This window comes from Ranitomeya imitator, chromosome 3 (assembly GCF_032444005.1).
Source record: "Ranitomeya imitator isolate aRanImi1 chromosome 3, aRanImi1.pri, whole genome shotgun sequence".
Lineage (NCBI taxonomy): Eukaryota > Metazoa > Chordata > Amphibia > Anura > Dendrobatidae > Ranitomeya > Ranitomeya imitator.
Window position 1 is genome coordinate 572,219,986 of NC_091284.1, and position 131,899 is coordinate 572,351,884.

A 131,899-nucleotide genomic window follows, 5' to 3' on the forward strand; every position below is an offset into this window, starting at 1 on the left:
AAAATCCGCATCGTGTGCACAGCCTTAGAAGGTGCAAAAAAATGAAAGCGCAAAAATGAAAACAAAATAATGTTTGTGGTCCTTAATAAATGGTAATTTTTATTTTGATGTAGTGTACTGTCAACAAAAGGAAAAGTCACTTCTTCAGAAAACATGACAGACAAACAAGGTAATTGTGATTTGTGTGTAGATGATCTGTGACTGACCAAGTCCACATTGCTATTTACTCTGGGGTTTTATGAACTCTTATAATACAGAAGAAATGTCTCTAATAATTGTTACTAATAATTGTCCAAAAAAGTATGTTACTTATGGTATGTAAATAAATAAATACCGTAAAATTGTTACTGAAGGGATAAAGTATGTGATCCCCGAGGCTGCACTCAGAGGTAGTATTGGGTCCCACATATGAGTGCCACCTGCAGGCAAAACTTTGCAATGACACTTCGTATACATAATACAGTGCTCGTGTCCAGGTGTTACATTAGTGATCCTTATTGCATCTAGTGCCCTATGTATTTAAAAATAAAAGATATTCCCCTAAACACAATTCAGCTCCTTATTCAAAATTAAAGACTTATAAAAGGGGGTCTAATAAAGATCAGTTACTGAAAATAAGGATCGGATTGCTCTGATATTTACAAATGGAAAAATGCGGACTCCAATAGTATGTGCAAAGTATTGTCTGTGATATTCTGCTTTATCTTTAAATAACACATTACCAATGGGGTTGTACAGCTGAATATTGAAGCAGTTTGAGATCTGGCATGACCCTGGTGCCTAGAAAACGTATTGTGAGCCCCTAGAATGTATGCTTGAGTAAAGGATCTTTTTCTTTGCCGAACCATTGTCTTCTTGGAACTATACTCCTGGTTTGATATCTGATATACCACCAGTGTAGAATTATTAAAAAAACAACATTATTTAAGAAAATTAGAATGAAGAAAATAAATGCTCATGCTCAGTGATAGTTATCAGAAAAAGCAGCCATATAAGATGTCCACTATGTTCTACTGACTGAACCAAGAAATTAATGTAAATGTATGATGGGCCCATGGGCTTTAAAGGGAACCTGTCACCCCCCCAGGCGTTTGTAAATAAAAGAGCCACCTTGTGCAGCACTAATGCTGCATTCTGGTAAGGTGGCTCTTTTAGTTATGCTTCCTGCACACGCTGAAATAAACGCTTATAAAATGTGCCCCCTCTTACCCTGAAATCGCCAGGGAGGCGGGACTTTCACCCCTAATTAGACGCCCCACAGCCGTCACTCAGGGCCTGTGCGCGCCGGGCGCCGCCTCCTCTTGCTTCTTTAGTGTCCCTGGCGCCTGCGCTGTAAGTTCGAAGGGCAACGCAACTGCTCATGCCCAGAAAAAAATACTTACAGCGCAGGCGCCGGGAACGCTAATGAAGCAAGATAAATATAAATAAGAATTTATATTTGAAAGACTAAAACAATAAATGCAATGTATGATTTATAAGTTATGAAATCAGCACATTAACATATTCCTTTGTTTTTCTCCTTGTTTGTTGAAGATTGTCATGAGAATGATGATATTATAGTGCCAGAAATTTTGGACCGGCGATATGTTCCAGCTTATCTTAAAAGCGTGGCCTGGGAAGGTTTCAACTTTGCTGGGCATGAAATAAAAATAGTGGAATCGACAGACCTTTATGGAGCTACTGTTTGGCCTTCAGTAAGTCAATCCTCATGCTTTAAAATGGTACGGAAAATAGCATCCATCCTATAGCATTGATAGATCAGGAGGAACAGTTCATGAGGAACTGTGGAGGCTCAGCGAGGAAACAGTGGTTGACTTCACCAAGGGTACAAATATAAATAAGTCATAAATATCACAAATCGATTATACAAAAATTAATATGTCTCATAGACCATGTATAAAGATGTGTGATAAAAATTATTCAATTGATAACTTAATATCCAAATGCATAAATAGATACTGGAAGATGCATAAAATGGTAATATACATTGATGTATTCATGAGTACTCATATCATACACTCATTATTAAACCCAAGATTAAATATATCTACATAAGTAGCTCCTTATTGATAAGAAGGAAATAAGGGTTATTATCCCATAAGGTTGATCTAATGACAGAGAACTTCAAGTGTGTCACATATAGGACAGACTCCATATACCACATTAGTTAAAGTGTAAAGGTACCGTCACACTAAGTGACGCTGCAGCGATACCGACAACGATGTCGATCGCTGCAGCGTCGCTGTTTGGTCGCTGGAGAGCTGTCACACAGACAGCTCTCCAGCGACCAATGATCTTGAAGTCCCCGGGTAACCAGGGTAAACATCGGGTTACTAAGCGCAGGGCCGCGCTTAGTAACCCGATGTTTACCCTGGTTACCGTTGTAAATGTAAAAAAACAAACACTACATACTCACATTCCCGGTGTCTGGTCAGGTCCCTCGCCTTCAGCTTCCAGCACTGACTGAGCGCTGGCTGTAAAGTACAGCGGTGACGTCACCGCTGTGCTGTACTTTACGGCCGGCCGACGCTCACCAGTCAGTGCGGGAAGCTGAAGGCGAGGGACCTGACCAGTCACACACGCCGTTTCAGCGATGTCAGCGGGAGATCCAGTGACGAAATAAAGTTCTGGACTTTCCCCAGCGACCAACGATCTCCCAGCAGGGGCCTGATCGTTGGTCGCTGTCACACAGAACGATTTAGTTAACGATATCGTTCAGTGTGACGGTACCTTAATACATATATGTACAGGGTAAATCTCTCCAATCGTAACAAATACTATCTGAAAATAAATAGTGGAACAAGTCCTACAATCAAAGTGACCACACTAGAGTAATCGTATATTGCATGTCATGATCCAGGTTGGGGTTTGCTTTCTGCTTTCCATATCAGAAAACTCGGCACTCAACCTTCGTCAGTAACTACAAAATAATCAAAAACATAAAATAATAAACAAGAAATAATAAACAAACTATATACAACAAATATGGTCAATATGATAAAAGGATAAATCATGCATTGCAGATTAAATAGCAGACCAGTCCAGTTTCACAAAGTAATCAAGGATGAAATGGTGGAAGAGATAATGTCTCCCGATAGATGAATATATTATAGATATACAACTGGAGGGCAAAGTGGAGTGGTGTCGAGTTTTCTGATACAATTATCAATGATGTGGGAACCTACTTTGGCACCTTCTGTAGTAGTGCTCATGCTATAATTAGTCAGTATGCTTTCTGCTTTCCGACCTGGTCAGACGGGGGTTAAACTTCTCTGTCACTCTCCGGTGTGTGGGTGGCTATTTCACTGCACTGTGACTGGCAACTGATGTCAGTGATAGTTCATGTCTTCTGCGAGAGCAGTTGACCTAGCGTACCGGAGTGTGTCTTTTGCTTCCTGTCTGCCCGTATCTGTATTTCCACCATTCCCTACCTCTGACTTATTGTTTCTGTGTGACTGTTCCCCGCAGTGTATGACCTGGCTTGATTTCTGACCTGTGCATCCATCTCCCATTTCTGTTTTGGATTGTTCTGTCGAGCTCTGACCTTTGGTGTGTTCCTGGCTGTGCTTTCGTCTCATCCTCTTGTTACCGCGCTCCCGACCGGCTTTCTGACCTCTGGCTTGCTTCAGGCCTTGCTTCTGCCTTCCCCTCTAACACTGCGTTCCTGGCTGTTGCTGACTTTGGCTTGTACGACCTCTCTACTGACCTCTAGCGGTGTTTGCTCAGCTCTACTGGTCTTCGGTTGAGGTGAGCTCCTGTTACCTCTCTTCCTCACCCTCTGGTGGTTGTTCCTGTATTGCACGACATTGCACATAAACATCCCTATAGATCCCATGAATGGTAAGGCAAACCCAAAGTGCAAGTCATACCAAAGAAGAACCCCCCTGCCACGTGTTTCGCATATAGCTTCTTCCGAGAGATTTTAATTCAAGAGCAGCAAAATGTAGGGACTGAGACACTGAATCCATTGATGTCTCACTTACTGGGCTACTCAGTGTAGTTTTAATAAATCACTGTTATGTTAGCAGGAGATTATTACTAAAGGAATTGTAAACCTGCTGCCAGGTAGTCCTCCATATTCATAAGTACTGTATAGCAGTCAAATAACTGGTAGATGATCAGCAAACAATGATTTTATTAAAAAAAATATAGTGGGCAGCCCAGTAAGTGATACATTGCTGTAATCAGGATCTCTGCCTCTACATTACAAAAAACTGGGGATAGATTCCATTTAGAAGAACATGTATATAAGTAGTTGTATAGGACAGCCATTCACAATACTGTAAGATATAAAAACACTTCATATCTGATAGTGCTAAAATAGTTGTCCTCATTTATTATTATTATTATTTATTGTTATAGCGCCATTTATTCCATGGCGCTTTACATGTGAGGAGGGGTATACATAATAAAAACAAGTACAATAATCTTAAATAATACAAGTCATAACTGGTACAGGAGGAGTGAGGATCCTACCCGCGAAGGCTCACAATCTACAAGGGATGGGTGAGGATACAGTAGGCAGTTTGATAAACTGCAGCTACTAATGATGCAATAATGCTATACAAGGGATATACGAGTCAAATAATTGCTAAGAGTACTACTAGCAAAATATATTTATTAGATTTTCACTGAAAATCATACAATTCATATATGGTAGAAAAATAGATAAAAGAATGTGACTGCATCCACAGGTGCAAAAAGTCCAGGTATAGCCGACAAAAACACAATAAGTTACAATGCATACATAATATTAAGGTATACAAAAATGCAAATAGCCCATGTGTGTGGCAGACAAAACATCAAGGTGGGTGTTATCAATACATAGTAATCCTAATAATGCCCATGTAACTGCCACACATTAAGTATACATAGACCGCATTATATAAACAGCTAGTTAACAAAGTAAAGAGTTAATTACCCATAGTTTGTGTCCTGTCTGGCTCCTGGATGAACCCCAACGCGCGTTTCGCGTGTATGTGTTGCCGCTTCCTCAGGGGGCGTGGCTAACTAGGGATCCTGGTCGCATATAAATAGTGCTCAAGTCCGGTCACATGACGTGACGATAACACCGTAGTGCGCATGCGTGAATCATATGAGAGCGTCATCACCGCATAACCAGCCCCCATCCTGACGAGCAGATCCCAGTCACGTGAGTGGGTTGGCGCCACGCCCACACCGTACGACAAATGGATCGCCGCCAGGAACAGAGACAGGCAGCGGTATACAGCACTCCCCCAGTATATAATATACTTTAAGTTTGAAGGTGCATACATAGAAAATGTCACGATACTACGTGACATAAAGTGCAATATTGTTTATCTAAATATCTAAAAGGCAATCACCGATTGCTTTGTGATGTGTGTATATAAAGTGATAAGTGCATAAAGTGAACTGAGTGTCTACCATATAAGATATGATCAGATAATGCACATAATTTTAATTATAGTTACATACACAAAAATAGATAATAAACAAAGAAAAAACGGGGGAAAGGAAGAAAAATAACATGACTAAAACTACTAAAGTCACGCGCAGACTATATCAATGCTAAGTATGACGTCAGACGGAGGCACTGAAATAGAGGGGAAACATTACTAATCTCTTTATATGTTAATCTGCATGTCCAGTCCAGCAATTGTGTATCCAAATAAACAAGAAAAGATAAACTGTATACAATATATTACACCATGCCGCCATAATGATCCATCTTAAATAATTGTCCATCTTCAGTTTCAAAGTAGTTGGAAATGCCAGATATTCCTCTTCGGCCAGATACTCTCCTCCTTCAATATCGCAAGATCGTATACGCGTGACAGAAGCATAAACACACTACAATATAAACAAAGGAACCTAATTAAAACACTGATGGTACATAACAGGGACAGGCAAGAAAATCCAACACACAAAGGATAATAAATTAAAGAAAGGATGAGAACCCATGTGTCTCATTGAGGCCCATAGGTGTCATAGTGCCCACCATAGAGATCCAGCGGCACTCACGTTGTGCCAAAATGCGCTTAACATCGCCACCTCTAATGCCACATTGAACATGGTCAATGCCCCGTGCCATAAAAGATTTAGGGTCGCAATTGTGGAATAATCTAAAATGGCGTGGTACGGTTTTCAATTTAGCCATATCTTTGCAAGTTATGTGGTGATTGATGGTGAAAGTTTTTCCCTCAATGACTGCCAGGAGGAGCAAAAATTTAAAAGATCAATTGGTATTTAGCCACTATGCTCCCAGATCAAATGGACCTAGTTTTGGCTCACGTGGACCAGTGAGGGGATGTTTCCCGTGTGGAAATTGTATTTCATGCCCCAACATTAGTCGCATTGAGACCTTTGATTCGGCTGATGGTGGAAAAACTTTCACCATCAATCACCACATAACTTGCAACACCATACAAGTTGTTTACTATGCAGTATGTGGTTGTCCGAAAATATACATCGGTCTCACTTCTCGCCGCCTGGGTACGCGCATACGAGAACATGTGCGTGACATAATGGCGGCTAAGAATGAAACAGATATGGCTAAATTGAAAACCGTACCACGCCATTTTAGATTATTCCACAATTGCGACCCTAAATCTTTTATGGCACGGGGCATTGACCATGTTCAATGTGGCATTAGAGGTGGCGATGTTAAGCGCATTTTGGCACAACGTGAGTGCCGCTGGATCTCTATGGTGGGCACTATGACACCTATGGGCCTCAATGAGACACATGGGTTCTCATCCTTTCTTTAATTTATTATCCTTTGTGTGTTGGATTTTCTTGCCTGTCCCTGTTATGTACCATCAGTGTTTTAATTAGGTTCCTTTGTTTATATTGTAGTGTGTTTATGCTTCTGTCACGCGTATACGATCTTGCGATATTGAAGGAGGAGAGTATCTGGCCGAAGAGGAATATCTGGCATTTCCAACTACTTTGAAACTGAAGATGGACAATTATTTAAGATGGATCATTATGGCGGCATGGTGTAATATATTGTATACAGTTTATCTTTTCTTGTTTATTTGGATACACAATTGCTGGACTGGACATGCAGATTAACATATAAAGAGATTAGTAATGTTTCCCCTCTATTTCAGTGCCTCCGTCTGACGTCATACTTAGCATTGATATAGTCTGCGCGTGACTTTAGTAGTTTTAGTCATGTTATTTTTCTTCCTTTCCCCCGTTTTTTCTTTGTTTATTATCTATTTTTGTGTATGTAACTATAATTAAAATTATGTGCATTATCTGATCATATCTTATATGGTAGACACTCAGTTCACTTTATGCACTTATCACTTTATATACACACATCACAAAGCAATCGGTGATTGCCTTTTAGATATTTAGATAAACAATATTGCACTTTATGTCACGTAGTATCGTGACATTTTCTATGTATGCACCTTCAAACTTGAAGTATATTATATACTGGGGGAGTGCTGTATACCGCTGCCTGTCTCTGTTCCTGGCGGCGATCCATTTGTCGTACGGTGTGGGCGTGGCGCCAACCCACTCACGTGACTGGGATCTGCTCGTCAGGATGGGGGCTGGTTATGCGGTGATGACGCTCTCATATGATTCACGCATGCGCACTACGGTGTTATCGTCACGTCATGTGACCGGACTTGAGCACTATTTATATGCGACCAGGATCCCTAGTTAGCCACGCCCCCTGAGGAAGCGGCAACACATACACGCGAAACGCGCGTTGGGGTTCATCCAGGAGCCAGACAGAACACAAACTATGGGTAATTAACTCTTTACTTTGTTAACTAGCTGTTTATATAATGCGGTCTATGTATACTTAATGTGTGGCAGTTACATGGGCATTATTAGGATTACTATGTATTGATAACACCCACCTTGATGTTTTGTCTGCCACACACATGGGCTATTTGCATTTTTGTATACCTTAATAATATGTATGCATTGTAACTTATTGTGTTTTTGTCGGCTATACCTGGACTTTTTGCACCTGTGGATGCAGTCACATTCTTTTATCTATTTTTCTACCATATATGAATTGTATGATTTTCAGTGAAAATCTAATAAATATATTTTGCTAGTAGTACTCTTGGCAATTATTTGACTCGTATATCCCTTGTATAGCATTAATATTGAGTCGCTTTGTATATATCACTTACTGACGCCTATGTATATATAATGATGCAATAAGTTGCCTGAAGACTTATGGAAACAATAGATAATAAATAGATAATGTGATAGTACAACAAGTTGAATTATTATGTTGGAAATATATGAAATTAATGTAAACCATAAGTTGATAGATTTGATACAACTTGTGTCATTTTTGCAGACTCTTAAATGCATGTATCTTCCTCTTATGCTACTTACATTCTTCAGAATATCTGCAGCGGGTCTCTGTGCTGCAACACACTTCATTTGAATGCGCATAAGAGCAAAAAACACAACTTAACGATGCACACACCTAAGTGTTAATAAAATATACAAAAGTTTATTGAGAACCATAGACAATTTTTAAAACCATTTAAAACCAAGCAATGATCAAGCAGCCTCCGAGCAATGATATGCCCATTATGTGCACAGCAGTAACACACCAATAGATAATAATAAATATATCAAATTAAGAACACAATTCAGATGCCTGAGGATGCCTTGATGTCTGGATAGTGGTGCACCCTCTCTCTCCCTAAGGCTACGTTCACATTAGCGTCATGCGACGCAGCGTCGTTGACGCAACGCACGACGCAACTAAAACGCACGCAAAAACGCACCATTTTTGATGCATGCGTTGAACTGATGCGTCGTAAAACGCAGCATTTTTTGTGCGTTTTTGTTGCGTTTCCCCAAAAAACGCAGCGTTTTACAACGCATGCGTTGTCAAACAATGATGTAATCTTTCAACACAATTTAGTGTCTAGACACTAGATAATACCACCAATGAATAGAAGAGGGTGGGTCTAGTGTCTAGACACTAGATAAGGCCACCAACGGGTAGATGAGGGTGGGTATAATGGAATTGTGGTATATATACCCCGGCATAGATTAATTCCAACCATACAGCATCAAGATGGATCGTCCCATGGAGAGTATCTACCTCAATATGGAGCTGGATTTTGCCCTTGCTATTGCTTATGCTATTGCCTGTCATGAACAGAGGAAAAGAGACAAACTACGGAGAAGGAGTCGTCGGCGTTTTTGGCTACACCCTATAGTGGAAGTCCGAGAGAATCGTGGAGCCTACCATTGTCTGTTTGGCGAGTTAAACGACAACCAGGAGAAATACTTTGAGTACACCAGGATGTCTCAAAACAGCTTCCGATATCTGCTGCGTCTGGTGGAAGGAGCCATTTCCAGGCAGGACACGCAGCTCCGTAAAGCAATTTCCCCCGAGGAACGTCTGCTGGTGACTCTACGGTACGTAATGGAATGTGAAGGATTTATATGTTCTTGCCATTTTTTAAAGTAACGTGTTTTGGTTTTGTGGGGTGGGGGATTGTAATTAAAAATGAAAAATTCTTTAATTACAATTTAATTAATTATATTTATTTATTTTTCTTCTTGTCAGTTTCCTGGCTACCAGAGAGACCTTGAGATCACTGCATTTCCAGTTTAGGATTGGAGTCTCCACACTATCTGGTATTATTGCCGACACATGCCGCGCATTGTGGGACAACCTCCGGGAGGAATTTTTACCCATCCCGACAACAGAATTATGGCAGGCCAACGCCCAAAAATTTGAACAAGTGTGTTCTTTCCCTAACTGTATTGGAGCCGTGGATGGGAAGCACATTAGGATTACCAAGCCTTCAAGAAGTGGATCTCTGTTTTTTAATTATAAAAAATACTTTTCCACCGTGCTCATGGCTATTGCAGGTGCGGACTGCAGGTTTCTCGCTGTGGACATTGGAGCGTTTGGCCGTGCAAATGATTCACGGACATTTAAGGAGTCTGATATGGGCCGAAGATTATACGATAACAATTTTAATTTCCCCCAGCCACTTCTTCCCAACACCGAAGGCCCGGCCATGCCATTTGTTGTGGTTGGGGATGAGGCTTTTCAAATGAGTGGCAACCTACTGAAACCCTACTCCAGTCGGGGCTTGGACCACACAAAAAGTATTTTCAATTACAGACTGTCCAGAGCCAGAAGAACTGTGGAGTGCGCCTTTGGCATCCTTGTCTCCAAATGGCGTATCTTAACCCCTTTACCCCCAAGGGTGGTTTGCACGTTAATGACCAGGCCAATTTTTACAATTCTGACCACTGTCCCTTTATGAGGTTATAACTCCGAAACGCTTCAACGGATCCTGGTGATTCTGACATTGTTTTCTCGTGACATATTGTACTTCATGATAGTGGTAAAATTTCTTTGATAGTACCTGCGTTTATTTGTGAAAAAAACGGAAATTTGGCGAAAATTTTGAAAATTTCGCAATTTTCAAACTTTGAATTTTTATGCAATTAAATCACAGAGATATGTCACACAAAATACTTAATAAGTAACATTTCCCACATGTCTCCTTTACATCAGCATAATTTTGGAACCAATTTTTTTTTTTGTTAGGGAGTTATAAGGGTTAAAAGTTGACCAGCAATTTCTCATTTTTACAACACCATTTTTTTTTAGGGACCACGTCTCATTTGAAGTCATTTTGAGGGGTCTATATGATAGAAAATGCCCAAGTGTGACACCATTCTAAAAACTGCACCCCTCAAGGTGCTCAAAACCACATTCAAGAAGTTTATTAACCCTTCAGGTGTTTAATAGGAATTTTTGGAATGTTTAAATAAAAATGAACATTTAACTTTTTTACACAAAAAATTTAATTCAGCTCCAATTTGTTTTATTTTACCAAGGGTAACAGGAGAAATTGGACCCAAAAAGTTGTTGTCCAATTTGTCCTGAGTACGCTGATACCCCATATGTGGCAGTAAACCACTGTTTGGGCGCATGGGAGAGCTCGGAAGGGAAGGAGCGCAGTTTGACTTTTCAATGCAAAATTGACAGGAATTGAGATGGGACGCCATGTTGCGTTTGGAGAGCCACTGATGTGCCTAAACATTGAAACCCCCCACAAGTGACACCATTTTGGAAAGTAGACCCCCTAAGGAACTTATCTGGATGTGTGGTGAGCACTTTGACCCACCAAGTGCTTCACAGAAGTTTATAATGCAGAACCGTAAAAATAAAAAATCATATTTTTTCACAAAAATTATATTTTTGCCCCCAATTTTTTATTTTTCCAAGGGTAAGAGAAGAAATTGGACCTCAAAAGTTGTTGTCCAATTTGTCCTGAGTACGCTGATACCCCATATGTGGCAGTAAACCACTGTTTGGGCACATGGGAGAGCTCGGAAGGGAAGGAGCGCAGTTTGACTTTTCAATGCAAAATTGACAGAAATTGAGATGGGACGCCATGTTGCGTTTGGAGAGCCACTGATGTGCCTAAACATTGAAACCCCCCACAAGTGACACCATTTTGGAAAGTAGACCCCCTAAGGAACTTACCTAGAGGTGTGGTGAGCACTTTGACCCACCAAGTGCTTCACAGAAGTTTATAATGCAGAACCGTAAAAGTAAAAAATCATATTTTTTCACAAAAATTATATTTTTGCCCCCAATTTTTTATTTTTCCAAGGGTAAGAGAAGAAATTGGACCTCAAAAGTTGTTGTCCAATTTGTCCCGAGTACGCTGATACCCCATATGTGGCAGTAAACCACTGTTTGGGCGCATGGGAGAGCTCGGAAGGGAAGGAGCGCCGTTTGACTTTTCAATGCAAAATTGACAGGAATTGAGATGGGACGCCATGTTGCGTTTGGAGAGCCACTGATGTGCCTAAACATTGAAACCCCCCACAAGTGACACCATTTTGGAAAGTAGACCCCCTAAGGAACTTATCTGGATGTGTGGTGAGCACTTTGACCCACCAAGGGCTTCACAGAAGTTTATAATGCAGAGCCATAAAAATAAAACAAAATTTTTTTCCCACAAAAATTATTTTTTAGCCCCCAGTTTTGTATTTTCCCTAGGGTAACAGGAGAAATTGGACCCCAAAAGTTGTTGTCCAATTTGTCCTGAGTACGCTGATACCCCATATGTGGGGGGGAACCACCGTTTGGGCGCATGGGAGGGTTCGGAAGGGAAGGAGCGCCATTTGGAATGCAGACTTAGATGGAATGGTCTGCAGGCGTCACATTGCGTTTGCAGAGCCCCTAATGTACCTAAACAGTAGAAACCCCCCACAAGTGACACCATTTTGGAAAGTAGACCCCCTAAGGAACTCATCTTGATGTGTTGTGAGAGCTTTGAACCCCCAAGTATTTCACTACAGTTTATAACGCAGAGCCATGCAAATAAAAAATATTTTTTTTTCCACAAAAATTATATTTTAGCCCCCAGTTTTGTATTTTTCCAAGGTTAGCAGGAGAAATTGGACCCTAAATGTTGTTGTCCAATTTGTCCTGAGTACGCTGATACCCGATATGTGGGGGGGAACCACCGTTTGGGCGCATGGGAGGGCTCGGAAGGGAAGGAGCATCATTTGGAATGCAGACTTAGATGGATTGGTCTGCAGGCGTCACATTGCGTTTGCAGAGCCCCTAATGTACCTAAACAGTAGAAACCCCCCACAAGTGACCCCATATTGGAAACTAGACCCCTCAATGAACTTATCTAGATGTGTTGTGAGAACTTTGAACCCCCAAGTGTTTCACTACAGTTTATAACGCAGAGCCGTGAAAGTAAAAAATCTTTTTGTTTTCCCACAAAAATTATTTTTTAGCCCCCAGTTTTGTATTTTCCCAAGGGTAACAGGAGAAATTGGTCCACAAAAGTTGTTGTCCAATTTGTCCTGAGTACGCTGATACCCCATATGTTGGGGTAAACCCCTGTTTGGGCACACAGGAGAGCTCGGAAGGGAAGGAGCACTGTTTTACTTTTTCAACGCAGAATTGGCTGGAATTGAGATCGGACGCCATGTCGTGTTTGGAGAGCCCCTGATGTGCCGAAACAGTGGAAACCCCCCAATTATAACTGAAACCCTAATCTAAACACACCCCTAACCCTAATTCCAACGGTAACCCTAACCACACCTCTAACCCTGACACACCCCTAACCCTAATCCCAACCCTATTCCCAACTGTAAATGTAATCTAAACCCCAACCCTAACTTTAGCCCCAACCCTAACTGTAGCCCCAACCCTAACCCTAACCCTAACCCTAGCCCTAACCCTAGCCCTAACCCTAACCCTAACCCTAGCCCTAACCCTAACCCTAGCCCTAACCCTAACCCTAGCCCTAACCCTAGCCCTAGCCCTAACCCTAGCCCTAGCCCTAGCCCTAACCCTAGCCCTAACCCTAGCCCTAACCCTAACCCTAGCCCTAACCCTAGCCCTAACCCTAGCCCTAGCCCTAACCCTAGCCCTAACCCTAGCCCTAACCCTAGCCCTAGCCCTAACCCTAGCCCTAACCCTAGCCCTAATGGGAAAATGGAAATAAATACATTTTTTTTTATTTTTCCCTAACTAAGGGGGTGATGAAGGGGGGTTTGATTTACTTTTATAGCGAGTTTTTTAGCGGATTTTTATGATTGGCAGCCGTCACACACTGAAAGACCCTTTTTATTGCAAAAAATATTTTTTGCAATACCACATTTTGAGAGCTATAATTTTTCCATATTTTGGTCCACAGAGTCATGTGAGGTCTTGTTTTTTGCGGGACGAGTTGACGTTTTTATTGAAAACATTTTTGGGCACGTGACATTTTTTTATCGCTTTTTATTCCGATTTTTGTGAGGAAGAATGACCAAAAGCCAGCTATTCATGAATTTCTATTGGGGGAGGCGTTTATACCGTTCCGCGTTTGGTAAAATTGATAAAGCAGTTTTATTCTTCGGGTCAGTACGATTACAGCGATACCTCATTTATATCATTTTTTTATGGTTTGGTGCTTTTATACGATAAAAACTATTTTACAGAAAAAATAATTATTTTTGCATCGCTTTATTCTCAGGACTATAACTATTTTATTTTTTTGCTGATGATGCTGTATGGCGGCTCTTTTTTTGCGGGACAATATGACGTTTTCAGCGGTACCATGGTTATTTATATCTGTCCTTTTGATCGCGTGTTATTCCACTTTTTGTTCGGCGGTATGATAATAAAGCGTTGTTTTTTGCCTCGTTTTTTTTTTTTTTTTCTTACGGTGTTTACTGAAGGGGTTAACTAGTGGGACAGTTTTATAGGTCGGGTCGTTACGGACGCGGCGATACTAAATATGTGTACTTTTATTGGTTTTTTTTTTTTATTTAGATGAAGAAATGTATTTATGGGAATAATATTTTTTTTTTTTTTCATTATTTTGGAATATTTTTTTTTATTTTTTTTACACATTTGGAAATTTTTTTTTTTACTTTTTTACTTTGTCCCAGGGGGGGACATCACAGATCAGTGATCTGACAGTTTGCACAGCACTCTGTCAGATCACTGATCTGACATGCAGCGCTGCAGCCTTCACAGTGCCTGCTCTGAGCAGGCTCTGTGAAGCCACCTCCCTCCCTGCAGGACCCGGATCCGCGGCCATCTTGGATCCGGGGCTCGAGCAGGGAGGGAGGTGAGGAGACCCTCGCAGCAACGCGATCACATCGCGTTGCTGCGGGGGGCTCAGGGAAGCCCGCAGGGAGCCCCCTCCCTGCGCGGTGCTTCCCTGCACCGCCGGCACATCGCGATCATCTTTGATCGCGGTGTGCCAGGGGTTAATGTGCCGGGGGCGGTCTGTGACCGCTCCTGGCACATAGTGCCGGATGTCAGCTGCGATAAGCAGCTGACACCCGGCCGCGATCGGCCGCGCTCCCCCCGTGAGCGCGGCCGATCGGCTATGACGTACTATCCCGTCCAGGGTCAGATAAGCCCAGGGCACCTCGACGGGATAGTACGTCTAAGGTCACAGAGGGGTTAAGGTACCGTCACACTTAGCGACGCTGCAGCGATACCGACAACGATCCGGATCGCTGCAGCGTCGCTGTTTGGTCGCTGGAGAGCTGTCACACAGACAGCTCTCCAGCGACCAACGATCCCGAGGTCCCCGGTAACCAGGGTAAACATCGGGTAACTAAGCGCAGGGCCGCGCTTAGTAACCCGATGTTTACCCTGGTTACCAGCGTAAAAAAACAAACAGTACATACTTACATTCAGCTGTCTGTCCCTTGCCGTCTGGTTCCTGCACTGACTGCTGGCCGTAAAGTGAAAGTGAAAGCACAGCACAGCGGTGAGTCACACAGCGGTGACTCACCGCTGTGGCTGTGCTCTGCTTTCACTTTACGGCCAGCAGTCAGTGCAGGAACCAGACGGCAAGGGACAGACAGCTGAATGTAAGTATGTACTGTTTGTTTTTTTACGCTGGTAACCAGGGTAAACATCGGGTTACTAAGCGCGGCCCTGCGCTTAGTTACCCGATGTTTACCCTGGTTACCAGTGAAGAGATCGCTGAATCGGTGTCACACACGCCGATTCAGCGATGTCTACGGGGAGTCCAGCGACGAAATAAAGTTCTGGACTTTCTTCCCCGACCAGCGATCTCCCAGCAGAGGCCTGATCGCTGCTGCCTGTCACACTGGACGATATCGCTAGCGAGGACGCTGCAACGTCACGGATCGCTAGCGATATCGTCTAGTGTGACAGTACCTTTAGGATCTGCTATAAATTTGAAAATTGAGACAGTGGATGAGGTGGTGAAGGCGTGTGTGGTTCTCCACAATTATATTATTGATAAAGAGAGAGTCAACGTGGAACTCGATGAACCCATACCAAATCCATTGCCTGATTATCAAGCTCATCCTCTGCGGACAACTGTGGAGATTGCTCATATGAGGGACCAATTTGCTGCATACTTTGTTTCCGATGTTGGGCGTGTTTCATGGCAAGATCAAATGGTTTAATTCATCTTGGTATAATGATACAATAAAAACACTGTCATGTAAACACTGTTGAGTCCATGTCATTTTACCAGCCTATGTAATGTTATTTAAATGTTGTTATAATGTCCCCTGATTGTCTAATGCGTTGTGTTTTGAAATAAAGTTATTGTGCCTTTCCGTTTTCACAAAACAAATCTCCCATATGTTTTTCCATAGTAAACAAATTTTACAATCCAATGTTATATAAACTAATGTGTGTCCCACAAAATTTATGTGAGCACCAGTACCCAAATGGACTGTGACAAAACAAAAAAATATTTCAGCCGTGTGTTCCATAGTTTTGACATATAACATGATCGGCTCCCACCTTGTCAACCATTTTTAATCTTGCAGACTATTTGCATATGGAACCTGGCTTGACAAGGAGGGAGACGATCATGTTTGCACAACTCTACAGGGTTAACACTATTGCACTCAGGATGCTAGTATACGTCCAGAGTGAAATAGTGGCGACACTGTGAACATTGCTACCACCTCACCTGACCAATATTCTTATGGTACCGTAATAAAACGATTAGCCAACGATACCGACCAGTGATACGACCGGACCGTGATCGTTGTTAGTCGTCACGTGGTTGCTGGAGAGCTGTCACACAGACAGCTCTCCAGCGACAAAAAAAGAGCAAGTCCCCGTGTAATCTGGGTAACCATTGTGTTATGAAGCGCATGGCCGCACTCACGATGTTTACCATTGTAAATGTAATTTAAAAAAAAAAAATACCCTTACATTCCGGTGTGTGACACGTCCATCGCCGTTAGCTTTCCGTACTGTGCCAGCCCTAAAGCACAGCACAGCGTTTATTATTAAGTCAACGGTGTGCTCTGCTTTACGGGCGGGAATGACAGTGTCAGTCACTGTGGAAAGATGACGGCGAGGGACGTGGTTGACACCTTTTTTTTGGGGGGTATTGTTCACTTTTTTGAGTGTTTAAAACACTGCGCTAGTAACCCAATATTCCCTTGTTTACAGCAAAGACATCGCTGGATCGGTGTCAAACACGCCGATCCAACAATGACAGCGTGTGATCAGTTACCCCAAAAAATTCCTAATCATTCGCTGACACCTATAATCTCCCAGCAGGGGCCTAATCGTTGGACGATTTCAGAAAAGATAACGTTGGTTACTGACAAAAACCAACTATATCGTTACTGAAATCGTTGTGTGATGGTACATTTTAAAATTGATATATTGAGCAATGCTGTTTGTGTTTGTAACATCTCATAGTACAATGAGCGACAGCCCTATAAAAAAATGAAAAAAATTTTGATAAAATATTGTCAGACATTGCACATCAGGTGTTACAAACACAAGATTTGTTTATACGGCGCACGGTGTGATTTGGTGCAAACTTTATTATAGACAATAAAAACTCAGTATTTTTGAACAAAATAACAATTTTATTTGGGACACAAAAAAAAAGAAATGGGAAATGTTAGGGGGTATCGATATCTGCGATTAAGGGGGATTGATATCCCCCACTTTTGGGGGGTGTTGAGGAGACCGAGGAGGAGGACGAGGGGGAGGAAGCAGCATACTCTATGACACTAGACGGGATGCCGACATCAATCCAGCCAGTTGACTGTGGCGAGACTGCCAAAGCAGGAGGTGAGGGAGGAGGAGGGACGACCAGTGTCCTTGGCTGGCTACTCCTGCTCCGGGTAGACCCAGGCTGTGTACTTGGTGTGCTCCTTGTAGACCCAGGCTGGGTACTGGGTGTACTCCGTGTAGACCCAGGCTGGGTACTGGGTGTGCTCCGGGTCGACCCAGGCTGTGTACTTTGGGTGGTTGTTTTGGGAGCAGCCATAGCCAAGGTTGTAGTGCTTGTCGTCTTCTTCTTTTTTTTCCTCCTCTCTCCCTCTGGGTGTGGGTCGGCTTCCCGTCTGTGTGCCCTTGAAGGCCTGGCAGGAGCAGAACTTTGGGGCTCTGTTCTGTGGTGGCGGTGGCGGTGGCCCTCGGCACGCGGAGCTCTGTGGTGGTGCTCTGCAGCAGGAGTCGGAGTCATGGCAGCCAGCGATGGTACTGCATGCACTGTAGTCGCTGACTGCATGACCCGAGCCTGCTGCAGAGCAGTGACATATGCGTTGTTGCATGCCTGCATGACCGAAATCTGGCGTTCCGGCGTAAGATGTTCAACTATGCCCTTCTGAATGGCACTAAAAAATGTTTGGCCGGCCTCGAGAGCTCCGATTCTATGGTTTCAAGACGCCGGTCGATATTGGACATTTTATCGCACAGCGCCTTGAAACCATTCTGGAATACGGTGCTCAAATGTAAAAATTCGGGCAGGATCTCCCTGTCCGAGGCCCGCTGACGCTGTCGGGAAGACCCGAAGGAAGGAGCGACAGAGGCCTCGGCCAGGGGAACATCTGATGGACCGGCTGCCGGTTCGCCAGATTGTGGTGGTGCAGACCTGCTCTCGCTGTGGGATGGCTGCGACGGTTCAGATGGCGCTTCACGAAGGACCGCTCCAGAGGGTCGGACAGTCTCGCGGGTGCTGCTGTGTGTTCTGTGAAAACATAAGGAAACCATTAGTATACTAAATATAACATTTCACATGCGTCATTAATTAACTTTACCTATTTTTAATATTGACACTGCATATGCCGCATCAATATTAAAAAAAGAATGCATTTATTTATTTCAAAATAGTCACCCATGGTTGCGGTTTGCAACGCCCGACAATTACGCTTATCGTTGGAACTGCCATGACGTCACGGTCATGTGACCGAGACGTCATCACAGGTCCTGCGAGCTGAGCAACCATGGGAACATAACCTGCCTTGCAGTAGAAGGTATGCCGTGTCTATTATATTTTAAGTTTTTTTGTGTAAAAAAACTGGGATACACCTGGATGGGCAATATACTACTCCACTCTGAAATATTGCCCGGGCATGGCCAATCTACTATCTTTCTGTGTTCTGTATACTTCGGATTTCAGGGAAAAAAATAGGAAGTCAAGCTCACCATTGTAGTAATCCCAGAAGGCTCGGAGCACGGAGACGCTGTGTCAAGCGTGAGAAGACCAGAAATGAAGAAAAAATTCGAGGTCACCGAGGCGTGAAAAGTAAAAATTAAATACTTTATTCACTTCAATCAGAAGCAGAGGATGAAACATCAGCACAATACAATAAAAACACTATCTACGCGTTTCAGGTCTGATGTTCCCTGTCACCTGAAACGCGTAGATAGTGTCTATTGTATTGTGCTGATGTTTCATCCTCTGCTTATGATTGAAGTGAATAAAAGTATTTATTTTTTATTTTTCACGCCTCGGTGAGCTGGCATTTTTTTCTTCATTTCTATACTTCGTACTTGCCAAAATAAATGGCTGGGCAATAAGCTACGTGGCTGGAATATAGTACGTGAATATGCATGTTGTAAAAACTAGGTGTGTGCATAGGTACTATACTTACTCTCTGCTGTCAAGGACCGGTCGCAAGAACTGCAAAATACGGTTATATTTGTAGACAGAGGTCCTTGACGCTGCAGCACCACTACGGATCTGTCCCTAATTTTTCAGGCCCCTCTTGAAACGGTCCTTCATGGAGCGCCATCTGGTCTTCAATTGTTTAACTGTGTATAAATTAAAAAAAAAAAAGTTTTAGAGAAAATATTGAAAACGATTACGCAACCGTGTGCAATCCCAATAGAAGACATCACAGACGGTTGTGTAATCCTGGCATGATGGGTCACAGCAGCATTTTGGAAATACTTACGAAATTTAGCTTTGCCCGTGGGGGAAGCGCTGTCGAAGCCATCCCACAGCGATTGTGCCACCTCTATCCACAAACGGCGCAAGATGCCCTGGTCCGCGTGCCGGGGGTCACGGCTGTCCCACAACGGGCCCCGTTCCTCTATGGATGCCACCATCATGTCAATGTCCAGTGGGTCATCATGGGCCCGTTGTGAAACCTAGAATAAATGGAAAATATTAATGTTTGCAAGATAAACATCACCTACCACCTCCACCACCCCCCCTACCACAACCCCCCGTACCCGCAAAAACAAAAAACTTAAAGAAAAAAAAGGAATAGGTTTGACATAAAAACTTACTCGCCGTCCTGCAACCACAGCTTGGTCCCGTGGTCTCTGCTCCTGCTGCCTCTGTTCCTCCTGGCTCTCCTCCTCACTTGAAGAAGCCTGTAAAATAGTTTACAAAAAGTTGAGTGACCCATCTACAAATGACAGCGAATAGTAAGCAACAGTAGATCATGTACTCACCGGACTCCTCAGCGGTGGGGTGTGGCTTGAGTCGCTGGCCATGACTAATGCAATTCTGAAATACAGAACAAAATAAAATTTATCCTATGCACAATACAGCGGAACATAGTAAAATATAAAAAAAAAAAAAACATTTACATTTCAACCACAAAGAACATTGCACTCCAACTGAACTAACGCTGAGCAAACAACACTGCCACATTGATTAAAAAAAACAATGGCAGAGACAACACAATGCCAGAGTAAACAAAAGCCTAAAGATAACAAAACAAATACACAACAGACCCTATGTCGTAATCCAAAAAGAGAGTTTTTTTAAAAAAAAATGTACAGTATGCACGGAGCAACCCAAAAAACACAATAGATTTTTAAAAGGGAAAAATTAACAACCCCCAAAAATTAAGGGCAGAAACGGCAATACAACACCATACTTTACAATAAAACCGACAGGGCCGGAGACAATAAAAGGCCATACAACGCCATACATCACAACCAGAAACATACAACAATGTCTTTACACAACCACAGTGCAGAACATAATACACAACTTGCAAAAAAAATTATTACATTTAATAAAAGGGAGCAGAATCATTCTATACTACCATACTTTACAATAAAACCGACAGGGCCGGAGACAATAAAAGGCCATACAACGCCATACATCACAACCAGAAACATACAACAATATCTTTACACAACCACATTGCAGAATATAATACACAACTTGCAATATAAATTATTACATTTAATAAAAGGGCGCAGAATCATTCTATACAACCATACTTTACAATAAAACCGACATGGCCGGAGACAATAAAATTCATATAACGCAAGAATAAAACATCACAACTGAATACAAAAAAACACCACCAAACCAAAAAATGGAAAAGAAAAATCTATCCTGGAAAGAACAATAATCAAGGCCGCATACAATGAAACGCCATCCTATACAACGCCATACATCACACCCAGACTAAAAATACAACAATATCTTTAAACAACCACAGTGCAGAATATAATACACAACTTGCAAAAACAATTACAAAATAAAACATGTAGAAAATGCACAGAATCATTCTATACTTACATCTCTGGACAGCAGATGAAGAAAAAAAGACAGTCTGGTCTGATGTGTAGCCTGTAGATGCTGCAGCAGAAGTGACAAACAATCCAAACATTTTCTTTATATATGGGGGATGTTTTTATCACTGTTTTCACTGTCTAGACACTGTCTAGACACTTTTTTGTTTAATTTTATCTAACGACGCATGCGTCGCACAACGCACGCACGATGCACACACGCGACGCAAGTGCGTTGTCAATTGGTTTCAATGGGAGATTGTAACGCAATGACGACGCACGAGCGACGCAAGTGCGACGCATGCGTTTTTTAGACGCTACAAAAATGCAACATGTAGCGTCTCCGACGCCACCCAGGTGCGGAGAAACGACGCATGCGTCGTGCGTTTTTACAAAAACGCACGACAACGCAACGCATGCGTCCCCAATGATAAAGATAGGGGCGCATGACGCATGCGTTGTCGTGCGTCGACGACGCAGCGTCGCATGACGCTAATTTGAACGTAGCCTAAGCGACAAATGTGCGAACAAGGACTCACATCCAGCTGAAATAGGCCCTGACGTTGGCGGGCACACCTGCCACATGGGCTTGATCACAATCGCACTCTATGTGACCACGATCAGTACGCCCCCGATTTTTACTCCGGTTACTGTTCATATAGTGGACAAAATACAGTGTGTCCATAAAGTCATGGTGCACTTTTGCCCAGTCAATGGAAAGCAACAAAAAATTATAGAAATGTGAAATCTGCTCCAAATAAAATATAAACTCTCCCAGTTTCATACCTATTCAGTGCAGTTCGATTTGGGCTCCATTTGTTGCCCTACACAGATCCAAACGATAGTGAAGTTCTTACACCACACGGGTAAGGACGCCTGGTGTAACAGAGTGAATAACGTCTGTGATTCTCTGTTTTAAGTGATTAATGTCATTGATACGTTCAATGTACACATGTTGCTTCACATAACCCCAAAAGTAAAAGTCTAAGAGCGTCAGATCCGGGGATCGTGGTGGCAATGGCTTGACAGAAACCCTGCCTATCCACCACCAGGGGAATATTCTATCCAGAAACTCACAAACAATGGTGGTGTAGTGTGGAGGAGCGCCGTCCTGATGAAAAATGACACCTTCTGGAAATTGTGGCCCTGCATACAATTCCAACATGTCAAGATACGTGTTTGCCGTCACAGACTGCTCTGTGAAAAAAATGGGCCTATCACCTTATCATGCATCAGGCCACACCACACGTTCACTTTAGGGGTGTTTCATTCGTACTCAACGTAGGCATGAGGATGTTCAGCAGCCCATATTCGGACATTATGGCGATGAACATGTCCACAGATATGGAAGGTCGCCTCATCGCTAAACACAATCTTCTGCAAATATCTTGTATCACTGTCGATCTCATGAAGCATATCTGTAGCAAACACGCATTGTTTGGGTCTATCCGCCGGATTGATAGCGTGCAACAGCTGCAATTTGTACCCCGTAAAACAGAGACGTTTATTTAACACCTTATGAACTGTAGTCTTGCTTAGGTGTAATTGACGAGCACACGCATTCACAGATTTTTTTAGGGCTTCTTAGGTAGCTATCCCGTATAACATCTACAGACTCGTCACTGAGTGATGGCCTACCAGAGCGGGGTTTCTCCACCAAACTACCGGTTTCCTTCAACTGCTTATCCCACCGAGTAATGTTATTCCTATGTGGTGGCGCTTCGTTATAAACGCACCGATATTCACGAAGCACTTTGGTCACGGATTCTAATTTAGCGAGCCAAAGAACACACTGACCTTTCCGCTGTACCATCCACATCTTGACTGGCATGGAAAACTACACAGCTGGCATAAGCTTGAGGTTGCATGATGTCACAGATCTGGCAGAGTATTACTCAGAGATCAGTTTATCAAGGGTTAATCTGACTGGGGGCGGAGCAACAGCTTAAATGAGTTCGTGTTGTTTGATTGATTCTTGTTATCTCTCCTCATTAACAGGTCTGATATGATTGGGCCAGAGAAAGGGCGCCAAAATGTAAACTATAAATAGATCCTGTGACTGGACAAAAGTGCACCATGACTTTACGGACACACTGTATATCTAATCATAAGACAATTAGGTCTACTTTACTTTTATATATCTGTTTATATGGGTGCATGTATTTATGAATGGGAAAAATGGCTTCAACTTACTCAGAATGTGTATATGGGCCCATAAAGGGTGCTTGTTTATTATGACCTAATTTATGACTGAGATAAGCCATGCCACTTTTTCTAAACCCAAAATTGATAGAGGTAGATGGTAAAAGTGTCTAAATACAGTGCAGATCAAAAGTTTGGACACACCTTCTCATTAAAGATTTTTCTGTATTTTCATGACTATGAAAATTGTAAATTCACACTGAAGGCGTCAAAACTATGAATTAACACATGTGGAATTATATAATTAACAAAAAAGTGTGAAACAACTGAAAATATGTCTTATATTTTATGTTCTTCAAAGTAGCCATCTTTTGCTTTGATGACTGCTTTGCACTCTCTTGGTATTCTCTTAATTAGCTTCAAGAGGTAGTCACCGGAAATGGTTTTCACTTCACAGGTGTGCCCTGTCAGGTTTAATAAGTGGGATTTCTTGCCTTATAAATGGGGTTGGGACCATCAGTTGTGTTGTGCAGTGTGGTGGATACACAGCTGATAGTCCTACTGAATAGACTTAGATGGACCATCATTTATTTTTCAACAGGACAATGACCCCAAACACACCTCCAGGCTGCGTAAGGGCTATTTGACCAAGAAGGAGAGTGATGGGGTGCTACACCAGATGACCTGGCCTCTACAATCACCAGACCTGGACCCATTTGAGATGGTTTGGGGTGAGCTGGACCGCAGAGTGAAGGCAAGAGGGCCAACAAGTGCTAAGCATCTCTGGGAACTCCTTCAAGATTGTTGGAAGACCATTTCCGGTGACTACCTCTTGAAGCTCATCAAGAGAATGCCAAGAGTGTGCAAAGCAATCATCAAAGCAAAAGGTGGCTACTTTGAAGAACATAGAATATAAGACATATTTTCAGTTGTTTCACACTTTTAGGTTAAGTATATAATTCCACATGTGTTAATTCATAGTTTTGACGCCTTCAGTGTGAATTTACAATTTTCATAGTCATGAAAATACAGAAAAATCTTTAAATGAGAAGGTGTGTCCAAACTTTTGATCTGTACTGTACACAACAAATTTGTGATTTACCATGTACTTTTTTCACATTTTATAATGTTTTTACTTTGTGACATTTACACGGTTTGCCGGAATGGAGCAAATGACAACAAAAAAAGGTAAGCTAAAGCAACAAGCCAGTTTTCAGTTTTCATATTTTAAGGAATGGGCTAATTGTTTAAGAAGTGGTCTGATTGATGTGTGCAATATTCACATTTTTTGTAAAGGGAAGGAGATTTATTGTCACCGTAGGCATAGCAGAAGATTAATACATTTAGCAGGAGATCGGACCACCCCTGATGCTCTCACTGACTTATTTACATAAAGATTCATCGTTGATATTCTCAAAGATGGAATAATTATTTCCAGCAAGTATGGCGTCTAAACTTGGCTTTTACTCTATCCAGCAATGTAATTAGAAGACCCGAAAGCTCCTGACAGTTCCCATTATACTAAGGAATAAGACCCAATGTGCTGATATTGCTTCTGAATTCTGATGCAGATTTTATTATTTTTTGCACAGGCCCTTGTGTTGTGTTATTATTTGGAGAAACATGAAAAAGAATTATGTATGGAAGATAAAAGCATAATTGAAATAGGATCTGGGACCGGACTAGTTGCAATTGTGGCTACATTACTTGGTAAGTATTTCTAAAATGTATGTAACACCCCAAGTTCCTGATTGTTACAGTGGCATTGCTTTCCTCATGGGGAGAGTGATGTCATGCTTGGAAGCAAGGAAGGATTCCTTTTATCAGGTATTCACAAACATGCAACATGTTCTTACTCCAGGCCAGAAGGGGGAGCAGTTTGTGGGTGGCTCCCCTATATATATTCTGGCTGGAAGGTAAGTTAGTGAGTAGTCTGTCAGTAGTCTGCCAGAGGAGAGAGCAGTCAGACAGTGAGAGTCAGGAAGACTGAAGGGGCCGTGTAGCCACGTGAGGTGCTGCAGCTCCTGAAAGGACAAGAAAGGAAAGGAACAAGCTGTAGAGAGCGTGAAGGAGGAAAGAGGCACAGGAGAGTGAAGAGCTGGAGAGAGAAGCTGCAACTGGGCTTCCTTCACACTGAGTGCAGATACCGATAGCCGGAAGACCGAGGTTGTGGGGGTAACTCTATCCGGCGGACAGCAGATTGCAAGTTACCTGTCCACCATTGACACCCGAGGACACAGTAGCAGAGTAGAGCCTGGGTCATGATAGAGATCCTACAAAAAGTCTCAAGCTACCTGTCGTATGGGTAATGTCCTACCTAAAGGAGGACAGAGAGAAAAGGTGAGGACCCTGTGTGAGGCCTAAGGCAGCAAGGGACTACACCACAGAGCTAGAGGGAAGGCTTCCAACTGCACCTGGTAAAGGGGATTCCAGATTTGCTTCCAAGCTGGCCGGACCTTACCTGTACCTGTGATCCGGTACCCTGGACTGCAGCTGCCTGAATTCATCAGTAAACCAGGTAAAGAGACTGCAATCCTGTGTTCTCCGTTTATTCCCGTCACCACACCATCCTTGCCAAACACCTCGGGAGCCTTGGGGACCCAGCTTCACCTGTGGGAAGCCATACCATCCCTGCTGCCACAACATCACCCCTGAGGACCCCTTTAAGCAGCGTCGGTCACCCCTGACCGAGTACCACAGTTGGCGTCACAAACTTTATTATTTCACAAACCCCTTTAAAGACCGTCCCTTTTACTTGGGCGCCCAGGGTCACGGACCGGGTCACCGTGATCCTGTGATCCGGTACCCTGGACTGCAGCTGCCTGAATTCATCAGTAAACCAGGTAAAGAGACTGCAATCCTGTGTTCTCCGTTTATTCTCGTCACCACACCATCCTTGCCAAACACCTCGGGAGCCTTGGGGACCCAGCTTCACCTGTGGTAAGCCATACCATCCCTGCTGCCACAACATCACCCCTGAGGACCCCTTTAAGCAGCGTCGGTCACCCCTGACCGAGTACCACAGGTGGCGTCACAAACTTTATTATTTCACAAACCCCTTTAAAGACCGTCCCTTTTACTTGGGCGCCCAGGGTCACGGACCGGGTCACCGTGACACATCCCTTTATGTACTGGACCCAGTACCGAGTACCCCACGACCCTGGCAGGCATTCCATATATATAAAAAATATAAAAATAAGGATAAATATTTCCATAAATGAAAAATCCTATGTAGCTGAAGTCTACTCTTTCAGAATGGTACTGTGCTCGGGTTCAGAAATAAGGGTCCTAAATATGTACAGTATGTCAATTTTATTCATAAAATAGAAATATATTTCTTTATTATTTATTTACAGTTCATGTGTTTATCACGTTTAGTTAGGGACGGTTGCAAAGCGGTGAGCTAGACAAAAAAAATAAAAGTAGGACCACAAATTCTGCACTCAATAATGATATTACCAGTTCGTCCACTAACCCATAGCCTATTTACCATATAAGATGACCTTTTAACCCCTGGAAATCTTCTTAAAAGTCGGGGGTCGTCTTATATGCCGGGTGTCATCTTGTAGGGCGGGTGCGGACCAATGTGTATATGGTGGGTGGGGGGGAGTGGCCCCGATGACGAAGAGAGGGGCGTCTCACAGGGAAGGTGTAAGTGGAGTATCCCCCTACTGTATTACCTCATTGTGGCAGCGATGCTCTCTGTGCTGGGGGGTGGTGGCGGCGGCTCCTATTTATGCAGCGTGGGGTTTCTGTGCTCGGTGGCGGTGGCTCCTCTTTGTTCAGCGTGGGAACTCCGCCGGCATTTCCTCAAAGCCCGGAGGCCCTGGCAGCTCCATTGCTGCGATGCGGTGGCCTCCGGGAAAATGGCCGCTGGGGGCGGCGCATTCTCAGATTCAGATCTCGTCCTGAGATCTCGGGAGACGAGATCTGAATCTGAGCATGTGCTGACCCCAGCGGCCATTTTCCCAGAGGCCACCGCATCGCAGCAATGGAGCTGCCAGGGCCTCCGGGCTTTGAGGAAATGCCGGCGGAGTCCCCACGCTGCACAAAGATACGCAACCGCCGCCTCCCAGCACAGAGCCCCCACGCTGCACAAAGAGGAGCCACCGCCGCCACCCCCCAGCACAGAGAGCATCGCTACCACAATTAGGTAATAGGGGGATACTCCAATTACACCTTCCCTGTGAGATGTCCCCTCTCTTCGTCATCGGGACCACTCCCTCCCTCACCATATGCACATTGGTCCACACCCGCCCTATAAGACGGCACACGGCGTATAAGAAGACCCTCGACTTTTAAGATGTTATATTTTAACTGGAAAAGTTGGGGGGTCGTCTTAAAAGCCCAGTCATCTTATACGCCGGAAAATACACATGAATAATACTTGGCAATCATGCATCTTATCAGGTATGTGTAGATGGGACATTATCAGCTCATGTCACCTCCAGATGCAACAATGAACGGTGCTGGACAAAGCAGTATATGTTTAAGTCAAAAGATTCACTTAAAGTAGTTGTCCAGTGAAAACAAATTATCATCTATCCACAGAATAGGTGGTAAGTAGGTAGGAGCAAACCCGAACTGTAAAGTTTAGGGTCCATATCAGACGCCCAGTGTGCAGTACTGAACCATGAACTTTTCACAGGATACTATTACTGTTCAGGTTTGGATGCTTAAAGGGAACCTGTCAGTAGGGTTGTGCACAGTAACATACAGACAGTGTCAGGTCGGCACCGTTATACTGAATAAAATGATACCTTGGTTGATGAAATCCGTCTTTTGGCTGTTTCTTAATCTTTATTTTTAATTTTGTGTTAATGATATGTTTGTGTCCTAGGGTGGGGTTCATGTATGTGGGGTGCTCTGATTAGGTATTCATAATGCAGACTGCTGACAAGTTATTGATCCCTCACTGACCTACCCTCTAGTTTGCATAATAAATACCATTGCATACTGAATAAAATAAAAAAAACGCTTCTGCAGACAGATGCTGGCCGTGGCACCTGCGCTGCAGTATAATCGCATATGTACTTTGCACTTATTCCCTTTTGCAGATTTACTTGACCGAAGTAAAAAAAAAAGACAATTTGAAAATGGCGCCCGCCGCGCATGCACGGTAGCAGCTATCGGCAGGCGCCGGCAGCCACATCTTGCAGGAAAAGAAAAAAAAAACTCCTTCACCAAGATGGCACCGCCCGCTCCTGCGCAGTAGGAGCTCTAGGAGATTGCCGACAGCTGCTGTTGCGCATGCGTGGACAGCACCATCTCGGTGGAGGACTTTTTTTTTCTCCAGCAAGATGGCGCTGCCGGCACCTGCGCAACAGCAGCTATTGGATCTCTATACAAACCGATAGCTGCTACTGCGCAGGCGCGGCGGGCGCCATTTTCAAACTGACTTGTTTTTTTACCTCGCTCAAGTAAATCTGCAAAAGGGAATAAGTGCAAAGTAGCCATGCGATTATGCTGCAGTGCAGGTGTCACTGCCGGCACCCGCCTGCAGAAGTGTTTTTTTTTTTTTTAATTCAGTATGTGATGGTATTCATTATGCAAACTAGGGGGCAGGTCAGAGAGGGATCAGTGACCTGTCAGCAGTCTGCATTATGAATCAGAGCACCACATACATGAACCCCCGCCTCAGGACACGAGCATATCACCAACACATAGTAACATACATAGTTAGTAAGGCCGAAAAAAGACATTTGTCCATCCAGTTCAGCCTATACAACAACAATAACACAAAACTAAAAATAAAGATGACGAAACAGCCACCAGACTGATTTCATCAACCAAGGTATCATTTTATTCAGTATAATGGCACCGACCTGACACTGTGTGTAGGTTACTGTGCACAACCCAGCTGACAGGTTCCCTTTAATAAAGTTTGTTGAAGGGTTGCAGAGCAGCCAATCAACAAGCTTATAGGCTGTGGGCACTTTTGGATCCAGCAGTCATGCCAAGTATTGACATGGCCGTGCTCATTCGGCGCAGCACATGACCCAGCCTGTATAAATTCTGGACCATGTGTTTCGCAGCCATTGTGCTCTGATTAGTATAGGGACAGGACACAGCTGGAGTGAGGGGCAATGTTAGCGCACTCTGCTAAAAAGCCGCTTTGTACTCTTCACTCATATCTGTATGAGCACTGTACCAAAAGCTGCTGTGTGTACTCTGCACTCATATCTGTGAGAGTACTGTGCTTTTAAGCCCCTGGGTGTACTCGGCAACCCTGCCTATGGGAGTACTGTGCCAAAAGCTGCTGTATGTACTCTCCAACACCACCCCAGTTGGAGTTCCACCTTGTGGGTACGTTGCATGAGATGGTGAGGGAAAGGCAGAAGTGAAGCTGCAGAGCAGACGGACGAGCGGCATCAGGGTGAGAACTGTAAACGCGCGCACAGACGGCCCGCACTTTTAGCAGTAGCTCTTGACATATCTGTGTAATTTTTAAGGAAGTTCTGCACGTCTAAATTCAGCACATGCGCCAGGCAAGGGATGTGCATGAAACTGGCTAGGCACAGGTGCTATGAGATTTCGCCTGTTATCGCATACTATCAGGCCAGGCTTGATGTTTATAGTCCCCAACCACACATCCGTCTGTTATTTGATCCTCATTCACAGGTCCTGCGTGGTGTTGGATTTTTCCCACAAACATATGATTTTCAAAACAGCCTGTTGTTAGCTCCTGGCTGTGCTGAAGTTGGTCATGCAAGTGTTACAATGACCTTATGAGGAGGTGGATCCATAGCTCCTGTGCAGATTTTTCCCCCAAACAGATGGGTATCAGAACAGTCTGCTGTCATTTCCCCTTGGCTGTGCTGAAGTTGGTCATACACATGTTACATTGACTGGATAAGGAGGCAGAAGAGGAGGCAGTGGCAACATGGTACGGTGGTGGTACGACTTGCTTCAAAACACTTTCTGCCTCAGACCCAGCCACCACTACATTTATCCAGTGAGCAGTTAGGGAGATATAACCTCCCTTGTCAAATAGTTTGATGACTTATCTGATTTATCCCCTGCAAGACTAAAGGTACTGTCACACTCAGCAACTTTCCAACGATCACGACCAGCGATACGACCTGGCCGTGATCGTTGGAAAGTCCTTGTGTGGTCGCTGGAGAGCTGTCACACAGACAGCTCTCCAGCGACCAACGATGCCGAAGTCCCCGGATAACCAGGGTAAACATCGGGTTACTAAGCGCAGGGCCGTGCTTAGTAACCCAATGTTTACCCTGGTTACCATTGTAAATGTAAAAAAAAAACACTACATACTTACATTCCGGTGTCTGTCACGTCCCCGGCGTCCGCTTCCCTGCACTCCTCCTGCATCCTGTGTAAGCGCCGGCCGTAAAGCAGAGCGGTGACGTCACCGCTGTGCTCTGCTTTATGGCCGGCTGGCGCTGACACAGGATGCAGGAGGAGTGCAGTGAAGCGGACGCCGGGGACGTGACAGACACCGGAATGTGAGTATGTGGTTTTTTTTTACATTTAATGGTAACAAGGGTAAACATCGGGTTACTAAGCGCGGCCCTGCGCTTAGTAACCCGATATTTACCCTGGTTACCAGTGAACACATCGCCGATTCAGCGATGTCAGCGGGTGATCCAGCGACGAAATAAGGTGCTGGCCTTCTAGCTCCGACCAGCGATGTCACAGCAGGATCCTGATCGCTGCTGCGTGTCAAACACAACGATATCGCTATCCAGGACGTTGCAACGTCACGGATCGCTATCGTTATCGTTGTAATGTTGTTCAGTGTGAAGGTACCTTAAGTTATAGGACAAGTCTTGCAGAGGTTGCACAGTGCCCATTTAAATTCCTCCAATTTATGTGTAATAGGAATAACAATCACCATATGGCAATCATGAAACATATGAATAATTTCTACTTGTTTTAACTAAAATGGATTGATATGTAAAAATCTTTCTCTGAACCAGGTGATAATATTCAACAAATGTGTAGGTGCTGTTTTGCTTCCACACAGCGATACCAGATAACTATTTATAAAAAGCTCCACTGTCACCGGCTGAGGCTCGCACAGTATCTCCAGCATATGCAAGATGGAGTTCCCCTTTGTGGGTACGTTGCATATGAGGCAGGGAGCAGGATGGCAGAAGTGACCCTGTACCGCAGTCAGGCAAGCAGCAGGGTGAGAATGCCATAAGTGCACTCACACTGCTCTCAATCTCAGACCGGATGAGGAAACGGTGGAAGGAATGGAGGAGGAGGAGGCAACATGGACAGAGAAAAGGCAAGGGTCCGGCCTTGGGGTGCAGTAGCAGCCAACTTAATAACTGACTCCATGTGGGGTCTAGGACCCCATCACCCCATTGCATCATCACACCTCTGCAGTCTGCCTGCAAATCCTTTCATTCTCTCCCAATTCCACAACGTATCCACTTCAAGCTAGTAACACTGACCTACAATGCCATCCATATGTCTCCCCGATATATCTTCAAACTAATCTCCCACCACATAATTTTTGGTCTTACCAAGAACTCCATCTCTCCTCCACAGCTGTACGTTCCTCATCCAATCACCTGCAAGACATCTCCAAAGTATTCCCCATCCTGTAGATTTGTGTCCCAATACATCCGATTATCTCCTACATTTGGAACTTTGAAGCGTAACTTGAAAACTCATGTCTTCAGAACCGCTTATAGCCTGCAATGACCCCGCTGCCACCTCACCAACACCAGAGCTGCTGCAATCCCTGAACCTACTGTCTCCTTCCCCATTATCCTGTAGGATGTAAGGCTGCAAGGGCAGGGTCCTCCCCCCTCTGTACCTGTCTGTCAACATTAGTTTGTTCATTGTAATTTCTATTTGTGTTTTGTATGGAACCCCTCCTCATGTGCAGCATCATGGAATCAATGGTGCTCTAATAATAAATAATAATAATCCCCCGCATGACGTTCCACACAGTCTTCATCCCTCCTTGCTGGTGTACACAAAGCAGACAGCTGCAGCCATTGGCATCTGTGTTTCGTCATCAGCCTCATCAGAGATGTGCTGTGGTGGTCCGCTGACCGTTTGCACTATCCCTTCCACGTAGTCATCATTCAAGAGAACAAGTGATTGGGCATCAGTGCATTCAATGTCTTTGAATTGTGGGGCATGGCCAGGTGGATTGCCCACGGAATCACAGTCAGCAGAGTCATCAAAAAGCAGAAGTGACTGCTACTTGACTTGGAACTCAGACTGTTTGTCTGATTTGCAAGGGGTGAGGTGAAAAACAGATGCCCATGAGCTGCTGGTGCAAAATCTGCGCTTTCAGCAGGGGACAGGGTGGAAGACAAAGCAAAGGAGCTCAAGGCACTCTCAGCCAACCAATCTAAAACCACTTCTACTTGTTCTGGCCTCACAATTCATCCAACGGTGCTCGGTCCTACAAAATTACACAGATCGTCCTGTTGCCTGCTTGCAGCAGAGGAAGGTATTTCATTAGGGCGTGCAGCAGACACAGATAGTCAATGCCCTCTCTCCCTGCAGCAGCTACACCACCACCCCAAGCACCACGTCCACATCTCCTATTTGATGATCTCATTGTTTTCAACCCAAAAAATTGCAGAGTATTATTATAATGAGAGAGAGTGGCCAGATGATTGCACTCCCTGTTTTCTGAGTAACTCCAAAAAAGTCAATAAAAAACAAAACATAGAAACAGTGTTGGCTACCTCTTCTTCATACACCTCTTCCACCTCTACCTCCTCGTCAACCTCCTGCTCCACTTCCTGCTCAATCTTGGACCTCTGCCTCCTGGTTCAAGATTATAATTTTTCCTTTTTTTTATTCTATGTCATTTTAGGTTATTTCCCTATCCATGTTTGTTTACAGGGCAATTGTCCTGCTCTTATCTCCATTTAGCTTCCTTTTGAAGCCCCCCTAGCCCTTACTGTGGTCATTTTACTGCCATTTTAAAGCACCAAAGTTTGGGTCCCCTCCCCATTTACTTCTATTGGGTTTGGGGTCAAGATCCGAACTGAACTTTTAACTCTAGTTCGGCCAAACTCAAACATCCACGGGTCCGCTCATCCCTAGTAATAAGATGATCTGTGAGGGTCTGACCACTGGGACGCCCATTGATTGGCAGAGCAGGGAACTTTTCTCCTCATTAGAATGAAGTGGCAGTGCTCATATGCGACCTGCCCTCCATTAATTTCCTATGGGACTGCAGACCTCTGCCCTAGCATTTTCCTAGTAGCCTCATAGAGAATTAATGGATTGGCGGTCAGGCGATAATCGGGGTGTGGGTTCCAGAAGTCATACAGCCACTGATCATTAACTTATCTCCTATCCCGTGTATAGGCTATAACTTGTTTTCACTGGACTACTCATTTAACCTTCTAATATTACATGTGTGTTAGACCTTAGCTCCTCAATGGCACTGGTATTTTGGGCGTTAAGAACACAGTAATTCTTTTTATGTTTTTATTACTGTGTTTCAACCAGTCGACATAGCCATATGAGGGATGTTTTTCCCAGGATGAGTTGTAATTTAATGGTAGCATTATTACATTAAAGGTTAGGGTTGTTGCCTAGTGTTTTTTTTACCGTGTGTGACTGGTGTTAATGCGCTGAATAAATCTTACCAGTGACCAGTCCTGTGTTGCTAACTAAGGCCTCATTCAGACGTCTGATCTTCACGTATGAGTGCTATGTGCGGTTTTCACAGATAGCACTCATACCTGTGATAGTCTATGGGAGCATTCACATGTCCCTCAGTCAGCGGAAAATCACAGAGACATGTCTGATTTTGATCAGAGGGTCCAATCAAAATGGCTAATGCAAGTCAATGGGTCTATGAGAAAATCAGATGTCGAATGTCATAAAAAATATATCAGTAGTTTCTTAGCACAGAATAGTATGATATTTATGTAGTATTTTTTAGTTGTAAACTATGCAAAGATTTAAATAGCAATTTGTAAGGCTAGGTTCACATTGCGTTTACAGCAGCCCATTCAACACATGCGTTAACGGGCTGCTGTTAACGCAAGTGCCGGTATGTCAGCGCGCTAGCAGTGACGGACCCGGAAACGCTGCAGCCCGTGTCCCAGGGTCCGTCACTCAATGACGGCACATCGCTAGCAATGAGTCCGACATTGGAATTAATGGCGGCGTTAACGGACTGCGTTACACAGTGTTATGCCGCGTTGTAACGTAGTACGACTAACGGACGCCTGCAACGCAGTGTGAACCTGGCCTAAAAACTATAGATACAGTTATATGAAAAAGTTTGGGCACCCCTATTAATCTTAAGCTTAATGTTTTATAAAAATTGTTTTTTTTGCAACAGCTATTTCAGTTTCATATATCTAATAACTGTTGGACACCGTAATGTTTCTGCCTGGAAATGAGGTTTATTGTACTAACAGAAAATGTGCAATCTGCATTCAAACAAAATTTGACAGCTGCATAAGTATGGGCACCCTTATCATTTTCTTGTTTTAAATACTCCTACCTACTTTTTACTGACTTACTAAAGCACTTTTTTGGTTTTCTAACCTCATTGAGCTTTGAACTTCATAGCAGGTGTATGCAATCATGAGAAAAGCTACTTAAAGTGGCCACTTGCAAGTTGTTCTCCTGTTTGAATCTCCTCTGAAGAGTGGCATCATGGGCTCCTCAAAACAACTGTCTAATCATCTAAAAACAAAGATTATTCAACATAGTTGTTCAGGAGAAGGATACAAAAAGCTGTCTCAGAGATTTAACCTTTCAATTTCCACTGTGAGGAACATAGTAAGGAAATGGAAGAACACAGGTACAGTTCTTGTTAAGGCCAGAAGTGGCAGGCCAAGAAAGACATCAGAAAGGCAGAGAAGAAGAATGGTGAGATCAGTCAAGGACAATCCTCAGACCACCTCCAGAGAGCTGCAGCATCAACTTGCTGCAGATGGTGTCACTGTGCATCGGTCAACTATACAACGCACTTTGCACAAGGAGATGCTGTATGGGAGAGTGATGCGAAAGAAGCCGTTTCTGCAAGCACGCCACAAACAGAGTCGGCTGAGGTATGCAAAGGCACATTTGGAGAAGCCAATTTCTTTTTGGAAGAAGGTCCTGTGGACTGATGAAACCAAGATTGAGTTGTTTGGTCATACAAAAAGGCGTTATGCATGGCGGCCAAAAAACACAGCATTCCAAGAAAACCACTTGCTACCCACAGTAAAATTTGGTGGAGGTTCCATCATGCTTTGGGGCTGTGTGGCCAATGCTGGCACCGGGAATCTTGTTAAAGTTGAGGGACGCATGGATTCCTCTCAATATCAGCAGATTCTTGACAATAATGTTCATGAATCAGTGACAAAGTTGAAGTTACGCAGGGGATGGATCTTTCAGTAAGACAATGATCCAAAACACCGCTCCAAATCTACTCAGGCATTCATACAGAGGAACAATTACACTGTTCTGGAATGGCCATCCCAGTCCCCAGATGTGAATATCATTGAACATCTGTGGGATCATTTGAAGAGGGCTGTCCATGCTCGGCGACCATCAAACTTAACTGAACTGGAATTGTTTTGTGAAGAGGAATGGTCAAAAATACATTCATCCAGGATCCAGGAACTCATTAAAAGCTACAGGAAGCGACTAGAGGCTGTTATTTTTGCAAAAGGAGGATCTACTAAATATTAATGTCACTTTTCTGGTGGGGTGCCCATACTTATGCACCTGTCAAATTTTGTTTGAATGCAGATTGCACATTTTCTGTTAGTACAATAAAACTCATTTCAAGGCAGAAACATTACTGGGCCCAACAGTCATTAGATATATGAAACTGAAATAGCTGTTGCAAAAAACTATTTTTATAAAACATTAAGCTTAAGATTAATAGGGGTGCCCAAACTTTTTCATATAACTGTACATGCAGCGCCCCAGAGACCTGGTCGTTGCAGTATGACACTCTGCCGCTAAGGGGAGTGATGGTACGTCTGATGGCACTGAAGGAATTCTACTGACCACGTATCACCAGCACACATTACACTTCACACTCCGGCCACTAGGGGGAGAAAAAGGCTTTATTTATTGGGCCACTCCTCACACTGGTAAAACTAGGGGTTGGATAGGAAGTTAGCCAGAAGCTGACTGGGTTGGATTCAGGCAACATCCCGTGGCAGGTGGTGATGCAGGGAGAAGATTCAGGGGGGTGCCTGTCAGGCATGGGAACTTGGCAGGTACCTAGCGAACAGAACAGAACGTTACGGAACCGTGCCTGCACTACCTTGCGGCGGTATCCTAAGAAAGAGACACGAAGCGAAGGATATTGTGGAACAGTGAGAAACGAGATCAAGCACAAAGGAGAGCCAGTAGGAGTCGTGCCCCGAGAACGGCAACATCCTACTGAGGCGCGTAGCCGGTGGCCGGAACACCGAGGAAGTAACTGACTCTATGCCTTACTTCAAACTCCGCAGGACAGTTAATTATAGGTTGGCTGTCTACCTTAAATTTCCTACGCAGACATAGGGGGCAACGCGTGGAGAGGGGCGTCTCCAGGGTCCCGGAAGAGCTCCGAGCCTTCCCGTCATACGGGTGCGTCCTAGCCATAACATACCTGGGGAATGAGAAACTAGTAACATCTGGAACGAAATAGAAAGAGAAAGAACTAGAAAGAACGAACGAACTAGAACAGAAGTTGTGAGGACTATACCGAATGCTCAGCAGGGTAGCACTACAACACACAGGCGCTATTGGTAGGCAACGATTTCCACCTGCAAAGGGAACTCTAGATGTGCCATCGGACCGGCCGGTCTCAGACAGCCCTGTTAACTGTGCTCTGGATTGAGGATCCTGAAGTCTTCAGTAATGAGATAAAGAGACTGCAACCCTGTGTCCTCGTTATTGTCTGTACCTCACACCATCTCCATCCACCCTACTGGGAAGCCCTGGGGACATACTTCACCTGTGGGAAGGTATACCATCTAGCTGCCATTCCATCACCCCAGCGGACCCCACAGCAGCGTCGGTCACCCTGACCGAACACCACAGGTGGCGTCACGAAACCTTGACAGACCCCTATCACCTTTTATTGGATGCCCCTTGGCAGGGTCACGGACCGGGTCCAGCCACCGTGACAACCCCAGAACTGAGACAGAAAGGACCGGTACCGAGTAACCTGTGGCCCTGTGCCCGGGGGTGATCCAACTTGGCGTCACGAACAGGATTGTACTTAAGCCTGAGGAATCGGGTCATGTGTGCCTTGGAACTGTGATTGAATTGTGCATGAACTCTGATTTATTGCAAGGACTGTGTATTGCTGATTGTCGCATGATTCCCGCCAAAATCGCCGCCATTGCCGCGCCACGAGGAGCGCAGGAGAAGAAGGAGGGCATGTCATGGGAGGAGATCGAGAAAACGGCACGAACAGCAGCATCCGCCCCCTCCGACTACGGCTGCAGGATGACGAGTTCAGGAATGGAGGAGCTCAAACCCCAGAAAATGGAGGAGCCTCGTGTGTGTGCTGCCGCAGGTCCAGGAGAGGAGACGGCGACCAGCGAGTGCCTGAGCGACGACGAAGTGACCCAGGATCACTGCAACCCGGCGGAGCCGAACCAGGGCTTACCGCCACAGGGAGATCCGGATCCCCTGGAATTGCCGGAGGAGGCATCGAACCACCCGACTCCAGGCGAGGGGTCGGCGACGGTGAAGAAATGGAAGTTGGAGCTGTGCAAGAAGATCGCACAGGGAGCGCCGTGGTCAGAGCCGCCGCAGACTCCAGCGTCCTCTTCAGCGGAGCCGATCGACATAGGTGGAACCACATCAGACGCAGGTACCAAAAGCGACCCTGCCCCACCGATCGATCCAGCTCCGGTGACCGCTTCCCATCCCAGCTGTGACCAGCCTCCCGTTACCGAGATCGGGGTGACAACCCTGTACGCCATGAAGGGGATACTGCCCCCGCTACCGATATCTATGGGCGAACCGTTAGACGTGAGTCCCGAGGGGGTGATCTTTGAATGGGATGCGCCCAGGATTCAGCCAGACGGATCCAGACAGGAGGGCTCTTACGTTGTTCGGCTCACCTGGGAGCAGTACAGACAATGCTTAGTTGCACAATGGGAAGACCGAGAACAAACGAAACAGACTGCCACGTTTAGTCTTAGATTTCAGTACTCTTTGGGTAAAGGGGATCCGGTGAGACGAGGGACAGTGTTAGCCTTTCACCCGAAGAGGGGTTGGGGCTTCATCCTGGAGCCGGGGCTGCCAACCGAAATCTTTGTTGCCAACTATAATGTGGAAACTCAGCCCCGCGGTGGGACCCCTAATCGAAGCTTGTGCAGGGGGGACTATGTGACCTACACCCGTCACCGGAGTGAGCAGGGGTGGTATGCCAAGAATGTCCAACGATATGAGCCTACTGTGGCGCCCCCTACTGCCGCGACTGAGATTAACGACAGATGTTCCCTGGTATTTGGCCTATTGGATGCTAGCATTACTACCACCGTGTGTATCGGTACTCCTGCAGGATCTGCTATAAAAATTGACATCCATATCAAACCTGTTAATGACTTGACCACACTGGAGAGACAAACCCACCGCGGTGATACGGCATCGGATGAGAGTGAGGATACAGACCTTCCCCGGTCAGAAACTGTGCGTTTCCGACTGGTGCCATGCAACCCACCGTCGCGAGGATAAACCTCGGAAACCTGAAACTGTAAATAGTTAACTAACTGTCTCTTGCTCTTTTTCTACTTAAAACCCATCTAGGGTTATTTCTTAAAGGGATCCCTTTGTTGACCCGGGATCCCTATTGTTTTACATCTTTTATATTTTCTACAAGTTTATCATTGCTTAAAGACTGCCAAATCATGAACAGTGAATGATTCCAAAACTGTGTTGTACATAGTTCGCGTCTTATTAAAGGCGCCCCCTACTGGTTTTACATCGAAAGAAGACTTTGCGAAGATACTGCTTTTGGACATGACGCAGAAGGTCTTGCTTTCATTAGACTTGCAGACAGAGAGAATCTGCACTATTTCAAAGAGACTTGGTTCCCTCTTAAAAGGAATGTTCACATGTTGCACTGAAGTTATAATGTTGCCTTAAGAAAAGTTGAAATGTTAATAATGTTGTGATTCAGAAAAGTTTGATAATGTTACTAGAGATTGAGGACAGGAAAGATTGAAAGTGAACCCGTAGGGGTTAGAGAGAGAGTCCTCCTGAGAACTGTAGAACGATAGTTGGTTGCTGAAAGAAAGACAATGACAGTAGGCCCAGCCAAGGAGCTAGGCGGTCCTGCATTGGTGAAGCTAGAAAGAAAAGAAAAAGTTGAGTTTGTCTTATAGTACTTTATAGTAGGCCTTTAGTGGGTTCAGCTTATACGCCCTTAAAGGAAAAGTTAAATTATTGTTCAGAATTTGCACTTAGTAGAATACCCGGAAGGGTACCAGAAGTTATTTATAGTCAAAATGTTATTTAAAAATATCTAACTTTGTTTTTGTTTGTAACGTTCAAGTGTCCTCACCTCCCATAAAGGGAAGCCTTGTTATATTTACTTGTTTCAAGCATTCCAAAATTTTGTATGTCTTTTGCTGACATGTATTGTTGTTCTTCTTCCCAGTCCAGGAGTACTGGATTTAACCGGGGGGGAGTGCAGCGCCCCAGAGACCTGGTCGTTGCAGTATGACACTCTGCCGCTAAGGGGAGTGATGGTACGTCTGATGGCACTGAAGGAATTTTACTGACCAGGTATCACCAGCACACATTACACTTCACACTCCGGCCACTAGGGGGAGAAAAAGGCTTTATTTATTGGGCCACTCCTCACACTGGTAAAACTAGGGGTTGGATAGGAAGTTAGCCAGAAGCTGACTGGGTTGGATTCAGGCAACATCCCGTGGCAGGGGGTGTTGCAGGGAGAAGATTCAGGGGGGTGCCTGTCAGGCGTGGGAACCTGGCAGGTACCTAGCGAACAGAACAGAACGTTACGGAACCGCGCCTGCACTACCTTGCGGCGGTATCCTAAGAAAGAGACCCGAAGCGAAGGATATTGTGGAACAGTGAGAAACGAGATCAAGCACAAAGTAGAGCCAGTAGGAGTCGTGCCCTGAGAATGGCAACATCCTACTGAGGCGCGTAGCCGGTGGCCGGAACACCGAGGAAGTAACTGACTATAGAGTTACTTCAAACTCCGCAGGACAGTTAATTATAGGTTGGCTGTCTACCTTAAATTTCCTACGCAGACATAGGGGGCAACGTGTGGAGAGGGGCGTCTCTAGTGTCCTGGAAGAGCTCCGAGCCTTCCCGTCATACGGGTGCGTCCTAGCCATAACATACCTGGGGGACGAGAAACTAGTAACATCTGGAACGAAATAGAAAGAGAAAGAACTAGAAAGAACGAACGAACGAACTAGAACAGAAGTTGTGAGGACTATACCGAATGCTCAGCAGGGTAGCACTACAACACACAGGCGCTATTGGTAGGCAACGATTTCCACCTGCAAAGGGAACTCTGGATGTGCCATCGGACCGGCCGGTCTCAGACAGCCCTGTTAACTGTGCTCTGGATTGAGGATCCTGAAGTCTTCAGTAAAGAGGTAAAGAGACTGCAACCCTGTGTCCTCGTTATTGTCTGTACCTCACACCATCTCCATCCACCCTACTGGGAAGCCCTGGGGACATACTTCACCTGTGGGAAGTTATACCATCTAGCTGCCATTCCATCACCCCAGCGGACCCCACAGCAGCGTTGGTCACCCTGACCGAACACCACAGGTGGCGTCACGAAACCTTGACAGACTCCTATCACCTTTTATTGGACGCCCCTTAGCAGAGTCACGGACCGGGTCCAGCCACCGTGACAACCCCAGAACTGAGACAGAAAGGACCGGTACCGAGTAACCTGTGGCCCTGTGTCTGGGGTCGATCCATATATACTGTGCATGTTATGTCCTGACACTGAAGCGCAGTAGCGGTGAGGACATAGTATAAGTCAATTTAGGTTGTTGGCTTCCAGACAGCAGAAGCCGTAGAGCAGAGGTGAGCTCTTGACCTCTGCCACCACAATAGAGCTACAAATGTGATGTGATTGCTTATCTCTCTGTCTCTTGTCCTGCTGAATGCCATGCTGTCCAGTGTTATCTATAGCTCCACCACAGCAGCAGAACTCAGGAGAGCACTGCTCATCTCTACAGTCTTGGGATCTGCTGAGGAGAACATTGCACTTACGACCTCTGCTGCTGAAAATAAGCAAACTACTATATTACTGCCAAACAATATTGCAATAGAAATATGTCATTAAATTCAGCACTAATATATAACAAAAAAAGTAAAAGAGAGTAATGGGTTGTGTCATCAGTAATAGTGCATGTACATAACTATAAAGATATACAAGACCAAAATCACAATCTAAAATGTGAAACTGTAAAATCTATATGAAAATCATATTACCAAGTGACTTGTTATGTAGCAAAGTCACAGTATCCTAACCACAGACACCTTGGCATGGGTTTCACGCATTTGCTTTATCAGGAGTAGATTACAGATTAAAATTAGGGATATAAATAGTGTGACTCTAAGGCTATGTGCACACGTTCAGGAATTCATGCAGAAAATTCCTGAGAATTCCGGACATTTTCTGCATGAAATCCGCAAGAAACCAGCATGCGTTTTTGCCGCGGTTTTGACGCGTTTTTGCCGCGGTTTTTTCCGGACACTTCCCAATGCATTTTGGAGTGGGAAATCCGCAAAAAAAACGCAAAAAGATAGAACATGTCCGGATTTTGTGCGGTATGCGTTTTTTTTGCGGAAAAAAACGCATCATGTGCACAAAACATGCGGAATTCATTCTAAATGATGGGATGCTTATTGTATGCGTTTTTTTGCGGTTTTATAGCGTTTTTATCGGGAAAAACCGCAAAAAAACCGCAACGTGTGAACACAGCCTAAATGATAAAGAAACTTATCTGAGGGTAGATAAATGTACACCCCACATCATCACTATAATAATCCAAGATGAATGTGCCCTGCCTCTTTGTCCACCAGACTTGATCATATGATACGACATAATCACATAACATACATGATAATATTCATTATCAGTACAATGGGGAGTCAGTGATGTGCATTATCACAGTGGAAATCCTCGCAGGCATGTCAACAGCAATGTAAGACTGCCAATTAACTACCATAAGTAAGAAAAAATATATTAGCACTATTGATGAGCGAGTGTACTCGGTACTCAGGTTTTCCGAGCATGCTCGGGTGTTCTCCGAGTATCTTGGGCGTTGGGCGTGCTCGTAGATTATATTTGTGTCTCTGCAGCTGCAAGATTTGCGGCTGCTAGACAGCCTGAACACATGCATGGATTGCATGTGGAATCCCCACAAGTATTCAGGCTGTCTAGCAGCCGCAAATCATGGAGCTGCGGCGACGCAAACATAATCTCCAAGCATGCCCAAAATACTCGGAGAACACCCGAGCATGCTTGGAAAACCCGAGTACGGAGTACATTCGCTTATCAATAATTAGCACCTGGTACACAATATAAAAGAGTGGTGTATAGGGCGACATGGGTGGGGTTTAGAGCCTTATGACCCTCTTAAATTACTTTTCACCTCTTTTTTTACTTTATCATGTTACTTTTTTGTATTTTATTTTTGATTTTGATTTTTTTCGCATTAATGCAGGAACTCCTTTTCCCTATGAAAAATTTACTTTATTGGTGCAGATAGAATATCTAAGGATTGAGAAAGTTTTTGAATAATAGTATAGTATAAAATTAAAATGCAAATAGAATAATGTGACTCCTGTGTGAGTTCATCCTACATTAGCGACCAAAAGTTTTGTATTTTGTTTAAAAGTGTGATTACTTCTGTCTGGTCATTGTGATGCCAGTTTCCTGGGGATGATTTGAAAGTGCATGAAGTAGTCATCATGTAAGACCTTATTGTTAACCAAAATGCTGTAGAGTATAAGCATGTAGGGGTCATTTAATTAAAGAAAACTGACTGCCAAAAGTTTTGCATATACTATTTATTGATCACAACATAGCCAGTAAGTCATTGTTTACAATGCCATAACTTAGCATTTAGAAGCATAACGTTTGCTTTAATAACTGTATGTCTTTTATTACCATATTTTCTGGTGTATAAGATGACTTTTTAACCCCTAAAAATTGTCCCAAAAGTCGGGGGTCTTCTTATACGCCGGGTACGGGTGCACGGAGCGATCCTGGATGGTTCCCAGGGTCTGAAGGAGAGGAGACTCTCCTTCAGGCCCTGGGATCCATATTCATGTAAAAAATAAGGAATAAAAATAAAAAATATGGATATACTCACCTCTCCGATGGACCCTGGCTCTCAGCGGTGCAAGCGTCTGCCTCCGTTCCTAAGAATGAAGTGAGTGAAGGACCTTCGATGACGTCGCGGTCACGTGAGCGGTCACCTGACCGCGACGTCATCGAAGGTCCTACACTCAATGCATTCTTAGGAACGGAGGCAGACGCTTGCACCGCTGAGAGCCAGGGTCCGTCGGAGGGGTGAGCATATCCATATTTTTTATTTTTATTCTTTATTTTTTACATGAATATGGATCCCAGGGCCTGAAGGAGAGTCTCCTCTCCTCCAGATCCTGGGAACCACACGCCGTATAAGATGACTGGGCGTATAAGATGACCCCCGTCTTATACGGCGGGTATATCCCAAATTCCATATTTTATATGGAAAAGTTGGGGGTATAAGATGACCCCCGTCTTATACAGCGGGTATATCCCAAATTCCATATTTTATATGGAAAAGTTGGGGGTCGCCTTATACACCCAGTCGTCTTACATTGGTTTTACCATGTGGCAGTATTACATTCTCCAGTATGTCCTTGAACATGGTAGCATTCACATTTCCATCAATTCTATGCAGAGGGCCAATGGCAGATGCAGAAAAGCAGCCCCAAACCATGACACGGACACCACCATGTTTCACTGTAGGTGTTTGGTACCTTACATCACTACGTTTTCCAATTGAGCAGTATATATAGTGCTTGTCTTCACTACCAAACAGATTGACCACAACACCTTAGACCAATGTCTCTTTCCATTGGTAAACTCAAGTCAGACCTTCCAGTTCTTTGCAGAGATGAAAGGCTTCTTGATTGGAACTCGTGCATTCAATCCTACTGCTCTTAGCCATCGCACCACATCAGATACTGATTTTTCTTAACATTAACAGTGTGATCAACTTTGGAGGAATAAAAAGCTTCTTGACATCTGGTAATAAATTTAGCTTTGTCTTTGCCATGTTTTAACCTAAAAACACACCAACAAAAAAAAAAAAACATTTTAGGCAAAATTTAACAAAATATGCAAAACATTTGGCACAGCAAATGTTGAAAACTAACACATAATGGAATAAAACGATTTCAAGCACAATTTTTATCCTTATAGCTGACAACCATTGGCTTCTGGATTACTAAAATAACAATGAAAAATCCATCACAACAACCAGACAGAAGTAATCACATTTTAAAAAAAATGCTAAACTTTTGGTCTCTACTGTATATTGCAGCAGACTTTGACATTAGATTGCAGACATTGTAGACATTTATCAATTCTTTTTTTAATTCATCTCCTCACATGGAGGAGTGAGGAGATTGGAACAAAACAAAATCCTCTAAACTGCATGCTCGCAAACGCCAGAAGCCTGACAAACAAGATGGAAGAACTAGAAGCAGAAATATCTACAGGTAACTTTGACATAGTGGGAATAACCGAGACATGGTTAGATGAAAGCTATGACTGGGCAGTCAACTTACAGGGTTACAGTCTGTTTAGAAAGGATCGTAAAAATCGGAGAGGAGGAGGGGTTTGTCTCTATGTAAAGTCTTGTCTAAAGTCCACTTTAAGGGAGGATATTAGCGAAGGGAATGAGGATGTCGAGTCCATATGGGTTGAAATTCATGGAGGGAAAAATGGTAACAAAATTCTCATTGGGGTCTGTTACAAACCCCCAAATATAACAGAAAGCATGGAAAGTCTACTTCTAAAGCAGATAGATGAAGCTGCAACCCATAATGAGGTCCTGGTTATGGGGGACTTTAACTACCCGGATATTAACTGGGAAACAGAAACCTGTGAAACCCATAAAGGCAACAGGTTTCTGCTAATAACCAAGAAAAATTATCTTTCACAATTGGTGCAGAATCCAACCAGAGGAGCAGCACTTTTAGACCTAATACTATCTAATAGACCTGACAGAATAACAAATCTGCAGGTGGTCGGGCATTTAGGAAATAGCGACCACAATATTGTGCAGTTTCACCTGTCTTTCACTAGGGGGACTTGTCAGGGAGTCACAAAAACATTGAACTTTAGGAAGGCAAAGTTTGAACAGCTTAGAGATGCCCTTAATCTGGTAGACTGGGACAATATCCTCAGAAATAAGAATACAGATAATAAATGGGAAATGTTTAAGAACATCCTAAATAGGCAGTGTAAGCGGTTTATACCTTGTGGGAATAAAAGGACTAGAAATAGGAAAAACCCAATGTGGCTAAACAAAGAAGTAAGACAGGCAATTAACAGTAAAAAGAAAGCATTTGCACTACTAAAGCAGGATGGCACCATTGAAGCTCTAAAAAACTATAGGGAGAAAAATACTTTATCTAAAAAACTAATTAAAGCTGCCAAAAAGGAAACAGAGAAGCACATTGCTAAGGAGAGTAAAACTAATCCCAAACTGTTCTTCAACTATATCAATAGTAAAAGAATAAAAACTGAAAATGTAGGCCCCTTAAAAAATAGTGAGGAAAGAATGGTTGTAGATGACGAGGAAAAAGCTAACATATTAAACACCTTCTTCTCCACGGTATTCACGGTGGAAAATGAAATGCTAGGTGAAATCCCAAGAAACAATGAAAACCCTATATTAAGGGTCACCAATCTAACCCAAGAAGAGGTGCGAAACCGGCTAAATAAGATTAAAATAGATAAATCTCCGGGTCCGGATGGCATACACCCACGAGTACTAAGAGAACTAAGTAATGTAATAGATAAACCATTATTTCTTATTTTTAGTGACTCTATAGCGACAGGGTCTGTTCCGCAGGACTGGCGCATAGCAAATGTGGTGCCAATATTCAAAAAGGGCTCTAAAAGTGAACCTGGAAATTATAGGCCAGTAAGTCTAACCTCTATTGTTGGTAAAATATTTGAAGGGTTTCTGAGGGATGTTATTCTGGATTATCTCAATGAGAATAACTGTTTAACTCCATATCAGCATGGGTTTATGAGAAATCGCTCCTGTCAAACCAATCTAATCAGTTTTTATGAAGAGGTAAGCTATAGGCTGGACCACGGTGAGTCATTGGACGTGGTATATCTCGATTTTTCCAAAGCGTTTGATACCGTGCCGCACAAGAGGTTGGTACACAAAATGAGAATGCTTGGTCTGGGGGAACATGTGTGTAAATGGGTTAGTAACTGGCTTAGTGATAGAAAGCAGAGGGTGGTTATAAATGGTATAGTCTCTAACTGGGTCGCTGTGACCAGTGGGGTACCGCAGGGGTCAGTATTGGGACCTGTTCTCTTCAACATATTCATTAATGATCTGGTAAAAGGTTTACACAGTAAAATATCGATATTTGCAGATGATACAAAACTATGTAAAGCAGTTAATACAAGAGAAGATAGTATTCTGCTACAGATGGATCTGGATAAGTTGGAAACTTGGGCTGAAAGGTGGCAGATGAGGTTTAACAATGATAAATGTAAGGTTATACACATGGGAAGAGGGAATCAATATCACCATTACACACTGAACGGGAAACCACTGGGTAAATATGACAGGGAGAAGGACTTGGGGATCCTAGTTAATGATAAACTTACCTGGAGCAGCCAGTGCCAGGCAGCAGCTGCCAAGGCAAACAGGATCATGGGGTGCATTAAAAGAGGTCTGGATACACATGATGAGAGCATTATACTGCCTCTGTACAAATCCCTAGTTAGACCGCACATGGAGTACTGTGTCCAGTTTTGGGCACCGGTGCTCAGGAAGGATATAATGGAACTAGAGAGAGTACAAAGGAGGGCAACAAAATTAATAAAGGGGATGGGAGAACTACAATACCCAGATAGATTAGCGAAATTAGGATTATTTAGTCTAGAAAAAAGACGACTGAGGGGCGATCTAATAACCATGTATAAGTATATAAGGGGACAATACAAATATCTCGCTGAGGATCTGTTTATACCAAGGAAGGTGACGGGCACAAGGGGGCATTCTTTGCGTCTGGAGGAGAGAAGGTTTTTCCACCAACATAGAAGAGGATTCTTTACTGTTAGGGCAGTGAGAATCTGGAATTGCTTGCCTGAGGAGGTGGTGATGGCGAACTCAGTCGAGGGGTTCAAGAGAGGCCTGGATGTCTTCCTGGAGCAGAACAATATTGTATCATACAATTATTAGGTTCTGTAGAAGGACGTAGATCTGGGTATTTATTATGATGGAATATAGGCTGAACTGGATGGACAAATGTCTTTTTTCGGCCTTACTAACTATGTTACTATGTTACTATGTTACTATGTTACATTATTCTCCTTTCTATTCCTGTTCTAGGGGCACAAGTTGTAGCAACTGATATGGAGGAGCTGATTGGAAACCTGCAATACAATATGCTTCGAAATACCAAAATGAAAAGTAAACATGTCCCACAAGTTAAAGAACTAATGTGGGGAACTAATTTGGAAAAGAAGTTCTCAAAGTCCTCTCTACAGTTTGACTATATTCTTGCAGCCGATGTTGTTTATAACCATCCATATCTAGAAGAACTTCTGGAGACATTTGATCATTTGTGTAATGAAAACACCACAATACTTTGGGTAATGAGATTTAGGAAAGAGAATACACTTCTAGAAAATACATTTATTCAGAAATTTCAAAAACAATTTTACTTGAAGGTTATCTATGATCTGCCAAGTCTGAGCATTAAACTCTACAAAGCTAGAAGATGCAATTGCCCAAAATAATGGATGTGCAAATACAAATTAGAAATGAATGATTAAATTGTAAAATGAATCATCATGAAGCAATACATGCAGGGCTGCCACTAGGAATTTCGGGGCTCCATACTGGCAACATTTTTTGGTCCCCCTTGAGACTCCACCCCAGCCCCTCCTCCACCCCTTGAACCTTCCACAGTCCCACAACCCACTCATAGAAAAACTCCACATCTGCACCACGTCCTCACCAATCACACATTAACAGTTCCCATCACCAGATCACACATATAGCCAGCAGCTTTTGTTTTGGCCAAAAGATTTTTTAATCCGCCACCACAACAAGGTAGACTCCTTTGGCCAGGCACTACTCTTCTCAAACCTACTAAACATTTGTTAAAATATGCAATACAATTTGGGTATATTTTTATTTATTTTTTAATTTTTAAAATGACCAATAATATCACCACAGTGACCGGATAATATAATATACAAGGGACAAATACCACGTCACCATGTCCAGACCACATACTACCATCACATGGTGACCAATAGCACCACGTAAAGGAACAAATACCACCACACCATGACTGGACAACATATTACCACCACATAGTGACCAAATAATAGCACATACAAGGAACAAAAACCTCCACACCATGACCCGACAGCATATTACCACCACATAGTGACTGAATACTACAATAATGATCATTAATAAAAAAAAAAAACAATACTAATATCACCATAAGTGCACACAGGAGACATGTACTTAGTATGCAGTGTCCTGGTATAGATAATATAGTGATTACTTGTGACTTTATACACAGGAGCTGCATATATAGTGTATAGTGTACAGGTAATACAGTGATTACCAGTGCCATTATACACAAGAGTTCTGTTGTATTTGTACAGGTTATACAGTGATCAATGACATTATACACAGGAGCCCTGTATATAGTGTCAGTGTAAAGGTAATACAGTGATCACTGATGACATTGTACACAGGACCTCTGTAAATAGTATACAGTGTATAGTGTTAGTGTACAGGTAACACACTGACTCACCAGTGACGTCCTAGGTGAAGTCCTTCATCTTCACTTTTCATCTTCATCCAGCACAGACCACCATCACTTCTTCCAGCAAGGGCTCGTCTCTGCAGGAAATAACACAGTTATCTAGAGAAACGCTTGCAGAACACATTACTTAATTTTTTCCCAACACCAGATGAAGAAAAAAAAGCGACATAGTGTCACTTTGCACAGTAACAGGACTGCTCCCCCCCTCATTTAAAACAGAATCCTCAAAACATAAAATAAATACATCACTGCAGTAATAATATCCCTTAGTTAGCCCCTATGATAATAATATCCCCCATTCTGGCCCCCATGTGTCTCATTCCTGTCTCCAGCCATATGTTCTACCATCCTGCCCTCATGAGTAACCATTCTGTCCCATGTGATGTCCCATCCTACCCCATCTGTCCCATGATCCTGCCCTATCTGCCCCATTATCTTGCCCCATCTGCCTCATGATCCTGCCCCATCTGTCTCCATTGTATCCATCCTGTCCCATGATTCTGCACCATGTATCTCCATCATGCCTCATATTCATGCCCCCGTGTCTCCATCCTGCCCTCGTGTCTCCATCCTGCCCCCTTTGTCTCCATCCTGCCCCATGACTCCATCCTGCCCCCTGTGTCTCCATACTGCACCCATGTGTCTCCATACTGCACCCCTGTGTCTCAATCCTGCCCCCTGTGCTTCCATTTCTGCCCCCTGTGCTTCCATTCCTGCCCCCTGTGCTTCCATTCCTTACCCCTGTGTTTCCATTCCTCGCCACTGTGTTTCCATTCCTGCCTCCGTGTCTCCATTCTTCCCCCATGTCTCCATTCTGCCCCGTGTCTCCATTCTGCCCCTTATATATCTCCATCATGCCCCCTTGTGTCTCCATCCTGCCCTCTGTGTCTCTATTCTGCCCCATGTCTCCATTCTGCCCGTGTTTCCATTCCTGCCCCCTGTGTTTCCATTCCTGCCCCCATGTCTCCATTCTGCCCCGGGACACTTTCAATTAAAAAAAAAAACTTTCTCCTCATCTGGCCGCACTCCTGCAATGATGCTCCCTCCATGCAGTCCAAGTGTGCACTCGCCTGCGAATGACAATGATGTCATATGCCGGCGACGTGCATGCTGACATCAGCTGGCAGCTTTTAACTATTGCTATGCAGGCCCCCACAGCAATAGAGTTTAACTGAACCTGCGTCTCAGGGGCAGGTTCAGTTACTGCATCGGCAGAAGCCTGCCACTGGGGGGCGATAAGCAGAAGAGACGGGGCCAGATTCAGACCCCCTCTGTTCATTGGGCCCCATATGCCAGTCAGGGCAGTAATGCCATGATGGCGGCCCTGAATACATGCATGTCAGTTCAATCCCACTTAACAGTGTGATCCACAGACTTTCCTTAAAGAGAACCTGTTAATAAAGTGACTTTTCATATACTAGTGGTGAGTGCCACTCTATTTCATGTTTTCTATCTCCTGTATTACGTCACCTCAAACAGTATGATGCCACCACACTGCCCCCAAACTGTATGATGTCTTCACATACTGTAGCCTCACACACAGCATAATGTCCCCGCTCAGCACTTCAAACAGTGTATGGTCCTACAGTATGTTGTAACCCTGTAACGTGGCTCGGGGCGGTAGCCGTGGGCAAGGCAATTGTCTGTGGTGCTCTAGCATGTTATATGAAAGTGGAGGTCCTGGCTGAGTGTGTGGAATTGTGCTATGAGGACATTGTGCCCTTGGAGGCTGCATGTAACCGTTGTTGCTGATTTGCTAGGACCAGATGTTTCACAGTTCAATGAGGGAGACCATTTCCGGGGTAATGACTTGTATATAAAATAAATAACCAAAAACAAAAATGCTCCTCCACACCTTGGGCTATGTTCACACGTAGTGTTTTTTATGTGTTTTTGAACTTTAGCATTGCTTTCAACCAAGACAAATGCATTCACTGCTAAATGTCATTTTATCATTTTACAACCTTATGTGGCCATGTGGTGTGTGACACATCATCAGAGATATCCTGTTTCATTTATGAAAGAGGGACTCTGAAAGTCACAAAGCCTATTTTTATAGGGCCATCAGGTGGCCCTCACTATTTTTAGAGATCCATCAGCCTGCTATGTTTTGTTGTTCCCATTATTAAACAGTGTGTCTCCTATACTGTTATTGCGTATGCAGTGAGTGGCAGGGCTGCCAAAAAATTTGGACGCACCCCACTACTCCTTTGAAGAGACGTACAGGATGGCCCCTTGAAAACAATGTTCCCATTATTAGGCAGTTGATACTCCCATACTGTTTGCCTATGCAGTGAATGCAACACCTGCCCCAAATGTGGACGCACCCCAATAACCTATTAAGCAGACATACAGGATGGCCCCTTGAAAGCAATGTTTCCATTATTAGGAAGTTGGTACTACCATACTGTTTGCCTACGCACTGAATTGCAGTGTTGAGGCTGAAGACCCGGCATTGGCGAATTGCAATTTTGAGGCTGAAGAACCTGCATTTGAGAATTGCAGTGTTAAGCCTAATGAACCTGTAGTGGGGAATTGCAGTGTTGAGGCTGAAGAATCTACAATGGAGAATTGCAGTGTTGAGGCTGAAGAACCTGCACTGGAGAACTTCAATATTGAAGCTGAAGAACCTGCAGTGAATTGCAGTGTTGAAGCTGAAAAACCTGCACTGGAGAATAGCAATATTGAAGCTGAAGCAGTGGAGAATTGCATTGTTGAAGCTGAAGAACATGCAGTGGAGAACTGCATTGTTGAGGCTGAAGATTCTACAATGGAGAAATGCAATATTGAGGCTTTCCAGACGGTGTTTGAAAGGGTCGCTGAGAGGGAGAAACCCTCGTCAGAACAGTGGGCAGAGATACTGGTGCCATACTTGATGAGAGAACCCCAGAAAGCATACTATTATTTAGCTTTGGATTATGCTAAAGAGTATGGCAGGCTAAAAACAGAGATTCTTGCACGCTTGGGGGTAACAATCACTATCAGGGCACAGTGGATTCACCATTGCTCGTATCACCGGGACAAACCACCGTGCTCCCAAATGCTTGACTTGTTGCACTTGGTCCAGAAGTGGATGCAGCCAGAGTCCTCTACGCCTGCGCAGATGGTAGAATGGATGGTGATGGACCGGTTTGTGCACTCCCTGCAGAGGCCTGCACACACTTGGGTTGCCCAGGGTGATCCCTGGAATGCCAATGAACTGGTCAGACTGCTCGAGAGATATCAGATGTAGAGGGGGGCCTCCGGAAAAAAGATTCCCATTATGAAGAAGTGTGTTATGATGAGGTAATTCAGTACCACAATGGACATAGAAGTCAGAGCACATACAGTGATCTGACAATAACCCAAAAACATAGAACGAGCTCTGAGACGTGGAACTCTGCTGACCGCAATCCCTAATCCTCTCTAACCACACTAGAGGCAGCCGTGGATTGCGCCTAACGCTCCCTATGCAACTCGGCACAGCCTGAGAAACTAGCTAGCCTGAAGATAGAAAATAAGCCTACCTTGCCTCAGAGAAATACCCCAAAGGAAAAGGCAGCCCCCACATATAATGACTGTGAGTAAGATGAAAAGACAAACGTAGAGATTAAATAGATTTAGCAAAGTGAGGCCCGACTTACTAAACAGAGCGAGGATAGGAAAGATAACTTTGCGGTCAACACAAAACCCTACAAACAACCACGCAAAGGGGGCAAAAAGACCCTCCGTACCGAACTAACGGCACGGAGGTACACCCTCTGCGTCCCAGAGCTTCCAGCAAGAAAGAAAAAAACAAATAGACAAGCTGGACAGAAAAAAACAGCAAACAAAATAGCAAAGCGGAACTTAGCTATGCAGAGCAGCAGGCCACAGGAACGATCCAGGAGGAAACAGGTCCAATACTAGAACATTGACTGGAGGCCAGGATCAAAGCACTAGGTGGAGTTAAATAGAGCAGCACCTAACGACTTCACCACATCACCTGAGGAAGGAAACTCAGAAGCCGCAGTACCACTTTCCTCCACCAACGGAAGCTCACAGAGAGAATCAGCCGAAGTACCACTTGTGACCACAGGAGGGAGCTCTGCCACAGAATTCACAATAGAAGTGGGTCTCCCATAGTGTTTGCCTATGCAGTGAATGCAAGGGCTGCCAAAAAATTGGAGTCACTCCAATGCCCCTTTGAAGAGACAAAGAGGAAGGCCTTGTGAAAAAAGGTTCCCATTATAAAGGAGCGGGTCTCCTATACTTGTAATGCCCATGCAGTAAGCGTATGGGCTGACAAACATTTCACCCTTCATACACTTAGGTAGGAAAAAAGGATCATCCCCGCACTACCGCAAGAAGAATTCCAAAAATTGTAGAGGTTTCAACGTGGTTTATTCTACGCGTTTCAGGGTTCAGGTGACCCCTTCATCAGGACATACCACAAATATAACAATGAAGGGTCACCTGAACCCTGAAAAGCGTAGAATAAACCACGCTGAAACCTCTACAATTTTTGGAATTCTTCTTGCGGCAGTGCGGGGATGATCCTTTTTTCCTACCTAAGTGTATGAAGGGTGAAATGTTTGGGGTAAATCTTCCAGGCCTTGCACAATCTGCTGCCAGATGAACTTGTATTGATTGTAGCGAACAGGGGGTACACCAGCCGTTGAACGTTCTGAGCATCTCAAATCAGCAGGGGAGGTGGTGTTAACTGCTGTAGGAGGAGTCGAGGTTTCCTCCGATACGTTGGTAGTTTCAGGTACAAGCCCTGTTTCTGGGTTCCCTAGGAGAGATTGGGAGTCTTCCTCGTCTTCCACATCTACATTGATCACTGGCGCAGCCGGTGGGGGCGCTGGAGCCAATTGGACTGATTCAGGATCTCGAGACAAACAGGGATGCAACATATTCCTGTGCAGTGTCCGAGTGGGAGTCCCCTCTTCCATTTCAGGCCTCTTCCGTTTGGACCTCATAAACAGGACCCCTGTTGCCGACCCGCCGCTTTACTCAGTACGGCCTTTTCTCCCACCGGTACTCTAGTTTGTTGTGTGGGTGCTTTTCCCTCACTAAGACTCGGTCTCCAGGCCGCAGGGCTGTCCCCTTCTGAGAAGCTACTTGGGGATGCTCCAATTCTTGCAGCCGGTTCTGCACTAGACATTGAATTGTCCGCAGCCGACGACGATGTTCTTGAACCCAGGAGTACACCCCCATCCGTGGGTAGTCCTCCTCAGGTTCCAGCTCCAGCTCTGCCAGCCCCTTCCTGGGTCGGCCAAAGAACAAAGAGTAGGGGGTTACAGTGTATAATGGTTTGAGTAATAAGATCTCAGATGTCATACGTAGACATTGGTCATTATTGAGTAAGGGTCATGCTGATATTAATGAGTTCCAATTACCTCCTTTATTTTCTTATAGGAGGAATAGGAACCTTAAGGACGAGTTGGTTATGTCAGATGTTGGTAGTTTTAGGAGAGACGTACAAACCACTCTTAGCCGTCCTAGCTTGGGAAATTTCTTGGATGTGCATGTTGTAACAACTTAGTAAAAGGTGCATCCTTCTATGATCCATACACTGGAAAGAGGTACGAAATACGGAAACGCTATACATGTAAGAGCAGCTTTGTTGTTTACGTCCTTAGCTGCCCATGTGGTCTCTTCTATGTGGGGGAGACCACGAGGGAGGTTAAAGCAAGGATCAGCAAACACAAAAGCACTATTAGAACGAAATTAATTGAGCTTCCGGTACTGAGACATTTTCATGAAATGGGCCATTCGGTTAATCAATTGAGGTATAGGTTTATAGACGATGTACCCATGCCAAGACGAGGTGGACATCGCGTTACTCTCCTGAAGAGAAAAGAACTAAAATGGATATTTGAATTGGACACTCTTTTCCCCAAAGGATTGAATATAGAATACCAACAGAATTGTTTCCTCTGAGGTTCTGTTGCGGTATATCATCGGTAAAGGGGTTAACCGTGTGGCCGTTTATTTGAGGCCGATTTGTCTCCCAGGGATTATTGATACCATCATTTATATGAACACCGATTTATGAAGGGGAATATAGGGTTTTACTATATGGCTAATATGCTTTGATGTCTGGTACATTATATCCCTTACCTATTCGATGAGGGTTATTCCATAATTGTGTTATGGTTACATGTCCCCATTTAGCCTTAAAAGTGATACACTGTGTTTGGATATATACCTTTCGGAGACTGGCTGTCTATGCTATTGTGCCCATTGTGTCAATGGCCACTCTAGGCTGAATGTGCCTGCCCTCGTCAGATCGCAAATGCTAAGCAGCTTGAGGCTGGGCAAGTACCAGCATGGGAGACTGGCTGGGAATCCTTGAAACAACATGGGGGACATGGCGGCGTGGACGGCTAAGTTGAGATGTTATGGCTCTATTTGTTTATGATGTTGTGTTTTTCTTTTTTTGCTTATATTTAGAGTCAAATGATTAATATTCTAGGGTACTATAAAGTAATATATAACTGCGATTTTTCATTTGCATACTGTGATGTATATATTATTAAACGATTTGGAGGGATGTGCTTTCCCTTTTAGGTATATTCCATTCTATTACAGGTTTCAGCACAGCATTAAGGACATATTTAAAGGTGCGATTATTTAAGTCATGTGTGCCATTACCATATATATGGAGGATTGAAGAAGGCTTTCTGGACATGCATAACATTGTTCTATCTGTTATTTGGGGATACGATCTGTGATTTCAGACATGCGCATCATGGTTTTGCTATATATCGGCGCTGAATGCAGGAGTACTGAGGAGGAGCTCTGGACATGCACACTATCGACCTGCTTCCCCACTGCGGACATTGACTGAAAAGATATGTGTGCGCAAGGATATCTCCGGATCTATGAGTCCTATGGACATGCGCACTAATATGTGGGACTTTGCCTCTTATGAGCGGAATCTTGCCGGCGACATGCGCAGCTGTGATTACTATTCGGACTGGGGAGATGTCTGCTGGACCTGCACAGTGTGATACATATCACATGGGGACGATGCGGTCACATGACCTGTAACCCGGCAATATGATTGGATTATACCCTTCATGAACACGCCTGTGGGAGTATCTGGGTACTATGGTAACTGCCAAAGCATTGCTCCGATAGGTGGGACACGGTTTGTTTACATTCTATGTACTGTGATTTTATCTCTGTGTTTTGGTGATAAGATGTATGCAAAAGAGGGATCAAGGTTAGTTGATCTATGTTAGAGGGGGTGGTGCAGTGATTACTACTCATGTACAATTGTTTTTTATATGTGTATATGTGAACTGTGTTATGTATGTTTTTTCTATTTTTCTATTGTATCCTTATTGGTAGATGGTTAATTAAAGGGGAGGGCTTATGGGTATATAATGGTGGTTGAAATGCTGTGTACTGGGTGCGGCTTACTGCTTTCTTTGAAACTTGAAGTATCCTTTGAGTCCCAGGAACGCACGCACATATGTCACAGTTTTTGGAGTTGGCCACTCAAGTACCGCAGCGATCTTCTCCTGGGAAGGCCTCACCCCCTCAGCAGAGACAACGTGTCCCAAGTATTCAATCTCGGTACGGAAGAGGTGACATTTCTGGGGTTTCACTTTCAAGCCATACTTCTGTAGCTGACTCAGAACTTGATCTAGTCTCTGCAGATGCTCCTCAAAGGTGGGGGCAAAGATGATGATATCATCCAAGTAAATCAAGGTAGCTTCAAAGTTCAGGTCTCCCAGACATCTCTCCATGAGTCGCTGAAATGTTCCTGGGGCATTTGTTGGCCGAAGGGTATCCGGTCGAACTCATACAGTCCCATCGGAAGGATGAAAGCCGTCTTGGCTCGGTCTTGCTCAGACATGAGCACCTGCCAGTAGCTGCTGGCCAAGTCTAACGTGGAGAAATATCTGGCATTCCCTTGTGCTGTCAGGGACTCCTCTATCCTGGGCAGTGGGTACGAGTCCCACACTGTGCAAGCCTTGAGCCGGCGATAGACCACACAGAACCGCAAGGACCCGTCTTTCTTTCTCACCAAGACTATAGGGGCAGCCCACGGGCTCTGACTCTCGCGTATAACCCCCTTCTTCAGCATGTGTGACAGCATTCCTTTCACATCCTGGTACATCTGTGGTGGTGTTTGGCGGTTCCATTCCCGGATTGGTGCCGCATCCCTGGTGGGTATCTCATGGGGGATGGCCATGGTACGTCCAAAGTCATCTTCATCTTTGGTGAACGCCTCTTGAAATTTCCCCAATACGGCTTCCACCTGAAGTACCTGCTGCTGAGTAAGTTCTGAGAGCTCCGCCCTCATGCGTTCCAGTATCTGGCGCCCTCTTGCAGTAATCTGGGGTCCGGAGCTGCCTCCGCTTTGACAGTCACCAGCCACGGATATTCTGGCCTTGCGGTCAGCTGTATCACCTCAGTTGGGACCAACTCGTCTGGGAGGCCCATGACATGGGCGACTTCGCTTCTAGAGTGCAAAGTTGTATCTGTCCCCCCCAAATTTATGCAGTGCACAAGGACAGTTCCATCCCGCATGGTAGCCAGGGACTGCGCGACCAATATTCTTGACGGCAGCTGGTCGGCTTTGCTGGGCTCTATTTGGACTTCGACCCCTTCCAGCGGGATGCCGGCTTGTATAGGTAGGGGAAGCACCGTCTGCCAAGGGGGCAACACTCGATTGACTGAGGCGGGGCGACGACTTTGCCGATTTCCTTTCCACCGCTGTATGCTTCCCGGACCTGGGCAGTCCATATCAGTTGTTGATAGACCCTTCTCTGGGGGGTTTGGTCGCTCCATTGTTGCAGGAACTGTTCCAGGGACTCGTTGAAAACCAGGCTTTCAAGGTCTTTTAACACATTCAGGCCCAGGATCACGGTATGGTCTTTAGCTACCTCTCCATCCACCAGTACCACTCCTCTTCTCATGAGGTCTTTTCCGCAGACCTCTATGTTCATCCATACCACCCCTGCGACCGGGATGGGCAAGTGATTGGCCGCCATAAGTTTGATCACAGGGCCCCATTCAGGCCGTAGCGACTCTGTAAAGTGACGGCGGAAATATCTCTCAGGCATGGTGGTCACTTGTGAGCTGGTGTCTATCAAGCACCGCACTGCTCTTCCATTGATTTCTGCACAGACCAGAGGGCACATGGAAACAAGGCTGTGGGAACTTTTACTACTCCTCCTCTGTTCTTCACGTTCTGAGCAGTGCCTCTCGAGCTCAGAGCCACCTAGTTTAAAGGAGGGTGTGGGGATGGTCGGCTCCGGCGGGGACACCATTGAGCAATGTGGCCAGATTCTCCACAAGTGTAGCATGTAGGAGGGCTTCTCCTTCTAGTAGTTTCACCCTCCCTTCGGGGGGCAGCTTCTCTTTCTCGCACCAGAGGGCCGGGCCCTTCTGCCAGAGTTCTTCTGGAGGCCGCCATTTCTTCATGGACCTGTCTAATCTCGATTCTCAGGTCCTCCACCCACTGGGGGATATTGTCTGTGGTGGTGGTTATCTCCCCGCTCTGCACCCTTCCCACCAGCCTTATCACTCCCTGTTCTTGATCTCGCACACGCGCCTCACTGCCAGCCTCAGAGAAAGTCATGTCTGGCTTTACTCGCATGTCCTCTCGCAGTGCCTATTTCATCATTGCATCACACAGTCCCGTCACCAGCTGATCTCTGAGCACCACATTGACTGACTCAACCCTTACACCGTCCTTTCGTCCGATAGCAGTGTGAAGCTCTTGTAGGGCGTTCATGAATTGGGTCACGGTCTCCCCCTCCCATTGTACCCGGTGAAACAGTCGCATGCGAAGTTCCCCTACATCAGTGGGGTCCCCATGCCTCTCCTCAAGTATGCGCAGCACTTTGTCCAGGGTATCTCTCTCCCAGGGGGACCTATGCATGACAGAATCCTGCGCCTCCCCCTCCAGGGCCATCAATGCAATTTCTGCCTCCAGGGCTGGTGTCATGGGATGCATCCGCATCATTCCCCGGATACGCTCCGTCCAACTCCACAGCATTACATTGTTCCCAGTGAATACAATACCAAAGAAAAAATACGATCAAAAACACCCAACAACAAAATTAAGAAAAAGTTTATAACAAAATCTTTATTAGATAAATATATATATAAAAACAGGACATTTGGCAAAGCCAGGAGGAGAGGAAAAAATGTACTCAAGCCACAATGTGCACAAAGAAACGGCAGGGGTACAGGCATGAGGACTATCACAGTAGTAACAGAATATCAAAGTCCCCATAGGAGACTTAAATAGAGTCAATTTTGTTATACCAAAAAGGGGGGACATACAATGGTATAATTAGCCATGCCAGGAAAAATCTAGCCCATAAAAATAATATATCTAGTGATTGCCACACAATGGCTAACCTAAATTGCTACATAATTACCTGAGCAGGCACTGGAAAGCGATAGTGCACAGCGTGTACCCACCCCAACGCACGTTTCGGCGTGATGAGCCTTTCTCAAGGGGTAACAAGTGAGGGAAATAGCAAGCATAAAATAGCCACCAGCCACCAATTACTGCACAGCATACCAGCTGTATATCATCAATGACGGTGAGTATCTGGAGCCAAACAAACAGATGGTGACCTGGGAACTTCCCCAGCTGCTTGGTCTTCCCTGTCCGCGCTACCGTGTGACATCCTGCCGACTATGCCAAATGTAATAGTATGCAGGTACTGAGTATGTCACCACGGAACAGACAGACCAACAGTTGAGGGGTTTAATAACAGGAAACAGGTTCTCCTCGCAGGGAGGAAGCAATGGAATATAACTAGCAATAAAACAGTGCAAAAATATGGGAGTCAAACAGTGTAACAGAAGTAAGCAGGATTTCTTGAGAAAAGAACACTTATCAGTCTGATGAGGACTTGCTTGAAGGGTCGTCTTTTCCAACGTAGGCGCCGAGAAACAGCAGCACTTGTCGTCCCTCTGTTGTCTGTGGGCTGAGTAGGAACCCGCTGCCTGGGGTTTCGGGAGTTAATGTGATATACACAGGCTCTGAGTCTTTAGCTTTTACAGCACAGCCTATCCCGGGAAAACGATGATCAGTCTATTATTAAGTCTCTCACCAGGAATCAGCGGTCACAGTCTCTGTACTGGTACCGCGGTACCAGGGGGTCGCAGTCTCTACACGGGCCAATGTCTCTACACGGGTCTCAAAGTGCCCCTCTCCAGTCACAGCAAAGTCCGCTTTCATGTACTCACAAGATGCAGTCTTTCTGGGCAATCTCCCTGTATTTGTCCTCTGACCAGGAGCTCTCTCTCTCTCTACCGGAGCGCAGCTGCACCCTGCTCTGACCGCTGCTCATGCTGCTCTGTTCCTTGCATTCGTGCCTTTCCCGCTCTCTGCCCGGCTTCCTTCCTGTCCCAGTCTCTAAGTCTGCCCCCTGGGGAACCTGTAGCACAGCTCAATGGTTCCAGGCACAGAGCCGAGAAGGTAACCGCCCCCGGACTCTTGTGCTTCATCTCCTTACAGCTGTACCTCAGTTGTAATGTGGGCAAGTCCCTTTCAGTTTCCTGCCCTCCGGTTCTGCCATGGGACTTGTAGTTCCTCACAGCCTCAGGCTCCCGGTGCCCGGTTTCTGTGCTCTAGCTTAGAGGGAGCCCACTCGCAACTCTCCTCTAGCTCCTGACTTCTCCTGTGCTCGTTCTCTGTTCCTTGTCTGCACCAGACTAATTAACTCCTCCTCCAGACCAGGGACCTCGGGAAGCTCCCCTAAAACCGGGTTCAGAGCTGCCTTTTCTGGCCTGGAGTCAGAATGTGTTGAATGTAAGATTACCTGTCAAAGGGATCCCCCTAGTTTCCAGGCATGGCATCACCCTCCCCGAGAGGAAGGCAATACCAATGTGGTACCTGAACTCCTGGGGTGCCACAAATGCCCTGTAGGTAACTTTCTTTCAGCAAACTGGTGTCAATAATTTGTATAAGATACTCCAACAAAATTTTACAGTATCCCAGAAATTGCAGAATTTTCTGCGCACTCAGACGTGATCGCTGTGATGGCCAAATCCCTGTTTAAAATTAATGCCCTGTGGGTAACTATTTTTTTAAGCAAACTGGTGTCATTAACTTGTATAACAAACTCCAACAAAATTTTGCAGTAGCCTAGAAATGGCAGAATTTTCTGCACACCAAGATGTGATCACTGTGACTGCAAAAGCCCTGTTTAAAATAAATGCCCTGTAGGTAACTATTTTTTTTTTTACAGCAAACTGGTGTGTCAATAACATGTATAAGACATGCCAACAAAATTTTACAGTAGCTCAGAAATGGCAGAATTTTCTGCACACTCAGATGTGATCCCTGTAACGGCCAAACCCCTGTTTAAAATAGCTTGATTTTCACGCTGTAATATGGAAAGGATCTAGGCTGGCTGTATTCTGCATTGCCAACAGGCAAATGGAGCAAAAAAACGGTGTGCTCTGGATTGCTTTTGAAGAAAATAATCAGGATTAAGATGCAAAAAAAATATTCCTGGCCCCTGATACCTGGTGCTATGAACAGCTTTGGCAAAAATTAAGAGACCACCACATCAAAACCCTGTCATGGGCAGCCCTATCTCCAGACCTGAACCCCATTGAAAACCTCTGAAATGTAATCAGGAGTATGAAGGATAGTCACAAACCAACAAACAAAGAAGAACTACTTACATTTTTGTGCCAGAAGCAGTGTGAAAGACTGGTGGAAAGCATGCCAAGACGCACGAAAGCTGTGAATAAAAATCATGGTTATTCCACAAAATATTGATTGCTGACCTTTTCCTAAGTTAAAACATTAGTATTGTTGTTGTAAATGATTATCAACTTGTTTTCTTTGCATTATTTGAGGTGTGAAAGCACTGTTTTTTTTATATTTTGACCATTTCACCTTTTCAGAAAAAAAAATACAAAATGTATTGCTTGGAAATTCGGAGACATTTTGTCTGACGTTTATAGAAGAAATGAACAATTTACATTTTACTCAAAAATAGACCTATAAAGTGAAAAATCAGACAAACTGAACATTTTGCAGTGGTCTCTTAATTTTTGCCAGAGCTGTATATACTGTAAATATCTGTAATAGGCAGCAGCAGCAGACAGCACTGGAATGAACCCTCTTGCTATATGCAATGAAGTCTGATACATACACTGCCTGCCTACCTAGTAGTGATATCTATGGCTCTATGCATTTTGATTAGTCCTCAGAAGAACTGTTGGTTTAGATGGATTTGTGTAGTAAAGATTGTATACCCACACTAGCTAAAAAAACCACCAAATCTGTCCCTATCTCTGCAGCAACTCTCTCTACACTGCCTAAGTCCGAAGCTGACTGTGGCGAGCAGGGCGGTGCCAGGTCTGATAGAGACCTGATGACGCTGTGCGGCCAGCCAATCACTGTAATGCCACAACCAACATGGCTGCAGCATTATAGTGTGTGGCAGACAATCCGTGCATGTTGATTGGCTCTGTAAAGAACGCCAAACAAGCAGGGCGGGGACCCGAACTCCCACCGAGCAACCTTGGAAATGCTCGGCGCTCGCCGAGCATCTCAAGCAGTGAGATGCTCAGCCGAGCACTACCATGGATGCTTGCTCATCACTATTGGTGAGGGTTACATACAAGGGATAGTGGGTGTAAAATCTTATAAACATTTCCTTTACCACACAGTTTCCACACAGTTTCCTTCCTTAGTATTATACTCCAGGGATCTCTATGTCCGCTGTTTCTCTCTACTTCATAACAACCCAGCTTAAACACTACAGTCCTAATCAACAAGCATCCTTCATTTGTTCTGCGATTCCACATCCTCTTTCCACTATTGGCACCCTTGAACTCCCACTTGAGACCCTTTACTAGTCCCACATACTCAATTCTGTTTAGGCCCATTACCTTCCACTTTTGCAAGCTCAGGGTCTCGTTGCTAGGCATCCTCTCCTAGGACCCGTCTCTGGAAGGTCACTCTGTCTCTGTCACTTATGCTCAGGATCTAGCTATCCCTTCTCTTCAGTCTCCTCTCATTTGGGGTCACCCCAGAATGCTGCACTGTTCACCCTGGACCTTCAGGTCCGCTCACTAACCACTCCAGTCCCCATCGGTCTTCCTAGCAGGAAACAATCACTTTCCCTAACACTATGCCCTCCCACTGTCGGCTAGTCCAAACATTAATTCTAACCATTGCTAGAGTCAAACTACACATATCTAATGCACATCACAATTCACATTGCATATCATTAACACTTATTACATTATACACATTTCAAATTACATCATATAACACATTTCACAGCACTAAAGCTTGTCTCTTCAAGGGGGAAACATGAGCAGCATGTCCATATCCTTACACCCCTGCAAAGTATCATGTCCAACTAAGCCCCTTACACAGTTCGATATCCCTACACAGCCCTTCACACACATTTCACAACACTGTTACTGTTGGAGAGGTTTACTGTGGGAGAGCTCTAGTAGGAGGGAGATGTAGTATAGGGTGATCTAGTGTGAGGGGGATATTTAGTGTACTGGGGAAGATTTTAGGACACAAGTTTGGGGAACAAGGAAGGGACAGGTGCAGCTACAATATGGGGAGTGGGAGAAATTTAAAGACATTATAAATAGCAAGAGTGAGATGGGGGCATGTATGAGGAAACAGTATGGGGGATAGATGTGACACAGTATGGTGAGTGGGGGGATGGGCACGGCCACAGTATGAGAAGGGAGGGGGGAATGCATGGGGGATGGGTGCAGACAAAGTATGGTGCATGGTCGGATAGGTGCGGACACAGAATGGGGAGGATGCAGTATGGGGAGCGAAGAGGGAATGTGTATGGACACAGTATAGGGAGTAAGTGAAGGTATGGGTGTAGAGAGGACAAAAATGTATGCGGACTCAGTACAGGGAGCGAGAGTGATGGGATGGGTGCAGACACAGTATGGGTAGTCGGGGGGATGTGTGAGGAGGCAGTATGGAGAGTGAGGGGATAAATATATGAGGAGACAACATGGGGAGGGAAGGGAATTGTGCGCGGAGGGTGACTATTAAGGGGGAACAGTTTGAGGGGGAAAGTATGGGGGGAGAAAAGTGTAGGTACAGAATAGAGACTGAGTAGTGTGGGGAGGGTAGCATGGGGGAACAGTGTAGGGGGACAATAAGCCAAGGAGGGGGATAGTGATGAGAGATCCCCAGTATGGAAAAGAGAGCGCAATGTGGAGGGCGTGTACCATAAAAGGGACAGCGTGTGGGTCATATTTTGTGCATAGAATACAGTGAGAGTAATTTATTTATTCTGGGGCCAGCATAGAGCAGATTTTTTTTATTCAGGATTACTATAATGACATTACTATTTTAAGGGCATCATGTGGGGATGTGCTGTAGAAGACTGGAGAAGATGGAAGTCTGTAGAGATAAGCTGTGGATGAGAAAACTCATCATGAAATCTAGACAAAATGAAGAAGAAAAGACTCCAAAGACGTGATCTATCAGGTACCTGGATGTAAATATTTGTTGTGATACTGAGTAATTCTCGTATTTGTATTTATATTTCAAGCATTAAAGGGATTGTTGTATGTAAGTCTGCAAGGACAGGGTCCTCTCCCCTCTGCACCAGTCTGTCATTGTAAATTTGTTTACTGTAAACGTTATCTATAACCTTGTATGTAACCCCTTTTCTCATGCACAGCACCATGGAATTAATGGTGCTATATAAATAAATAATAATAATAATAATTGTCCAAGTTTGTGATGAGTCTGCAGTCATTCTATGTGAATTCTCACAGTGCCCACTGCATGCTGTTAGGATTCTCTCGTTCCAGCGATTTGCATACATCCGGTCACGGCCTGACAAGACATGCGTGGCATCATTCTATGACAATGAATTGAGCAAGGCCGGACACGTCAATCAAGACCTCTTCTGGCTAGACATATCCGAACAGTAGATGGGTCCTACTGGTTGCTGACAGTTCTGAGCTGATGGCACTGATGGACATCTTCCAATTTCAAAGGGAAGAAAGCATGATGTGTCTTTCATATGCTGCACTAAGTTTCCTTGGCTAACCATTGCATCTACATCCTCAATGTTTCTTGGTGCTGCTTCAAATTAGCCTCAACAGCACAACTTGAAGCCACAGTCTGCTTTGAAATCTTTACCTTGAAGAGACTTTGCTGATCCCGTTTACTACCTTTGTGCTTTGCTGCTGTTCTCATTTTTGACATGGTGTATATGTGACATAAAACTGCCGTCCATTACTTAACTTTTTTTTTATCAGAGTCTGTCATTTTATCACCCACTTTAAGTTTCCTACGCAGCTGTTTTTGTCAGTGTTTCAACCTACATATGATTATGATGTGTTATGAACTGACCTGGGTTGGAGTAGTGGTATTGCACCCTCTAGGGGCAGTACCAGCAAGTAGCATAGTCAGGAATCAGGTCAGTACACAGTAGCAGCAATGTAGTTAAAGGATCGGCAAGTTGCATAGTCAGGAATAGCCAGGGGTCAGTACACAGAAGCAGCAGTATAGTTAAAGGATCAGCAGGTTGCGTAGTCTGGAATAGCCAGGGGTTGGTGCACAGTAGCAAGAGTATAATCTTGGATGAAGCAGCAGGTGAAAGGAAAGCTTGACTAAAAGCTGGGAGCTCAATAATCTCACAATGAAGAAAGTGCAATGCCAGGTTTAAGTAGGGTTCTCAATCAGGAGATTATAGGGTGGAGCTAATCAGGAACTCGGTGGAGACAATCGGAAACAGCACAGATACTAGAATCTTGGTTAGTAATGAAATGTCCAGCGAGCTGAATAGCTCAGAGAGAAAAGCTCCTGCCTGGTGCCCAAGAGCTGCTGGGCTCGAGACCTGACAGTACTCTCCTCCTTCCAGGATGGCCTCTGGACATCTCAAGTGCTGGTTTCTCTCGATGTCTCTGATGAAAGGCTATTGTAAGCCTGGGAGAATGTAGGTTGCCTGCCGGCTCCCATGAATTATTTTCTGGTCTGTAACCACTCTATTTCAGCAAGTTCAGAATTTTATCCACAATGTACTCTTCTTCACCATGGACTTTTTCTGGTGGAGGAGGTGGCTGAGTTCTTCCTGGAAACGGGATCTCACTGAATGGTTTGAGCAATGATACATTGAACACAGGGTGAATTTTCAGGCTGTTAGGATGTTTTAAACTGAAAGCAACTGGGTTAACTTGTGCAGAAATTTGAAAAGGTCCTATGAATTTTTGACCCAATTTAGAAGACGGTACATTCGTTTTCAGATTATTTTGTTTGTTTATAAAGCCAAACATTGTCTCCAACCTAAAGGGTAGAAGGGGTTTTGTGATGTTTATCTGCTGTTTCTTTGCATTCTTCTAGGGCCTTTTGTAACATCTTAATTAGTTTGTTCTGAGCTTTTTGCAACTCTGTAAATATATCAGTAACAGAAGGAACTGAAGTATTAAATGGGAGATTAGGAATAAATACTGGATGCAAGCCATAGTTAGCAAAAAATGGACTTTGGGATGTAGATCTGTGTTTGGAGTTATTATTGGAAAATTCTACTGTAGGCAAGAAATAAAATCGTGCAGGTATTGTTTGACAGTTTGATTAGTTATTTCAGTCTGGTCATTAAATTGTGGGTTGAAGTCAGTAGACAAATTGTCAGTAACTCCTAAAGCTGTACAGAAGCTTTTCCAAAATCTTGATGTAAACTGAACACTTCTAGCAGAAATTACATTGTCAGGAATTCCATGCAGCCTAAATATCTCTTTGACTATTAATTCTGCTGTTTGTTCAGCGGTAGGAATCCCTTTAGTTGGCATAAAATGGCCCATCTTTGTGAGCTGATCCACAACAACAAGGATAACAGTCATCTCTTTAGAGGGAGGTAGGTCTACGATAAAATCCATTGAGTTTGATCCCCAAGGCCTGGATGGAACTTGAAGAGGTTGAAGGAGTCCTAGAGGAGAAGGTCATGGTGTCTTGTTCCGTGCCCATGTTAAACAGGAGGAAACATATTTTCTCACATCCTACCTGCAATTAGACCACCAAAAAGAACAAAGCAGTAGCTCTTGCGTTTTCATGACTTCATGTTGTCCTACTAGTTTAGAATCATGGACATGTTCGAGGACTTCAAGTCAAGCAGATTTGGGGACATATATTTGGTGGTTCTGCCTCCAAAACCCCTCCTTAAAAGAAAGATCAATGTCTTTAGAAGGATGGTTAAGAAAAAAGTCAGTTTGGTATCCGTATTTAATCTTTATTAAAAATTATTTGGTGTCCAGTATTCCTTAAAAAAATTTGGATATAGAATGGTACAGTCAGTGTTCGATCTCTCCCAAGGTCCAGGTTCAGTAAATATCCTTGACAGATCATCAGACTTGCCGGTTTTTGAACCAGGCCAATAAAAAAATTATAAAATTAAACCTGGAGAAAAATAAGGCCCAATGTGCTTGTCTTGCAGACAACCTCTTAGCTGTATGGATGAATTCTACATTTTTGTGAAAATGACTCCATTCAGAGAAGGCAACCTTAATAGCTAAAAGTTCTTTATTTCCAATGTCATAGTTCTTTTCTGCAGATGACATGATATGAGAAAAGAATGAACATGGATGAAGCTGCATTTGTCTCTAACTCGCTGTGACAAAATGGCTCTGAAAATATAAGAATGTCATAGAGATAAACAACAACAAATCAATCCAAGAAATCTCAAAAAAACAACTTTAATGAAGTGCTGAAACATGACAGGGACGTTGCTAAGGCTGCAAGGCATAACCGGATACTCAAACTGTCCATATCTAGTTCTAAGGGCGGTTTTCCACTCATCTCCATGGTGAATTCATATGAGATTATAAGCCCCTCTTAGATCAAGTTTGGTAAAATATCTTGGCAGAACGCAGTCTCTCCAGCAACTCAGGAATTAAGGGGAGTGAGTAGCAACTTTTAATGGTAATCTTATTTATTTCTCTATAATCAATACATGGCTGCAGGGTTGAGTCCTTCTTTTCTACAAAAACATGGGTCCTCCAGCTGGTGAAGATGGTTGAATGAAGCCTTTCTCTAAATTTTCAACTAGATATTCTTTTAGTACTTTCAATTCTGTCTCAGAAAGATTGAAAATTCATCCAAACGGAATGGACGCTCCAGGAAGCAATTCAATGGGTGGCAATGAGGGGGCAGTTGATCGTGGGCCATGGGCAAAAGAGTCTCAGTGGGCCCCTTTAACACATACCACAATTCCTGATGCACAGATACAGCAGAGAAATAAAGGTATAGTACAATGCCAATGATTTCACTTAGTTCTTACAGTACATGAATGATATATATTGTAAATTCTACATTAGCTCAGAAACTGGACAGTATAGTCCTCCATACAGTATTATAGGCACCAACATTGAGCTCCATACAGAATAATGAGCCCCATATATTGCTCCATACATAATGAGCCCCATATTATTTTCTATACAGTATATGATGGGCCCCATATATTGTTCCATATATAATGGGCACCACATAGTATGCCATATATAAGGGGCCCCATATAATGCTCAATACAGAATGGGCCCCATATATAGTAATTCTCCATACAGTATATGATGGCCCCCATATAATATACAAGTGTAAGTGTTCACATTTGGACAGGGAGGTCAGGTACCCATCAGTTTTAATGAGACCACCTTGACGATGGTTGATGGGCTCACACTATTTGGCCAAATTCTGTGCTAAGCGTGTCAAAACATTTTTTTCCTAATGTTCAAAAAGCAATTTTGCTATTCATATTTCATGTATTTCATATTTGACGTGTTTTGGCACGATAGAGTGCAACCTTTTTTTGTATATTGTATATGGAGGTAGCTGCTCCTGGTATGCACCTATTCACACTAGTTTGGATGTGTCAGTCTTTTTTCTGTCATTTCTATGTTAGCTTATTGACTGAGCACTCCTCCCTTCACCATCTGGTTTTTAATTACATCTATTCACACTTGGTTCCAGCCAACCCATATGTAGGCTTTGCTGAGAGAGGTGTCCATATTCACCCAAGCATGCAGACATTAGTCTTCGGTAAGTGTTCACATTAGGACAGGGAGGTCAGGTACCCATCAGTTTTAATGAGACCACCTTGACGATGGTTGATGGGCTCACACTATTTGGCCAAATTCTGTGCTAAGCGTCTCAAAACATTTTTTTCCTAATGTTCAAAAAGCAATTTTGCTATTCACATTTGATGTATTTCATATTTGACGTGTTTTGGCACGATAGAGTGCAACCTCTTTTTGTATATTATATATGGAGGTAGCTGCTCCTGGTATGCACCTATTCACACTAGTTTGGATGTGCCAGTCTTTTTTCTGTCATTTCTATGTTAGCTTATTGACTGAGCACTCCTCCCTTCACCATCTGGTTTTTAATTACATCTATTCACACTTGGTTCCAGCCAACCCATATGTAGGCTTTGCTGAGAGAGGTGTCCATATTCACCCAAGCATGCAGACATTAGCCTTCGGTAAGTGTTCACATTTGGACAGGGAGGTCAGGTACCCATCAGTTTTAATGAGACCACCTTGACGATGGTTGATGGGCTCACACTATATGGCCAAATTCTGTGCTAAGCGTGTCAAAACATTTTTTTCCTAATGTTCAAAAAGCAATTTTGCTATTCATATTTCATGTATTTCATATTTGACGTGTTTTGGCACGATAGAGTGCAACCTTTTTTTGTATATTATATATGGAGGTAGCTGCTCCTGGTATGCACCTATTCACACTAGTTTGGATGTGCCAGTCTTTTTTCTGTCATTTCTATGTTAGCTTATTGACTGAGCACTCCTCCCTTCACCATCTGGTTTTTAATTACATCTATTCACACTTGGTTCCAGCCAACCCATATGTAGGCTTTGCTGAGAGAGGTGTCCATATTCACCCAAGCATGTAGACATGAGCCTTCGGTAAGTGTTCACATTTGGACAGGGAGGTCAGGTACCCATCAGTTTTAATGAGACCAACTTGACAATGGTTGATGGGCTCACACTATTTGGCCAAATTCTGTGCTAAGCGTCTCAAAAAAATTTTTTCCTAATGTTCAAAAAGCAATTTTGCTATTCATATTTCATGTATTTCATATTTGACGTGTTTTGGCACGATAGAGTGCAACCTTTTTTTGTATATTATATATGGAGGTAGCTGCTCCTGGTATGCACCTATTCACACTAGTTTGGATGTGCCAGTCTTTTTTCTGTCATTTCTATGTTAGCTTATTGACTGAGCACTTCTCCCTTCACCATCTGGTTTTTAATTACATCTATTCACACTTGGTTCCAGCCAACCCATATGTAGGCTTTGCTGAGAGAGGTGTCCATATTCACCCAGGCATGCAGGCATTAGCCTTCGGTAAGTGTTCACATTTGGACAGGGAGGTCAGGTACCCATCAGTTTTAATGAGACCACCTTGACGATGGTTGATGGGCTCACACTATTTGGCCAAATTCTGTGCTAAGCGTCTCCAAAAAATTTTTTCCTAATGTTCAAAAAGCAATTTTGCTATTCATATTTCATGTATTTCATATTTGACGTGTTTTGGCACGATAGAGTGCAACCTTTTTTTGTATATTATATATGGAGGTAGCTGCTCCTGGTATGCACCTATTCACACTAGTTTGGATGTGCCAGTCTTTTTTCTGTCATTTCTATGTTAGCTTATTGACTGAGCACTCCTCCCTTCACCATCTGGTTTTTAATTACATCTATTCACACTTGGTTCCAACCAACCCATATGTAGGCTTTGCTGAGAGAGGTGTCCATATTCACCCAAGCATGCAGAGATTAGCCTTCGGTAAGTGTTCACATTTGGACAGGGAGGTCAGGTACCCATCAGTTTTAATGAGACCACCTTGACGAAGGTTGATGGGCTCACACTATTTGGCCAAATTCTGGGCTAAGTCTCTCAAAACATTTTTTTCCTAATGTTCAAAAAGCAATTTTGCTATTCATATTTCATGTATTTCATATTTGACGTGTTTTGGCACGATAGAGTGCAACCTTTTTTTGTATATTTTATATGGAGTTAGCTGCTCCTTTTATGCACCTATTCACACTAGTTTGGATGTGCCAGTCTTTTTTCTGTCATTTCGATGTTAGCTTATTGACTGAGCACTCCTCCCTTCACCATCTGGTTTTTAATTACATCTATTCACACTTGGTTCCAGCCAACCCATATGTAGGCTTTGCTGAGAGAGGTGTCCATATTCACCCAAGCATGCAGACATTAGCCTTCGGTAAGTGTTCACATTTGGACAGGGAGGTCAGGTACCCATCAGTTTTAATGAGACCACCTTGACGATGGTTGATGGGCTCACACTATTTGGCCAAATTCTGTGCTAAGCGTGTCAAAACATTTTTTTCCTATTGTTCAAAAAGCAATTTTGCTATTCATATTTCATGTATTTCATATTTGACGTGTTTTGGCACGATAGAGTGCAACCTTTTTTTGTATATTGTATATGGAGGTAGCTGCTCCTGGTATGCACCTATTCACACTAGTTTGGATGTGTCAGTCTTTTTTCTGTCATTTCTATGTTAGCTTATTGACTGAGCACTCCTCCCTTCACCATCTGGTTTTTAATTACATCTATTCACACTTGGTTCCAGCCAACCCATATGTAGGCTTTGCTGAGAGAGGTGTCCATATTCACCCAAGCATGTAGACATGAGCCTTCGGTAAGTGTTCACATTTGGACAGGGAGGTCAGGTACCCATCAGTTTTAATGAGACCACCTTGACGATGGTTGATGGGCTCACACTATTTGGCCAAATTCTGTGCTAAGCGTCTCAAAATTTTTTTTTCCTAATGTTCAAAAAGCAATTTTGCTTTTCACATTTCATGTATTTCATATTTGACGTGTTTTGGCACGATAGAGTGCAACCTCTTTTTGTATATTATATATGGAGGTAGCTGCTCCTGGTATGCACCTATTCACACTAGTTTGGATGTGCCAGTCTTTTTTCTGTCATTTCTATGTTAGCTTATTGACTGAGCACTCCTCCCTTCACCATCTGGTTTTTAATTACATCTATTCACACTTGGTTCCAGCCAACCCATATGTAGGCTTTGCTGAGAGAGGTGTCCATATTCACCCAAGCATGCAGACATGAGCCTTCGGTAAGTGTTCACATTTGGACAGGGAGGTCAAGTACCCATCAGTTTTAATGAGACCACCTTGTCAATGGTTGATGGGCTCACACTATTTGGCCAAATTCTGTGCTAAGCGTCTCAAAAATTTTTTTTCCTAATGTTCAAAAAGCAATTTTGCTATTCATATTTCATGTATTTCATATTTGACGTGTTTTGGCATGATAGAGTGCAACCTTTTTTTGTATATTATATATGGAGGTAGCTGCTCCTGGTATGCACCTATTCACACTAGTTTGGATGTGCCAGTCTTTTTTCTGTCATTTCTATGTTAGCTTATTGACTGAGCACTTCTCCCTTCACCATCTGGTTTTTAATTACATCTATTCACACTTGGTTCCAGCCAACCCATATGTAGGCTTTGCTGAGAGAGGTGTCCATATTCACCCAGGCATGCAGGCATTAGCCTTCGGTAAGTGTTCACATTTGGACAGGGAGGTCAGGTACCCATCAGTTTTAATGAGACCACCTTGACGATGGTTGATGGGCTCACACTATTTGGCCAAATTCTGTGCTAAGCGTCTCAAAAATTTTTTTTCCTAATGTTCAAAAAGCAATTTTGCTATTCATATTTCATGTATTTCATATTTGACGTGTTTTGGCACGATAGAGTGCAACCTTTTTTTGTATATTATATGTGGAGGTAGCTGCTTTTGGTATGCACCTATTCACACTAGTTTGGATGTGCCAGTCTTTTTTCTGTCATTTCTATGTTAGCTTATTGACTGAGCACTCCTCCCTTCACCATCTGGTTTTTAATTACATCTATTCACACTTGGTTCCAGCCAACTCATATGTAGGCTTTGCTGAGAGAGGTGTCCATAGTCACCCAAGCATGCAGACATTAGCCTTCGGTAAGTGTTCACATTTGGAAAGGGAGGTCAGGTACCCATCAGTTTTAATGAGACCACCTTGACGATGGTTGATGGGCTCACACTATTTGGCCAAATTCTGTGCTGAGCGTCTCAAAAAATTTTTTTCCTAATGTTCAAAAAGCAATTTTGCTATTCATATTTCATGTATTTCATATTTGACGTGTTTTGGCACGATAGAGTGCAACCTTTTTTTGTATATTATATATGGAGGTAGCTGCTCCTGGTATGCACCTATTCACACTAGTTTGGATGTGCCAGTCTTTTCTCTTACCCCATGACGGCACTAACGAGAGAGAGGGATCCGCCCTCAGGGACAGGAAACCCACAGGTTAAAAAGGCGGGACCTCTCCTCCACCTCAGTTCGGTTTCCTGTCCCTGACGGGGAACCCACAGCTCACCGTTCGTCGCGGGATTCCAGGGACCATCGGACCGAATTCAGGCAGCGGGGGGCCCTGCCGCGGTTCCGGGTGGATATTCTCCCTGAGGACACATTCCGGGGTCGGCGGGCCCTGTCGGTATGTGTGGAGAAGAAGCAGTGAAGAGGAACAAGTCTGCTTCTTCTCCTTTCCTACAAATCAGCCGGTAATAGGTAGCGGCGGTTACCTGGGAAACCGCCGGTCTGACGGAGCTCAGAGAAGGGGGTGACGCCGGTCACCAACAGGAGGCTCTGGTATGGGCAGCGGCGGCTGCGGGGATCCCTCCGTCCCTTCTGTGGAGCCGGCGGCTAATGGAGCGCGCGCGAGGCTGGCGCGTCTTACTGCGCAGGCGCGGGGGTCACTTCCAGGGCGGCGCAGGGGATCTCTGGGTAAACCGGAAGTCGCCTTGCGCCGCACTATTGGTATATAGCAGGAAGAGAAGGGGCATACCACTGCTCAGAAAACACCACCATGAGTGGAATAGAGCAGTCGGTGGAAGAAATTTCACAGGCCCCTGTGACTAAGGACCCGAAGGAGCGCCATTCGTCACGGAAACCTACGCAGCGCAGCAGCTCAGGATCCCAGCGCAGCAGAGGCTCTGGTGGATCCAGGAGGGAGACGGTGGTTCAAGTGGAGGAGGCATCCTCAAAGCCACAACCGGTATCTTCCTCACATTAGGAGGGTAAGTGACCTCCGTGAAAGTGTATATCCTAATAGGGGTTTATTGTTTCCTAGGGAAAGAAATGCCAAGGGAAAAGTAAACATAAAGTGTGCCCGCTTTGTTCAGCAGATTTGCCAGATTCATGGGTTAAAAAACTCTGTGCGTCATGTATTAGGAACACCATTAATGAGGAGACGCCGAATTTCACATCTGAATTAAAAGACTTAATTAAAACCCAAGTGGCAGACGCACTAAAAAGTGTAAAAAACCGTAAAAGAAAACGTACAGAAAAAACTCCAGATTACAGCTCCAGCGAGGGAGATAGCTCGAGTGAGGATTCAGATAGCTCTACAGCTTCAGCATCCTCCTCCGCATCGTCAGAAAGCGGTCGCAACTGTTTCCCAATAGATGAAACGGATGCGCTGGTAAAAATGGTTAGGGCGACAATGGGTCTGGCAGACACTCGTTCCAAAAAATCTGTACAAGATCTTATGTTTAGTGGCCTGGAACAAAAGAAGTACAGAGTGTTCCCATTAAACGAAAAAATTCAAGCCCTTATAAAAAAGGAGTGAAAAAGACCAGACAAAAAAGTACTATTGACACCCAAAAGGAAATACCCATTTGATGACCCAGCCTGCGCATCATGGGGAAAGGCGCCAAAATTAGACGTCGCCATTGCGAAAGCCTCCAAAAAATTCGCTCTGCCTTTTGAGGACATGGGGACCCTCAAGGATCCTATGGATAAAAAGGCCGATGTCTTCTTAAAAGGGTCCTGGGAGGCCGCCAGCGGGGGGCTAAAACCCGGTATAGCTGCCACTTGTACAGCGAGAGCTCTGATGGTCTGGCTAGATCATTTAGAAACTCAATTAAAAAATAAAACCCCGAGAGAGTCTATACTGGACTCAGTGTCAGCAATGAGAGGTGCCGCTGCGTATCTAACAGATGCCTCAATAGACTCAGTTAGGCTGACGGCAAGATCAGCTTCTTTCTCAAATGCGGCTAGGAATGGCTGAAATGCTGGCCGGGGGATCTGCAAACTAAAGCCAAGTTGTGTTCCATACCGTGTGAAGGTGAATATTTGTTCGGTCCCACCCTAGACGATGTCCTCGAAAAAGCGGTGGATAAAAAGAAAGCCTTTCCAGGATTCCCAAATCAGTCTTACAGGCGGCCCTTTCGAGGGAGAAGGTTCACACAAAGACGCCCCCCAGAAAACCAAAAGGAGGGGTGGGAAGACCGAAAATTCAAAAAAGGAGGGTTTATGTTTAACAAACCGGATAATAAAAAACAGCCACAATGAGGGTGCGCCCCAGGTAGGAGGGAGACTGACTCACTTTCTTCAAACCTGGGAAAAAATTTCTGGAAGTGCCTGGACTCTAAACATCATAAAGACGGGCCTAAAACCAACTTTTCACACAATGCCACACAGTCAGTTTGTGGTTACACCACAAAGAAAATCGGAGATCGAGCAACTGAGTATCCAGAGGGAAGTTCTCAGTCTTCTGGAAAAGAAAGTCTTACAGGAAGTTCCACGACAGGAAGAGACGAGGGGATTTTATTCTCCACTTTTTCTTCGAACGAAGCCGGACGGAACTTTCAGGATGATAATAAATTTGAAACAACTAAACAAATACCTGGTGATAGAGAAATTCAAAATGGAAACAATAAAATCATGTGTCAGATCCCTTATCCCGTCTTGTTTCATGACTGTAATAGACTTAAAAGACGCGTATTATCATGTGCCAATACATCCGGAGTTCCGAAAGTACCTCAGAGTGGCAGTGATGATACAAGGGAGATTAAAACATTACCAATACAGAGCTCTTCCGTTTGGTCTAGCCATTGCCCCAAGGGTATTTACAAAATTAATGGCGGAAGTAATGGCCCATATAAGGGAACAAAACATATTGATTGTGCCTTATCTGGACGACCTACTAGTGATGGGCAGTTCCTCTCTTCATTGCAGCCAGCAACTAGACAGAGTGATGATAGCCCTATCGAATCTAGGATGGTTTCTGAACCTGGAAAAGTCCAGGCTTATCCCGTCTCAAGTGTAGCTGTACTTAGGGATAGTAATAGATTCAACGAAGCAAGAGTGTCGTCTACCAGAAGAGAAAGTATCCAATATGATACATCTAGTGAATCAGTTGAGTGTTTCTCCTCTGATCACTCTAAGGAAAGCCATGTCCATACTGGGGTCAATGACATCTTGTATCCCAGCGGTCCAGTGGGCTCAGAGCCACTCGAGAGATCTCCAGTGGGAAATACTAGAAGCAGTATCCCACGCAGGAGGAAATTTAGAGACGCAATTAAAAATATCCTCTCGAACAAAAACTTCCTTAAGCTGGTGGACAAATCCATCCAATCTCAGGAGGGGGGTTCCATGGGTGTGGCCGGTCTCAATAATCCTGACCACAGACGCAAGTCCTTGGGGGTGGGGGGCCCACCTAAACAGGCAAATTGCCCAAGGTCCTTGGTCAGGGGAAGAAAAAGACCTTACTTCGAACATGAAAGAGCTTTTAGCAGTCCAGTACGCCATCAATCATTTTTTAACATCCCTCCGTTCCCACCACGTGAGAGTACTGACGGACAACAGGGTGGTAGTAGTGTATTTAAATCATCAGGGAGGGATGAGGTCTCAATCCCTAATGAAAGTGACAAATTTCATCATGTCGCAAGCAGAAGCCAACTTGTCCTCCCTGACAGCCCTGCACATAAAAGGGTCAGAAAATCAAACTGCAGATTTTCTAAGCAGAACCCAATTAAAACAGGGGGAATGGGAGTTAAATACAAAAATATTCAAACGCATAGTGGATCTTTGGGGGGCCCCGGATATAGATCTATTTGCAAACAATCAAAATCGAAAAACGGAGGCCTTCTGCTCGATAGATCCTCGGGGGAGTCCAGTGGCTATAGACGCATTGTTAATTCCATGGAAATTCCATCTAGCTTATGTGTTTCCTCCGATAGCTCTAATTCCCTTAGTCTTGAAGAAAATCAGGGAGGACAGAGCCAAAGTGATACTGATAGCTCCGTTCTGGCCGAAAAGAGTATGGTTCCCATGGCTACGCCTAATGTCCATAGCGGATCCATGGGTACTCCCAGATATCCCAGACCTTCTGCATCAAGGGCCAGTGAATCACCCACAAATAAAAAGTTTGCACATGACGGCCTGGCTTTTGAAAGGGAACTATTAACAAAAAGGGGGTTTTCTTCAAATCTAATTTCTACCCTGCTGGCCAGTAGAAAACCTATAACTACCAGAGCCTACGGCAAAGTCTGGAAAAAGTTCCTCTCCACGTCAGGGGTTATCCTATCAAATCAGATGCCAATTCAGGAAATTTTAGAATTTCTTCAAAAAGGTTTAGAGAAAGGCCTAGCAACAAACACTCTGAAGGTTCAGATTGCAGCATTGGGTGCCCTTTACAACCAGGATTTGGCGGGGAATCACTGGGTAAAAAGATTTATTAGAGCATCTACTAGGTCCAGACCAGTTATACATCTCACCGCTCCTCCCTGGGATCTGAACTTAGTCCTTTCAGCACTAACTAAGGCACCGTTCGAACCTTTATCTCAGGCTTCACTGAAAATAATATCTTGGAAAACCTGTTTATTGGTGGCCCTAACCTCAGCTCGCAGGATTAGTGATCTGCAGGCCTTATCAACTTACCCACCTCTAACCCAAATATTAGATGACAGAGTAATCCTTAAAACTGACCCTTCTTACCTTCCCAAAGTGGCGTCAAAATTCCACAGATCTCAAGAGATAGCGTTACCATCTTTTTGCCCCAATCCAAAAAACAAAAAAGAGGAGGCTCTACACGCACTAGACGTAAAGAGATGTCTAACACACTATCTATCAGCCACAAGGGCGTGTAGGAAAGGGAGGGCTCTGTTTGTCTGCTTTCAGGGACCAAATAAGGGTCACAAGGCATCGAAAGCCACGTTGGCAAGGTGGGTAAGAGATGCCATCAAGATGTCATATACCTCTTTCGGAGAACAAGCTCCGGACACAATTAAGGCTCATTCAACCAGGTCGGTGGCAACCTCTTGGGCTGAACGTGGTGGAGCATCAATAGATCAAATATGTAGAGCAGCCACTTGGTCTTCCCCCTCTACATTTTTCAAGCACTATCAGCTTAATCTATCTTCTCCCTCAGACTTAACTTTTGGTAGGAGAGTTCTTGAGGCAGTAGTCCCACCCTAAACTTTCAATCTTTGAAATTCTCTCATTAGTGCCGTCATGGGGTAAGAGAATATCGTAGTTAGTTACCGATAACGGTATTTCTCTGATCCCATGACGGCACCTGTATATTCCCTCCCTTCACGTATGGGTGCCCACACTACTAATAATTTAAGTCACGAGGTGTGCATAAAAAAAAAAAATAATAAATAATAATAATAATAGAAAATATGTATAGTTATATTTTGTTGTGTAAAATAACCAATTAAGTTACAGCAGAAATTCCCTGCAAGGCTCTGTAAACCAACTGAGGTGGAGGAGAGGTCCCGCCTTTTTAACCTGTGGGTTTCCTGTCCCTGAGGGCGGATCCCTCTCTCTCGTTAGTGCCGTCATGGGATCAGAGAAATACCGTTATCGGTAAGTAACTACGATATTTTCTGTCATTTCTATGTTAGCTTATTGACTGAGCACTCCTCCCTTCACCATCTGGTTTTTAATTACATCTATTCACACTTGGTTCCAGCCAACCCATATGTAGGCTTTGCTGAGAGAGGTGTCCATATTCACCCAAGCATGTAGACATTAGCCTTCGGTAAGTGTTCACATTTGGACAGGGAGGTCAGGTACCCATCAGTTTTAATGAGACCACCTTGACGATGGTTGATGGACTCACACTATTTGGCCAAATTCTGTGCTGAGCGTCTCAAAAAAATTTTTTCCTAATGTTCAAAAAGCAATTTTGCTATTCATATTTCATGCATTTCATATTTGACGTGTTTTGGCACGATAGAGTGCAACCTCTTTTTGTATATTATATATGGAGGTAGCTGCTCCTGGTATGCACCTATTCACACTAGTTTGGATGTGCCAGTCTTTTTTCTGTCATTCGGCCCCCATATAATGTTCCGTATATAATGAGCCCATATAATGCTCCATACATAATGGGCTCCATATAATGCTCCAGTATATATGAGCCCCATATAATGTTCCATATAGTATATGATGGGTCCCATATAATGCTCCAGTATATGACCGACCCCATATAATGCTCCAGTATATGATAGGTCTCATATAATGCTCCATACAGTATATGATGGGCATCCCCTTATATTGCTCCATATATAATGGGCCCCAAATAATGCTCCAGAATATGATGGGCCCCATATATTGCTTCATACATAATGGGCCCCATATAATGCACCAGTATATGATATGCCCCATATATTGCTCTCTATATAATGGGCCCCATATAATGCTCCAGTATAGGATGGGCACCATATAGTGCACCATACATAATGGGCCCCATATAATGCTCCATGCAGAATGGGCCCCATATAATGTGCCATATATAATGGGCCCAATATAATGCTCCAGTATATGATGTGCCCCATATAATTCTCCATGCAGAATGGGTGCCATATAATGCTCCAGTATATGATATGCCCCATATATTGCTCTCTATATAATGGGCCCCATATAATGCTCCAGTATAGGATGTGCACCATATAGTGCACCATACATAATGGGCCCCATATAATGCTCCATGCAGAATGGGCCCCATATATTGCTCCATATATAATAGACCCATATATTGCTTCAAACATTAAAAAAAGTCAAAATGAAATATCTCTCCTCGCTCGCCACTGCTCTACTCCAGACTACTCAGTGTCACCATCTTCCAGTTCTCTGCACAGTGACTGTTCAGAGCATAGGACGCACACTAGTCACGTCATCGCTCCCTCAGACCTGAAACATCACAATCAGAAAATGTTCAGGCACACTTTCCATTTCCTGTTGTTTTTTAATGCTTTTTAAAGGAGTAGTTAGGGCCCGTGTTTCCAAATACTCGTAGTCTTTCCTTGCTTCATTCAGTGAGTCTCTGATCAATTAGGATGCACAATTTAATAAAGTCCTCTAAATTATCAGAGGTCTCGACCCTGGCAAGTTCATCCTTTATTAACTCTGATAATCCTTGTTGAAATTGACTCCTTTGGGCAGCTAAATTCCATGTGGTGTCTGCAACCCAGCAGCGAAATTCGAAGGTATATTCAGCTACAGAGCGCCGTCATTGATGTAGGTTATGCAACTTGATTTGAGCTGTAGCACAACGATTTGGGTCATCAAGCACTTGACCAATAGCTGTGATGAAGTCATTAAGGAGGTCAGAATTTTTTTCCACATAAGGCGAGGCCCATGCAAGAGCCTCATCAGTCAGGAGATTACTGATGAACAGAACCTTTTCCTGTTACTGATAAATGGAGGTTGTATCTGAAAATAGATATGGCATTGATTAAAGGGAACCTGTCACCCCCCCCCCCCCAGGCGTTTGTAACTTAAAGAGCCACCTTGTGCAGCACTGATGCTGCATTCTGACAAGGTGGCTCTTTTAGTTCGGGTCCCTGGCACTGCTGAATCGTTTTTGAAATTTGTCCCTCATACATTGACATTGCAATCATCAGTGAGGCAGGTCTTCCCCCCCAATCCAATGCAGCGTACGCTGCAGGTGCCAGGCTATTCAGCTGCCCTGGGTTCTGGCTCTGTTGGCCTGTGCATCCATGCACTCAGCCAGCACGCTGCAGGCCTCTGCTCTGCACACCAGCACACACCAGACTGACACTGACGTGCACCTCGCACACCTGACACACCCATACCTCTTGCTGCAGGGCTTTTAACACACACAAACCTCTGGCCTCTGGAAATCTGTGACTCCCATGCACACCTATGGACTTCATCCGTCTGCATGCACATTCTGGGGAGCACAAACAGCGCCCCCCTAGCTGTAACAGAGGCCACAGCCTCACAATACACTATGGCAGTGTTCCCCAACTCTGGTCCTCAAGAGCCACCAACAGGTCATGTTTTCAGGATTTCTTTAGAATTGCCCAGGTGATAATTGCCTCACCTGCACAGGCATTAATTCCATCACATGTGCAATACTAAGGAAATCCTGAAAACATGACCTGTTGGTGGCTCTTGAGGACCAGAGTTGGGGAACACTACACTATGGTCTACTCCCAAATCCGTTCCTTTGTTGTAAAGTGTACCTAGAGGTAATACAGATGTTTCACAGTCACAACAATCTGCACCAGCCAGTGCGCTCCATGTATCCAGGTTCCCTCTGCAGCACTATAGCTTGCCGAATAAGGAGGGGCCCAAACATATTAGCTCATCTCTAGTCTCTGAGTCTCTGTAGCAATCCTTGACAGCCTCTAGCTCTGTATATATTTCAAATTATTCTGTGCATGTTTTAATTGTTCAAATAACATGTAATATTTTAAATACATATATATCCTCTCAGGGTTTTTACCCCCTTTTGTGGTACAATTGTAATCGTTTTGAGTCTTGCCCAGAGCATATTTTCTCTTGAGTAATTTGTGGACATTTTGTAAACTAAACATTTAATTTTTGTAAAGGAGCATGGCAGGAAGTTGTCAACTCACCTGGAATGCTACCACAGTGTAAACTATAGTATCCCAAGTACACTAGAGTCAAAGAGTAGTCCATGTCGACCACAGACATGACAGGTCTTCACTTGTACACTTGTATTCATCTTATATTGCAGAACAGATAGATTATAAGGGAATCCTCTTGTTTTCTTGCTTGGAATCCCATATTCGGAATACTATGCATACTGAATGTACTTTAATAGTTTTACACATACAGTTAGGGCCAGAAATATTTGGACAGTGACACAATTTTCGCGAGTTGGGCTCTGCATGCCACCACATTAGATTTGAAATGAAACCTCTACAACAGAATTCAAGTGCAGATTGTAACGTTTAATTTGAAGGGTTGAACAAAAATATCTGATAGAAAATGTAGGAATTGTACACATTTCTTTACAAACACTCCACATTTTAGGAGGTCAAAAGTAATTGGACAAATAAACATAACCCAAACAAAATATTTTTATTTTCAATATTTTGTTGCAAATCCTTTGGAGGCAATCACTGCCTTAAGTCTGGAACCCATGGACATCACCAAACGCTGGGTTTCCTCCTTCTTAATGCTTTGCCAGGCCTTTACAGCCGCAGCCTTCAGGTCTTGCTTGTTTGTGGGTCTTTCCGTCTTAAGTCTGGATTTGAGCAAGTGAAATGCATGTTCAATTGGGTTTAGATCTGGAGATTGACTTGGCCATTGCAGAATGTTCCACTGTTTGGCACTCATGAACTCCTGGGTAGCTTTGGCTGTATGCTTGGGGTCATTGTGCATCTGTACTATGAAGCGCCGTCCAATCAACTTTGCAGCATTTGGCTGAATCTGGGCTGAAAGTATATCCCGGTACACTTCAGAATTCATCCGGCTACTCTTGTCTGCTCTTATGTCATCAATAAACACAAGTGACCCAGTGCCATTGAAAGCCATGCATGCCCATGCCATCACGTTGCCTCCACCATATTTTACAGAGGATGTGGTGTGCCTTGGATCATGTGCCGTTCCCTTTCTTCTCCAAACTTTTTTCTTCCCATCATTCTGGTACAGGTTGATCTTTGTCTCATCTGTCCATAGAATACTTTTCCAGAACTGAGCTGGCTTCTTGAGGTGTTTTTCTGCAAATTTAACTCTGGCCTGTCTATTTTTGGTATTGATGAATGGTTTGCATCTAGATGTGAACCCTTTGTATTTACTGTCATGGAGTCTTCTCTTTACTGTTGACTTAGAGACAGATACACCTACTTCACTGAGAGTGTTCTGGACTTCAGTTGATGTTGTGAAAGGGTTCTTCTTCACCAAATTAAGTATGCGGCGATCATCCACCACTGTTGTCATCCGTGGACGCCCAGGCCTTTTTGAGTTCCCAAGCTCACCAGTCAATTCCTTTTTTCTCAGAATGTACCCAACTGTTGATTTTGCTACTCCAAGCATGTCTGCTATCTCTCTGATGGATTTTTTCTTTTTTTTCAGCCTCAGGATGTTCTGCTTCACCTCAATTGAGAGTTCCTTTGACCGCATGTTGTCTGCTCACAGCAACAGCTTCCAAATGCAAAACCACACACCTGGAATCCACCCCTGACCTTTTAACTACTTCATTGATTACAGGTTAACGAGGGAGACGCCTTCAGAGTTAATTGCAGCCCTTAGAGTCCATTGTCCAATTACTTTTGGTCCCTTGAAAAAGAGGACGCTATGCATTACAGAGCTATGATTCCTAAACCCTTTCTCCGATTTGGATGTGGAAACTATCATATTGCAGCTGGGAGTGTGCACTTTCAGCCCATATTATATATATAATTGTATTTCTGAACATGTTTTTGTAAACAGCTAAAATAACAAAACTTGTGTCACTGTCCAAATATTTCTGGCCCTAACTGTATATGTGCTGAAATTTTCTCAGTAACAAGGGGTATTTTGAAATATATCCATCTTGTTGATCTTTCAAACTAGCGAATGAGCTTGCCAAAGTGAAGTCATTGCTGGCCAGTTAGCACTGTATGATACTATATCCTGCTTTGCCAGTCATATTTTTAGGGATATGACACAATAAATATTCTGTGAAACACTGATACCAAGTGTCAGTAAGAAGGATAGACTTGCCAGCAATAAATTCTACAAATTAATAAAATACTGTAGCTAACAAGCTAACACACGTGAGAGTTTTTACTATATGCCAGGGTAATTCTGATAAACATTGCCCACTCCTTTGCCCCAATACTCAAACTATTTTTTTTTTAAATTCGTATTACTTCTATGTTCCAAAAACTTACAGCTGAAAGAGATAGGCTGGTTCAGTTTTAATATTCTTATTATGTCTGCGTAAAGTACCCAATCAAGGTAGTCATGGGCGAGTTGCTGATCCCACTTGCCTTGGCACTGTATAGACAATATGTGTCCCTGTCCCAGTGTGTTGCTATGTGTGGGGTGTATCACACTTACTTCTGGCCTGTAGCTGTGGCACCCCAGGAGTTCGGGTACCACAGCAGTGCTGTCTTCCTCACGGGGAGGATAGTGCTATGTCTGGAGACAAGTGAGATTTCCTTTGGTAGGTTTACACACACACAACACCTTCCATTTCCAGGCCAGGAGGGGGAGCTCCAAGCCCTGTTTTATGGCAGCTTCCCTCAATAAAGATCTTGGTTTGGAGGCGGAGAGAGTTCAGTTTGTAGTAGAAGTCTGCGTGCGATGACAGACAGGAGTGCAGCACAGAGGGAAGTGAAAGCTCCAAGAGGCCACGAGCAGGCCCCTGAAGAGTATCAGCGCAAGAATCCGGGTACTGGGAGCCCGAGACTTTTGTGGATTATAAAACACAGAGCAGAACTGGAGGGTATTGTTCTACAAGGACTTTGCCCATAATTACCTGTGGCACAGCAGCACCTAGGAGCCTGGAGTCACCAAGAACAGACCCCAGTTAACACGGCCCGAGCTGCCTGCCATATAGGTATCTGTCCTAGGACAGCAGAACGATTAAAAACCTTGTTGAGACACTTAGTGGCAGCAGGGACTTAGAGACAGAAAGCGCAGAGTGGTAGACTCCCACCTGACTTACCCAGGGGAACTTGCTTGTCTCTGGACTGCCCGGACTTCTCTTCCTGCCCTGTGGTCTGGTGCCCTGGACTGTGGATGCTGAGGTCTTCAGAAAAGGGAAAGAGACTGCAACCTTGTGTCCTTGTTCTTCTCTGCACCTCTCACCATGTCACTATCTACACACCGGGAGCCCTGGGGATATACTTCACCTGTGGAAAGATATACCATCTAGCTGCCATAACATCACCCCAGCGGACCCCCTAAAACAGCGTTGGTCATCCTGACCGAATACCACAGGTGGCGTCACGAACATAAACTCTATCCCTTTAAAGACCTTTCCCTTTTACATGGGCGCCCTGGGCCATGGACTGGGTCGCAGCCACTGTGACATCCCCCTGTGTACCGCAGGACCTGGTACCGAGTAACCCATGTGTTATGACCTGGTGGTTAGGAGCACCCGACCTGATAGTTAAACTCATACAGGACGAGCTCTGGGATGTGGGAGCTCTGCTGACCGCAAGCCCTAATCCTATCGCACACACTAGAAATATCCGTGGAGCGCTCCTGACGCTCCCTATGCGCCTCGTCACAGCCTAAGAGCTAGCTAGCCCTAGAGAAGAAAATAAAGCCTACCTTGCCTCAGAGAAATTCCCCAAAGGTAAAGGCAGCCCCCCCATATATTGACTGTGAGTAAAGATGAAAGTCACAAACGCAGAAATGAGATAGGTTTCAGCAAAGGGAGGCACGACTTACTAAATAGACAGAGGATAGGAAAGGAATCTTTGCGGTCAGCACAAAAACCTACTAAAGACCACGCAGAGTGTGCAAAAGGGTCCTCCGCACCGACTCACGGTGCGGGGGTGTCACCCTGCATCCCAGAGCTTCCAGCTAGCAATACAAAATCAAGATAACCAGCTGGACAAAGAAACAAGAACAATAATAACAATCAGGAACTTAGCTTCTGCAGGAGAAGACAGGACACCAGACAGATCCAGGAGCGAACTGAACCAGTGCTAAAACATTGACAGCTGGCATGGAGAAACGATCTGAGTGGAGTTAAATAGAGAAGCCAACCAAAGGATAAACCACGTCACCTGTGTAAGGAACCTCAGAAGCAGCAGCTCCACTCACAGCCACCAGAGGGAGCCCACGGACCGAACTTACCGAAGTACCATTCATGACCACAGGAGGGAGCTCGACAACAGAATTCACAACACCCATGGCCCGTGGGGCGACTCACGGGCTTTAATTGGTTCCAGGTTTTCCTCTTCTGGAACATTGGCAGCAATCAATCCAGAGGACACATGTTTTGTAAAAATAATCAAACTTTTACTGGACAGGTGCCGGTCTATACAAACATGCATATAGGAGAAGGCCCAATGGGTTATCATCTTTCACACAGGCACCGGACACAACTTCAGCCCTGATTCTTGGTGTAGGTAGAGTGTCCCTCTTGCTATCTTCACTAGCACTAGGAAGTTATATTCACTACTAGCAGGGCACCCGGATTGCAACACTTCCTTTCCCATAGAGTCTGAGTCCATATTTCCCTGTGTCTTTACAGGCTGGTGCCATCCAAGGGCCCGGACGTCCATCTCGAGGCTCCCCAGGCTGGCAGACGGAATCATATGCAAGGGGATTTCTGGCAATCCACTTCCCCCAGTATTAGGCCCATTTTGTTCCTAGCAGCCTATTGCTTGACACTGCTGATGACACTTCACACCACTGTCCTGCACTGAACTGTCACTTCCTGAACTTGACGCTAACGCTCAGTTCACCCTCCTCAAACTGGACAAGCCATTACAGTTAACCCGGCCTAGGGTAGGCTGCAGCTACAGTGGTTGTTACCCTTGACAACATGCATGAATATAAAATTAATTTAACCCCTTAGAGTGTCAGGGAGCAAACCATCAGCTCCACCACTCCTACATTTGCAAGACTCAGACTCTTCCCCACTTCTCCACTAATCTTAGATTTCCACAGGACTTCACCATGATCTAAGTTTAGTTTAGTAGAACCATGGAGGAGGGCGATGGGTTTAGCAGCCCAAATATAGATATTAAAATCTAACCATATTACACCTGATTGAGACTTATTTTGTGTTCCTTGAAATTAACAAAATCCTGATAAACACCCCCCTCCTATTCATCATTAAACTACCAAAAACCTGTATGCAGACAGACTAGCATTACATTTTGTAAGCCTAAACCCAAGCCAGAGAGAGATGTCTCCTGCTAGACAAGCATAATGTTTAGCATAATGAGGTCACTTTGTTGTGTCAAGTGGGATCACACAATTTGCTCAGTATGTGCCTATTTTCATATTGACCATCATATTTGGGATATTCACTAGCCTGCATGCATTTTTTTTTTACAAAATGAGGATTAATAGCAGCATAAGGGCGAAGAGAACCATACTGTCCAAATAACTGTGGAGAAAACCCTGTTGCACCTCTCTAGGTTTGTACAAGATCAATCTTCTTAATTTAATTCTAAGACGATTATAAAGTTGCTTTAGTTGCATAGATGCATTGGAAAGATTAAAAATATAGTTGTAAAAATGTATATACTTTCTAATCTAATGTTCTAATTTTTCCCATACACATCAACATTTTTTATTTATTTATTTTATTTACATTTTTTTTCCCCTGATTTTTTTTATTGAACTCCAAGGGTATATTCATAGGAGGCGAATACGCAGATTTCTTTTGGAGCTGCAGATGGAAATCCTGCGGTATATCACAATGGAAGCAACGTTTGTGGTAGTTCTTCATGCGCAGGTTTAGCAGCAGAATTGGAGAATCTGAATCAAAATTTTATATTGAAAATTTATAACCAAAAATGACTGAATTGTTCGTAATTATTACTGGTTACTAGTTGGTTAGACGGTTGCTGTATATAATGCACAATATAAATTACAGCAAAAAATATTCCCCTTTTGTGTGACGATCCCAAAATAGTATAAATAGAATGGAATTGATAAGCTCCCTTGTAAAGTACAACTATACAAACTGTTTGCCAATTGTTTAAAGTACAACTATACAAACTGTTTGCCAATTGTTCAGACTGTAATGTGGGGTAAATACCAGTGTGAAATTCTACCATGAGGATTGAAGGCTCTAACCCCCTGGAAGTGTGTCACTTGAACAGTTTACGTACAGCAGCTCCAGTTACAGATGCTCAGCAGACTCATCAGACACATAAACAGGATGATTTTATGTCTACGGACTCTGAGGTCAATGACCTTTACAGCACATTCATATTGTGTCAAAATTCCCTCTAATACCAGATCAGCCTGGGATTTTACAGAGCGCTGAAAGGGATAATTGTCCGGTGTGGATTGCGTCTAATTCTGGATTTCTCAGCGTTCCTTATTATTCATCACCTTTAGATAACTATTTCACCACTTATATTTATAGGATACAACAAATTACTCAAAGAATTACTGATTTTTTCACAGTTTATGCTTTATTTTTACGTGACCCTGAAGTCCTAGATGAAAATCATCCAGAGCAAGTTATTGTACTTCAGACTGCATTATTAGATGTTACTAACTAATATCAGACTGTATTCTTTGTCATTGTTGGGTAAATTATCGTCTTGTGCCACATAAAGTTTACATCCGCTTTGATTTAAAGCACCACTCTGGGGTTGTTTCTTTATTTCACCACCGGACAGGTATCAGTAAGATATGCTCCCTGTGTGTAGTAAAATACTTACCGGTCGACATCTTCTGCGGTTCATGTCGCCGCGCCAGTCCTGTTTGGCATCACGTTACCGGAGTTGTGCCTAGCTGAATCGCTCCTGTGTTTGCTGACCAGAATGTACTGCACGTCTATAAGACTCAGAATGAGGCTCTCATATATTTACTTTAAGAGAAATAGTGACCATTAAAGGGGTGGTCAGAAACTAACATTAAATCAGAAATGTTTGTCTAGTAAATGTAATAAGATATTATACTTTAATTAACCCCTTCATGACCTTAGACGTATCCATATGTAAAGGTTGGGAAGGATTTCCCAACCTTGGATGTATGAATATGTCCTGGCAATTTTGCGTGCACAGACTCTGCTCATGCGTGATCCCCGCCGGGTGCTCTCACCGCCCAGAGCGATGTCAGCACTCTTTCATCGCGAGGGGTCGATTGTTGCCATGGTGACCTCTCTGATTCACCAATTTATTATTTTAAAAAATCCTCGTAGTTCTGAAGTAATCCATGGCTTTCCCATGTCATCCATCGATTCCCGTACTCCAACCTAGGTCACTCCTGGTCATGACACATGAGCGATGACATCAGTAACTCAGTAACATCATTGCTCATGAGACATGGCCGGGAGTGACCTACAGATGCTGTACAGAATCAGAGCAGCCGGATCCTGCGAGTCCCAGTGGATCTGAACAGCGGTGACATCTTTAACTACACCACTTATCAGAGTTGTCAAATCTCAGAGTCCAGCATGGTGTTTTTTTAAAATAATATTTTATAGTGTTTTTTTCTTTTAACCCCTTAATAATCCCATATGACGTATTATCCCGTCGAGGTGACCTGGGACTTAATTCTCAGTGACGGGATAGTACGTCATAGTGGATTGGGGGCTGGCAGGGTGTCAGCTGACTATCGCAGCTGACATCCGGCACTATGTGCCAGGAGCGGTCACGGACCGCCCCTGGCACATTAACCCCCGGCACACTGTGATCAAAGATGATCGCAGTGTTCTGGCGGTACAGGGAAGCATCACGTAGGGAGGGGGCTCCCTGCGTGCTTCCCTGAGACCCTCGGAGCAACACGATGTGATCGCGTTGCTCCGACGGTCTCCTACCTCCTTCTCCCTGCAGGCCCCGGATCCAATATGGCCGCCAGGGGCCTGCTTCCGGGTCCTGCAGGGAGGTGGCTTGCAAGCGCCTGCTCAGAGCAGGTGCCTGCAAGCCTCCAGCAGTGCACGTCAGATCCCCGGGGCAATGTTTTAAAATAAAAAAAAATATTCTCATATGTAAAAAAAAAAATCCTAAATAAACAAAAAAAATATATATATATTGTTCCCATAAATACACTACTTTATCTAAAAAAAAAAAAAAAGTACACATATTAAGTGAACACCGTAGATAAATAAACGAGACAAACCAACGCTTTATTATCATACCGTCGAGCAAAAAGTGGAATAACACGCGATCAAAAACACGGATATAAATAACCATGGTACATCTGAAAACATCATCTTGTCCCGCAAAAAACGAGCTGCCATATATCATCATCAGCCGAAAAAAAAAAGTTATAGTCCTCAGAATAAAGCGATGCAAAAATAATAATTTTTTCTATAAAATAGTTTTTATCGTATAAAAGCGCCAAAACATAAAAAAAATAAATGAGATATCGCTGTAATCGTTCTGACCCGAAGAATAAAACTACTTTATCAATTTTACCAAATGTGGAAAGGTATAAACGCCCCTTCCCCCCCCCCAAAAAAAAAAGAAATTCATGAATAGCTGGTTTTTGGTCATTCTGCCTCACAAAAATCGGAATAAAGAGCGATCAAAAAATGTCACGTGCCCGAAAATGGTACCAATAAAAACATCAACTCGTCCCGCTAAAAACAAGACCTTACATGACTCTGTGGACCAAAATATGGAAAAATTATGGCTCTCAAAATGTGGAGACGCAAAAACTATTTTTTGCAATAAAATGCGTCTTTTAGTGGTTGACAGCTGCCAATCATAAAAATTAGCTAAAAAACCCGCTATAAAAGTAAATCAAACCCCCTTCATCACCCCCTTAGTTAGGGAAAAATAAAAAAATTAAAAAAATGTATTTATTTCAATTTTCCCATTAGGGTTAGGGTTGGGGCTAGGGTTAAGGTTAGGGCTAGGGTTAAGCTTAGGGTTAGGGCTAGGGTTAGGGTTGGGGCTAAGGTTAAGCTTGGGGTTAGGTTTGGGGCTAGCATTAGGGTTAGGGTTGGGGCTAGGGTTAGGGTTGGGGTTAAGGCTACAGTTAGGGTTGGGGCTAAAGTTACAGTTAGGGTTGGGACTAAAGTTAGGGTTAGGGTGGGGGTTAAAGTTAGGGTTGGGATTGTTGGGATTAGGGTTGTTTTGGGGTTACGGGTGTTTGGCTTATGGGTGTGGTTGGGATTAGATTTGTGGTTGGGATTAGGGTTAGGGGCATGTTCGGGTTAGGGGTGTGGTTAGGGTTATGGTTAGAGTTGGGATTAGGGTTAGGGGTGTGTTTGGGTTAGGGTTTCAGTTAGAATTGGGGGTTTCCACTGTTAAGGCACATCAAGGGCTCTCTAAACGTGACATGGCATCCGATCTCAATTCCAGCCAATTCTGCGTTGAAAAAGTAAAACAGTGCTCCTTCCCTTCCGAGCTCCCCCTTGCGCCCACACAGGGGTTTACCCCAATATATGGGGTATCAGCGTACTCAGGACAAATTGGACAACAACTTTTGGGGTCCAGTTTCTCTTGTTATCCTTGGGAAAATAAAAAATTGGGGGGCTAAACACATTTTTATGGGAAAAAAATGATTTTTTTTTTCACGGCTCTGCGTTATAAACTGTAGTGAAACACTTAGGGGTTCAAAGTTCTCACCACACATCTAGATAAGTTCCTTGGGGGGTCTAGTTTCCAATATGGGGTCACTGTGGGGGGTTTCTACTGTTAAGGTACATTAGGGGCTCTGCAGACGCAATGTGACGCCTGCAGACCATTCCATCTAAGTCTGCATTCTAAACGGCGCTCCTTCCCTTCCGAGTTCTGCCACGCGCCCAAATGGTGGTTCCCCCCACATATGGGGTATCAGCGTACTCAGGACAAATTGGACAACAACTTTTGGTCCAATTTCTCCTATTACCCTTGGGAAAATACAAAACTGGGGGCTAGAAAATAATTTTTGTGGAAAAAAAATGATTTTTTATTTTCACGGCTATGCGTTATAAACTGTAGTGAAACACTTAGGGGTTCAAAGTTCTTACCACACATCTAGATAAGTTCCTTGGGGGTCTAGTTTCTAATATGGGGTCACATGTGGGGAGTTTCTACTGTTTAGGTACATTAGGGGCTCTGCAGACACAATGTGACGCCTGCAGACCAATCCATCTAAGTCTGCATTCCAAACAGTGCTACTTCCCTTCCGAGCTCTGCCATGCGCCCAAACGGTGGTTTCCCCCACATATGGGGTATCAGCATACTTGGGACAAATTGGACAGCAACTATTGGGGTTCAATTTCTCCTGTTACCCTTGGGAAAATGCAAAACTGGGGGCTAAAAAATAATTTACCGTATATACTCGAGAATAAGCCGAGTTTTTCAGCCAAAATTTTTGGGCTGAAAGTGCCCCTCTCGGCTTATACTCGAGTCAAGGTGGGTGGCAGGGTCGGCGATTGAGGGGGTGAGGGCGCTGAGGCATACTTACCTGCTTCCAGCGATCCTGGCGCTCCCCCTGCCGTCCCACGGGTCTTCTGTGCTGCAGCTCTTCCCCTCTTCAGCGGTCATGTGGGACCGCTCATTAGAGAAATGAATAGGCGGCTCCACCTCCCATAGGGGTGGAGCCGCCTATTCATTTCTCTAATCAGCGGTAACGGTGACCGCTGATAGAGAAAGAAGCTGCAGGACCCGGAGACCGTGGGACAGGCAGAGGGAGCCGGACGTCGGGACCAGGTAAGTATGTCATATTTACCTGTCCCTGTTCCAGCCGCCGGGCGCCGCTCCATCTTCCCGGAGTCGCTCCGCTCCGCTCTGACTGTTCAGGTCAGAGGGCACGATGACGCATATAGTGTGCGCGGCGCCCTCTGCCTGATCAGTCAGTGCAGAGACTGTTATGACCTGGTGGTTAGGAGCACCCGGAATGACCTGATAGTTAAACCACATACAGGACGAACTCTGGGATGTGGGAACTCTGCTGACCACAAGCCCTAATCCTATCACACACACTAGAAATAGCCGTGGAGCGCTCCTGACCAGACCTAGGCGCCTCGTCACAGCCTAAGGGCTATCTAGCCCTAGAGAAGGAAAATAAAGCCTACCTTGCCTCAGAGAAATTCCCCAAAGGTAAAGGAAGCCCCCCACATATATTGACTGTGAGTAAAGATGAAAGTCACAAACGCAGAAATGAAAACAGGTTTTCAGCAAAGGGAGGCCAGACTAACTAAATAGACAGAGGATAGGAAAGGTAACTTTGCGATCAGCACAAAAACCTACAAAGATCACGCAGAGTGTGCAAAAAAGACCTCCGCACCGACTCACGGTGCGGAGGGGCCACCCTGCATCCCAGAGCTTCCAGCTAGCAAGACAAAATCATGAAAACCAGCTGGACAAGAAAACAGAGAACAAAATAAGACTATAAGGAACTTAGCTTCTGCAGGAGAAGGCAGGTCACCAGAGAGATCCAGGAGCAAACTGAACGAATGCAAAAACATTGACAGCTGGCCTAGAGTAACGATCTGAGAGGAGTTAAATAGAACAGCCAACCAAAGGATAAACCACGTCACCTGTGTAAGGAACCTCAGAAGCCGCAGCTTCACTCATTGCCACCAGAGGGAGCCCATAGACGGAACTCGCCGAAGTACCATTCACGACCACAGGAGGGAGCTTGACAACAGAATTCACAACAGCACCCCCCCCTTGAGGAGGGGTCACCGAACCCTCACCAGAGCCCCCAGGCCGACCAGGATGAACCAAATGAAAGGCACGAACAAGATCGGCAGCATGAACATCAGAGGCAAAAACCCAGGAATTATCTTCCTGACCATAACCCTTCCACTTGACCAGGTACTGGAGTTTCCGTCTCGAAACACGAGAATCCAAAATCTTCTCCACCACATACTCCAACTCCCCCTCGACCAACACCGGGGCAGGAGGATCAACGGAGGGAAACATAGGCGCCACGTATCTCCGCAACAATGACCTATGGAACACATTATGGATGGCAAAAGAAGTTGGAAGGTCCAAACGAAATGACACAGGATTAAGAACTTCAGAAATCTTATATGGCCCAATGAACCGAGGCTTAAACTTAGGAGAGGAAACCTTCATAGGAACGTGACGAGATGACAACCAAACCAAATCCCCAACACGAAGTCGGGGACCAACACAACGCCGGCGGTTAGCGAAACGTTGAGCCTTCTCCTGGGACAATGTCAAATTGTCCACCACATGAGTCCAAATCTGCTGCAACCTGTCCACCACCGCATCCACACCAGGACAGTCCGAAGGCTCAACCTGCCCTGAAGAGAAACGAGGATGGAAACCAGAATTACAGAAAAACGGAGAAACTAAAGTAGCCGAGCTGGCCCGATTATTAAGGGCGAACTCAGCCAAAGGCAAGAAGGACACCCAATCATCCTGATCAGCAGAGACAAAACACTCAGATATGTCTCCAAAGTCTGATTATTTCGTTCGGTTTGGCCATTAGTCCGAGGATGGAAAGCCGAAGAAAAAGACAAATCAATGCCCATCTTAGCGCCAAAGGACCGCCAAAACCTCGAAACAAACTGGGAACCCCTGTCCGAGACGATGTTCTCTGGAATGCCATGCAAACGAACCACATGCTGGAAAAACAATGGCACCAAATCAGAGGAGGAAGGCAATTTAGGCAAGGGTACCAAATGGACCATCTTAGAGAAGCGATCACAAACCACCCAAATGACCGACATCCTTTGAGAAACAGGGAGATCAGAAATAAAATCCATGGAAATATGCGTCCAGGGCCTCTTCGGAATCGGCAAGGGCAAAAGCAACCCACTGGCATGAGAACAGCAGGGCTTAGCCCGAGCACAAGTCCCACAGGACTGCACAAAAGAACGCACATCCCGTGACAAAGAAGGCCACCAAAAGGATCTAGCCACCAAATCTCTGGTACCAAAGATTCCAGGATGACCAGCCAACACTGAACAATGAATCTCAGAGATAACTCTACTAGTCCATCTATCAGGGACAAACAGTTTCTCCGTAGGACAACGGTCCGGTCTATCAGCCTGAAACTTTTGCAGCACACGCCGCAAATCAGGGGAAATGGCAGACAAAATTACCCCTTCTTTAAGAATACCTGTCGGCTCCGGAACACCCAGAGAGTCAGGCACAAAACTCCTTGACAGGGCGTCAGCCTTCACATTCTTAGATCCCGGAAGGTATGAAACCACAAAATCAAAACGGGAGAAAAAGAGTGACCATCGAGCCTGTCTAGGATTCAACCGTTTGGCAGACTCGAGATAAGTTAAATTCTTGTGATCAGTCAAGACCACCACGCGATGTTTAGCTCCTTCAAGCCAATGTCGCCACTCCTCGAATGCCCACTTCATGGCCAACAACTCCCGATTGCCCACATCATAATTGCGCTCAGCAGGCGAGAATTTTCTAGAAAAGAAGGCACAGGGTTTCATCACCGAGCCATCAGAACTTCTTTGCGACAACACAGCCCCTGCTCCAATTTCTTAAGCATCAACCTCAACCTGAAAAGGGAGCGAAACATCTGGCTGGCACAACACAGGGGCAGAAGCAAAACATCGCTTCAACTCCTGAAAAGCCTCTACAGCCGCAGAGGACCAATTGACAACATCAGCACCTTTCTTGGTCAAATCAGTCAACGGTTTAGCAATACTGGAAAAATTAGCGATGAAGCGACGATAAAAATTAGCAAAGCCCAGAAACTTCTGCAAGCTCTTCACAGATGTCGGCTGAGTCCAATCGTAAATGGCCTGAACTTTAACAGGGTCCATCTCGATAGTAGAAGGGGAAAAAATGAAACCCAAAAATGAAACCTTCTGAACTCCAAAGAGACACTTTGACCCCTTCACAAACAAGGAATTCGCACGAAGGACCTGGAACACCATTCTGACCTGCTTCAAATGAGACTCCCAATCATCCGAAAAGACCAAAATGTCATCCAAATATACAATCATGAATCTATCCAGGTACTCTCGGAAGATGTCATGCATAAAGGACTGAAACACAGATGGAGCATTAGAAAGCCCGAATGGCATAACCAGGTACTCAAAATGGCCCTCGGGCGTATTAAATGCCGTTTTCCATTCATCACCCTGTTTAATTCGCACAAGATTATACGCACCACGCAGATCTATCTTGGTGAACAAACTAGCCCCCTTAATCCGAGCAAATAAATCAGACAGCAGCGGCAAAGGATACTGAAATTTGACTGTGATCTTATTAAGAAGGCAGTAATCAATACAAGGTCTCAACGAACCATCCTTCTTGGCCACAAAAAAGAACCCTGCTCACAACGGTGATGACGACGGACGAATATGACCCTTCTCCAAGGATTCCTTTACATAACTCCGCATAGCGGCGTGCTCTGGCATAGATAAATTAAACAGACGGCCCTTAGGAAACTTACTACCAGGAATCAAATTAATAGCACAGTCGCAATCCCTATGAGGAGGTAGGGCACCGGATTTGGGCTCTTCAAATACATCCCGGTAATCTGATAAAAACTCAGGGACTTCAGAAGGAGTGGAAGGCGAAATTGACAGCAATGGAACATCACCATGTACCCCCTGACAACCCCAGCTGAACACCGACATAGATTTCCAATCCAACACTGGATTATGGACCTGTAGCCATGGCAACCCCAAAACGACCACATCATGCAGATTATGCAAGACCAAAAAACGAATATCCTCCTGATGTGCAGGAGCCATGCACATGGTCAATTGAGTCCAGTCCAGCTTATTCTTGGCCAAAGGCGTAGCATCAATTCCTCTCAATGGAATAGGATACTGCAAGGGCTCCAAGAAAAAACCACAGCGCCTGGCAAACTCCAAGTCCATCAAATTCAGGGCAGCGCCTGAATCCACAAATGCCATTACAGAAAAGGACGACAGAGAGCAAATCAGAGTAACAGACATAAGAAATTTAGACTGTACCGTACCAATGGTGGCAGACCTAGCGAACCGCTTAGTGCGCTTAGGACAATCGGAGATAGCATGAGTGGATTCACCACAGTAAAAACACAGCCCATTCTGACGTCTGTGTTCCTGCCATTCAGCTCTGGTCAAAGTCCTATCACACTGCATAGGCTCTGGCCTATGCTCAGAGAACACCGCCAGATGGTGCACAGCTTTGCGCTCACGCATGCGCCGATCGATCTGAATGGCCAAAGACATAGACTCATTCAGACCAGCAGGTGTGGGAAATCCCACCATGACATCCTTAAGGGCTTCAGAAAGACCCTTAAGGGCACATTCATTCCACTGAGTAAGCACAGACCACTTTCTAAACCTCTGACAGTACACCTCCGCTTCATCCTGACCCTGACACAAAGCCAGCAAGATTTTCTCTGCCTGATCCACTGAATTTGGTTCATCATAAAGCAATCCAAGCGCCAGAAAAAAACGCATCAACATCACGCAATGCCGCATCTCCTGGCGCAAGGGAAAATGCCCAGTCTTGAGGGTCACCACGTAACAAAGAAATAATGATTTTTACTTGTTGAGCGGGGTCACCAGAGGAGCGGGGTTTCAAAGCTAGAAACAGTTTACAATTGTTTTTGAAATTCAAGAACCTAGATCTATCCCCAGAAAATAAGTCAGGAATAGGAATTCTAGGCTCTAACATAGGATTCTGAACCACAAAATCTTGAATGTTTTGTACTCTTGCAGTGAGATGATCCACACAAGAGGACAAACCTTGAATGTCCATAACTACACCTGTGTCCTGAACCACCCAAAGGTCTAGGGGATAAGAAAGACAAAACACAGTGCAAAGGAAAAAAAAATGGTCTCAGAAGTTCTCTTATCCCTCTATTGAGATGCATTAATACTTACGGGATAGCTGTACTGTTATGACCTGGTGGTTAGGACCACCCAGAATGACCTGAAATAGAAATAGCCGTGGAGCGCTCCTGACCAGACCTAGGCGCCTCGTCACAGCCTAAGGGCTATCTAGCCCTAGAGAAGGAAAATAAAGCCTACCTTGCCTCAGAGAAATTCCCCAAAGGTAAAGGAAGCCCCCCACATATATTGATTGTGAGTAAAGATGAAAGTCACAAACGCAGAAATGAAAACAGGTTTTCAGCAAAGGGAGGCCAGACTAACTAAATAGACAGAGGATAGGAAAGGTAACTTTGCGATCAGCACAAAAACCTACAAAGACCACGCAGAGTGTGCAAAAAAGACGTGAGTCGGTGCGGAGGGGCCACCCTGCATCCCAGAGCTTCCAGCTAGCAAGACAAAATCATGAAAACCAGCTGGACAAGAAAACAGAGAACAAAATAAGTCTATAAGGAACTTAGCTTCTGCAGGAGAAGGCAGGTCACCAGAGAGATCCAGGAGCGAACTGAACGAATGCAAAAACATTGACAGCTGGCCTAGAGTAACGATCTGAGAGGAGTTAAATAGAACAGCCAACCAAAGGATAAACCACGTCACCTGTGTAAGGAACCTCAGAAGCCGCAGCTTCACTCATAGCCACCAGAGGGAGCCCATAGACGGAACTCGCCGAAGTACCATTCACGACCACAGGAGGGAGCTTGACAACAGAATTCACAACAGGAGACGCCGGGACCGGACGCCGGAACGAGACGCCGGGAGCTGCAATCAAGAGAGGTGAGTATGTGTTGGTTTTTTTTTATTGCAGCAGCGGCACAGATTTATGTGGAGCATCTCTGGGGCAGTATGAACGGTGCCGAGCACTATATGGGGCACTACTATGGGACAATCTGAACGGCGCAGAGCACTATATGGGGCACTACTATGGGACAATATGAACGGCGCAGAGCACTATATGGGGCACTACTATGGGACAATATGAACGGTGCAGAGCACTGTATGGGGCACAGATATGGGGCAGTATGAACGGTGCACAGCACTATATGGGGCACTACTATGGGACAATATGAACGGTGCACAGCACTATATGGGGCACTACTATGGGACAATATGAACGGCGCAGAGCACTATATGGGGCACTACTATGGGACAATATGAACGGTGCAGAGCACTGTATGGGGCACAGATATGGGGGCAGTATGAACGGTGCAGAGCACTATATGGGGCACAGGTATGAACGGTGCAGAGCACTATATGGGGCACAGATATGGGGCAGTATGAACGGTGCAGAGCATATAGGGCACAGATATGGGGCAATATGAACGGTGCAGAGCACTACGAAAGCATCAACAAACCAGGGATTCAAGCTTTAGGAGGCTAATTTGCATATTCCAGGTGCCTTCTGGGAGAAGCGAAGTCTCCCTAAGCTAGAAGATCGTTGGGTACAGCCGGGACCAGCTGCTTCGAAAGCATCACCAAACCAGGGATTCAAGCTTTAGGAGGCTAATTTGCATATTCCAGGTGCCTTCTGGGAGAAGCGAAGTCTCCCTAAGCTAGAAGATCGTTGGGTACAGCCGGGACCAGCTGCTTCGAAAGCATCACCAAACCAGGGATTCAAGCTTTAGGAGGCTAATTTGCATATTCCAGGTGCCTTCTGGGAGAAGCGAAGTCTCCCTAAGCTAGAAGATCGTTGGGTACAGCCGGGACCAGCTGCTTCGAAAGCATCACCAAATTTTTGCCTGTAGGACATTATTGCAAGAGAGCTTGGCTGAGTAGATTACACAAGAAGGAAAACACACAGCAAGTCAGCAGGATCTAGGAGCAACATGGCAGATGTGACAACCTACATGGTGAGCTGCAGCATGTGCTACATGTTCACAGATCGACCAGAAGAAGAATCCAATTTCACCTGTCAGAAGTGTAGACTAGTGGCCCTTTTAGAAGAAAAGGTGCGGGGTCTGGAAGAAAGAATAGCAACTTTGAAACTCATCAAAGAGAATGAAGACTTTCTAGACAGAACAGAAGCATCTCTACTGGTCACAGAATGTGAAAAAAGTGTCAGAGAACCTCCAAAAGCAGATGAGTGGAAGCATGTGACCAAAAGAAGCAAGAAGACCATGGAGAAATCACCAACCACACAACTGAAGAACCGATATCAAATCTTTGTAGAGGATGAAGATGGCACACCTAAGAATGAAGCAATACCAGCAAGCAAAAAAGAAAAGGGCACACAGCAACAAGTGACAGCAAAAAGTACAGCCAAGAAGCAACGAAGAGTGGTGGTGGTGGGAGACTCACTACTGAGAGGCACAGAAGCAGCCATCTGCAGACCGGACATAACTGCAAGAGAAGTATGCTGCCTTCCAGGTGCGATGATCAAGGATGTGACCGATAGGATACCAAAGCTCTTCAGCTCCAAGGACGTCCACCCATTTCTTCTGATACATGTTGGCACCAATGACACGGCAAGGAAGGACCTACCGACAATCTGCAAGGACTTTGAAGAGTTGGGGAAGAAAGTAAAGGAACTGGATGCACAGGTAGTTTTTTCTTCTATCCTTCCAGTAGACGGGCATGGCACCAGGAGATGGAACAGGATCCTTGATGCAAACAACTGGCTAAGACGATGGTGCAGACAACAAGGATTTGGATTCCTGGACCACGGTGTGAATTACTGGTATGATGGACTCCTCGCCAGAGACGGACTACACCTCAACAAACCTGGGAAACACACATTCGCCAGAAGACTCGCTACACTCATCAGGAGGGCGTTAAACTAGAAGAAGAGGGGACGGGAAGAAAAACATTAGACTCGAACAAAGACGACCCAGGAAAACATACTCAGAAGGGAGGTAAGAACATTTCTAAAACAATCCACAGTGAGGAGATTGGAACAAAACAAAATCCTCTAAACTGCATGCTCGCAAACGCCAGAAGCCTGACAAACAAGATGGAAGAACTAGAAGCAGAAATATCTACAGGTAACTTTGACATAGTGGGAATAACCGAGACATGGTTAGATGAAAGCTATGACTGGGCAGTTAACTTACAGGGTTACAGTCTGTTTAGAAAGGATCGTAAAAATCGGAGAGGAGGAGGGGTTTGTCTCTATGTAAAGTCTTGTCTAAAGTCCACTTTAAGGGAGGATATTAGCGAAGGGAATGAGGATGTCGAGTCCATATGGGTTGAAATTCATGGAGGGAAAAATGGTAACAAAATTCTCATTGGGGTCTGTTACAAACCCCCAAATATAACAGAAACCATGGAAAGTCTACTTCTAAAGCAGATAGATGAAGCTGCAACCCATAATGAGGTCCTGGTTATGGGGGACTTTAACTACCCGGATATTAACTGGGAAACAGAAACCTGTGAAACCCATAAAGGCAACAGGTTTCTGCTAATAACCAAGAAAAATTATCTTTCACAATTGGTGCAGAATCCAACCAGAGGAGCAGCACTTTTAGACCTAATACTATCTAATAGACCTGACAGAATAACAAATCTGCAGGTGGTTGGGCATTTAGGAAATAGCGACCACAATATTGTGCAGTTTCACCTGTCTTTCACTAGGGGGACTTGTCAGGGAGTCACAAAAACATTGAACTTTAGGAAGGCAAAGTTTGACCAGCTTAGAGATGCCCTTAATCTGGTAGACTGGGACAATATCCTCAGAAATAAGAATACAGATAATAAATGGGAAATGTTTAAGAACATCCTAAATAGGCAGTGTAAGCGGTTTATACCTTGTGGGAATAAAAGGACTAGAAATAGGAAAAACCCAATGTGGCTAAACAAAGAAGTAAGACAGGCAATTAACAGTAAAAAGAAAGCATTTGCACTACTAAAGCAGGATGGCACCATTGAAGCTCTAAAAAACTATAGGGAGAAAAATACTTTATCTAAAAAACTAATTAAAGCTGCCAAAAAGGAAACAGAGAAGCACATTGCTAAGGAGAGTAAAACTAATCCCAAACTGTTCTTCAACTATATCAATAGTAAAAGAATAAAAACTGAAAATGTAGGCCCCTTAAAAAATAGTGAGGAAAGAATGGTTGTAGATGACGAGGAAAAAGCTAACATATTAAACACCTTCTTCTCCACGGTATTCACGGTGGAAAATGAAATGCTAGGTGAAATCCCAAGAAACAATGAAAACCCTATATTAAGGGTCACCAATCTAACCCAAGAAGAGGTGCGAAACCGGCTAAATAAGATTAAAATAGATAAATCTCCGGGTCCGGATGGCATACACCCACGAGTACTAAGAGAACTAAGTAATGTAATAGATAAACCATTATTTCTTATTTTTAGTGACTCTATAGCGACAGGGTCTGTTCCGCAGGACTGGCGCATAGCAAATGTGGTGCCAATATTCAAAAAGGGCTCTAAAAGTGAACCTGGAAATTATAGGCCAGTAAGTCTAACCTCTATTGTTGGTAAAATATTTGAAGGGTTTCTGAGGGATGTTATTCTGGATTATCTCAATGAGAATAACTGTTTAACTCCATATCAGCATGGGTTTATGAGAAATCGCTCCTGTCAAACCAATCTAATCAGTTTTTATGAAGAGGTAAGCTATAGGCTGGACCACGGTGAGTCATTGGACGTGGTATATCTCGATTTTTCCAAAGCGTTTGATACCGTGCCGCACAAGAGGTTGGTACACAAAATGAGAATGCTTGGTCTGGGGGAAAATGTGTGTAAATGGGTTAGTAACTGGCTTAGTGATAGAAAGCAGAGGGTGGTTATAAATGGTATAGTCTCTAACTGGGTCGCTGTGACCAGTGGGGTACCGCAGGGGTCGGTATTGGGACCTGTTCTCTTCAACATATTCATTAATGATCTGGTAGAAGGTTTACACAGTAAAATATCGATATTTGCAGATGATACAAAACTATGTAAAGCAGTTAATACAAGAGAAGATAGTATTCTGCTACAGATGGATCTGGATAAGTTGGAAACTTGGGCTGAAAGGTGGCAGATGAGGTTTAACAATGATAAATGTAAGGTTATACACATGGGAAGAGGGAATCAATATCACCATTACACACTGAACGGGAAACCACTGGGTAAATCTGACAGGGAGAAGGACTTGGGGATCCTAGTTAATGAAAAACTTACCTGGAGCAGCCAGTGCCAGGCAGCAGCTGCCAAGGCAAACAGGATCATGGGGTGCATTAAAAGAGGTCTGGATACACATGATGAGAGCATTATATTGCCTCTGTACAAATCCCTAGTTAGACCGCACATGGAGTACTGTGTCCAGTTTTGGGCACCGGTGCTCAGGAAGGATATAATGGAACTAGAGAGAGTACAAAGGAGGGCAACAAAATTAATAAAGGGGATGGGAGAACTACAATACCCAGATAGATTAGCGAAATTAGGATTATTTAGTCTAGAAAAAAGACGACTGAGGGGCGATCTAATAACCATGTATAAGTATATAAGGGGACAATACAAATATCTCGCTGAGGATCTGTTTATACCAAGGAAGGTGACGGGCACAAGGGGGCATTCTTTGCGTCTGGAGGAGAGAAGGTTTTTCCACCAACATAGAAGAGGATTCTTTACTGTTAGGGCAGTGAGAATCTGGAATTGCTTGCCTGAGGAGGTGGTGATGGCGAACTCAGTCGAGGGGTTCAAGAGAGGCCTGGATGTCTTCCTGGAGCAGAACAATATTGTATCATACAATTATTAGGTTCTGTAGAAGGACGTAGATCTGGGTATTTATTATGATGGAATATAGGCTGAACTGGATGGACAAATGTCTTTTTTCGGCCTTACTAACTATGTTACTATGTTACTAACTATGTTACTATGTTACTATATGGCAGAGCTATGGGGAAATATGAACGGTGCAGAGCACTATATGGCACAGCTATGGGGCAATAATGAACGGTGCAGAGCACTATATGGCACAGCTATGTGGAAATAATGAACGGTGCTGAGCACTATATGGCACAGCTATGGGGAAATAATGATCTATTTTTATTTTTGAAATTCACCGGTAAATGCTGCATTTCCACCCTAGGCTTATACTCGAGTCAATAGGTTTTCCCAGTTTTTTGTGGCAAAATTACGGGGGTCGGCTTATACTCTGGTCGGCTTATACTCGAGTATATACGGTATGTGGAAAAAAAATGATTTTTTATTTTCACGGCTCTGTGTTATAAACTGTAGTAAAACACTTAGGGTTTCAAAGTTCTCACCACACATCTATATAAGTTCCTTGGGGGTCTAGTTTCTAATATGGGGTCACTTGTGGGGAGTTTTTACTGTTTTGGTACATTAGGGGCTCTGCAGACGCAATGTGACGCCTGCAGACCATTCTATCTAAGTCTGCATTCCAAACAGTGGTACTTCCCTTCCGAGCTCAGCCATGCACCCAAATGGTGGTTCCCCCCACATATGGGGTATCAGCATACTTGGTACAAATTGGACAACAACTATTGGGGGCCAATTTCTCCTGTTACCCTTGGGAAAATACAAAACTGGGGGCTAAAAATAATTTATGTGGAAAAAAAATTATTTTTTATTTTCACGGCTCTGCGTTATAAACTGTAGTGAAACACTTAGGGGTTCAAAGTTCTCACCACACATCTAGATAAGTTCCTTGGGGGGTCTAGTTTCTAATATGGGGTCACTTGTGGGGAGTTTCTACTGTTTAGGTACATTAGGGGCTCTGCAGACGCAATGTGACGCCTGCAGACCATTCCATCTAAGTCTGCATTCCAAACAGTGCTACTTCCCTTCTGAGCTCTGCCATGCGCCCACACGGTGGTTCCCTCCCACATATGGGGTATCAGCGTACTCAGGACAAATTGGACAACAACTTTTGGGGTCCAATTTCTCCTGTTACCCTTGGGAAAATACAAAACTGGGGGCTAAAAAATAATTTTTGTGATAAAAAAAAAATTATTTTCACGGCTCTGCGTTATAAACTGTAGTGAAACACTTAGGCGTTCAAAGCTCTCACAACACATCTAGATAAGTTCTTTAGGGGGTTTACTTTCCAAAATGGTGTCTCTTGTGGGAGGTTTCAATGTTTAGGCACATCAGGGACTCTCCAAAGGCGACATGGTGTCCTATCTCAATTCTAGTCAATTTTGCATTGAAAGTAAAACGGTGCTCCTTCCCTTCCGAGCTCTGTCATGCACCCAAACAGTGGTTTACCCCCACATATGGGGTATCAGTGTACTCAGGACAAATTGCACAACAACTTTTGGGGTCCAATTTCTTCTCTTACCCTTGGAAAAATAAAAAATTTGGGGCAAAAATATCATTTTTGTGAAAAAATATGATTTTTTATTTTTATGGCTCTTCATTATAAACTTCTGTGAAGCACTTGGTGGGTCAAAGTGCTCACCACACATCTAGATAAGTTCCTTAGGGGGTCTACTTTCCAAAATGGTGTCATGTGTGGGGGGTTTCAATGTTTAGGCACATTAGGGGCTCTCCAAACGCAACATGGTGTCCCATCTCAATTCCAGTCAATTTTGCATTGAAAAGTCAAACGGCGCTCCTTCCCTTCCAAGCTCTGCCATAAGCCCAAACAGTGGTGTACCCCCACATATGGGGTATCGGTGTACTCAGGACAAATTGTACAACATCTTTTGGGGTCCATTTTCTCCTGTTACCCTTGGTAAAACAAAACAAATTGGAGCTAAATTAATTTTTTTGTGAAAAAAGTTAAATGTTCATTTTTTTTAAACATTCCAAAAATTCCTGTGAAACACCTGAAGGGTTAATAAACTTTTTGAATGTGGTTTTGAGCACCTTGAGGGGTGCAGTTTTTAAAATGGTGTTACACTTGGTTATTTTCTATCATATAGACCCCTCAAAATGACTTCAAATGTGATGTGGTCCCTAAAAAAAACGGTGTTGCAAAAATGAGAAATTGCTGGTCAACTTTTAACCCTTATAACTCCCTAACAAAAAAAATTTTGGTTCCAAAATTGTGTTGATGTAAAGTAAACATGTGGGAAATGTTACTTATTAAGTATTTTATGTGACATATCGTACAGACGAAAAGTTTGGACACACCTTCTCATTTAAAGGTTTTTCTGCATTTTTATGACTATGAAAATTGTACATTCACAATGAAGGCATCAAAAAATTATAATAAAACAATAACACTGGCGCTCACCCACAAAGCTGTCGGTCCTCAGCCGCTGGAATCAGTCAGGGTGGTGCCCCCCTGTATCACTATAAACCAAATAAAAACAGTAGATGCCGCGCTGGAGGAAGCTAAGAACAAACGCCAACTGCGTACACTATCTGGTGAAAAGGGATCCACCAGAATCCTTACCGCATAGCTAATAGCAGAAGAATCCCGGGAACGGTACCACACGAACAGGTAGACAGATCCTCCACCACCCCACACTAATGGAAAATAGCGTTCGGACACCAATGTCCCTCCGCTTACCTTATCGCAGGTAAATGCTGCTGAGTGTGGACCTGTGCTGCGGAAATCTTCACCCGCCCGGTCAGTACCCCTGGGGCTATGCTGCAGCGTGTATCAGGGTTCACTCTTCGAAACGCGTTGGTTGTTTCCTATCCCCTTTTTTGAGCGATCTTGCGCTCCGTACTCCAGGTGACGTCACTAGGTAGGAGGAGCCTATCGGCCATCTTTTTGTTACATGCGGTAACTAGGGAACGCTACCGGCCGGGGCTTCCCTACACCGCACCCCGCCACCTGATACACGCTGCACCATAGCCCCAGGGGTACTGACCGGGCGGGTGAAGATTTCCGCAGCACAGGTCCACACTCAGCAGCATTTACCTGCGATAAGGTAAGCAGAGGGACATTGGTGTCCGAACGCTATTTTCCATTAGTGTGGGGTGGTGGTGTCTACCTGTTCGTGTGGTACCGTTCCCGGGATTCTTCTGCTATTAGCTATGCGGTTAGGATTCTGGTGGATCCATTTTCACCAGATAGTGTAGGCAGTTGGCGTTTGTTTTTAGCTTCCTCCAGCGCGGCATCTACTGTTTTTATCAAAAAATTATGAATTAATATATGTGGAATTATATACTTAACAAAAAAGTGTGAAACAACTGAAATTATGTCTTATATTCTAGGTTCTTCAAAGTAGCCACCTTTTGCTTTGATGACTGCTTTGCACACTCTTGGCATTCTCTTGATGAGCTTCAAGAGGCAGTCACCGGGAATGGTTTTCACTTCACAGGTGTGCCCTGTCAGGTTTAATAAGTGGGATTTCTTGCTTTATAAATGGTGTTGGGACCATCAGTTGTGTTGTGCAGAAGTCTGGTGGATACACAGCTGATAGTCCTACTGAATAGACTGTTAGAATTTGTATTATGGCAAGAAAAAAGCAGCTAAGCAAAGAAAATCGAGTGGCCATCATTACTTTAAGAAATTAATGTCAGTCAGTCCGAAAAATTGGGAAAACTTTGAACGTGTCCCCAAGTGCAGTGGCAAAAACCATCATGCGCTACAAAGAAACTGGCTCACATGAGGACCGCCACAGGAAAGGAAGACCAAGAGTCACCTCTGCGTCTGAGGATAAGTTTATTCGAGTCACCACCCTCAGAAATCGAAGGTTAACAGCAGCTCAGATTAGAGACCAGGTCAATGCCACACAGAGTTCTAGCAGCAGACACATCTCGACAACAACTATTAAGAGGAGACTTTGTGCAGCAGGCCTTCATGGTAAAATAGCTGCTAGGAAACCACTGCTAAGGACAGGCAACAAGCAGAAGAGACTTGTTTGGGCTAAAGAACACAAGGAATGGACATTAGACTAGTGGAAATCTGTGCTTTGGTCTGATGAGTCCAAATTTGAGATCTTTGGTTCCAACCACCGTGTCTTTATGCGATGCAGAAAAGGTGAACGGCTGCACTCTACCTTTGCAACCTCATAAAGGGACAGTGGTTAGAATTGTAAAAACCACCCTTGGGGCTTAAGGGGTTAATTTAGGTTAAGGTACCTTCACACTCAGTAACTTTACAACGAGAACGACAACGATCTGTAACGTTGCTGCGTCCTGGATAGCGATCTCGTTGTGTTTGACACGCAGCAGCGATCTGGATTCCGCTGTGCCATCGCTGGTCAGAGCTAGAAGTCCAGAACTTTATTTGGTCATCAGGTCGGCGTCTATCGTCGTGTTTGACAGCAAAAGCAACGATGCCAGCAATGTTTTACATGGAGCTAACGACCTGCAAGAACGATAAGTGAGTCGCCGTTACGTCACTGGATCGCTCCTGCATCGTTCTGGAGCTGCTGTGTTTGACGTCTCTACAGCGACCTAAACAGCGACGCTGCAGCGATCGGCTCGTTGTCTATATCGCTGCAGCATCGCTGAGTGTGACGGTACCTTTAGTTTTCTTTTACAAGATTAGTAATGAGGGTGTCTGATAGATGCCTCTCAATTACTAACCTCTGGGCTTGATGCCAGCTAACATTACAAAGCAGGCCACAGCCAGCAGGGCGTGGGAGCGCCGCTCACATGCGACAACCAGACACAACAGACCCATCCAGGACGTGACAGTCTCCCACTGGGAATCCACCTGTCCCCGTTCCAATCCTTGCACAAGTGACAATTCATACGCCAAGGGATCTTTGCTCCTACTCTACGTCTGCCACTATTATATGTGTCAAATCGTTAAACAAGCAACCCCATGAATAAGACCCGGGAGGGTCGAAATGTTGGGTTTCTATCAGCACGTTTTCTTTTTGTGGCAACATTGACTGTGAACACAATAAACTTGTGTAATATTTTGCATCATACCGGTTCTGAGTGTGCGGTGATTTCCATTACATGAACATTACAAAGCTGACATCAACCCCATAAACCATTATCCCGATTGCCATCGCTCCATGGACAATCGGGAAGAGCCAGGCCAAGCACTAGAACTGGCGCATCTCATGTGATGTACCAATTCTGGGGTGGCTGTGGACTATTTTTATGCTGGGAAGGGCCCAATGATCAGGTAGTTTCCCAGCGTAATATTGTAAGCCCCCAGCTGTCTGCTTTATCTTGGTTGGTTCTGAAAAATAGGGGGGGCCACAAGTAATTTATTTATTTATTTATTTAATAGCTTTAACAAGGCTAACAACCCATTAGTCCCACAAAAAAGGCATTAAGGGTGCTAGTTTATTATATGTAGGGGGATTGTGACATTAAATATCTACAGGACATCTATTCTATCTATCTATTCTATATACTGTATCTATTCTTTTCTGATGGTTCGGACCTGCCTTTGAGATGTGTGTGTAACAATTGGGTGGCTTACGGATGGCCTGTGTGCCATGTGATTTCTTTCTCACACCCCTTGACATGCATTAGCAAGTCATTTTTTCTCAGTTCGATTTGAGCTGAGGAAAAACATGCAGATGAGCACTGACTCCTTTTATAACATTGCCAGCGTGAGCTAGCCCTTAAGGTACCGTCACACTGAGCGACGCTGCAGCGATACCGACAACGATCCGGATCGCTGCAGCGTCTCGGTTTGGTCGCTGGAGAGCTGTCACACAGACAGCTCTCCAGCGACCAACGATGCCGGTAACCAGGGTAAACATCGGGTTACTAAGCGCAGGGCCGCGCTTAGTAACCCGATGTTTACCCTGGTTACCAGCGTAAAAGTAAAAAAAAAACAAACACTTCATACTTACCTTCCGCTGTCTGTCCCTCGGCGCTCTGCTTCTCTGCCCTGTGTAAGCCCAGTGGCCGGAAAGCAGAGCAGTGACGTCACCGCTCTGCTTTCCGGCCGCTGGGCTTACACAGGGCAGAGAAGCAGAGCGCCGAGGGACAGACAGCGGAAGGTAAGTATGAAGTGTTTTTTTTTTTTTTTACTTTTACGCTGGTAACCAGGGTAAACATCGGGTTACTAAGCGCGGCCCTGCGCTTAGTAACCCGATGTTTACCCTGGTTACCAGTGAAGACATCGCTGAATCGGCGTCACACACGCCGATTCAGCGATGTCTGCAGGGAGTCCAGCGACAAAATAAAGTGCTGGACTTTCTGCAGCGACCAACGACAACACAGCAGGATTCTGATCGCTGCTGTGTGTCAAACTGAACGATATCGCTAGCCAGGACGCTGCAACGTCACGGATCACTAGCGATATCGTTCAGTGTGACGGTACCTTTACACTGAATCTATTTAATTTATGGTGTTTCTTTCCTTACCATCTACTGTAAAGTTGTGTTGCCCTGGTTGGTGAAACACAATCCTACCATCAATTTGGAGACTGGTGAGGTTAAAGGCCCCGTCACACTTAGCGACGCTGCAGCGATACCGACAACGATCCGGATCGCTGCAGCGTCGCTGTTTGGTCGCTGGAGAGCTGTCACACAGACAGCTCTCTCCAGCGACCAACGATCAGGGGAAAGACTTCGGCATCGTTGAAACTGTCTTCAACGATGCCAAAGTCCCCGGGTAACCAGGGTAAACATCGGGTTACTAAGCGCAGGGACGCGCTTAGTAACCCGATGTTTACCCTGGTTACCATCGTTAAAGTAAAAAAACAAACGCTACATACTTACCTACCGCTGTCTGTCCTCGTCGCTCTGCTTCCTGCACTGACTGTGAGCACAGCGGCCGGAAAGCAGAGCGGTGACGTCACCGCTCTGCTTTCCGGCTGACCGACGCTCACAGCCAGTGCAGGAGGAGTGCAGAGCACAGCGCCGGGGACAGACAGCGGTGGGTAAGTATGTAGCGTTTGTTTTTTTACTTTAACGATGGTAACCAGGGTAAACATCGGGTTACTAAGCGCGGCCCTGCGCTTAGTAACCCGATGTTTACCCTGGTTACCAGCGAAGACATCGCTGAATCGGCGTCACACACGCCGATTCAGCGATGTCAGCGGGGCCTCAACGATCAAAAAATGGCCCAGGCCATTCCGACACGACCAGCGATCTCACAGCAGGGGCCTGATCGCTGGTACGTGCCACACATAGCGAGATCGCTACTGAGATCGCTGTTGCGTCACAAAGCTTGTGACTCAGCAGCGATCTCGCTAGCGATCTCGCTATGTGTGACGGGGCCTTTAGTCCTGGAGGAATTTTAGTTTTTCCAGTTGTTTATCTAAATTCCTGACATCAAGATCTCTTCTTTCAGATTTTATTCAGGATTTTGAGGTTGTTTTTTTCTGAGACTAAATGTGAAGTTTTTCTCCTGCATAGGTCATATGATTGTGCTATCGAATTTACCCTCTCTCTTCCTTAAAGAGATGCCTTTAAAGAGTACATTCAAAATAGTCTCTCAAAGGGTCAAAAAAGGCCTTCCACCTCACCAGTCACTGTGGAATTTTTCTTTGTTAAGAAAAAAGGTGGAGATTTGCATCCTTGTTTGGATTTGGAGACATTAGCACAAATACTGTTCCACAAATAGTATTTTCTAAATGGTAGGTAATATTCTGCATATACAGTGGCATGTAAACGTTTGGGCACCCCTGGTCAAGATTACTGTTATTATGAAAAGTTAGGCAAGTTGAAGATTAAATGATTTCTAAAGGTACCTTCACACTGAACAATTTAACAACGATATCGCTAGCGATCCGTGACGTTGCAGCGTCCTGGATAGCGATATCGTTATGTTTGACATGCAGCAGCGATCTGGATCCTACTGTGACATCGTAGGTTGGAGCAGAAAGGCCAGAACTTTATTTCGTCGATGGATCTCCCGCAGACATCGCTGAATCGGCGTGTGTGACGCCGATTCAGCGATGTCTTCACTGGTAACCAGGGTAAACATCGGGTTACTAAGTGCAGGGCCGTGCTTAGTAACCCGATGTTTACCCTGGTTACCAGTGTAAATGTAAAAAAAAACAAACAGTACATACTTACATTCCGGTGTCTGTCCCCCGGCGCTCTGCTTCCCTGCACTAACTGTGAGCGCCGGCCAGCCGTAAAGCAGATTACAGCGGTGATGTCATCGCTCTGCTTTACGTCCGGCCGGCGCTCACAGTGCAGGGAAGCAGAGCGCCGGTGGACAGACACCGGAATGTAAGTATGTACTGTTTGTTTTTTTTACGTACACTGGTAACCAGGGTAAACATCGGGTTACTAAGCGCAGCCCTGCGCTTAGTAACCCGATGTTTACCCTGGTTACCAGGGGACTTCGCATAGTTGGTCGCTGGAGAGCTGTCTGTGTGACAGCTCTCCAGCGACCACACAGCGACGCTGCAGCGATCGGCATCGTTGTCTAGATCGCTGCAGCGTCGCTAAATGTGACGGTACCTTAAAAGGCTTAAAGATAATAATAATAATAATGACACATTTCCTTTGTATTTGTGTTGTACATATATATTCGTCTCTTAAATTGTAAAAATTACAAAAATGAAAATGGGCCAATGTAAAAGTTTGCATGGTTAGTACTCAGTAGTAGAAATGAGCGAATCTTTCAAAGTTCGGTTCGGAGAGCGCCCCGATGTTTGAATTCAATTGCAGGCAAAGCCAAACGCGTGCACAACACCTTCAGGGGAGCAAAAAAAGCTGCCAAAACAGCTCAAATTAGAGGCAGACACCAGGAGAAGTGGCATCACTTGACCCAGAGTACAAATAGTATAAATAGGCAGCATGGATGTGTAACACCATAGGTAACCGGTTGTTAGAGTGATGTTGCCTTCCTTTCAGGGAGGGTGATATCATGCTTGGAGGCAGGGAGGATTCTCTTTACCAGGTAAGCACACACATGCAAAACATTCTGAATCCAGGCCAGGAGGGGGAGCTCAGGACCTGGATTCAGGGGAGCTTCCCCAGGTTTAAGTGTTCTGGCCTGGAGGAGGAGTTGGCTAGTCTGAGAGAGACACTGAGACAGAAGGAAGTCTGGAACAGAGGGCAGACAGCGGAGCCGTGCAGCCAGGACTGAGCTGCGGCTCCTGGGAAGGAAAAGAACCTTAGGGGTTGTTGTATGCAGTGAAGCCATTGAGGGAAGGAGCACAGGAGTGGAAAAGGGCTCAGAGGGGAACTGTAATCGAGTATCCTCAGAGCCGAAGCGCAGAAACCGGGTACCAGAAGCCCGAGGCTTTTGTGGGACTCTAAGACACATAACAGAGCAGGAGTGCTTAGAACTGTATGTAATTTGCCCGCACCACACCTGGAGGTGAAGCAGCACCGTAGGCACCCGGGTTGTGATAGAGACCCTGTAAACAGCTCAAGCTGCCCATCATACAGGTGCCTGTCCTAGGACAGGAGTGAGAAGACTTTGCCAGCAAGCTTCAGGCAGCAGGGACATCGCATACTAGTGCAGTAGGAAGACTTATGGACCTCACCTGGGAGAAAGATCAGCTTTGCCTCCAAGCCGGCCGGACCTGTGCCTGGTACCCTGGACTGTGGACTACTACCACCAGTAAACCAGGTAAAGACTTTCCAACTTGTGTCCTCCACTTATTCTTTGGCATACCCCATTCCTGCCACACACCTTGGGAGCCCTGGGGACCCTGCTTCACCTGTGGGAAGCACCACCATCTAGCCGCCATACCATCACCCCAGAGGACCCCTTTAAGCGGTGTTGGTCCCTACTGACCGAGAACCACCGGTGGCGTCACGAAAATAGACTTTTGCAATACCCTTTAAAAGACCTTTCCCCTTTTAGTTGAGTCCCAGGGCCACAGACCAGGTCGCAGCCACCGTGACATCCCCTTTAAGAGTGACTGGACCCAGTGCCGAGTACCCCACTGCCCTGCTAGGGTGACTCAGATGCATAGGACTGGGCTTGGAGCAGCATTTCTAACTGAAACATTGATCAGTAACAGGTAGATGAGTGACTGGTGTTAGAATCTGTTTTGTTTTTGACCATCCGCCATCTTGTTGTGGCTTTCTGGCTGGTGGTCTTTTTCCCCTGGTGCTGGGTTGTCTTAGGTCAGGTGATTGTATCACCCTTTATTACCCAGCACCTGCCTCCCATTCCTTGCTGGACAACAGTGTTAATCTGATAGAGTTCTGGCTAGGTGCTTTGATAGCTTTCTGTGTTTGATATTGTGCAGTTCTGGGATCTCTGGTTCTGCTATCCTTAGTTTCTGTTTTCAGTTGGTGTCTGCAGCCATCTCTGTGTTTTCTATTAGGAGGTGACCTGTTTTTTATACCCAGTCCTTAGATATTTTAGGGACCTCCTTCCCCCTATCTATAGGTCTTTGCTGAGATTAACCTAGGATCGTTGGTGGGTCTATTCACAAGGAATGGTTTTCCCACTCCATCGTAGGGTATCAGGCTAGTCTCAGTGCAGGATCAGTTTTCCCCCTTCTATCCTAGTTCTGTGTTGCAGTTCCATAACAGTTTGTCCAGCCACACATATATAAAAAAAAAATTCTCTCCCGGATTCCTTCAATATGTGCCGCGTCCAAGAACTTTCTCAACGCTTGCAAAAGTTAACTTTGGAAGTAGCTGACTTGCAACAGCACGTGAGTAATTACTCTGGAGCACGCTCTGAAGAACCTAAGGTAGGATTACCTGAGTTTTTTTCTGGTAAACGGCAGGAATTTTTTATGTTTAAAAATGCATGTTTACTATATTTTTGGCTTAGACCCAGATCATCATGGAGTGAATTACAGCGTGTGGGGGTGATTATGTATTTATTGTGAAAAGAACCCCAAATCTGGGCATTTTTATTACATCCTGATGATCCTTTTTTGACATCAGTAGAAGCATTTTTTTCTGCTATGGGATTGCCATATGATGATCCTGATTGGGTCACATCAGCTGAGACAGAGCGCAGACGGCTTAAACAGGGTTCTGTTGATACTGAGAGGTATTGCACCCAGTTCAGACGATGGTCCGCAGAGGTCAGGTGGAATGACCCAGCGCTCAAAAGTCAGTTTTTAGCAGGTTTGAGTGATATAGTTAAAGATTTGCTCATTGTATATCCTGCACTTGATACTTTGGAAACTTCTATGCAGTTAGCTATCCTTGTGGATAGAAGATTGAGAGGCAGACAGAATGAAGAGAAGGCTCTTATAATGCTGAACCCCGTCTCTCAGAATAGCCTCGTCAACTGCAGGGAACCGATGCAACTTGGGGCAATGTCCTCTCATTCCCAGGAGAGGGAGAAGAGGTTTTCTGAAGGGCTATGCTTGTATTGCGGTAAGGCTGACCATTTTATTAAGCAATGTGAGGTTCGCATAAGGAAAGGAAAACAGTAGGAGTAACATTCTAGTTCGTATTGCGTTTTTACGGTCTGCAGGAGTTTTTTTTTTCTGGTAATACCACATATCATGGTCATTCCATTGATTTTCAGGTAATGGTGGATTGTGGTGCTGCACTTAATTTGATTGATTAACAATTCCTAGACAAATATAAGTTTGATTCTGAACCATTGTCATCTCGTATTCCTGTTGTGGCTATTGATAACACTCCTCTGGAACATGGGTGTATTTCTCCAAAGGTTACCGCGTTCCCACTTATTGTGAATATGGAACATTAGGAGTGTATAAACTTGTTTGTCCTTGCTAAATTACCTTGCCCAGTCGTCCTAGGTTTACCCTGGTTAAAAATGCACAATCCTTTGCTGGACTGGTCATCTAGTACTATAAGGTCCTGGGTTCAGGGGTGTTATGGTAATTGTCATAATGTTCACATTGGTGCTGTTGTGAAGAAGGAACTACCTGAAGCCATTCAGGATTTCTGGAGGGTATTTTCGGAGGTTGAGTCGCAAGCTCTATCACCCCATAGCGATTATGACTGCGCTATTGAGTTCGTCGCAGGTGCCACACTTCCGTTGTTTATTTAATCTGACAATTCTCGAGAGGGAGGCCTTAAAGGAATACCTACAGACTAGTTTAGCTGCAGGTCATATAACACCCTTTAAGTTCCCTGTGGCTGTAGGATTCTTTTTTGTCAAAAAGAAGGATGGGGGCCTTAGGCCGTGTCTGGATTTTTTGGAGATTAATAAGATCACTGTGCGCAATCCTTAGCCGTTACCGCTGATTCCGGATTTGATTAGCCAACTAACCGGAGCGAAGTGGTTCTCTAAGATTGGCCTTCGTGGGGCATATAATTTGCTGCGGGTGAAGGAGGGCGACGAATGGAAGACAGCCCAGAAGGTCATTTTGAGTGTCTGGTGATGCCTTTTGGCCTTACTAATGCGCCTGCATTTTTTCAAAATTTCATTAATGACATTCTGAGGTCGTTGATCGGCAGGAGTGTTATTGTTTATTTGGATGATATTTTGATCTATTCATCTGATCTGGAGTCGCATTGGCAGAGAGTCCGCGAAGTTCTACAGATTTTGAGTGAAAACTCACTCTTTGCTAAATTGGAGAAGTGCTAATTTGAGGTACAGAAAATTAGTTTTTTGGGGTACTTTGTCTCCAGTGATGGGTTTGAGATGGACCCGGTGAACGTTCAGGCAGTGCTGGAGTGGCTGTAGGTCTGAATGTTTGAAGTCGGTTCAGAGATTTTTAGGGTTTGCTAATTATTACAGAAAATTCATAAAGAATTTTTCTGTGATCGCTAAACCTATAACTAGTGTTGAGCGATACCTTCCGATATCGGAAAGTATCGGTATCGGTTTGGATCGGCCGATATTCAAAAAATATCGGATATCGCCGATACCGATACCCGATCCCAATGCAAGTCAATGGGACCAAAATATCGGAATTAAAATAAACCCTTTCTTTCCTTGTAGGTTCATTCTACCTGAAGGAAAACAACTAAGAATAATGTAGGATGTATGGGGGAGGTGGCGGAGACATTAAAGGCAATGAGGATTAGTCCAATCAAATAGAATAGCATGTTTTTTTTTTTTTTTTAAAGAAGTTCGGATTGAAAAAGATATTGAGTATGTAAATTTTTTTTATTTTGTCAGATATTGATGTTTCACTATTCCACGCCCTTCCCCTTCTTTTTTTTCTTTTTTTTTTTTTTCTTTTCCCACACTTTCATCTTCATCATCATCAGCATCCTTGACATCAACTTCTTCACCTTATTCATCTTCTTCTTCATCTTCTACCTATTTTTTTTTTTATTACATTCTTCATATTCATTTTCTTCAACTATTATTATTCTTCCTATTCTACATATTCTTTTTATTCCACTGTTATTATTCTTCCTATTCTACTTCTTCATCATATTCTCATTTGTGACAGGCATTCCCGTAGTTGTTATCTATAAAAGTTGGAAGATTACACCTTCCGTTCTGCCAGTCACAAAAGTTACATTTGTCCGCGTTCAGTTTGGCCTGCAGCATCAGGCTTTATCCAGGGGCACCACGAGGAGGAACGGACTCACCCCCATACACTGCTTAGTCTTCTTCTGCATATAATTTAGATAATATCTTTTGCTCTGATATTAAGTCTTATGCTTAATGTTCTTCTGCTCTTTGTTCTGCAGCCTCTTGTTCTTCTGCTTCTCGGTCTTCCATGTTGTCGTCTCCAGGGTCTTCGTCTCCAGTGTCGTCATCTCCGCCGTCGTCGTCTCAGCCGTCGTCATCTCCGCCGTCGTCGTCGTCGTCGTCATCGGGGTGGTCTTCCGGGTCGTCGTCATCGGGGTGGTCTTCCGGGTTGTCGACGTTAGGGTCTTCAACTTGGAAATGTAGCAGAAGGTACAAGAAGGCTGAGAAAATGCCAAGAACCAGCTGATGGAACTGGAACTCGGATGGCTACCCGAAGGTTCAAGAGCCTATGGAACTACCGAGGACCAGCTGACGTTACTGGAACCCGGTTACTAAGCAGGAGGTACCCGTGCTAAAAAGCACTACCAAGGACCGCCTGACGTTGGCGGAACTCGGATACCCAGAAGGAGGCACCTAAGCCAAAGGCTCTGCCCGGAACCAGATGACGTTACTGGAACCAGGATGGGGAGCAGAAGGTACAAGAGCAAAAGACACTGCCGAGAACCAGCTGACGGTACTGGAACCCGGATGGGTAGCCGAATGTCCAAGAGCCAATGGAACTACCAAGGACCAGCTGACGTTACTGGAACCCGGTTACTAAGCAGGAGGTACCCGTGCCTGAAAGCACTACCAAGGACCACCTGACATTGGTGGAACTTGGATACCCAGAAGGAGGCACCTAAGCCAAAGGCTCTGCCCGGAACCAGCTGACGGTACTGGAACCAGGATGGGGAGCAGAAGGTACAAGAGCAAAAGACACTGCCGAGAACCAGCTGACGGTGCTGGAACCAGGTGGTGGACCCCAAGGCCCACAGGAGAGGAGAGAACAGCTAGGCCGCGAGGCAGCCGCAGTTACCGAACCCCAACAGTCCTACAGGGGGAGCTGGGCCTACTGGCACTACAGAACCAGCCTTGACTACCAGTTCACGCAGCCCACATAGGAAGCTCCTAAACTGGAGGCACCCTGGAGTTGGCTAACTCGACCGCCCCACGACGGGGCAAGCATAGGCGTCTCAGTGAAGTTGACACAACCCGGAAACAGCTGACGGTGCTGAAACCAGGCTTGGCACGAGGGAGTACCTGTGACAAGAACACTGCCGAGAACCAGCTGGCGGTGCTGGAACCCGGATGCGTTGCCCCAGTGTGCAAGAGCCAATGGCACGACCGAGGACCAGCTGACGGTGCTGGAACCCGGTTACTAAGCTGTAGGTGCCCGCGCTTAAAAGCACTACCAAGGACCGCCTGGCGTTGGCGGAACTCGGATACCCAGGAGGAGGCACCTTAGCCAAAGGCTCGGCCCGGAACCAGCTGACGGTGCTGGAACCAGGTGGTGGACCCCAAGGCCCACAGGAGAGGAGAGAACAGCTAGGCCGCGAGGCAGCCGCAGTTACCGAACCCCAACAGTCCTACAGGGGGAGCTGGGCCTACTGGCACTACAGAACCAGCCTTGACTACCAGTTCACGCAGCCCACATAGAAAGCTCCTAAACTGGAGGCACCCTGGAGTTGGCTAACTCGACCGCCCCACGACGGGGCAAGCATAGGCGTCTCAGTGAAGTTGACACAACCCGGAAACAGCTGACGGTGCTGAAACCAGGCTTGGCACGAGGGAGTACCTGTGACAAGAACACTGCCGAGAACCAGCTGGCGGTGCTGGAACCCGGATGCGTTGCCCCAGTGTGCAAGAGCCAATGGCACGACCGAGGACCAGCTGACGGTGCTGGAACCCGGTTACTAAGCTGTAGGTGCCCGCGCTTAAAAGCACTACCAAGGACCGCCTGGCGTTGGCGGAACTCGGATACCCAGGAGGAGGCACCTAAGCCAAAGGCTCGGCCCGGAACCAGCTGACGGTGCTGGAACCAGGTGGTGGACCCCAAGGCCCACAGGAGAGGAGAGAACAGCTAGGCCGCGAGGCAGCCGCAGTTACCGAACCCCAACAGTCCTACAGGGGGAGCTGGGCCTACTGGCACTACAGAACCAGCCTTGACTACCAGTTCACGCAGCCCACATAGGAAGCTCCTAAACTGGAGGCACCCTGGAGTTGGCTAACTCGACCGCCCCACGACGGGGCAAGCATAGGCGTCTCAGTGAAGTTGACACAACCCGGAAACAGCTGACGGTGCTGAAACCAGGCTTGGCACGAGGGAGTACCTGTGACAAGAACACTGCCGAGAACCAGCTGGCGGTGCTGGAACCCGGATGCGTTGCCCCAGTGTGCAAGAGCCAATGGCACGACCGAGGACCAGCTGACGGTGCTGGAACCCGGTTACTAAGCTGTAGGTGCCCGCGCTTAAAAGCACTACCAAGGACCGCCTGGCGTTGGCGGAACTCGGATACCCAGGAGGAGGCACCTAAGCCAAAGGCTCGGCCCGGAACCAGCTGACGGTGCTGGAACCAGGTGGTGGACCCGAAGGCCCACAGGAGAGGAGAGAACAGCTAGGCCGCGAGGCAGCCGCAGTTACCGAACCCCAACAGTCCTACAGGGGGAGCTGGGCCTACTGGCACTACAGAACCAGCCTTGACTACCAGTTCACGCAGCCCACATAGGAAGCTCCTAAACTGGAGGCACCCTGGAGTTGGCTAACTCGACCGCCCCACGACGGGGCAAGCATAGGCGTCTCAGTTAAGTTGACACAACCCGGAAACAGCTGACGGTGCTGAAACCAGGCTTGGCACGAGGGAGTACCTGTGACAAGAACACTGCCGAGAACCAGCTGGCGGTGCTGGAACCCGGATGCGTTGCCCCAGTGTGCAAGAGCCAATGGCACGACCGAGGACCAGCTGACGGTGCTGGAACCCGGTTACTAAGCTGTAGGTGCCTGCGCTTAAAAGCACTACCAAGGACCGCCTGGCATTGGCGGAACTCGGATACCCAGGAGGAGGCACCTAAGCCAAAGGCTCGGCCCGGAACCAGCTGACGGTGCTGGAACCAGGTGGTGGACCCCAAGGCCCACAGGAGAGGAGAGAACAGCTAGGCCGCGAGGCAGCCGCAGTTACCGAACCCCAACAGTCCTACAGGGGGAGCTGGGCCTACTGGCACTACAGAACCAGCCTTGACTACCAGTTCACGCAGCCCACATAGGAAGCTCCTAAACTGGAGGCACCCTGGAGTTGGCTAACTCGACCGCCCCACGACGGGGCAAGCATAGGCGTCTCAGTGAAGTTGACACAACCCGGAAACAGCTGACGGTGCTGAAACCAGGCTTGGCACGAGGGAGTACCTGTGACAAGAACACTGCCGAGAACCAGCTGGCGGTGCTGGAACCCGGATGCGTTGCCCCAGTGTGCAAGAGCCAATGGCACGACCGAGGACCAGCTGACGGTGCTGGAACCCGGTTACTAAGCTGTAGGTGCCCGCGCTTAAAAGCACTACCAAGGACCGCCTGGCGTTGGCGGAACTCGGATACCCAGGAGGAGGCACCTAAGCCAAAGGCTCGGCCCGGAACCAGCTGACGGTGCTGGAACCAGGTGGTGGACCCGAAGGCCCACAGGAGAGGAGAGAACAGCTAGGCCGCGAGGCAGCCGCAGTTACCGAACCCCAACAGTCCTACAGGGGGAGCTGGGCCTACTGGCACTACAGAACCAGCCTTGACTACCAGTTCACGCAGCCCACATAGGAAGCTCCTAAACTGGAGGCACCCTGGAGTTGGCTAACTCGACCGCCCCACGACGGGGCAAGCATAGGCGCCTCAGTTAAGTTGACACAACCCGGAAACAGCTGACGGTGCTGAAACCAGGCTTGGCACGAGGGAGTACCTGTGACAAGAACACTGCCGAGAACCAGCTGGCGGTGCTGGAACCCGGATGCGTTGCCCCAGTGTGCAAGAGCCAATGGCACGACCGAGGACCAGCTGACGGTGCTGGAACCCGGTTACTAAGCTGTAGGTGCCCGCGCTTAAAAGCACTACCAAGGACCGCCTGGCGTTGGCGGAACTCGGATACCCAGGAGGAGGCACCTAAGCCAAAGGCTCGGCCCGGAACCAGCTGACGGTGCTGGAACCAGGTGGTGGACCCCAAGGCCCACAGGAGAGGAGAGAACAGCTAGGCCGCGAGGCAGCCGCAGTTACCGAACCCCAACAGTCCTACAGGGGGAGCTGGGCCTACTGGCACTACAGAACCAGCCTTGACTACCAGTTCACGCAGCCCACATAGGAAGCTCCTAAACTGGAGGCACCCTGGAGTTGGCTAACTCGACCGCCCCACGACGGGGCAAGCATAGGCGTCTCAGTGAAGTTGACACAACCCGGAAACAGCTGACGGTGCTGAAACCAGGCTTGGCACGAGGGAGTACCTGTGACAAGAACACTGCCGAGAACCAGCTGGCGGTGCTGGAACCCGGATGCGTTGCCCCAGTGTGCAAGAGCCAATGGCACGACCGAGGACCAGCTGACGGTGCTGGAACCCGGTTACTAAGCTGTAGGTGCCCGCGCTTAAAAGCACTACCAAGGACCGCCTGGCGTTGGCGGAACTCGGATACCCAGGAGGAGGCACCTAAGCCAAAGGCTCGGCCCGGAACCAGCTGACGGTGCTGGAACCAGGTGGTGGACCCCAAGGCCCACAGGAGAGGAGAGAACAGCTAGGCCGCGAGGCAGCCGCAGTTACCGAACCCCAACAGTCCTACAGGGGGAGCTGGGCCTACTGGCACTACAGAACCAGCCTTGACTACCAGTTCACGCAGCCCACATAGGAAGCTCCTAAACTGGAGGCACCCTGGAGTTGGCTAACTCGACCGCCCCACGACGGGGCAAGCATAGGCGTCTCAGTGAAGTTGACACAACCCGGAAACAGCTGACGGTGCTGAAACCAGGCTTGGCACGAGGGAGTACCTGTGACAAGAACACTGCCGAGAACCAGCTGGCGGTGCTGGAACCCGGATGCGTTGCCCCAGTGTGCAAGAGCCAATGGCACGACCGAGGACCAGCTGACGGTGCTGGAACCCGGTTACTAAGCTGTAGGTGCCCGCGCTTAAAAGCACTACCAAGGACCGCCTGGCGTTGGCGGAACTCGGATACCCAGGAGGAGGCACCTAAGCCAAAGGCTCGGCCCGGAACCAGCTGACGGTGCTGGAACCAGGTGGTGGACCCCAAGGCCCACAGGAGAGGAGAGAACAGCTAGGCCGCGAGGCAGCCGCAGTTACCGAACCCCAACAGTCCTACAGGGGGAGCTGGGCCTACTGGCACTACAGAACCAGCCTTGACTACCAGTTCACGCAGCCCACATAGGAAGCTCCTAAACTGGAGGCACCCTGGAGTTGGCTAACTCGACCGCCCCACGACGGGGCAAGCATAGGCGTCTCAGTGAAGTTGACACAACCCGGAAACAGCTGACGGTGCTGAAACCAGGCTTGGCACGAGGGAGTACCTGTGACAAGAACACTGCCGAGAACCAGCTGGCGGTGCTGGAACCCGGATGCGTTGCCCCAGTGTGCAAGAGCCAATGGCACGACCGAGGACCAGCTGACGGTGCTGGAACCCGGTTACTAAGCTGTAGGTGCCCGCGCTTAAAAGCACTACCAAGGACCGCCTGGCGTTGGCGGAACTCGGATACCCAGGAGGAGGCACCTAAGCCAAAGGCTCGGCCCGGAACCAGCTGACGGTGCTGGAACCAGGTGGTGGACCCGAAGGCCCACAGGAGAGGAGAGAACAGCTAGGCCGCGAGGCAGCCGCAGTTACCGAACCCCAACAGTCCTACAGGGGGAGCTGGGCCTACTGGCACTACAGAACCAGCCTTGACTACCAGTTCACGCAGCCCACATAGGAAGCTCCTAAACTGGAGGCACCCTGGAGTTGGCTAACTCGACCGCCCCACGACGGGGCAAGCATAGGCGTCTCAGTGAAGTTGACACAACCCGGAAACAGCTGACGGTGCTGAAACCAGGCTTGGCACGAGGGAGTACCTGTGACAAGAACACTGCCGAGAACCAGCTGGCGGTGCTGGAACCCGGATGCGTTGCCCCAGTGTGCAAGAGCCAATGGCACGACCGAGGACCAGCTGACGGTGCTGGAACCCGGTTACTAAGCTGTAGGTGCCCGCGCTTAAAAGCACTACCAAGGACCGCCTGGCGTTGGCGGAACTCGGATACCCAGGAGGAGGCACCTTAGCCAAAGGCTCGGCCCGGAACCAGCTGACGGTGCTGGAACCAGGTGGTGGACCCCAAGGCCCACAGGAGAGGAGAGAACAGCTAGGCCGCGAGGCAGCCGCAGTTACCGAACCCCAACAGTCCTACAGGGGGAGCTGGGCCTACTGGCACTACAGAACCAGCCTTGACTACCAGTTCACGCAGCCCACATAGGAAGCTCCTAAACTGGAGGCACCCTGGAGTTGGCTAACTCGACCGCCCCACGACGGGGCAAGCATAGGCGTCTCAGTGAAGTTGACACAACCCGGAAACAGCTGACGGTGCTGAAACCAGGCTTGGCACGAGGGAGTACCTGTGACAAGAACACTGCCGAGAACCAGCTGGCGGTGCTGGAACCCGGATGCGTTGCCTTGCCTATTAAAGATTGTCTTCCTAGAGCCCCAACTAGCGGTGTTGGAGCAAAGGGTAAGCAGGGGGAGATGAGTGTAGGCCGAAGCCTGCACTGGAGGCAGCTTTGTGTCTGCGTTGCGTTTGCAGGACACTTTGCCGGCTACACACTGGGGGAACAGCTGGCGTTGCTGAACCCCACTAACACAATGGCGTGTGTTTTTATCTGTGCAGCTAGCACTTGCGGGCAAAAACTTGCGATGTTAGAGCCCGTGTTGAAGCAGGAGGAGGAGGAGAGGAGCAGAGTGTAGGCCGAAGCCTAGTTGAACCAATTTCAAAGGAAACCTTTAACCCCCCCCTCAGGTGTTACAAAGTACAAGAGACACACCTTGTGCAGTATTAATGCTGCACAAGTGAAAGGTTGCTCTATTAATTTGTCTACTTGCACACGCTGAATGAAAGACATACACAATTTACCCCATTCTACAGTCAAACTGTAGTGGATGCGTGACTTGGTTTTTTGATGAGACGCAGCACAGGTGTCCAAAATAACGCCTTGGTGCTTGGCGCAGCTTCCTGAGCGTTGTTATTTGCTGTACAGGAGTCTGCGCTCTTGTGTTATCCCTTGGCAATGCCCTGTTAGCGCTGCCCATCTTATGACCTCATTTCATGTTGGCCGGTGCGGTTAACGATGGCCATAAATCCCAGACCCACAGTGTCTTTTCATAAAGCCACACTGCGGTGCTGGGATTCGTGGCCTTGAGCAGTAAATATTTTGGCCGCTCACACACGTCCTTACACCTGCTTCAGACTGGGCGGCCTCTGCTGATCCCTTCTCGCATGCCGCGGCCATGAGGCTGCACAGTCTGAAGAAGGCGGAAGGAGATGAGTTAAGACAGGCGAAGATATGCACTGCTCGTGCCCATCAATCACACCCTCGCAGTCAAAATAATTAAGACAACGAGGAGCATTTTATTCAGGCAGGGCGGACGAACAGGCGCAAGTAGCCAACCAATGATGTCAGAAGACGGGAAGCGCTACCAAGGGGGGTGCTGCGTATCATTAGAAAGGAAAGTCACACCTCAGGGACAGTGGAATGGTCTCAAAGAGACACATTTTGTACGTGTTGAGTTCCACGTGGGCAAGGAGAAAACGTCAGCCACCTTGTACAAATGCAGCAGTACTGCTGTACAAGGTGGCTGTTATACATAGAAACACCTGGGGGTGGTGGCCAGGCTCCCTTCAATTTCAGTTCATGTGCCTGCGTGGCGTTTGCAGGTCACGTTGCAAGCTGCACAGCAGGGGAACAGCTGGCGGTGCTGAACCCCACTAACACATTGGCTGGTGTTTTTCTCTGTGCAGCTAGCATGTCCGGGCAGAAACTGGCGTTGTTTGAGCCCAGGGTCAGCAGGAGGAGGAGAGGAGCAAAGTGTAGGCCGAAGCCTGCACTGGTGGCAGCTTTTGTTCTGTTGTGCCAGCGTGGCTTGTGCTGGACACGTTGCCGGCTACACAGCGGGGGAACAGCTGGCGGTGCTGAACCCCACTAACACATTGGCTGGTGTTTTTCTCTGTGCAGCTAGCATGTCCGGGCAGAAACTGGCGTTGTTTGAGCCCAGGGTCAGCAGGAGGAGGAGAGGAGCAAAGTGTAGGCCGAAGCCTGCACTGGTGGCAGCTTTTGTTCTGTTGTGCCAGCGTGGCTTGTGCTGGACACGTTGCCGACTACACAGCAGGGGAACAGCTGGCGGTGCTGAACCCCACTAACACATTGGCTGGTGTTTTTCTCTGTGCAGCTAGCATTTCCGGGCAAAAAATAGCGGTGTTTGAGCCCAGGGTCAGCAGGAGGAGTAGAGGAGCAGAGTGTAGGCCGAAGCCTAGTTGAACCAATTTCAAAGGTTACCTTTAACCCCCCCCTCAGGTGTTGCAAGGTACAAGAGCCACACCTTGAACAGCATTAATGATGCACAAGTCAAAGGTTGCTCTATTTAATTTTGCTCCTTGCACACGCTGAATTAAACACGTACACTATTTAGCCCATTATACTGTCAAACAGTTGTGGAGGCGTGACTTGTCTTTTTAACGAGACGCAGCACAGGTGTCAAAATTTGCACCTAGGTACTGGGCGCAGATTCCTGAGCGTTGTTATTTGCTGTACAGGAGTCTGCGCTCTTGTGTTATCCCTTGGCAATACCCTGTTAGTGCAGGCCGTCTCATGACCTCATTTCATGTTGGCCGGTGCGGTTAACGATGGCCATAAATCCCAGACCCACAGTGGCTTTTCCTAAAGTCACACTGCGGTGCTGGGATTCGTGGCCTTGTGCAGTAAATATGTTCGCCGCTCACACATGTCCTTACACCTGCTTCAGACTGGGCGGCCTCAGCTGATCCCTTATCGCATGCCGCGGCCATGAGGCCGCACAGTCAGAAGAAGGCGGAAGGAGGGGAGTGAAAACAGGGGAACATATGCACTGCTCGTGCCCATCAATCACACCCTCGCAGTCAAAATATATGAGACAACGGGGGGCGTTGTGTCGGGCAGGGGGGACGCACAGGCACAGCCAGCCAACCAATGATGTCAGGAGACGGGCAGCGCTAACAATGGGGGTGCTGCGTGTCATTAAAAAGGAAAGTCACACCTCAGGGACATTGTAATGGTCTGTAATGAGACACATTTTGTACTTGTTGAGTTCCACGTGTGCAAGGAGAAAAAGTCAGCCACCTTGTACAAATGCAGCAGTACTGCTGTACAAGGTGGCTGTTATACATAGAAACACCTGGGGGGGTGGGGGGCAGGCTCCCTTCAATTTCAGTTCATGTGCCTGCGTGGCGTTTGCAGGTCACGTTGCAAGCTACACAGCAGGGGAACAGCTGGCGTTGCTGAACCCCACTGACACATTGACTGGTGTTTTTCTCTGTGCAGATTGCATGTCCGGGCAAAAACTAGCGGTGTTAGAGCCCAGGGTCAGCAGGAGGAGGAGGAGAGGAGCAAAGTGTAGGCCGAAGCCTGCACTGGTGGCAGCTTTTGGTCGGTTGTGCCAGCGTGGCTTGTGCTGGACACGATGCCGGCTACACAGCGGGGGAACAGCTGGCGGTGCTGAACCCCACTAACACATTGGCTGGTGTTTTTCTCTGTGCAGCTAGCATGTCCGGGCAGAAACTGGCGTTGTTTGAGCCCAGGGTCAGCAGGAGGAGGAGAGGAGCAAAGTGTAGGCCGAAGCCTGCACTGGTGGCAGCTTTTGTTCTGTTGTGCCAGCGTGGCTTGTGCTGGACACGTTGCCGACTACACAGCAGGGGAACAGCTGGCGGTGCTGAACCCCACTAACACATTGGCTGGTGTTTTTCTCTGTGCAGCTAGCATTTCCGGGCAAAAACTAGCGGTGTTTGAGCCCAGGGTCAGCAGGAGGAGTAGAGGAGCAGAGTGTAGGCCGAAGCCTAGTTGAACCAATTTCAAAGGTTACCTTTAACCCCCCCCTCAGGTGTTGCAAGGTACAAGAGCCACACCTTGTGCAGCATTAATGCTGCACAAGTAAAAGGTTGCTCTATTTGTTTTGCTCCTTGCACACGCTGACTAAAACACGTACACTATTTAGCCCATTATACTGTCAAACAGTTGTGGAGGCGTGACTTGTCTTTTTAACGAGACGCAGCACAGGTGTCAAAATTTGCACCTAGGTACTGGGCGCAGATTCCTGAGCGTTGTTATTTGCTGTACAGGAGTCTGCGCTATTGTGATCCCTTGGCCATGCGCTGTGAGCGCTTCCTGTCTTCTGACCTCATTTCATGTCGGCCGTTGCGGTTAGCGATGGACATGAATCCCAGACCCACAGTGTGTTTTTAAAAAATCACACTGCGGTGCTGGGATTCGTGCCCTGGTGCACTAAATATGTTTGCCGCTCACACATGTCCTTACACCTGCTTCAGACTGGGCGGCCTCATCTGATCCCTTATCGCCTGCCGCGGCCATGAGGACACCCAGTCTGAAGAAGGCGGAAGGAGATGAGTGAACACAGGCAAACATATGCACTGCACATGCCCATCAATCACACCCTCGCTGTCCAAAAAAATAAGACACCGAGGGCCGTTGTTTCGAGCAGGGGAGATGCACAGGCGCAGCCAGCTAACCAATGATGTCAAAAGACGGGCAGCGCTAACAAGGGTGGTGCTGCGTGTCATTACAAAGGAAAGTCACACCTCAGGGACATTGTAATGGTCTCTAATGAGACACATTTTGTACGTGTTGAGTTCCACGTGGGCAAGGAGAAAAAGTCAGCCACCTCGTACAAATGCAGCAGTACTGCTGTACAAGGTGGCTGATATACATAGAAACACCTGTGGGTGGGGGGCAGGCTCCCTTCAATTTCAGTTCATGTGCCTGCGTGGCGTTTGCAGGTCACGTTGCAAGCTACACAGCAGGGGAACAGCTGGCGTTGCTGAACCCCACTGACACATTGACTGGTGTTTTTCTCTGTGCAGATTGCATGTCCGGGCAAAAACTAGCGGTGTTAGAGCCCAGGGTCAGCAGGAGGAGGAGGAGAGGAGCAAAGTGTAGGCCGAAGCCTGCACTGGTGGCAGCTTTTGGTCGGTTGTGCCAGCGTGGCTTGTGCTGGACACGATGCCGGCTACACAGCGGGGGAACAGCAGGCGGTGCTGAACCCCACTAACACATTGGCTGGTGTTTTTCTCTGTGCAGCTAGCATGTCCGGGCAGAAACTGGCGTTGTTTGAGCCCAGGGTCAGCAGGAGGAGGAGAGGAGCAAAGTGTAGGCCGAAGCCTGCACTGGTGGCAGCTTTTGTTCTGTTGTGCCAGCGTGGCTTGTGCTGGACACGTTGCCGACTACACAGCAGGGGAACAGCTGGCGGTGCTGAACCCCACTAACACATTGGCTGGTGTTTTTCTCTGTGCAGCTAGCATTTCCGGGCAAAAACTAGCGGTGTTTGAGCCCAGGGTCAGCAGGAGGAGTAGAGGAGCAGAGTGTAGGCCGAAGCCTAGTTGAACCAATTTCAAAGGTTACCTTTAACCCCCCCCTCAGGTGTTGCAAGGTACAAGAGCCACACCTTGTGCAGCATTAATGCTGCACAAGTAAAAGGTTGCTCTATTTGTTTTGCTCCTTGCACACGCTGACTAAAACACGTACACTATTTAGCCCATTATACTGTCAAACAGTTGTGGAGGCGTGACTTGTCTTTTTAACGAGACGCAGCACAGGTGTCAAAATTTGCACCTAGGTACTGGGCGCAGATTCCTGAGCGTTGTTATTTGCTGTACAGGAGTCTGCGCTATTGTGATCCCTTGGCCATGCGCTGTGAGCGCTTCCTGTCTTCTGACCTCATTTCATGTCGGCCGTTGCGGTTAGCGATGGACATGAATCCCAGACCCACAGTGTGTTTTCAAAAAATCACACTGCGTGGCTGGGATTCGTGGCCTTGTGCAGTAAATAGGTTTGCCGCTTACACATGTCCTTACACCTGCTCCAGACTGGGCGGCCTCAGCTGATCCCTTATCGCCTACCACGGCCAGGAGGCCGCACAGTCTGAAGAAGGCGGAAGGAGATGAGTTAAGACAGGCGAACATATGCACTGCTCGTGCCCATAAACCACACCCTCGCTGACAAAATAAATATGACAACGAGGGGCGTTGTTTCTAGCAGGGCGGATGCACAGGCGCAGCCAGCTAACCATGATGACAAAAGACGGGAAACGCTACCAAGGGGGGTGCTGCGTATCATTACAAAGGAAAGTCACACCTCAGGGACAGTGGAATGGTCTCAATGAGACACATTTTGTACGTGTTGAGTTCCACGTGGGCAAGGAGAAAAAGTCAGCCACCTTGTACAAATGCAGCAGTACTGCTGTACTAGGTGGCTGTTATACATAGAAACACCTGGGGGGGTGGGGCCAGGTTCCCTTTTAATTTCAGTTCCTGTGCCTGCATGGCGTTTGCAGGTCACGTTGCCGGCTACACAGCAGGGGAACAGCTGGCGTTGCTGAACCCCACTAACACATTGGCTGGTGTTTTTCTCTGTGCAGCTAGCACTTCCGGGCAAAAACTAGCGGTGTTTGAGCCCAGGGTCAGCAGGAGGAGGAGAGGAGCAGAGTGTAGGCCGAAGCCTGCACTGGTGGCAGTTTTTGTTCTGTTGTGCCAGCGTGGCTTGTGCTGGACACGTTGCCGACTACACAGCAGGGGAACAGCTGGCGGTGCTGAACCCCACTGACACATCACCTAGTGTTTTTTTCTGTGTAGACAACACTTCCAGGTGGCAACTGACAGTGTTGAAACCCAGGGAATCAAAGAGGAGCAGAGTGTAGGCCGAAGCTTGCAGTGGAGCAAGTTGAAAGGGAACCTTTAACCCCCCCCCCCAGGCATTTGTTGCTGAAAGAGCCATCTTGTACAGCAGTAATACTGCACATGGAAAATGGTGGCTCCGAAAATTATGCTCCTTGCAAACGCTGAAGTACACACTCATATAATGTGTCCCCTCACACCGTCAAACCATCCCGGAAGTGGGACTTTCCTTTGTAATGTGACACAGCACAGCCGTCATTCCAACCCCCTTGGTGCCGGGCACCACCTCCTCAACGTTGTTTGGTTCTGTCACGGAGCCCGCACTGTAATGTTATCCCTTGGCCATGCACAGTTAGCGGTGCCCGTCTTCTGACATCATGTAGGTGTCAGGCTGGCAGTGCCTGTGCGTCCAAGCTGCCCGAGATCCAACCTTGCAGTGTCATCTAATGTAGTCCCACTGCGGGCCAGGGATCCATGGGCATGCGCAGTGCATATCATCGCCTCTCACTCACCTCCTTCCTGCTTCTTCAGACTGTGCGGCGTCACGGCCGTGGCATGCTATTAGGGATCAGCTGACGCCGCCTAGTCTGAAGAAGCGTGAAGAAGGGGAGTGAGAGGCTAGTATATGCACTGCGCATGGCCATGGATACCAGGCCCACTGTGGGATCACATTAGACGACACTGCGAGGTGTGATTTCGGGCAGCGTGGACGCACAGGCGCAGCCAGGACGACAACAAATGATGTCAGAGGACGGGCAGCGCAAACTGTGCATGGCCAAGGGATAACATAACAGCGCAGGGTCCATGACGGAATCAAACAACGCTAAGGAGGCAGCGCACGGTGCCAAGGGGGTAGCAATGACGGCTGTGCTGCGTCACATTACAAAGGAAAGTCCCACCTCCGGGACGGTTGGACGGTGTGAGGGGACACATTACATGAGTGTGTAGTTCAGCGTTTGCAAGGAGCATAATTTCAAGAGCGACCTTTCCCTTGTGCAGTATTAGTGCTGCACATGGTGGCTCTTTCAGTAACAAACGCCTAGGGGGGGGGGGACAGGTCCCCTTACATTTTAGTTGTGCCAGCGTGGCGGTCGCATGACACGTTGCCGGATACACAGCTGGGGATCAGCTGACGTTACTGAACCCCAATAACAGAGGAGCGACTGTTGACTGTGCACACAGCACTTCCAGGCACCAACTGGCGGTGTTAGAGCCCAGGGACAGCAGGAGGAGCAGATTGGAGGTATTGCCGCACACACAGCTGGGGATCAGCTGACGTTACTGAACCCCAATAACAGAGGAGCGACTGTTGACTGTGCACACAGCACTTCCAGGCACCAACTGGCGGTGTTAGAGCCCAGGGACAGCAGGAGGAGCAGATTGGAGGTATTGCCGCACACACAGCTGGGGATCAGCTGACGTTACTGAACCCCAATAACAGAGGAGCGACTGTTGACTGTGCACACAGCACTTCCAGGCACCAACTGGCGGTGTTAGAGCCCAGGGACAGCAGGAGGAGCAGAGGAACAGAGTGTAGGCCGAAGCCTGATTGGAGCAAGTTGAAAGGAAACCTTTAACCCCCCCCCCCAAGACGTTTGTAGCTGAAAGAGCCATGTTGTGCAGCACTAAGGATGCAAAAGGAAAAGGTTGCTCTTTTAATTATGCTCCTTGCAAACACCGAAGTAAACACTAAAAATGTGTCCCTTTATACCGTTAAACCGTTCCGGAGGTGCGAATTTCCTTCGTAATGGGACACAGCACAGCTGTCATTCCTATCCCCTTGATGCCGTGCGCTGCCTCCTCAGCGTTGTTTTAAGCTGCCACGGAGCCTGCGCTGTTCTGTTAGCCCTTGGCCATGCCCAATTAGCGCTGCCTGTCTTCTGACATAATTTGGTGTCAGGCTGTCAGTGCCTGTGCGTCCACGCTGCTCCAGATCCCACCTCGCAGTCTCATCTAACGTAATCCCACTGC

The 131,899-nt window shown here is 45.7% G+C and overlaps 1 protein-coding gene across 1 annotated transcript; it reads left to right on the top strand.

The window, feature by feature from the left end:
* Nucleotides 1-262: 262 nt before the first annotated feature.
* Nucleotides 263-49,200, top strand: LOC138671690 (protein-lysine methyltransferase METTL21E-like). Its single transcript, XM_069759850.1, has 4 exons — nucleotides 263-314; nucleotides 1,534-1,694; nucleotides 24,997-25,114; nucleotides 47,956-49,200. Exons 1-4 carry the CDS (start codon nucleotides 263-265, stop codon nucleotides 48,363-48,365), a joined length of 741 nt encoding a protein of 246 aa, XP_069615951.1. The 3' UTR covers nucleotides 48,366-49,200.
* The last annotated feature ends 82,699 nt before the right edge of the window (nucleotides 49,201-131,899 follow it).

Bases quoted from the DNA above. Each gene is read 5' to 3' on its own strand.
- LOC138671690 (XM_069759850.1), top strand. From the start codon at position 263: ATGTCTCTAATAATTGTTACTAATAATTGTCCAAAAAAGTATGTTACT. The intron at 1,695-24,996 runs GTAAGTCAATCC...TTTTTTGCACAG, and splicing joins GAGCTACTGTTTGGCCTTCA to GCCCTTGTGTTGTGTTATTA. The intron at 25,115-47,955 runs GTAAGTATTTCT...TTCCTGTTCTAG, and splicing joins AATTGTGGCTACATTACTTG to GGGCACAAGTTGTAGCAACT.